At 56.4% G+C, this 110719-nt stretch overlaps 8 protein-coding genes across 14 annotated transcripts; 4 read left to right on the top strand and 4 right to left on the bottom strand.

The window, feature by feature from the left end:
* The first annotated feature begins 7005 nt into the window (after positions 1 to 7005).
* Positions 7006 to 15036, top strand: PTOV1 (PTOV1 extended AT-hook containing adaptor protein). Its single transcript, XM_070402609.1, has 13 exons — positions 7006 to 7382; positions 9680 to 9817; positions 9937 to 10019; positions 10093 to 10150; positions 10233 to 10340; positions 11637 to 11792; positions 12279 to 12365; positions 12465 to 12538; positions 12616 to 12673; positions 12885 to 12989; positions 14290 to 14487; positions 14580 to 14650; positions 14910 to 15036. The coding sequence occupies exons 1-12, from the start codon at positions 7020 to 7022 to the stop codon at positions 14589 to 14591; spliced, it is 1440 nt and encodes a 479-aa protein (XP_070258710.1). The 5' UTR covers positions 7006 to 7019; the 3' UTR covers positions 14592 to 14650; positions 14910 to 15036.
* Positions 15037 to 15179: 143 nt separating this feature from the next.
* On the bottom strand, positions 15180 to 20644 carry PNKP (polynucleotide kinase 3'-phosphatase). Its single transcript, XM_070402608.1, has 17 exons — positions 20547 to 20644; positions 20133 to 20296; positions 19477 to 19523; positions 18809 to 19141; positions 18034 to 18113; positions 17899 to 17956; positions 17687 to 17794; positions 17403 to 17474; positions 16659 to 16707; positions 16478 to 16548; positions 16308 to 16400; positions 16135 to 16231; positions 15989 to 16050; positions 15731 to 15840; positions 15563 to 15650; positions 15428 to 15489; positions 15180 to 15341 (listed from the first exon to the last, which is right to left on the bottom strand). The coding sequence occupies exons 2-17, from the start codon at positions 20281 to 20283 to the stop codon at positions 15224 to 15226; spliced, it is 1599 nt and encodes a 532-aa protein (XP_070258709.1). The 5' UTR covers positions 20284 to 20296; positions 20547 to 20644; the 3' UTR covers positions 15180 to 15223.
* Positions 20645 to 21416: 772 nt separating this feature from the next.
* Positions 21417 to 30306, bottom strand: AKT1S1 (AKT1 substrate 1). Of its 3 annotated transcripts, none has more exons than XM_070402323.1 (5): positions 30287 to 30306; positions 25804 to 26189; positions 23973 to 24050; positions 23725 to 23894; positions 21417 to 22406 (listed from the first exon to the last, which is right to left on the bottom strand). In XM_070402323.1, exons 2-5 carry the CDS (start codon positions 26180 to 26182, stop codon positions 22263 to 22265), a joined length of 771 nt encoding a protein of 256 aa, XP_070258424.1. In that variant the 5' UTR covers positions 26183 to 26189; positions 30287 to 30306; the 3' UTR covers positions 21417 to 22262. The 3 variants fall into 3 exon arrangements, with proteins under 3 accessions (XP_070258424.1, XP_070258422.1, XP_070258423.1); XM_070402321.1 differs by lacking the exon at positions 30287 to 30306 and adding an exon at positions 29526 to 29681; XM_070402322.1 differs by lacking the exon at positions 30287 to 30306 and adding an exon at positions 28736 to 28940.
* TBC1D17 (TBC1 domain family member 17) lies at positions 29786 to 44149 on the top strand. The gene is made up of 17 exons (XM_070402320.1): positions 29786 to 30038; positions 30495 to 30593; positions 31154 to 31228; positions 36543 to 36666; positions 37296 to 37503; positions 38099 to 38210; positions 38308 to 38466; positions 38830 to 38958; positions 39043 to 39146; positions 39707 to 39801; positions 40194 to 40310; positions 40389 to 40489; positions 40567 to 40666; positions 42550 to 42647; positions 42762 to 42878; positions 43295 to 43381; positions 43460 to 44149. Exons 1-17 carry the CDS (start codon positions 30018 to 30020, stop codon positions 43661 to 43663), a joined length of 1950 nt encoding a protein of 649 aa, XP_070258421.1. The 5' UTR covers positions 29786 to 30017; the 3' UTR covers positions 43664 to 44149.
* A 244-nt stretch (positions 44150 to 44393) lies between these two features.
* Positions 44394 to 77788, bottom strand: IL4I1 (interleukin 4 induced 1). Of its 4 annotated transcripts, none has more exons than XM_070402375.1 (9): positions 77703 to 77788; positions 55612 to 55691; positions 53816 to 53944; positions 49457 to 49695; positions 48524 to 48636; positions 47910 to 48111; positions 46483 to 46551; positions 45800 to 45936; positions 44394 to 45367 (listed from the first exon to the last, which is right to left on the bottom strand). In XM_070402375.1, the coding sequence occupies exons 3-9, from the start codon at positions 53850 to 53852 to the stop codon at positions 44404 to 44406; spliced, it is 1761 nt and encodes a 586-aa protein (XP_070258476.1). In that variant the 5' UTR covers positions 53853 to 53944; positions 55612 to 55691; positions 77703 to 77788; the 3' UTR covers positions 44394 to 44403. The 4 variants fall into 4 exon arrangements, with proteins under 4 accessions (XP_070258476.1, XP_070258477.1, XP_070258475.1 ...); XM_070402376.1 differs by lacking the exon at positions 77703 to 77788 and adding an exon at positions 56270 to 56291; XM_070402374.1 differs by lacking the exons at positions 55612 to 55691; positions 77703 to 77788 and adding an exon at positions 49780 to 49814 and having other exon boundaries at positions 53816 to 53852.
* NUP62 (nucleoporin 62) lies at positions 57334 to 77792 on the bottom strand. The gene is made up of 2 exons (XM_070402377.1): positions 77703 to 77792; positions 57334 to 60251 (listed from the first exon to the last, which is right to left on the bottom strand). Exon 2 carries the CDS (start codon positions 60183 to 60185, stop codon positions 58629 to 58631), a length of 1557 nt encoding a protein of 518 aa, XP_070258478.1. The 5' UTR covers positions 60186 to 60251; positions 77703 to 77792; the 3' UTR covers positions 57334 to 58628.
* ATF5 (activating transcription factor 5) lies at positions 77340 to 82358 on the top strand. The gene is made up of 3 exons (XM_070402378.1): positions 77340 to 77777; positions 79625 to 79921; positions 80797 to 82358. Exons 2-3 carry the CDS (start codon positions 79744 to 79746, stop codon positions 81480 to 81482), a joined length of 864 nt encoding a protein of 287 aa, XP_070258479.1. The 5' UTR covers positions 77340 to 77777; positions 79625 to 79743; the 3' UTR covers positions 81483 to 82358.
* A 7091-nt stretch (positions 82359 to 89449) lies between these two features.
* Positions 89450 to 93827, top strand: LOC138999614 (sialic acid-binding Ig-like lectin 14). 2 transcript variants are annotated; one of them, XM_070401785.1, is made up of 7 exons: positions 89450 to 89502; positions 89582 to 89965; positions 90173 to 90451; positions 90618 to 90662; positions 91822 to 92079; positions 92182 to 92317; positions 93211 to 93827. In XM_070401785.1, the coding sequence occupies exons 1-7, from the start codon at positions 89466 to 89468 to the stop codon at positions 93305 to 93307; spliced, it is 1236 nt and encodes a 411-aa protein (XP_070257886.1). In that variant the 5' UTR covers positions 89450 to 89465; the 3' UTR covers positions 93308 to 93827. The 2 variants fall into 2 exon arrangements, with proteins under 2 accessions (XP_070257886.1, XP_070257887.1); XM_070401786.1 differs by lacking the exon at positions 93211 to 93827 and adding an exon at positions 92454 to 93094.
* Positions 93828 to 110719: the final 16892 nt, after the last annotated feature.

Here is a 110719-nt window from a genome sequence, read left to right as displayed (position 1 = left end):
TTCATTCGTTGTTACCAAAAGCAACCCAACACAGTCCCAGCTCCTTCTGGAAACCACCAATTTCTCGTGTGTGTTTTCTGAGATATGGATAAGCAGGTAAAAGCAAATAGGGAAATGTATTCATTTTGTGGCTCTTCTCTCCAGCTCACTCTTTGCAGCTCAGAGAAGGAAGACTTGCTTCTCCTCTGTAGAATGGGGATGAGATTGTCAACCTCATGTCCGCGTGTGTGAGGATTCAGGGAGTTCTTAGGAAGTGTTTAATTTTTCAAAATATGTTTTTATTGATTTTAGAGAGAGAGGAAGGGAGAGGGAGAGAGAGAGAGAAACAGCAGTGAGAGAAACAGCATCTATCAGTTGCCTCCTGTACGCCCCCTACTCGGGATCCAGCCCGCACCCTGAGCACGTGTCGTGTGCCCTGACCGGGACTCGAACCTGTGACCTCTTGGTGCATGGGACAGTGCTCAATCCACTGAGCAACACTGGCCAGGCTAACTTTTTTTAAAAAGATTTATTGATTGAATTTTAGACAGGGAGAAAGAGAAAAACATGGATTTGTTGTGTACTCATTCATGCATTGTATGTGCCCTGATGGGAGGTTGAACTTGCACCTTCTTGGCATTTGAGATGACACTCTAACCACCTGAGCTACCCCACCAGAGCCTACTTAATTTTCTTAGTCCTCATCTGAAGATCTGTTTTTATGGTTTTTTTTTTTAGAGAGAGGAAGGGGGGAAGAGAGAGAAAAAAACATTGATTGGTTGCTTCACATATGTGTCCCAACAGGGATCGAACCCACAACCTAGATATGTGCCCTGACCAGGAGTTGCAACCTTTTGGTTTATGGGATGATGCTCCAATCAATTGAGCCACCTGCCCAGGGCTAATTTTTTTTTTTATTATTTTTTGGTAGATACAGTGGAAGGGAGGGGCAGGGGGGAGAGAAAGAGAGATGAGAGAAAGACTCATGGATTGGTTGCCTCTCCACGTGCCCTGACTGGGAATCAAACCGTGACCTCTTGGTTCATGGGTAGATGTTCAACCACTGAGCCACACCAGCCGGGCTGGGGTGCCGAGATTTTAAACTGACAACTGCCAAACTGCCCCCCTCCAAAATACATCTGGTCTACCCACCCACTCCTCCCAGCGCACAGAAGGAAGAGTCCCGGCCGGACACCTTACCTCTGAAGGTAAGGAGAAAGGCTTGGGGTTGGGGAGGTCGGCTTTACAACCTGAGAGCCTTTGGGACAGTGTACGCCGGCGGGCAGGTGACCAAGAGGCAGATGTGAGAGATGCTACAGCGACAAGGATGGGAGGGTCCTGGCCCCAAGTTGATGGCCGTGAGTGGGCTTCTGGCAGGAGGGAGAGAAAAGTGAGGTGTTTTCCAGTAGGGGCCAAGGGCTTCTGCTGAGAATATGAAGTCTTGAGACTTTCCCCTTGGCCTTTGCTCGAACCGTGACCTCAGATTCTTGCCTCTCAGTCCTTGGTTTCCCTCTGAAGGGTGGGGGTAAGATTGTCAACCTCATATCCTCGTGTGTGAGGATTCAGTGCGTTATTGTTTAAGAAATAATAACGATGATTGCTTTTCCACGAATGTTTTAAAATTAAGTGGTACAGCCCTGGCCACTATGGCTCGGTTGGAGCATCGTCACATACACCGAAAGGTGGCGGCTTCCATTCCCGGTCATGGCCCCATACACATGCGCCCTGACTGGGAATCGAACTGTGACCTCTTGGTTCCTGGGTAGACGTTCAACGATTCGATCCCTGGTCAGGGCATATGTGGGAGGCAACATATTGATGTTTATCTCACACATTGATGTTTCTCTCCCCCTCTTCCTTCTCTCTCTTAAAAAAATTTTAAAAAGCATGTCCTTGGGTGAGGACTTAGAAAGTTCAGTGACGCAGGCTGGCTTCAACACCAGCAACCAGCCTGGCCCATTCTAGTGTGTGTGGCTGAGGGTACCAGGCCGTTGTTCTGGGGGGCCTTGAGTAGAGTGGAGGAGGGTGAACCCATCTCCAGGAGGTGCTCAGGAACCTTACAGAGTAACAGAAGCAGCAGCAGGGGCCCAGTTGACACGGGAGGTCATATTTGCATTTCATTTGTTTGGGAAATATTGACTGGGAGCCTGATGGGGTTTGGGGCTGTGACAGTGAGGAGGTCAGTGTGGTTCCTGCCTCCTGGGAGGAGGAAGTGGCCGGACAGCTCACCTTGCAGACTCAGTTCTCAGACCTGCAGGCAACACTCGACCCTTGTGAGAATTAGTGAGAACTCGCAGTTTCATGCTCAGTAAATAGTACAGGTTATTCTCTGATAGTTACAGCTAGAGGAAGGGCACACCAGATAGAGGGAACAGTGCAGGCAAGGCCTGATGGCTACAGGCCAGGGGCACATTGTAGATAAATAGGTTAAAGCGGCCTGTGTGTGTGTGTGTGTGTGTGTGTGTGTGTGTGTCTGTGGTCACATCAGACTGTTATGTTAACAAATCTGTAAATCTCAGCGGCTTAAAGGATTGTCTCCCTTCTCCCCACCCCCACCATGACAGCCTGTCAGGCTGGGTCTCATGCTCTCACCACCAAGGCCCAGCGCACACTGGCTCTTACCTGCCTGGGACCGGAAGTGACGCTCGTGCCATGACGCTCACGCTTATGCTCCCACAGTGAGGATCCCATGGTCCCAGCCGAGCACAGGGACAGCGGGGACACCGTCTCCTGGTGCACGAACACTCCCCAGCCCCTCTGGAGGCGTAGTAGACGCTTAGACCTCAGAGCCCTGTGCTGGGCTCCGGGATGGAGCCGTGAACAAGCTAGACGTGGTCCTGGTCCTTCCCAAGCTCCCAGCCACGCTTAGTGACTCCCACTTAGTGACGAGGAAGTTTAAGCAAGAATATGTAGCTTTTGGAGAGCGCGCATCAGCCAGACCTCTCAGACCAGCGGTCACCAACCCGTGGTCCTCAGACCGCTAGTGGTCCATGAGGTCCGAAAGGTTGGCGACGGCTGTTTTAGACATGATTTTGTAAATGAAGAAGACAAAACGGGAAACCCAAGACATGGGTAGCCTTTTCCCCACTTTTGTCCATGTTGTCTTCATGTTCTTGTCTATGTCACATACACACCCAACCTACACGTACTCCGTCTGCCCTTCTAGTGAACTCAGACTCTAGTGGATTTGATTCAACAAAAGTTGGCCAAAGGGGATTACTTGAGAAGGACATACCTGTGTCAGGGTAGGCTGGGTTATGTTCCAATTACAACTCCCAAATTGCAACTTGCAGTGGCTCGAAATCGCAAAGGTGGGTTTTCTCACCCTTGCTAGGTAGAGATCTCACTCGGGCTGAAAGATCTCAAATAACGCCAAGGATTAAAGGCTCCAGACTGGACTCACAGGTCACTTTTGCTGAGATCTCATTGGCCAGAATCAATCCTGTGACCCCACACAACCATAATGGCCCCAGGAAGTGGAATCCTTTCCATGTGACTAAGAACATTTCAACAGACACCTCTAGGTAGGACCAAGACCTTTTCTTTTAAGTATTGGTTTCCCAGTTACCATACAGCATATTGTGTACACTTACCCACAAATCACAACGAGTCATCATTTCCACAGGTTTTGGTTTGGTTTGGTTTGGGTTTTTTTAAGTGACCTGAGAACCTAAAGACACTCAGGAGAAGCAAACGGAAGGCTGGGTCTTCCTGGGTTTTTATGAGCTTTTCTGTTCAATCATTTACAATTGCTTTGCTTGCAGCGACTGTGGCAGCATTTTTTTTAAAAGCAGCTCACCTTTATCCTTTCCAGTGCAGGCAACCTGGTTTGCATATAAACAATTCTCGCATTAATATTATATCAGAGGCCCGATGCACGAAATTCGTGCAAGAGTAGGTCTTCCTTCCCCGGCTGCCGACACCAGCTTCCCTCTGGCACCCGAGACCCGGGCTTCCCTCACAGCCCCGGCTTCATCTGGATGGTCGTCCGGAAGGATGTCTGGTCTAATTAGCATATTATGCTTTTATTATTATATAGTTTGCCAGGACTAAGTTATTAACTTAGGAACAACTGCCATAAACAGGATTTGGTAACAGCTACTTCTGAGGCAGGGTGCAGCCTCTTAGAATAGCCTGCTAACTGGGCACCAGGTTTGCAGATGACATGAACAGTGTCTTTCAAACTGTCGCACTGGGTGAGTAAGCTGGCCCCAGAGAGCTGTGCTGTAGTGTTTCCTGTGGAATTTCAGCCTCCGTTTTCACTCCTCATTCGGACATGCTCTCCTTTTGGTCGTGCTGGAGCGTCTCCTGGCCCTCCTTTCTCATGTCTAGGCAGCCCTGGCAGTGCTGTGTGCTGATGGGATCTGAAGGACGGGAAGACAGGGACGAGGTGGAGAGCAGGGAGGACGGTCAGGCTGGAGACGCAGCAGGGGCGCATGATGCTGGGCCTTAGGCCGTGGTGAGGAGTTTGTGTTTAACTCTAAGGGCCTTGGGGAGCCATTGGAGTGCTGGATTAGTGGCATGAGAGACAAGGTTAGAGGTTGTCATCCTGGCAAGAGATCTTCATGGCTTGAACCAAAGAGAATGGTGAGAAACAAGGATTTCGGGAGATCAGGGAGGCGTCTGTCCCTGTGGTCCTTGCTCCTTCCTGCCGCCAGTCGCCGAGTGTCCTGACACGGTGGTTATCGGGGCTCTGGAGGTACATGTTGATATGTAATTTGAAGTCTGGGTTCAGAGATCCCTGTCTCCCCATTTGGCCGCAGTCTAGGACACAGTGCGGGCTCAGGGCTGGGCTCCATTAGCCCTTGGAAATCCTGGGGCAGGTGGCTGCGTGGATGGTGCAAACAAGGATGGAAATAGGACCCAGAGCAGGGCTGCTTGAAATTTACTGGTCACTCTTCTGTCTCGGGGCCCGACCTCTAAAGGGATGCCTCCACACACGTGATCTTGGTAATCTCATTCATTCTCCCCTCAAAAGCTGAGGACTCCCTGCTTCATCTCTGACTCCTCTGTCTACATGGCTTAGTCAGTGTCTCAAATGCAAGTAGGGATTTCTGACTCCCGCCTCCGCCTCCCCAACCTGTTCCTCCTGTAGTCAGCTCCCTTTCCCCAAATGACACCTCTGAACAGGCACAAACCTTCGCCCTCTCTTTTTCTCACTCTCTACACAAGTCCTGTGGGCTCCAGCTTGAAAATAAATTGTGAAAATGACCACCTCCACTGTGGCAAGCCTACCTGCCAGCCACCCATCCCATGTGTCCTCTTGCCTGGATTCTTTAAAATTTTTTTTATTCAATCCTCACTGGAGGACACTTTTTCCATTGATTTTTAGAGAGAGAGAGTGGAAGGGAGGGTGGGAGGGGGAGAGAGAGAAACATAGATGTGACAGAGACACAGTGATTGGTTGCTTCCCACAAGGTTCCCAACCGGGGCAGAGATCAAACCTGCAACCCAGATAAGTGCCCTTGCCTGGGAATCCTGGGAATCGAGCCTGCAACCCTTTGGTGCCAACGCTGTAATCACTGAGCAACACTGGCCATGGCTCGCCGGGATTCTTGCCAGTCCCCTTCCTGTCCTCCTGCTTCCACTCATGCCCTTCAATCTTATTTTCAACACAGCAGCCAGAGGGGTCCCTGAAAAAGGCTTTAAATATTTCAAATTATTTTTCAATAGGTGACACATATGTTAAAAATTTCAAATAGTCTGAAATAGTACACAGTGTCTCCTTCACTCTGCTGTGCCCCCGCCCCCCACTCCCAATTTGCTGCCGTGTCTCCTCAGAGGTGACTATGGATCCCAGCTTCTGTATCGATACTGTGTGTGTGACTGTGCATTCGATGAATGATTTCTTTAAGATGTGAGACTGTCCTTCCCTTGCCCGAAACCTTTTGGTGGTCCCCCAGCAAAATGAGACTAAAATTCAAATTCCATCCCAAGCTACAGGGACCCTGCTGTGGCACCTCCCAGCTTCCACTGCTGTCCTCCACCCACTGCGCTCCACCCCATTGGCCTCCCTTGTTTGGGATTTGTACCCTGTTGTTCCCTTTCCGCAGCACACTCTTCCAGCCGATGTAGAACCACAGGCTGCTCAAAGGTCACTTTCCTGACTTCTCCGTGCACTTGCTCTGTATAACACATCAAGAACTGCAATGATGTGTTCCCCATTGGACCATGGGCTCTGAAGTCCTCCCTTGTGCATGGTCTGTCGTCATACTTAGGTTTCCTTTAGATCCCGTCGGGCCTTAAGGGAGGCAACTCATCAATGTTTCTCTCACATCCATGTCTCCCTCCCTCCCTTCCTCTCTCGCTAAAAACCAATAAACACATCCTCGGGTGAGGGTTAAAAAAAAAGAAGAAACAGGGAAATTGAAGCGAGAAATCTTACACAACTGCTAAGTGAACATGCAGTCATTTACTTGAATGAAGGAGGGAATCAATGAATGGTCCTGAGAGGCGGGTGCGAGAAGCGGCGCTACAGAGGCGAGAGGGCTGTGGGCGGAGCCTCGGGAGCGGGGCCAATGGGCGCACAGCTGTGGCCCACCGTGTCTCCCCCGGCCCAGGTCCAGCCTTGGCCGCGCGGGGGCCGCTGGGAGTTGTGGTCTCCTGCCGACCTAGCCACGTCACGGCCTTCAAACCTGAAGGCCTCCCCTTGTGCATGGTACGACCCGTATCGCCAAACCTCTAGGCAGGTTCCCCCGCCCGAAGGCCCTTTTTCCTCCCTCTTTTCCTGGAATCTCTTGCAGTCCCCGGGCTTCGCGGGTCCGGGACTCGGGCTAAAATCTCCCGGATCCCGCCCTCACCCCGGAGCCAACTTGGTATCGTCCTCTACGTTTATCTACTCCCCCCCCACCCGTTGGAATGGCCTCCGCCAGGGTCCCCTGAAGTTGTTTCCCACACGTCCTCTCGGGTCCTCCCGCCCTCGCTTGAGGCCCACTGTGCCTTCCAATCGCCTCGCTCCCCGCCCCGCACACCCTCTCCGCTCCCTGAGCCCCCGCCACAGTTTGGTACACGCTGGCCACGCCCCTCTGGGCGCTCTTGGTATGCGCCGCGCTCCCCCCGCTCCCCGCAGTGGTTCGGCCGCGACGACCCCTCTTCGGCGGCGCGGCCCCCGCGCTTGGTACGGCCCATCCCGTTTCCCCGAGAGCCGCCTACTCGCGCCCCTCAGTCGGTGGAGCCCGCAGCCCCCTGCGCGGCCCGTGGCATCCGCACATTCTGTTCGGCCCGCGCCCGTCATGGTCCGTCCGCGCCGCGCTCCGCACCGCTCCGGCGCTGGGGGCCCCCTCGGGGGTCGCGGCCGCCCCCCGCGGCCCCTCACGGTGCGCGCCGCCCGCTCGCGCTCCTGGCCTGCCAGCCCCCGGGGCCCGCAGCCGCCGCGGATCCGGGCCCGCTCGGCCCCTCCCATGGTGAGCCCCCCCGCCCTTTTTCCAGAGCCTTCCACGGCCCCGCCCCCCCGGGCTCCCGTCTTTGTCCGCGGCCCCCTCTTCTCTGGGGTCTCCCAGGTGGCCGCGAAGGGTGGTCCCGCCTGGGGCCGGGTTCCCCCGTGGAACCCCTCGGTGGTACGCGCCGGGCTCTCCCCTTTGTTACGGGTTCGGGCAGGGGCGGCGGGGGTGGGGTACGGGGGCGGGGCGGGCTCAAATTACTGCTGACTCCGCGGCCGGGTCGAAACGCGGGTGGGGGGCTGGCGGGCCGACCGTGGACGGTCGGTGCGCGCGCTTGTTTTTCCATTTGGAAAGTTGGCTTCTGTCCGGACAGGAAATGGGGAGACGAAGGAGGGGTCTGGGGGCCGGCGGCGAGGGGGGCCGTCTTGCCCTCGCGCGCCCAGGTGTTGCACTCGGGGGCGCCCGTGGCGTGTGCGCCCGGGGTTTGCTCGTGCGCCCAGGTGTGGGATGCCCAGACCTTCGACATCAACATCGAGCTGCGCCGGCGCACGAAGCTACCCGGCCTTAAAACATGCACATACTTTTCAAAACCTGAACAAAGCTGCTCTGTCGGTAAAGCTGCACGTCCCGCTGCTCGCACGCTCGCGCCGAGGTGCGTTTCCCCCGAGGCCGGGCGCAGGCTCGCCGCTCAGCCACCGGCCCCGCGCTGTGCAGGGCCCGGGGCTGTGGCAGCTGCACACGAGCTTCCTCCAGCCTCTAGACACCCAGACTCGGAGCACCCCCCGCTCCGCCCCCCCAAACATTCCCCGTCCTGCGCTGCCTCCCTTCTCACCAGCCGGCCCGTCGACGTTTCACAGGCTCTTCTGGACCCTTAACACCCCTCCTCGAAGGCTCCCCGCCTTCCCAGTCCCGGCGAGGCGCCCCCATGCAAGCGCAGATCAGAGGTCGGGGCGAAGCTAAGTTTCGCAGACACTTGCCCAGATGGGACGTCTCCTTTAGGGTCGCCCTGCGCCTCCCGGGACCTGCCCCGCTGCTGTTGCAGGTGTTCCCGGCCGAGGCAGGCATCCCGGGTGCTCACTCTCCAGACCCAAACCTCTTTCGGGTCCTGGGGGGTCACCCTGCCCTCCCAGAGACGCTCGCTCTGACGGGCGTCCTCGGGTCTGTCGGGCCGGGTGCTGTCACTGCACCTCCCGAGGCCTGTGCCCGGCAGTGGTGCCGCCAACCAGGGGCGCGGAGACCCGTTCGCCACCGGAGACACCGGGCAGTGAACACCCCGCTCTGCACCAGGCTTCTCCCCCAGACGGAGGGCATGCTTGCTCAGGTGTTTCTGCTTTGAGCTCCCTTCCAAAATAAGACTTTCCCTGCCCGGAGGCACCTGTGCACTTTGTAGGAAAGTTGGAAACGCCCATTAGCCAAGAGGTGGAAGCAGCGGGCGCTGTGTTTTATTCACTTGCTTATCTTGCTGCCTGGGGCCCTCCGAGTGAGCTTTGTCACAGTTCCTGGGTTCCTGATGCAGGTGTTGGGAAGCTGGTGTGTTTGCTTTGAGATGTTTGGTTTGAAGGTGGCTGGGAGAGGACCCTGTGAGGGAGCGCGTGGCTTTGCTGGGTTTTGTGGCTGGAACGTTCTGGTTTCTGCACACGCTCTCCAGCCGCTGTGTTCGAGACCCTCCAGGTGCCGTCACCGCCTCCTCCACAGTCTGCCCTGCGCCGTTCTGTACTGTGTGTGCTTCTGGCCCCGCGTCTCCGCCTGCCCGGGGTCAGCCTGACATGGCTGCACCCTGGGGTGCGGGAGGGAGGTGGGGGAGGGAGGGAGGGCCGGCAGCAGCCGCCGCCTGGAGAGGCTGGTGGGAACCAGAGGGAGAGTCTGGACTTAGTCATGAGGAGCCTTGGAAGGAAGGGCTTTGAGCGTGGGCAGGATGGGGCGACCCAGTGAGTGACAGACAGACAGAGCCCAGGAGGGCTTGCGCGTTGTGGGGGCTGCAAGGAGACCCTGGGTCCCAGAGAGCTGGGTCTCAGCAGAGGGACCCACAGGATCAGGCTGGGAGGGTGAGTGGGTGGCGCCTCCTGGGGCAGGGGGGGATGGTGCTCCAGGCTGAGCCTAGCGAGGAAAGGCTGGAGCGGGCAGGCTGGCGGCTTCCAGGGACCTTGCATGGGCGGATGTCAGTGTGGGCTGGGGGAACGGGTCAGCCAGGCAGGGTCTCAGCCCTGGGGCCGAGGGGTCTGGGTGTTTCTGAGCGGGAAGTTTGGGTCTGAACATTGGGTGGCCCTTGGGGTAGGTGGGGAACAGCCTGCCCAGCCTCAGGGGTCCCCCCTCTTCCGCAGCAAGGTGCCCGGGTGTTCGGGGCCCTGGGCCCCATCGGGCCCTCCTCGCCGGGGCTGGCCCTCGGGGGCCTGGCGGTGAGCGAGCACCGGCTCAGCAACAAGCTGCTGGCCTGGAGTGGCGTCCTCGAGTGGCAGGAGGTGAGCGTCCGAGTCGGTCCCCGGTGCGTCCCATGGGCGGGGGTGCCCCACAGGTTCCTGGGGGTCACAGTGGGTCACAGGCCTGGGCGTCTGAACTGAGACTCTCGCTCCTGCCACAGAAGCGCAGACCCTTCTCTGACTCCAACGCGAAGCTGAAGCGGACCCTTCCCTGCCAGGCCTACGTGAACCAGGGCGAGAACCTGTGAGTCCCCGTGGGCGGGCGAGTGGGCTGGCGGCTGGGGGGCCAGGACCCCCCTGACCCTCTCCTCCCACAGGGAGACCGACCAGTGGCCACAGAAGCTGATCATGCAGCTGATCCCGCAGCAGCTGCTGGTGAGACCTGCCCCAACCCCCCGAGCCTGCTCCCCAGGGCACCCCACCCAGTGGTGACCCAGCTGTCCCTTGTCGCCCCCAGACCACCCTGGGCCCCCTGTTCCGCAACTCGCAGCTGGCGCAGTTCCACTTCACCAACCGAGACTGCGACTCCCTCAAGGGGCTCTGCCGCGTCATGGGCAACGGCTTCGTGAGTGGGCGGCGCGGGGGCGGCTGAGGGCCGGGCAGGGGCTCCCCCGGGCACTTTGGTGACGGCTCTGCTGGGACAGCCCGAGGCTGGGCCCCGGGTGAGCTCTCCTAGGGGCAGAGGAGTCGCTCTCGCTTGAGGTCTCAGCCCGTCTGTGGAGCCGAGTGAAGGCGCCCAGCCGCCTGGGGCTCCCCGGGTGTGAGCCAGGGGCCTGGGAAAGGGGTGACCAGGAGGGACTGGTCTGTGCTGGGGCTCGGCTTCCTCACCGGCAAGCGGGCAGCAGGACTTTCCCGGGGCCCCTGGGAGGCGTGGGTCTGTCACGTGGGTGATTGGCGGGCAGAGTGAGTGCTCGGTAACCGCCAGCTGCTGAGACCTGTTGGGATGTGGACGCCGGGTGTCAGGAGTTGAACTTGACCCGGGCCTGGGTGTGAGCAGCACCCTCCCCAGGGGGTGTGGCCTGATGTGGGAGCAAGTCCTCTGCCCAGGAAGCCCGAGGGCTCGGCTCTGGGGTCCCCAGCGTCCCTGTTCCTCTGTGGAACGGGCCACCCCCTCAGGGGGTGGGGGGGCGGGTGCCGAGTGTGCCCCGACCCCGATGCCCAGGTGGATCCCCTTCCCTCGGGGCCTGGACAGGCCAGGGGTGACATGGGGGTCTCCTGTCTGACCCCTTCGAAGGGCCTGCTTTGTGCCTGGCCCTGGGCTGCAGGCACGGTGGGCGTCACCCTGAGGCCTGTCAGTCACTCTTGTCCTAGTAAGTGTTGGGGAGGCCAGAGGCAGGTCCCATGAGCCAGGGGACCAGAGGCGTCAGGCAGGCGGCGCGGGTGTTGTGGGAGGTGTTCCCCCCTTTGTCCGGCACCCCAGTGGGGACATGTCAGGTTCACGTTCCCCCACGTCCACTGAGAGGGCACTGGCATCTTGGTCAGGAGCACTATGGGCATTTACTGGGTGCACTGCTGGCACAGGTGTCACAGTGGAGGAGACACGCGGTAACTTACCTGAGGTCTCAGCTGGGAGGAAGCAGGTGGCTGGCCTCCTGGCGGCTGCCCTGGCACAGGCAGCGACCTCGGCAGCTCCGTGGGGCGGGGCTTGAGACGGGGTGTGGGGACAGAGCCCTAACCCACACCCACACGTGGGCCCCGGGCCGACCCGATTCAGGGTGGGGGTGAGGTGCAGGCCTCTCACGCCGAGACCTGGGGGTCGGCTCAGAGGACCTCTGTCCATGGCGGGCAGGCGTGGGGTCAGGGAAGGGCATTCGCCCCCTCAGCAGTGCCCTGGGGTCCCTGACCGCCCACCTCCCCCCAGGCGGGCTGCATGCTGTTCCCCCACATCTCCCCCTGTGAGGTGCGCGTGCTCATGCTCCTGTACTCGTCCAAGAAGAAGATCTTCATGGGCCTCATCCCCTACGACCAGAGCGGCTTCGTCAACGCCATCCGCCAGGTCATCACCACCCGCAAGCAGGTGTGCCCGGTGTCTCATGCCAGTGAGACTGAAGGGCGGGAGGGACGACCCTGGCTCCCAGGAGGTGTGGAGGGGGAGGGAGGAGGGGGCGGCCAGGGCACACTGGCCATGGAGGCTGGTGTGAGGCCGGGAGGTCCTGCAGGGCGACCAGGCGTCTCACCAGTGTCCCCTTCTCCCGTGTCCCCGGTGGTGGGACATTTTGTAGGTGCCGGTTCTTACAGGCAAACCCTGTGGGCTTTGTGCCCCCGGCTGAGTGTTGGCACTTGTCTTGGGCACGTGGGAGCCATGGGAGGTCTGAGAGCAGGCGAGGAACAGGCCCGGCTCTAGGGTGTCTGGGGCTGTGGACAGACTGGAGGCTGAGAAGCCCTGGCTGGTCTGAGGGGGGAGGCGGTGGGCAGGCTGGGCCCAGGGGACAGGGCCAGGGAGGGGAGGTTGGGGGGCTGAGGCACCAGCCCACACCCCACCCCCCCACCCCGTCTCCTGTAGGCAGTGGGACCCGGTGGTGTCGCGGGCCCAGTGCAGATTGTCAACAACAAGTTCCTGGCGTGGAGCGGAGTCATGGAGTGGCAGGAGGTGAGCCCTGGGGCGGCCCGGCCGCTTGGGGACCCGTGCACCCCCACTGACTCAGGACCCCTCCCACTCCTGATGCCACCCCCTTCCTGTCCCCCAAAGCCCAGGCCTGAGCCCAACAATCGGTCCAAGAGATGGCTGCCGTCGCACGTCTACGTGAACCAGGGCGAGATCCTGTGAGTGTGGGGCTGGGGGTGGAGGAAGCATCTGGGCGAGGCCCGGCCTCCTAACCCTGGTGCCCTGGTGCCCGCAGGAGGACGGAGCAGTGGCCGAGGAAGCTGTACATGCAGCTCATCCCGCAGCAGCTGCTCGTGAGTGCAGGGCGGCTGGGGTCCAGACCTGGGTCGGGGTGGCGTGGGAGCTGAGCTGGAGGAGGGCCTGCTGGGTGGAGGGAGGCTCCTGACCGGCTCGGGGGCCGGAGAGGCCGGCCTGGCTTTGGGGGGGTCACAGGCCTGTGGGGGTTAAGCGGGCACCATGTGGGGTGGGGTGGGGCAGCTGTGGATGGTCCCACCCCCTCCGCAGACCACCCTGGTGCCGCTGTTCCGGAACTCGCGCCTGGTGCAATTCCACTTCACCAAGGACCTGGAGACGCTGAAGAGCCTGTGCCGGATCATGGACAACGGCTTTGTGAGTGGGGTTGTGATGGGCGGCGCCGTTGCTGGGCGGGGAGTGGCCCGCAGGATAGACAGACAGACGCACAGGGCGCTTCAGTGACAGATGAACCGAGGGGCTGACTGTAGAGCCGCTGGGGAGGCAGCAGCCCACAGCGATGTCACGTTTGCTGTGAGCCACGCACCGGCTCCTGGTCCACGCGACTCCCGAGGCTGTGCCATCCTGACCCATTTTACCAATGAGGAACCTGGTTCCCCAGGTGCCGGGCAGGGGCCCTGCAGGCCCGCACTGGCCTGTCCCCTCTGCTGCGTCTGCGTTTACTTGGCGCTGGGGTGACCTCACAGCACCTGTGCTCCCGGAGCCTCACTGCCCCTTCCTCCTGCTCTCCCAGGGCCGGGCACGCTCCCTCCAGGTTCCCAGGGTAAAACCTCAGGCTCCGGAAGGCCCCTGGCCAGGCGGGGCGGCACCTCCTTCCAGTCAGGCAGCACATCTCCCCGTGGCCCGCCGGCACCCTCGCTGTCCACTGTCCCCATGTCTGTCACATGGGGAACCTGTTTCCTTCGAGTCGCTGGCGTTGGCACAGGCGTGCGGCTGGGTATTGGGGGCTGCTGTGCGTGTGCCCCAGGTTGGCCTTCCGCCCGCTCACTGGCGCGTCCATGTCATCACTGTTGGCTCAGGAGCAGCGAGAGGGGCGTGCACTGGGCTCGGCTCGCCACGGGCCTCCTCCTGTCCCAGAGGCGGTGACAGAGCCAGGCCTCCCCTCCAGGCTCCGGGGACCTGCGAGTCCTCGAGCTCTCAGCCTCAGCTGGTGACCTGTGACGGCTCCTGGCCTTGAGCAGGGAAGAGCCAGGGAACTGGGCGGGGAGCACGTGGCCCCCCGTGCCCTTTGCACCAGGATCCTTATTACATGAAGCCTCGTCCCTGACTGGTCTGGGCGGGCAGCCTCCCTCCCTCCGGGCATTTCATTAGTGTCCTTCCCGGTGAGGCCCCTGCACGGCCTGGTCATGGCTGACTCTGACGCTGTGCCCCAGGCCGTTTTGGAGCCTTCTGTGTACTTGCCCCTGTGACGCCCCCACAGCAGGTGCCGGCATCCTGAGCTCTTCTGTGCAGAGTCAGCTGGGCCTGGGACAGTCATCTCTGGGCTTCCGTCTCTGTGTCCCCAAGTGGGAGCAGGAACAGGGCCGTGAGGACTGAGCAGTTAGGACACGCTCGGCTCATGTGTTCTGAGGGACGCTGGCCTGTGTGGTTTGAGCCCATCACCATGGAGGGGGCACCTGTGACCAGGGCCGCCTGTGACACTGGCCTGCACCCCCAGGCCGGCTGCGTGCACTTTCCCTACAAGGCCTCGTGCGAGGTGCGCGTGCTCATGCTCCTGTACTCCTCGGAGAAGAAGATCTTCATCGGCCTCATCCCCCACGACCAGAGCAACTTCGTCAACGGCATCCGGCGCGTCATTGCCAACCAGCAGCAGGTCCTGCAGCGGAACCTGGAGCAGGAGCAGCAGCAGCGAGGGGTGAGGCGGGAGGGGTGAGGCGGGAGCAGGGCTCCCAGAGCCTTTCTCCTCCGGCCCGGCCCGCTACTGACGCCTGGCTTCTTCCCCCACAGATGGGGGGGTAGTGGCCACCCCCGGCCTGGGCCCCTCTAAGGAGTCACAGACGAGGCCCCCGGTGACACTGGTGAGTGGCAGCCACGGGAGGGCGGCCGGGACCTGGCTGCTGGGGTTTGGGAAGAAGTGTGACCCTGGCTCTGACAAGACCAGATGCGCGGCAGGTGGCAGCAGCCCCTGCAGGAGGGAGGAAAGGGCTCTGCTGGGCAGGGGGAGGCCGTCCCTGGTCCCCAGGGCCCTGCAGCTCATGGGTCCGGGTGGCCCAGTAGGGGCCCAGGAGCTGCTGGGAGCCCCCACCCAGGCCCTCCCTCCCCTCTGCCCCGTTCCAGGTCGGATGCTTCTGAGCAGGGCCCTTGGAGACCGCAGCTGCCCCCCGAGACGGCGGACAGCGCCCTGAGACGTCTCCGAGGACAGTGCCATCCATGTACGTTTCCCCAATAAAGTCTTTTAAAAGCCCACAGGCCACTGTCCTCAGCGCCGGCGGCCAGGAGAGGCAGTGCGTCCTCAGGTGGGCCTAGTGCTCCACTGGGGTGAGGCCCCCAGCAGTGCCCCCCTCGGCTGGGTGGCCCCCCTTCTTCCCAGCAACGTGCTGGCCAAGCTGAAAGAAAACTAGCATTTATTGGGGGGCAGGGCCGGCAGCGGCTCAGCCCTCGGAGAACTGGCGGTACAGGCGCTCCCGCTGCGGCTCCACGTGCAGCCGGAAGGGGATCTCCAGGAGCTCGGCGAAGCCTTCCGCCAGCGTCGGGGCCTTGAACTGCTTCCTGGTGGCAGAGGGCGGTGAGGCGAGGCGAGGCCAGGCCCCTGAGCCCCGTGCCCACCCACAGGGCCCACCCGCGGCCGTGCCTACCTGTAGCCGAACATGACCATGTCAGCCACGTGGACATGGGAGGAGTCTGTCATCTCCCGGAACTGTGGGGCAGAGGCAGGCTGGTTAGGGGGGGAGTGGGGGGCGCAGGGGGCGGGGCGGGGCGTGGGCACTCACCCGGTTGTTGTGGCGCGCCTGCTCCAGGGTGGCGCTGAAGTGGAAGCAGCGGCAGGGGACGCCGGCGTCCTGGGCGCACTTGATGTACCTGTGGGGTTGGGAAGGGCCAGGCTGGTAAGGGGCCCTGGGCCCCCCCTCCAGGGGCCTCCCCTCCAGGGGCCCTGGTACCTGGCCCTGCTCGCGGGGTCCGGGTTGGTGTTGTCAATCACGACCCGTTTCCCTTGCTTCAGGGCCGCCTCACACATGGCCACACAGCGCTGCCAGGACCCCAGGGTGTCCTGGGCACAGGGAGCAAGCGGGTCACAGGTGGACGGGGACATGGGGGGGGGATAGGGTGGGGGGAGAAGGGGGAGGGACAAGCACACCCTGGGGGTGGGGCAGCAGGGAGAGCAGAGCCACAGGGGGATGGGCAGGGACGGACCTTACCCTGTTCACGTGGACGTAGCCGGCGGACACCAGGTGCTCCTGGAGGAAGGTGGACTTCCCGGCTGGGGGGTGGGGGGGAGTGTCAGTGGGAGCTGCCGGGGGTCAGAGCTCCTAGGGGTCAGGGGTCAGGGGTCAGGGCGTCTCACCCCCAGGGAATCCCACGGCGACGACCACCTCGGGGTCGGAGCTCAGGAGGGAGCTGGACTCGGGCAGGTAGAGTGGCCCCGAGGAGGAGACTGTCCTCTGGGGGAGACGGGACGTGAGGAGGGAGGCCCCACACCTGCCCCCCCCCCCCCCGCCCCCCAGCCGCCGGCCTCACCGGGTCAAAGGTTGGGAGCTCGAAGGGCGCCGCCGGCCACTTCAGGAAGAACTCCTCGGGCGTGGCGAAGGGCAGGCCCAGGTTGAGGGCAAACTGGGGGGAGGGGGGAGGTTAGGCCGGTGGGGGCCAGGCCGGGCCGGGCTGGGACGGGGGTGGGGGGGGGTGCTCACCAGGCGGTCTGCGCAGGAGAAATCTTTCTTTTTTCGCTCCGGGGCCCAGTTGGCGGTGCGTCCAGCTGCGTCTGGACGGCACAGAGGACACACCAGCGGCCTCAGGGCCCGAGCCCCCGCCCCACCATCATCCCCGCCCCACCATCATCCCCGTGGGCCACACTCCGCACCCGGGCCTTACCTCCCACGAAGACGCTGTCCCCAATGGAGATGGGCACACCCTCGTTGGCCTGGGGGGGAGGGGACAGACAACAGGCCTAAGGAGCGCCCACACCTGTCCCCCCAGAGCAGCAAGGGCTCCGCGGAGCAGGGGCCTCCTCAGTCCAGACTGACTCCCCTGCCTGCCTCCCCTGACATGTTCTCTCTCGGCCGCCAGAGGGCGCCGGTCCCACTTGTGTTGACAACCCTCCCCCGGCGAAGTCCGGCCCAGAGGGTTCAAGGCGACCCCTGCCTGCTCCCTCCTGGCCCGCCCTCCCCGCGGCCGTAAGGGCCTCCTCACCGACTGTCCCTGAGCGCCCGGGGCTCAGGCTTCGCACTTGCTGGGACTCTGGTCTGGAAGATTCTTCAGAACCTAGACGCCCCCTGGCTCCCTCCCTTGCCCTTTAGCCCTCGATCCAGTGGCACCGGACAGACCTCCACCCTGGCTTTGGCCTCGCTGCCTCTGCTGTTCTACCGTCCGCACCCTCCCTGGCACGGGGGCCAAGCTATGGGACATCAATCGGATGAACGGGTTGAGGACTGACCACCGCCCTGCTTCTCGGTTGAAGGTCACTGGCCTTTCGTGCCAACATGAGGCCGCAAGAGCCAACACTGAGAAGGCAGGACGACGGGAGAGGAGAGGGTGCCAGGGACCATGACCCAGAGGGCGGAGGCTGGTCAGGGAGTGGGGCTCGAGGGGAGAGGAGCGCGGTGGGGGGTGGCTCACCTGCTCCCGCAGATGGTCCCACATGCCAATCACTGGCTTCCGGTACAAGCCGGCGTGCGTGGCCACCAGCACCTGCGGACCAGGTGGGGTCAGGCACCATTCCCCCTCCAGCACCCAAGTCCTTCCAGGACATTCAGGCCGGAGGAGGCTCCTCCATCCCTCACCAATCAGGAGCGCTCCCCCTGCCCCCAAACTTGCCACTTCGGATGGGGTTCCCCATAATCACACCCAGGACCCGGCCCCTCTCTGGGCTCTGTCCCCACGCAGCCTCCTGGCAGCTGTACCTGAAAGGGGACTCCCAGCTTTTCCAGCACAGCCTCCACCTTGGCCTTGAACTCCTCTGCGGACACCTTCCCACGCCCAATGCCCATCTGGTTGGTGAAGATCACCAGCTGGGGAGCAGATGCGTATGTCTCAGTACCCTCACTGTGCCCCAGCCTGCCCCACAGCCGGGGCCCACGGGCATGCACACTCCCGCGCACACACACACACACACCTTGTAGCCGTCGGCGTCCAGCTCCCGGAGCTTACGTGGAATCTCTAGGTACAAGATCCTAGGGTGGGCAGGAAAGTGGCAAGATGACCAGGGGCCCGGAGGGAGCCTCACTCACCCCCTTGTCCTGCTTATCACCTCCAGTCAGTGGGGCCGGTGGGAAAGACCTTCCCAGAGCGTGTGGTGATGAGGGTCCCGTCCAGATCAAAGCCGGCCACCTGGCATCACCAAGAAAAGAACAGTGACTCCTCTGACCCCCACTCACGGGCTGGTACACATCAACCCTGGGAGGCAGAGGCCGTGACCACTGTCACAGGGGGAAACTGAGTCAGGGAGCCTATACACCTTACGTAACGACAGGCACAGCGAGGAGGCATCCCTGATGCCTGATGCAGAGCCTGAAATCTTCCCTGTACTGCTCCTATTCTCCCTACACCCTCAGTATTCCCATCTTTACAACGGAGTTCATTTACTACCCTGACCGCCTTCACCTTGAAGGGCTAACAACCATGCAAAGGAGACAAAAGCTAAGGCTTAGGTGCTAACTGCACATCGGGCCTTGCCCCCTGGTTTTCATGGAGTCCCCATTTTACTGGTGAGAAAAAAAAGGGGCTCAACGTGGTGTAACAGCATATGGATTAGAATCTCTCTGGACCTAAGAAATACTCATAATAGTTCCTGCTAAAATAATCCCAATTGTTGCTATGGTTACAGGGTGGGTACCGTGGATCAGGCAGGAGCAGATACACATAGATTCCCTCAATGCTTACAACAACCCCTGAATTTATCAGGTCCATTTCTCAGAAAAGTGAAGGCTCAGAGAGGTTGAGTGACCTGCCCAGGGACACACAGCAAGCTTGGGGTTGCGTCCCCAGTAGTCGGTGGCTCCCTCAGGTCCCAGCTTGGCCCTCACCTTGCTCCGGGCCTTCACCCCAGGTGCGGTGAACACTAGCAACTTCTCGAAGCTCTCCCAGCCAGGGGATGACTTCCGCATTCGCTTTTTCCGCTGTGCAACATCCTCTTCCTCTCCCTCCTTCTCCTTCTCCTCCTCCTCCTCCTCGGTTGGGGCCACCGGAGGGGTGCCGGGTGGAGTGTCTGGCTGGGATTCTGGCACGCGGGCCTCTTCCCAGCGCAGGGTCAGCGGGTAGAGGCCGTTGACCAAATACAGCGTGTCCCCCACCCCGAGAGAGCCCTCTGACCCCAGCTTCAGCTCCTGGGTCCCCGCAGTTGAGGGATTAACTCCCAGCTGCAAAGGAATAGGGAAGAGCTGGGACCGGCTCCACCCCACCCCCACCCCCACCTCCAATCAACCCAGGATAGGGCTTGGCTTGCCTTTCTCTACATGCCAATCAGACCCCTAAGCCCTGCCTCTTCCCTGTGCACCACCAATCAGGGCTTTGGAAAAGTTGCAGGTGTACGGTGTTGTCCAATTGAGATGTAGAAGGCGGCTGCATTGAGGCAGGCAACACCTCGGGACTGCTTTACTGGGCACACCTGCTTCCCTTCCAGCCACAGGCTGTTCCCCGCTGGGTGACGGTCCCTCCCCGACCCCACCTCCAGACACTGCTGAGGAACTGGTACCTGTTTCACAGCCACGGTCCGCGTCTCGGGGTCTGCGACCAGCTCCACTGCAGGTGGAGAGGGTGGAGTCAGGCTGTGCATCCCAGCGGGATGACATCCCTCCTTACCCGGGAGCACGGCCGGCTTCCGGCCACAGGGCGGCGCTGCAGCACCCACTCAGGAGGAGGAGGAGGAGGCAGCTCATTTCTAAATGGGCTTGGCTCGCCCCTTGACATGCAGTAACCAGACAAGGTCGTGGCCTAGGGGCAGGGCGGGCATAGTTCTGTAGAGAACCGGTGGCAGGTGCAGGGCCGTTACCACTCGTCCCTGCTCAGCTGCACGGACTTTGGGCCACAAGATGGGCTCCCTCCTTGACAAGGGTTGCAGCCTGACTCCGCCGCTCACGGCGGCCTGAGCATCCTGCTCTGCCCACTGACAACGGTCTCGGGACAGGCTCGTCCCCCCCCCCCCCCAGGAGCCTGCATCCCGGGTCGGACACAGCCTTTTCTTCCTGTGCCCCCAGAGGCACCGCCAACTCCAGGACGGGCTGCACCATACACTTCCGCCTGTTGGCTCGACGTATGTTCTTTCCTGAACTGACTGTCCATCTTCCCCCAAGTGTTCCCGCGTCGGAAACAGGCCACGCCTCCTGCAGCTCGGGCCCCGCCCCTGCCTACCTTGGTTTCTGGAGCACTTCCGGTCGGTAACTTGCGTCAGGGGACCCCGGCCCAGGATCAGGGCTTGCCCGCCCGCGGGCAGGAAGATGGGGGGCACTCCTCCAGGGGGGCTCTCCAGCCACAGGCGGCCCCTGGCTTCCATCCCGGCCATCCTGGGCGCCGGCCTAAGGGCAAGCGGGTGGAGGTTTGGGTGGCAGGTCGCCTCCAGTTGCTACAGGAAGTCCCGCCTCCTCTCGTCCCTCCACCGGGAATTCCCTGCAGCCGCTGAAGCTCTGGAAATCCGACCCGCTCGCTGGCCCAGGGCTCGCGCCGTCTCCCAGGGGACGCCCGGGTGGTCCTCGGGGAGCGGGGACCCCTGTGTCCCAGGGCAAAGGCCGAGGACCTCGCGCGCTCCCGCCTGAGCCCCACGCTCACCCGTGCTCGGCTCACTCCCTGCTTCCGACCCGGGGGGCCCGGACCCGAAGGACTCGGCCCGCAGCTCCGCCGGCGGCTCCGGTGCTTCTGCGGACGGAAATGCCCGGCCCTGCACGAGGGGGCGGGGCCTCAGAGCTCCGCCCGCGGAGAAGCCACGCCCCTCCCTAGCCCTCCGGTCCCTCCGCGCTCTGACCGCCGTCTCTCTGGCTGCAGTGTGAGGCTCGCGCCGGTAGGGGGTGGCGAGCCTCTGCTGCAGATTCTGTTTCCACCAAGAAGGCGAGTTTTCACTCCCGTTGCTGGAAATAGTTACAGCGAGAAGTTTTCTTCCCCATTTAATGATCATTGGCAGTCGAAGAAACCCTCACCCCCGACAGAACCCCTACTTCCGATGCTGCAGTTTCCTCATCTGTAAAGTGGGAATAGTCGTTTACACTTCGTGGAGTTACTGGGGAGATTCAAGGAGTTAATACACGTAAACAACATAAGTGTCTGGGTGGTAGGTAGCCCTGTGTGAGTCTTGCCCACTAGCGTGCCGCCGGTGGCTGAGGACAGACGGAGGACCAGCCTGCCTTCGGGCCGGGGCCACCTGTTCCCTAACCTCCAGCTGTTTTATGGCAGAAACCCCTCGGGCTGGGCTCGGCGGAAGGTGTCCTGGCTTTGCTGGGACTATGTAGGTTCAAATCCCGATTTCAACACTCAGCCCCTCCCTGGGGGGTCATGGTCCACAGGACTCCCACCGCATGAATGTCCCTTTTTACCTGTAAAATGGGGACAATTCCCACTCCCGACTTTACAGCGATGAGATGCTGCTGATTCGACCTCAGAAAGTTTGTTGAATGAACACCCACAACACATTTCAAGCTCATGTAACAGCGGTAAAACTCTTTAATCTCAGAGCGCCCCTCCCAACTCGCGATCCCCACCCCCCAACTCCCCCCGACATCAGGGCCGGAGAGTGAGGGCCCCTGCCCCCACCTTGGGTGGACAAGGGCCCTTTAAGGCACCTCGGGGGAAGGGGAGAGGGCGGGAGCTGGGGACGTCCTGGATGGAAGGACGGGCTTCCGATTGGCAGGCTGTTACGGGATGGACCCAGTGAGTGTGTCAGGCGCAGGGCAGGGCCGGGCCATCCCTGAGGGGCCAGCGCCCAGCTGTCAGGACTTAGTAAAAAAACCTTAGACCCTGTAGTGTCAAGAACCTAGATTTAAGGCCACAGGCTCATCCTGGGCACAGAAGGGCTTGGCCACGCCCCCAGGAGGCTGGACCCAATCAGGTAGAGGAATTTAGGAAGGGCCCGTGGTGACTGGCAGATTGGAGTAGACCTTTACAGGATTACAGCCAATCAAATGAAGCTGCCCATTCACCGTCTGAATGGAGCGCCACCACCCAATCCTGGGCCTTGGCTACGCTCTTTCAGGGTTAGAGCCAATGCCGTGCGAGCAAAGCCCTTGTCGCTAGGCAGAAAAAGACGCGAATCCACCCATTTAGGGTTTAGATTACTAGCCACTCCCGATTGGAGAGCAAGCCAGTCCCTTAATAGAAACAATCTGTCGCTGGGCAGGAAAAGGGGCGACAGCCTGTGGAGCACTGGACAGGCCCCGCGCCTGGCGCAGAAGGGGGTGGAAGGCTGAAAGGGGTCGGACTCCGATTGGCGGGCCTGGGGGGGCGGGGTGTAGTGTAGAACCGGCGGACACTGGGCCAGGAGGCGCTCCGGGGGCCTCAGTATTTCCGTATCAGCTTCTGGAAGTCGCTGGTGTTTAGTCGAGGTCGTGGCAGGTCCCCGAAGACCTGGGTGTCCTCGGCCTCCCGCATCACCAGCGCGCGCATGCTCGCCGCGATGCGGTCCAGGTCTGGCGAGGAGGGCTGCGGAGACGACATGGATGCTTCAGCACCCCCAATGGCACCCACGTGTCCCACCTCAGCCTGCAACCCTGGCCGTCAGCGCCTGCACCCTGGGCTGCAGGGCCCCTCCAAGTACTTCTGCCCCTGCGATGCCCATAGCCGCAAGGCCCTTCACCCTGTGTTGCTCGATATAGGACCTTCCTACCCGGTTCAAATACCACCTCCTCCAAGAAGCCTTCCTGCCCTTCTCCCCTCCTTGGCCCGGACCACTGCGCTCTAGTTCCTTCTCACAGTGGAAGTGCTGCTCTTCTGCTGACCATCAGGCTGTGTGCACCAGGAGGGTCTCACTCTAAGGGTTTGGGTTGGAGATTCATTCATATGCCAGTCAGGCTACTGCCCCCCCAGCTGTCCAGAGGGACCTCGCCCCCTGGTGGAGGCTTCCGTCTCCTCCTCTGAAACAGGGTCTGAGAAATTCAACAGGGACAGCTCAGGAGGGCAGGCTGCCACATGGCGTGGCGGGAGCTGGAGAGAGGATCCCTCTCCATGCCAGCCTCCGTCTGTCATCCTGCCTGCAGCCCCACCTGGTCCACCTTCCTTACAGTCCCTGGCACCCCGAGTTGGGCCTGGCCCCCAGCAGGCTGAGAGGCCACCGACAAAGACCCGTTCAGAGACCAGCCCAGGGCCCAGAGCTCAGGCCTTGAACGTTGTTCGTTAACGGTGTCCCCACCAGTGGTACCCAGGGCAGCAGCCGCTGCTGGACCCGCCAGTGTAAATGCGGACACTGAGGAGTCTCGGGCAGGGTCCACCTGGGACCATGGCCGCCTCCCGTGGAGCCCATAGCTCCTTTCCAAAAGGAAGCTGGGTGCCACTCCAGCCCTGCCCCTTACAGACTGAGGTCTGAAGAAGTCACGTGTACTCTCGGTACCTCGATTTCCCCTCTGCTTCAGGAGCTTCAGTGAGGGTGATGATGACCCACCCCGGCCACCCCAGGAACTACACATGTAGGATCAAACAGGAGGAACAGCGGACAAGGGTGTGTGTACGGAAGGTAATCGGTCCCCTCTGAGCCTCAGTTTCCCCAGCTGGAGGGGATACCAAAATCCTTGTGCCTGCGTGCAGCATGAGCTGGAAACGGGAGCAGACTTTCTCTACAAGACACTGGGACACGCTGTGAGGCCATGATCGTCAACACTGCATGGCTCAGGCCTAAGAACCTGCCTGGTGAGGTGGGAGGTAGGATTAATCCTATGAAATGCGGCACCCATGTCTGAGGACTTCCTGGAGGAAGTGGCTCTGAGCCCTTCCCACCTCCCCCTTGCCCCTCCCCTTTGCCCCTCACCGGCCCGTTCTCTTCATCCGATGACCGTGCTTCTGTCCTCTTTTCCTTGAAGGTCCAGATGGGCACGGACACAGGCAGGGACCTGGCGTACTGCTGTGTGGGCAGGGCTGAGGCTGGGGGCACTGCGTAGGCGGAGAGGCTAGTGGGGGTCTCCTCGCTCAGGCTGCCGTCTGAGAGAGAGGGTACACTTCACCTGTGTCCCTGCCTCCCACCCTCACCCAGGGCGTGGGGACAGCTGGGACACTTACCGTCTGTGCTCTCGGGGTCCGACTCGCAGAAGGGGGGCAGGTCCTGGAGCGTGGCATCCTCGTCCATCACAAAGAGCCCTGTGCGTGGCGGTACAGGCCCAGCCAGTCAGGTCACCTCCTCCAGCCACTGCCCCCCTGCTCCCTGCATCGGCCAGGCCCTTGCAAACTTCGGGGTTTCTGGAATACTATTCCCTCTGCCTCGAACACCCTTCCCCCGGTTATCTGCCTGGTCATCCGCAGAAACAGATCTAGTTTCTATCTGTTACACTCTCAGGTGGAAGCAACCGGCTGAACGAAGTCTGTAAGGCAGGAGCAGGGAACCTGTTTTCTGCCAAGGGCCATTTGGATATTTATAACATCACTCACGGGCCACACAAAATTACCAACTTAAAAATTAGCCTGCTTGCCCTAGCCCCGTGGTCGGCAAACCGAGGCTCGAGAGCCACATGCGGCTCTTTGGCCCCTTGAGGGTGGCTCTTCCACAAAATACCATGTATGGGCGCGCACATACAGTGCAATTGAAACTTCGTGGCCCATGCGCAGAAGTTGGTATTTTGTGGAAAAGCCACCCTCAAGGAGCCGAAGAGCCGCATGTGGCTCGCGAGCGCGGTTTGCCGAGCTGCAGTCTGCCGACCACTGCCCTAGCCGGTCTGGCTCAGTGGACAGAGCGTCAGCCTGCAGACTGGAGGGTCCCGGGTTTGATTCCGGTCAAGGGCATATGCCTGGGTTGCAGGCTTGGTCCCCAGTAGGGGGCCTACAGAAGGCAGCCGATCAATGATTCTCTCATCATTAATGTTTCTATCTCTCTCTCCCTCTCCTTTCCTCTCTGAAATCAATAACAATATAGATATATATTTTAAATTAGCCTGCTATATTTGGTCAAACATTTAATTAACTCACCCCTAATGCCTTGGCAGGGCCGACCAAGTGATTTCTAGAGCCTTATACAGCCCATGGGCCTGACAATCCCCAACCCTTCTGTAAGGTCTGTTTGGGATGAACTCACTCAAAATACAGGTTGAGAGAAATATAAGATTGTTATGATTCCTGCCTGACATCATGGAAACCTAAAGGCACAGAGAGGTTAAGCCACCTGCCTGAAGTCCCACAGTTAATCAATGGAGTTATGGGATCTGAGCTCAGGCCATATGGCTCCAGAGTCTGTGCCCTTAACCCTATGCAGGCTTTCTCCTCACAACAGTGAAGAAGCCAGCTATTGAGTGACAAAAACAAACAAGTAACTCTAATTTATTGAGCCCCCTGCAAACTCCTATTCACTCTTCAAAACCCTAATGTCACAGTCCAGTCTCTGGGAAGTATCCAACCTCTAGTTTCCCCCTAAAACTGCCCGTTGCTCCCTCCCTTGGCTTCCTCAGCTGTTGCTGGCATCCCTTGACTCCCCCTTAACGCCTATCTTGTTCTCATAGGCATCAGGCATCCTGATTTAAAATAAACCCTGTTCTGCTCATGATTCCAGCTCAGGAAGCCCCTACCCCCAACCCCACAGCCTCTACAGGGCACAGTCTCCAGTTCTCTGGCTAGACCAGGAGTCCCATAGGTTGGCTCTGTGTCTATGTCCAGCACCTTCCAGCACCGAGCTGGACCCAGCACAGTGTAAGAAACCTGAAGCTCAGGTAGGGACAATGACTTGCTCAAGGTCACACGGTGACTCACAGGCAGCAAGCCAGCCTGGCACCCAGGCTCTATGAGACTCCAGCTTCCAAAGAACCTCAGGCCTCAGAGATAAGCAAGTCCCACCCTCCCGGAAAACCTGTGCAGGCAACTTGCCAAGCACAGGGCCACCCCCGTCCCCGTCGTCCGTGCCTCTCACCTCCATTATCGCTGACGCCCAGCCGCTCCCCAGAGGTCTCCGTCTCTGTCAGCTCGTCCTCCTCCTCCTTGTCTTCCTCCCTGGGCAGGGCAAGCTGCGATGGGCTCCCTATGGGGCTGGGTGGCTGTGGTGCTGGTGGGGGGATGGGAGGCCGGGCAGCAGCAGCAGCCCTGTGGGCCAGGGCGATGTCCTGGAGGCAGTGGCGGGCAGCCTCAGCCAGAGCCCCGCGGCCATGGGCTGCATAGGCGCAGGGGCCAGGGAGGGGTGGCGGGGGCGGCGCAGCCGTCAGCAGCACCAGCTCCATGCCTGTGTGGGCCCGGAATCGCTCAGCAGCCCCGACCACGGCCTCCCACAGCTCCTCGGGGCGCCCCGACGCCATCCGCGCCCTGCGGGCAGAGCAGGACAGAAGGGGCTGAGACTGGGCTGACTGCACTGTCCCCACTCAGCCCCGGGTGTCCACCTGTCCCTAGACACCCACCCCTCCCATCCACCTGTCCCAGCTGAGCTCAGCATCTTCCCCCAAACCCACCATTCCCCTAGAATTTCTCCCCACCCAGACCTCAACCGCCCAATCCCACCCTCCTGCCCTGCCCTGTGCCCCTGCCCCGGCTCTCCTCTTGGCCCGGCCTTTGGGAGCCACCGGCCACAGGTGCGTGAGGAGCACCGGAGATGGGCAGGTCCAAAGTGACAGGTGCTGTGTGTGAGCCACACTGGGACGCAAAATACCTCGAGAGCAATCGGAGGGTGACTGCTTGTTGAAATGGTATTTTAGGCAAACTGACTGAGAATGAACTTCATCTGCTTTCTTTTTACTTTTTAAACGTGGCTTATGGGGATTTTGAACTAGGTGTATGGTTATATTGTATTTCTATTGGACAGCGCTGCCCTGCCCATCCAGCCTCTTCCGGTGCCTTCCAGCCTCCAGTCCGGCCAGCACATGGCCCTGCTGGGGTCCTTCCAGCCTGGAGCTGCCCCTGCCCCTCCCCAGAACCCCAAGAACAAGCTCACAGCCCCTTGCAGACTTCCGAGGCCTTGGTCAAGGTGTCTTCCCCCCACATCTGGAGCACCGGCCTTCCGTTTACTTGTCATTCTTTCCCTCACCTCTAGATCGCGGCAGCCCCCACACCTTGCCCTGTGGACTCCCCAATATCTGAGTGACGCCCATTCTAGGACATCTCTCTCTGGGGAGTACTGTCTGGGTCCACATCCATCTCCCCAGCCAGTGTGGGAGCCCCTGAGGTCGGGCCTGTTGAGCTCATCTCTGAGCCAGCAGCAAGCCTGGCCCAGCACGACCGGCTTTCGGGTGGGGCTGGTCAGAAAATGGTGTGCGAGCTCCGGTCTGCACCTGGGTTCAGCCCGCAAAACTTTTGTCTTTCCTACAAGACTGTTTCTCAAGCCCCGGCTGGTTTGGCTCAGTGGATAGAGCGTCGGCCTGTGGACTGAGGGGTCCCAGGTTCGATTCCAGTCAAGGGCACATGCCCGGTTGCCAACTCGATCCCCAGTGGGGGGCGTGCAGGAGGCAGCCGATCAATGATTCTCTCTCATCATTGATGTTTCTATCTCTCTCCCTTCGTCTCTGAAATCAATAAAAATGTATTTTTTTAAAAAACTGTTTCTCAAAACCGAGGCACCCAGGTTTAACAAAAAAGAAACATTCTTTAAAACGAGGCACCCAGAGCTCACCCTGGCCGAAGCCACACACAATGAGGGAACCACCAGCACCTGTCCCGACAGGCCCCGGAGCACTTGCCTCGTGCCAGGCAGGGGCCCGAGGGAGCCACCCACGTGCTCATCCCACCCTCTCACCAGCCCTCCGAGAGGAGCGGTTATCACCCAGCTTCACACTGCAACGGAGGCCCAGGGAGAGTCTGCTTTGGGACCAGGGCCAGACAGCCGGAGTCTGAAGCCACACCCTTTTCTGAACACCGGATGCCACCCTGCCTTCCTTGTGAGGAAAGGTGTATGACCTCCCAGTCAAGATGGGGAAAGTGAGGCTCGGAGAGCTTCCGGCGCTGGCCTGGAGGCTCCAGCTAGACAGGGTGGACAGGGCTGACACTGCTGTCTGCCCAGCACCAAAACCTAAGAGTAGTGGGAGGTGCTCAGGGCCTCACAGCCCCTCATCCCCATCTGAGGGAGGACCCTGAAGCCTGGGGCCTGGAAATGACTGGTCCCAGGTCACACAGCCTAGCAGTGCTAGGCCTGGTGTTCTCACTTCCTTGTGTCACCAGGGTTAGATTCCTCTCTGTCCTAGATCTTAACATAACGACCGGGCTGCAGAGAGTAATGGGGGTGAGCCCACCCCCCCAACCCCCATCTCAGAGCATGCACAAAAAGGAGGAGTTCCAGACAGACCTCTCTGGGGACTCAGTTACCCAAGAGGAAAGAAACCAAGACTTGGGCAGTCTCCAGTCCCTACAGCGGCTGGAGTTAGTCCTGCATCCTGCAAAGCGCTGAGAGATGCAGAAGCCCCTCTACTCAATTGGGGCAGTTTAAGATTAGAGAGAGAGGGAAAGCAAGGGAGAACTGTCCCCCGGGAGGGCAGGAGAGGTGAGGGGACCGGCCTCTTAGGAGGAGGTCAGGAAGTTGACCCCAGGAAGAGCTGAGGAAGAGGCTAGTGGAGCCCCGCTCCCACCATCTGTCAAACTGCAAGCGCCACCCCCAGCCTCCCGCTCGAAGGTGGGAGGCACTCGAGGATGCACCCGTGGACCCGGGCGGGGTGACTGCCTGGGGTCTCTCTCCACCGCCCGGAGACGCCCCCAGCTCGCCCGGGGGCCAGCGAAGACCCTTCTCCAAAAGAAAACAGGAAATCCCGCCCCGGTGGGGGACAGAGCCGGAAGTCCCGCCTTCAGACGGCTGAGGGCGTCCCGAGACGGCCCCCCCAGCACCCCCCAACCCTAGAGACCAGGTTCACAGTCAGAGAATCCTGATGGACCTGGAGACCGGAAGATACGGCTGCCCAGGGTTCGTCTCGGCTCAGACCCGGCGGTCCATGCCAGCCACCGCTTCCCAGCGCTCAGCAAGGGGGCGCTGGGCGACCTCTGCCCCTGGGCACACGCCGGCTCCGTCACTCCCGAAGACGGCTCTCCCTCCCGGCGCCCCTCTCCGACCGCCGAGTCCTCCCCACCCCGTGGCTCGCAACGCCGCCTCCACTCACGTGCCCGGAGCCAGCATGGCCGGCCTGGCGCCGTCGCCGCCCTCAAAAGACATGGCGGCGCTGAGCGTCACTTCCGGGCACTTGGCCCGCCTCCGCGCTGCGCACTCCGCCTCCTCCGCGGGGGCCGCCCGAGCCAAAGATGGCGGCCATGGGGACTTCCCTGCCCATAAGAAAGATGGAGTGGCACCCCCCCCCCCCCCCAAGCAATATGGCAGCCTGCACATAAACACTCGGGACCACAGTCCCTCACTTATAATCAACCTTCTCCACAGAAGTAGAAGAAAGCCATGCCCGCTACTGACATGGCAACCAGCCTAGTATCATGTGACCATAATGAATAAGGGCTCGCCCTCAGGCCTAGCCCCTTCGGCACCGAGACTGGCAAAAATCCAACAGGCCAGCCTTTCCTGCTTCGGTTTGCCCAATTGCAATATGGCAGCCCGGAAGGATTTCTCCCGGCGGTGACTCGTGGTTTCGTCTGGGACCGCTTCGTTCCCGGGGACGCTGACGGGCTCAACCCGTTAACCCGAATCCCTCAGCGCCTGTTGCGATGCACAGCTTCTCTCACCTTCTTTTCCTCTCCCGGTTTCTCTTTCCCAGAACCTCGCTTCGTGCCCTGCGGAGGGTTGAGACCGCCCCGCACTAACATGGCCTCAGCAGACGGTCCTGGCCCGCGCCCTCAAGCAAAATGGCACTCCTTCGGCTTCGATGCCAGGACACCACCCGGGGGAAGGAGTAGGCGTCTCGGAGCTGGGGGGCGGGGGCGGGGCTCCAGGCCCCGCCTCCTTGTTTACTTCGCGGTCAGGACGGGGACACTGCGCCTGCGCACCCTCGCTCCGCCCCCGCCGTCGGCGCCGAGGGACCGAAACCCTCGTGACTGGAACGCTCGTGGCGCAAGTTCCACCACCCCATTTATAAAAATAGTGACACCCACTCCCCTTCCAGGACGGGCCAGGGCGCAACCACTCTCCCGGGACCGAGGGGAGGCTCCTATCCGGACGTGACAGCACCTTGACCCGGAACAGGAGGGAGCCGGGTCAGCGGGTCCTCGGCCGCGGCTATGGAGGGAGCCGGTTACAGGGTAAGCACGACGGAGGCCTTCCCTCGCGCCCGTCTAGAGGGGACGGCCCTCCGCTGGGGCGGCTTTCCCGTCGGGCCGCGCCGCGCTCCGGGAGCCCGGCCGTTCCCCGGCGGAGACACCATCCCCTGATAACGCACTCGCCCTCCCCGCCTCCGCCCCAGGGAAGACCCTTATCATCCGGCCCAGCCCCTGGCCGCTGGGATCTTCCCCTAGGCGCCGCCCCTTCTGGAATCCACACTCCCTCGCACCCCCTCGAACCCCGATCTTCGACCCCTTGTCTTCCTCCCGGCCCGACGCCTCGCTAGTTTGTTGGTATTTGGGATTCGCCACTCCCGGGCCCCGCCCACCGGGGGGATAGCCCCTCCCTGGGTCCGCTCCCATTGGCTCCCTCCTGAGCCCCGCCCCTCGGTGTGGTTCTGCCCTGGGGCCCCGCCCTTCACTGGTTCCCGTGCTCAGGTGGTGTTTGAGAAGGGAGGCGTGTACCTGCACACCAGCGCCAAGAAGCACCAAGACCCGGACTCCCTCATCGCTGGCGTCGTCCGTGTTGTGGAGAAGGTGGGCCGGGGGGCAGGGCTCGGGCAGGACCAGAGCGGGGTGGAGGCTGCATCTGTCGGAGTGCCATCTGGTTGTCAGCGATGAGACCTTAACAGTGGTTCTCAATCTTCCTAATGCCGCGACCCTTTAATACAGTTCCTCCTGTGGTGGTGACCCCCAACCATAAAATTATTTTCGTTGCTACTTCATAACTGTAGTTTTGCTACTGTTATGAATCGTAATGTAAATATCTGATATGCAGGATGTATTTTCATTGTTACAAATTGAACATAATTAAAGCATAGTGATTAATCACAAAAACAATATGTAATTGTATATGTGTTTTCCGATGGTCTTAGACGACCCCTGTGAAAGGGTCATTCGACCCCCAAAGGGGTCGTGGCCCACAGGTTGGCGGCCCACAGGTTGAGAACCGCTGCCTTAGGAGGATGGACTGGGTGGGGACTGGAGAGAGGGGCAAGGCTTTGTCAAGCTGAAAGCCTAGGACGGGGAAGAAGTTTGCCAGTATGGTTTGGGGAGTTAGGAGGGGAGCCCCTCTAACCTCTCCCTCCCTCCCTCAGGACAACGACGTCCTTCTGCACTGGGCTCCGGTGGAGGAGGCTGGAGATTCCACCCAGATCCTCTTCTCTAAGAAGGTAGGCTTCCCTCACTTGCCTCTTCTCCACTGGCGTTGTCCTAGGCCCAGGCAGTGGAAGGCACTTGAAAGTGCTGGGTGCAGTCCCAGGCCTACCCTCGGGGCAGATGTGACCCTGTTTGGTTTCCTGTCTCTGTGAGATGGGGCTGAAGATGCCCATTCATGGGAAGAAGGCAGGTTCGTGGCTGCGGGGACAGCTGCCCAGGTACTCCCTTTGCTTCCTGGGAGAGCCCTGCCGGGACAAGAAGACAGCTGGGCCTGTGGATTGGGTGGCACAGGTTGTTAGCCCATAAGAACTGAAGAAGTGTGGCGTTCCCTCTGGGGCAGCCCTGCCATCATGTCTGTGGAGGGAACAGGACCGACTGAGGCCACTCGCCCACGTCCAAGGCACCCCTACCTCCCCCAGTTCAGGACCTCGCCCTTCGCAGTACGTGTCTCCTGGGGCTGCTCCCTGCCAGGCCCTGTGCTGGACGGTGCTGGCACCCAGAGACGATCCCGCCCAGACCCTGCCTAAGCCCTCATAACCATTCTGTTTCTGAGAAATTGAGGCACAGTGAGAGGAAGCCCCTTTTCCGGGATTAAAAAACCTAGGAGGTTGTTGGAACTTGTGTTTGAGCCCAAGGACGCTGCTTCTAGAGCCCTGCTTCTCCCTGGGGAGCCGGCTTTTGGGCTGGAATTCTGAAGATGAGAGGGTCAGGAGGAAGTGGGTTCCGGCTCAGGGGATGTGGTACGTCTCTGCAGAGGGGTTTGCTGAAAGGTGGTTGGGCCTGAAATGCTAGACTCCGAAGCTTGGGTCCTGTCCTGGGGACCCTGGGGGAAACCGCGGAGGAGAAAGGTGCGAGTGTAGAAAGCTCCCTGGTGGGGGGCATGTGGGAGTTGGGCCAAAGGACCAACTGGAGGGAGATTGGAGGCTAGAAGGTCAGGGAGGGGGGCAGTGTGATGGGCCAGGGGGAGAGGAGGAAGCTTCAGCTGGGGCCATGGGGTTTCAGATGACCTGGGGGGTACAAATGGAGATCCCAGGCACCTGCCCCCCAGGGAGTTGGGGCAGAAGGACCAGGGTTTTGCATTTGTCACCAACCTGGAAGGCAGTCTGGCTGTTCTAGAGAATACTGTTGTGCTCCTTGGCACTCTTACTTCCAAAAAGCAAACCCACAGGGTGGGCTTTAGCAGGAGGGAAGACAGGCATTCAGGATTCGTTCAGCTCCAAGGAACACAAAACCAGGCTGACAGGTTAAACAGACGCAAGACTCCAAGAGGTCAGACTCCTTGACCGTCTAGCTGCTGGCCTCCTGATTGTTGCCGTCGGCGTCTGGATCACTGAGACCCACTGTGGTTGCCCTAATGGCTGTAAATAACTGCTTCAGCTCCAGCCAGAGCTTCTACCTTTTAAGGCAAGAAGAAGGGGGCGAGCGTGGTACCAACCACATCTGTCCTCGTCAAGAAAAATGAAATTTCCCAGAAACCCTCTGCACTGGTTAGGAGTTGCATTTGGCTGTGCGTGAGTGACAGAAATAGGAATAACAGGCCTACACAAGGTAGAAGCTCATTTCTCTCCCATTAAAAAGCCCAGAAGTTCAGCCCTGGCTGAGTATCTCAGTGGTTAGAGCCTTATCCCAATACACTAAGGTTGTGGGTTTGATCTCTGGTCAGGGCACATACAAGAAGTAACCAATGAATGCATAAACAAGTGGAACAAGAAATCTCTCTCAAAAAAAAAAAAAAAAAAAAAGCCCAGAAGTACAGGCTCACGTGTGTGAGGACCCAGTGTCCTTCCATCCTGCGCTGCCACCCCGTGCGGGTCCTAGCCATCCTCAAGGCTGTTTTAGGTCCGAAAGGGCCTCTGGAGCTCCAGCCTTTTTGACTGTGTGTGTTCACCCTACGTGTGAGTTGCAGGTTGGCCAGTGAGCTCTGCTCATCCCAAGTACTCAAGGAGCCTGCTGCTGGCGCGGCCAGCATTTTAACAGTCGCCGTTCCTTGTGGCAGAGAAAGAGCCAGATTAAAATCCAGCCTGGAAGTGATCTGTCCCAGCCCCTTGGCCAGAACTCATTGCACGGCCCCACCTGCCAGGAGAGTGCAGTGAGCTGTGATCCTGCTGTTTGCCTGAGAGGCAGGGAGGTGCTATTTGGCAAATAGCACGGAGGGCAGAGATGGCGTTGCTGGGGCTGGTTTCGGCAGTCTTGTGGGCAGGTGTCCCTGCCAGTTCCTGGCCCTCCCCTCATGGCCCTGCTACAGCTCCAAACACCATATTCTCCCTCGACAACACCCAAAGGTGAACCAAAGGGTGTTCACTCCCGTAGGTGCCTTTTTTTACCAGGAACTTTCCGTCCTCAGACTCCCCACAGATATCATCTCAGTTCCCACTGGCAGCAGAGTGGGTCTGTAGGCCACTTAGAACCGCAGGGAATGCTGGGGAAGCGATTGCTGGGGGCTCAGTCAGCCTGGGAGCAGCAGCAGAGATGGCCACGGGTAGACCCAGGCTGCGTCCTTCTGGTGTCGTTGCTCTCGTCATGCAGGGTTGGGTGCAGGAGTTAGGCTCCAGTTACTGTAGCAGCACAGGATGACATGCAGAGGAGTGGAGGCTGACAGAATTGCACCAGGGCGGGAGGAACGGGACTGACGCTTCAGAACTCACCTGTGAGGGGGCTGCCACCACTGCCAGAATGAGGGCTGTGGCATAGGGGACAGCATTGGCACTGTCGAGTTCAAGGGCACAGTCATCAACGCTGCTACTAAGCTAGTGACTGGGCCTGGAAGACTGAGCTGGCCCCACTGCTGCCCCCGTTGCCTCTCCGAGGGCAGGAAGATGAAGACAGACGAGTCTCCTCCTTGCTTATCAGCCAAACAGACCAAAGTGGCAGGAAGTTGCCCTCACCTAATTTCCACTTTCCAGATCTTAGTGTATCGGATTGGTAGACTCTATCTTATGTTTGGCACTTTAGCTGCAAGGGAGTCTGGGAATTGCAGTTTTTAGGTCTTTGACCCATTTTGCGTTAATTTTTGTGTGTGGTGACATAACAGTCAAGTTTCATTCCCTTGCTTAGGGCTTTCTAATTTTCCCAGCACTGTTAATTGAAGAGGATTTCTTTTCCCCATTAGATGTGTTTTGGCTCCTTTGTCAAAATTATTTGCCCATATACATAGGGGTTTATTTTTGGGATCTCAGTTCTGTTCCATTGGTTTGTGAATCTGTTTTCCTGCCAATACCATACTGTTTTGATTATTGTCTCCTTGTGGTATAATTTGAAGTCAGGGAGTGTGATACTTTCGGCTTTGCTCTTTTTTCTCAGGATTGCTCAGAATGGGCCTCTCCTCTGACAGGTCGCCTCCGTCTCAGGGCTCCACCCCTGTGGGGGAATGTGGCGGTGGGGTTCCCCAGACCCATGAAATCCCAGTGCTGTCCGCTGCAGCCAGATGCTGCCAGCGGTACAGCAGTGATGGGTGGGGGCGGAGTGACGGGGGAGAGGCCAGCTGGTGTGCTTGTGGCTTTGTTCTCCCAGTAATGGCGACTGCCTGACCTCAGCTGCCTCACCTCTGTATCCCACCCATCACTGCGATTAGCCACAGTGTGCTCCTCCTGCTCAGGGAAAGATGCTTATTTCTCTCCAGTTTTTTTTTTTTTTTTTAAGATTTAAAAATAATTGATTTTTAGGTACTAGAGGGAGACATTGATTGGCTGCCTCCTGCACCTCGAGGTGATCAAGCCTGCAATCCTCCCCGGAGGCATGTGCTCTGACCGGGAATCGAACTGGCAACCTTTCAGTGCCCAGAACGATGCCCAACCAACTGAGCCACATCAGCCACATGCCTCCCCAGTGTTCAGGGCTGCAGATAATGTGCTCTGTAGCCTGATACTCAATGCTATAGCCTCTGGGGCCCGCTGCTGGCCCTCGGCGGGGAGGCGGCCAGCTTGTGGCTTTGTTTTTCTGTTTGGCAGTAGTGGCTGCCAAAGTACTATGGCTGCACCTCTGTGCTGGCTCCTCCTGGTCACTGGGCTCAGCTGCAGCAGCAGCAGCAGCAGGTACTGACCACGCAGGCAGGGAACATACCTGTATCCCCTTGGGCTGCAGGGAGTGCAGGGGGCAACCTGATCCCCCCTCTACTGAGACCCATACCCGTGGCCCTGTCTCAGCTCCTCTTCCTCCCCTCCCCCCCTCCTCCCCGTTCCTTCCAACTCCCCCACCTTCGGATGCTTCACCGGGGGAACTGCTCAGCCTCGTGAGGAAACCTGTTGCTGCGACTTCCAGGGGAGACCAGGGGACCCTCATGTTGCTGTGATTCTAACGTCACCCCTCACCTTATTTTCATAACCTGTGAGCTGGCAACTTTTTTCTTTTATTGAGATAGAATTTACTTACCACAAGCTCAATTTTATGGTAAAACTTAAGATTTTCGAGGTGCATAAGTCAGTGGATTTTAGTATTCGCACGATTTTGCAGCGGTAGCCAGTGTCCAATTCCAGAACATTCCACCGTGCATGCCCCGAAGAAACCCTCTAGCTGTCAGCAGTTGCTCCCCCTTCTCCCCTCTCCCAGCTCCTGGCGACCACTAGTCTCCTTTCTGTCCACAGATCGGCCTGTTCTGGACATTTCATAGATGGAATCACACAGTCCACGGTCCTGTGTGTCTGGGTCCTTTGCTTTGGGTGCTCTCGAGGTCCGTCCGTGCTGCAGCGCGGACCAGGCTGTGCTCCGCTTTGTTGCCGAGTGATACTCTGTGTGGCTCTGACGCTGTGATTATTCCTCAGCTGGTGGACACTGGGTTGTTCCATTTCTTGGCTCTCGGGAGTACTGTCCGAGTTCCTGCGTGGGCATTTACATTCGTTTCTCTGGGGTTCGTGCCTAGGCGTGGAGGTGCTGGGTAATTCCACACGGTAATTCCGTTTCACCCTTTGAGGAACTGCAGACTTTTCCACTATGGCTGCCGCACCTCACATCCTTCCCCCTCCCACCCCCTGCAGTGTCGTCTTTGTCACAGCCGTACTGGTGGGCATGTCCTGGTGGGCACGCGGGGATCTGAGCACGGTTTGGTTTGGTTTGGTTTGAGCTGCCCTAGTGAGCGCTGCCTGCTCCCAGCACTGAGACCTTGGCAGCCCCGGCAGAGCCCGCCTGCTGGAGACCACCTGCTCGCAGGCGGCGACACTTTGATGACAGCCACCAGGAGACTTGGCTTGAGTCCTGGCCCAGTCCCAGTCCTTAGTGCCCTCTTTGTGCCTCAGTTTCCCTCTTTGTTCAACGGGGCTACCTTCCAGGGTAGCCTCACGGCTCCGACCCAGAAACTGAATCCATAGCCTCTCTCTTTTCCCTTCTTTCCCCAAGGATGCCAGTGGAGGGGACTCCTGCACCTCGGAGGACGAGCCAACCTTTGACCCCGGCTATGAACCCGACTGGGCTGTCATCAGCACTGTGCAGCCTCGGCCCCGCCGCTCAGAACCCACGAGGGGTAGGCTGAGCTGTACCCCTGGGGGGCAGGTGGTGACACCGTACCCTCAGTGGTCATGGCGCCACGGGCTTCACTGCCCACAGTCAAGATGGCCACCCCCCAACCCCCACCCCCACCCCCACCCCGGCCTTCCAGTCCCAGGAGAGTGGGTGGGGGAGGCCAGCGTTTCCAGGATTTGCCAGCCTTGCTCATTCTGCCAGGCTCTCTGGTTGGCTGCGGGCATCCCCAGTGAGTCCAGGCCATCTGAGTGCTGCAGGAGGGGCACCAGGGAGGCAACTGATCCCTCCCGGGGTGGGGAGCCCTTCCAGGAAGAGGCAGTGCAGAGCCTGGCTCTGAGGGGCACTTGGCGTGGGCACTGGCCTTTGTTGTGGCTCCAGGTGGGGTCTGGAGTGGAGAGAGGTTGGAGGCAACTCGGGCAGGGGCAGAGCGAGGGCCACAGGGAGCCGATGTGGAGCAGGCACATGTCCCCCGGGCGGGGCTCTGTTCACATTTTACTCACTTGTGTTTCCATGGAAATGTGAGGTGACCCAGAGCTCCCTGAGGGTGGGCCTGGGGCTGGCTCCTGTGGGCTCTTAGGACAGGTGCCCCTCTGGCTCCCCACATCTCTCCCGACACGGTGCCACCCCCAGGTGCGGAGCCCAGCTGCCCCCGGGACTCCTGGGCCTTCTGGGTGAGCCTGGGGGAGCTCAAGTCCATCCGCCGGTCCAAGCCAGGCCTCAGCTGGGCCTACCTGGTCCTGGTGACCCAGGCCGGAGGCTCCCTGCCCGCCCTGCACTTCCACCGCGGGGGCACGCGCGCCCTGCTCCGCGTCCTCAGCCGCTACCTGCTGTTGGCCAGGTGAGCATTCCCCTTGGCGCCAGGCTCTGCCCCCCACGGCCGCAGACCCCTCAGCTGGGAGAGGAGCAACTCAAACTGATTCAGAGGCAGGAAAAGGGAACTGATTGGCACGAGTAACTGCCAATCAGAGGGTAGTTTGGTGTCAGGCAGGCCCGGTCCAGGATGCTGGACAGAGCGGGTCTGCGTCCCTCTGAGTTTCTCACGCTCAGGGCCCAGCAGCCCTGGTGTAGCAGGTGGATGGACGGACAGAAAGCAACTCCTTCCTCACATTCCAACAGCTTCCCCGGCTGCTGCCTCTCGCGCCTGACCTGGGAGGGGGCGGTCAGTCCCCTGACCGGGGAGGGGGCAGTCAGTTCCCCGACCAGGGAGGTGGCGGTCAGTCCCCCGACCTGGGAGGTGGCGGTCAGTCCCCTGACCGGGGAGGGGACAGTCAGTCCCCCGACCAGGGAGGGGGAAGGCCCTCATCCGCCCTGGGCCGTGCCCACCCCTGGGGTCCAGCTGTGGTCTCAGGCCCGAGAAGAGGGAGTCCCCAGTGGAAGGAGGCGGGAACACTGCAGGGCCTCTACCTGTGCGTCACCAAACCCTCTCCCTCCAGCTCCCCGCAGGACTCCCGCCTCTACCTCGTCTTCCCGCACGACTCCTCCGCGCTCTCCAACTCCTTCCACCACCTCCAGCTCTTCGACCAGGACAGCTCCAACGTGGTGTCCGTGAGTCCCCAGCAGCGGCCCAGCGGCTGTGCCAGGAGGGGGGGCTGTGGGGGTGAGGCGGGCGGGCAGAGTGTGACCACTCTCCCTCTGTCCCCAGCGCTTCCTCCAGGACCCCTACTCCACCACCTTCAACAGCTTCTCCCGCGTGACCAACTTCTTCCGGGGAGCCCTGCAGCCCCACCCGGAGGGGGCCTCCCGCGACCTTCACCCGGTCCCCGACGACGAGCCCGAGCCTGGGTTCGAGGTCATTTCCTGTGTGAGTAGCAGGGCGGACCCCATTACTTTGGGCTGCCACTGCGGGCGGGCGTGGGCCTGCATTTCCCAGCGCCTCCATTTCGTCCCGGAGAAGGGGGGTAATAACGGCACCACCCTCATCGGGTGGCGTGAGTGACTGGAAAGTGCTCACAGCCTGTGCTCCTGGTGCTGGCTGTTATTGGGGGGCCCTTCCAGACTTGGGGTGACTTTGTCCCTGACCCAGGGACAGAGTTGCTTCCCGCCCCACCCTGAACACTACCTGTCTGCTGAGCTAAGGGCTGAGGTGAAGTGAAGGTGGCTGGGATGCAGCTGGGGAGGGCTGTGGGGTCCCCCACAGTCGGGGCTCAGTGCGGTGTCCCTGCAGGTGGAGCTGGGGCCCCGGCCGGCCGTGGAGCGGGCGCCTCCGGTCACAGAGGAGGAGTGGGCCCGCCACGTGGGCCCCGAGGGCCGCCTGCAGCAGGTCCCCGAGCTGAGAGCCCGGATCTTCTCAGGAGTGAGGCGCTGGGCTGGTGGGGGGCTGGGCCGGGCTGGCCGGCGGCCTGGGGCCCCCTCTGAGCTCCCGCCTGCTCGCCCCCAGGGTCTGAGCCCCAGCCTGAGGCGAGAGGCCTGGAAGTTCCTCCTGGGCTACCTCAGCTGGGACGGCTCCGCCGAGGAGCACAAGGCGCACGTGCGCAAGAAGACGTGAGTGAGCCCCAGCACGGCGCCCCGCCCCCCACGCTGATTGGCCGGTTTTGATCTGCACGTCCCAGCGGCCAGCAGGGCGCCCGGCACGTGGCAAAGCACCCAGCACGTGGCACGGCACCCAGCACGTGGCAGGGCACCCAGCACGTGGCATGGCACCCAGCACGTGGCAGGGCGCCCAGCACATGGCAGGGCATCCAGCACGTGGCACGGCGCACGTTGGGTTTGAGCCTGTCACGTGCTGGGCAGCACCCGTGCACGGGGGAGACCGGCGGCTGGGCCCGGCCTGTCCCTCCGCTGTCGTTTGTCCTGGTGCCACACTGTCTCATGGTCACTGCTTTGCTTCCTGAACTGTGGGCCACCTGTCCTCTTGCTTGTATATGCTGTGCCCCTGCTGTGCCCCTGCTATGCGGCCTGGTCCCCACACCCGGAGTTCTGTGCCCTGAGATGGCAGGAGGGGGGTCTGCCTGGTCAGGGAGGGGCTCTGGGGCGGTGGCCGGGGCTGAGCCCTGCAGACGGAGGAGGTGGCAGGCGCCCTCACGCCGCCCCTCGCCCCTCAGGGACGAGTATTTCCGGATGAAGCTGCAGTGGAAGTCGGTGAGCCCCGAGCAGGAGCGGAGAAACTCGCTGCTGCACGGATACCGCAGCCTCATCGGTGGGTTGGGGGCTGGGAGCCGCGCCTCCCGGGAGCGGGGTGAGGGCATCTGAGGGGGGTGGGGGTGAGCCGGGGCCGAGGGGCCGAGGCGAAGCAGGGGAGAGGGAGGAGAGCCAGGCTCCTTGGGCTGGAGCCCCGCTCTGCCATCTACTCATCGTGAGATCCTGGCGAGTGATTTTACCCTGGGCCTCAGTTTCCCCGTCTGTGGCTGGTTAGTAACCACGGCACTGGAGGATGTGGGGAGTGTGGAGCAGCCCTCACTCCAGTGTCAGGTGGTTGGGGACTGGCCCACACCTGCCTGGGGAGAGGGGAGGGGGGCTGCAGCCAATGGCCAGCAGGGATGGGACCCCCCCAACTTTCTCACCTTGGCACCCTGCACCCTGCCCCCACAGAGAGAGACGTGAGCCGCACGGACAGGACCAACAAGTTCTACGAGGGCCCCGAGAACCCGGGGCTGGGCCTGCTGAACGACATCCTCCTCACCTACTGCATGTACCACTTCGACCTCGGTGGGCGCCCGAGGCAGGGCGGCGCCGCCCCTGGGGGGCTGAGGGCCTGGGCCGGGCCCTGACCTCCTGTCCCCACAGGCTACGTCCAGGGCATGAGCGACCTGCTCTCCCCGATCCTCTATGTCGTTCAGAACGAGGTGGACGCCTTCTGGTGTTTCTGTGGCTTCATGGAGCTTGTGGTGAGGCTCGGAGCAGGGGTGGGAGACGGGCGCCTGGGGAGGATGGGGTGCGACGCCTCCCGTGCCTCCCCCCACAGCACGGGAACTTCGAGGAGAGTCAGGAGACCATGAAGCGGCAGCTCGGGCAGCTCCTGCTGCTCCTCCGGGTGCTGGACCCGCCGCTCTGTGACTTCCTGGGTATGTGTCTCGCTGGGTGGGCGGGGGACAGCAGGGACAAAGGTGTCGTCAAAGAGCCTCTGGGAATGAGCAGCCCCAGACGGTGTCCAGGACCTTCGGTCCTGATCCTAAAAAGAGAAACGTCTGGCACCACCCAGAGCCCAAAACGTACCGGTGAAAGCAGGGTGGGGCTTGGAGCAAACCCCGAAATGCAGGTGAGCGCGCTGCAGGCCCGCTGCAGGCCCGCGCGTCCACGCGCCGCTCCCCGCGTGCCGCCATCAGTCCCGGCTCCTGAGGGAACGCCCACCCGCCTTGAACCCGGGGCTGGAAACTGGTTCTCTGGACTCCTGGCGCGGGGGCTGCTGCTTTCTGGCCTTAAAATGTGTCTTGGAATTTGTTCAGTGTAAAGAATGCAAGAAATTCAGATAAGAGGAAGAAAATGGAAGTTGCTGTTGCTAGTAGTATTCTTTTGATGCAGATGACAAGTTAGCTTACTTACGGGTATCTCTTCCGTGAAGTGTAGGCTCACTGTGGGGGAGGGAGATATATCGGAGCGGAAACCAAGACCTAGAAAGCTCATGCCAGTTCTGGAGACACCTGCACATTAGCTGCCTCTGTGTCATTAGAAGGTTCTTTTAGTTGCCCTGGCCGGTTTGGCTCAGAGGATAGAACGTCGGCCTGTGGACTGAAGGGTCCTGGGTTCGATTCCGGTCAGGGACACATGCCCGGGTTGCAGGCTTTAAAAAAAGTTTCTTTTAGCCTCAGCCGGGAGGGCCCAGGCTTGATCCCCAGCCCTGGTTGGGGTGAGTGTGGGAGGCAACCAATTGATGTGTCTCTCACATCAGTTTTTCTGTCTCTCCTCCTCCCTTCCACTCTCAAAAAATCAATGAAAAATATACTCGGATAGAGAATAACAACAACAAAAAAGTTTCTTTTAAAGATTTTCTTACTGACTTTTTTTTTTAAGAGAGAGAGGAAGGGAGAGGGAAAGAGCTAGAAACGTTGGTGTAAGCAAAACCTTGATTGGCTGCCTCCTGCAAGCCCCGTACCAGGGATTGAGCCTGCAACCTGGGCATGTGCCCTGACTGGGACTCGAACCAGCAACCTTCTGGTGCCCAGGATGACATCCAATCAAGTGAGCCACCCCGGCAGGGCCATTAAAAAATGTTCTAACCAGCGGTTCTCAACCTGTGGGTCGCGAACAATGAAAGTACATCCCGCATATCAGATATTTACATTACGATTCATAACAGTAGCAAAATTAGTTATGAAGTAGCAACGAAAATAATTTTATGGTTGGGGGTCACCACAACATGAGGAACTGTATAAAGGGTCGCGGCATTAGGAAGGTTGCGAACCACCACTTGTGTTGACCGCACAGCGTTTTATCCCTCTTAATGATTTAAGATGATGTACAAGAACAGATTTGACCTGACCTGGACATTTGCAGTTTTTCATCGTGACACATAGAGTCTGGATAATTTCTTTAGGTAAAATTCGAGGAAGTGAGATGGTATCTCAGGCAGTAGATATTTTTACAGCTTTTGAAATGTCTGTCCCCATCGGTACTTTCCGGGAAAGTTCTACCAGTTTCCGTGTTTGGTCGACGTTTCCTCACGCCTCTTGGGCCTCACTGTCCCTCCGTGTGCGCGTGGAAAACACCGGACGGCTCACCTCGCCGGGGTTTGGAAGGCAGGATGGGGACGGTTCCCGTTGACACGGCATTCCTGCCTCGGCCCAGAGGCTTCCCACGCGGGGCAGGAGTTACCGCCTCGCCTGGTGCCGGGTCTCACCGCCGGGTCTTAGTTGCCATCCGACGGGCACACTGTGAATTGGAACGGGGCGGCACTGGTTGTGAGCTTGCTGTTTGCTTAGCACCACCCTCCACCGCTGTCCTCCTCTAGACTCCCAGGACTCTGGCTCTCTCTGCTTCTGCTTCCGGTGGCTGCTCATCTGGTTCAAGAGGGAATTCCCCTTCCCGGATGTTCTTCGGCTGTGGGAGGTGGGCAGCTGGCGTGGGTGGAGGCTGTGGGAGAGGGGCAGGGGCAGGGGCAGGCCTGGGTAGGACCTCAGGCAGAGGTGGGCCTGTGACCCTCCCTCCCTCCGGCGCTCCCAGGTGCTGTGGACGGGGCTTCCGGGCCCCCATCTGCACCTGCTGGTGGCCTGCGCCATCCTGGACATGGAGCGGGACACCCTCATGCTCTCAGGCTTCGGCTCCAATGAGATCCTCAAGGTGAGGCTGACCCCTGCCCTCCTGACCGTGCACATGGGACACAGCGGCTGGAAGGGGACTCAGAGTAGGATTGTGCAAGCAGGTTAGCTGAGCGGGGCAGCCCTGAGGCCAGCTCTGTTCTCCTGCCCGGCCCATCTCTGGCTCTCAGTGTCCTCGCGCAGCCTGTGGTCTGTGCTTGTGGGCTCCCCCAGCACCGGAACTGGGTGGCCAGGCCACTGGGTGGAGCTCAGCGCTCTTTCCCTTCCTGATCCTGCATCTGGCAAGAAGCCTGGGAGAGCTGACCTCCCCTGACCCCCCCAGCTACACTGTGAGCCCCAAGAGGGCCAGCTCTCCATTGTGTGGCTCAGTGGGTGCTCTGGCGGTGGGGGTTGAGGGCCCGAGGCCGGCCTGACTCTCTCCCCCGCTCTCCCCCCCAGCACATCAATGAGCTGACCATGAAGCTGAGCGTGGAGGACGTACTGACGAGGGCCGAGGCCCTCTACCGGCAGCTGACCGCCTGCACGGTGAGTCCCCCACCTTCCCAACAGCCCCACTCCCCACCCCTTAAACTTCTGACTTGGCTTCCCCTCCCCACCCTCCAGGAGCTGCCCCACAACGTGCAGGAGGTCCTGGGCCTGGTCCCGCCCGCAGCGCCGCACAGCCCCTCGCCTCCCGCCTCCCCGCTGCCGCTGTCGCCCACCCGCACCCCGCCGGCCCCGCCGCTCCCCGCGGACGCAGCTGCGCAGCCGGACAGCAGCCTGGAGATCCTGCCTGAGGAGGAAGAGGAGGACGGCGTGGGCTCCTAGGTTGCTGGGCCGGGCTGGCCTGGCTGCAGCCTGCGGGCTGCACCGTACTTTATCCAGCTCCCGCCCCAGGACCACACCCACGGGCTGGGGTGGAGCCAGCAAAGGGGCGGGGCCCCCGCCCGGCCTCCCCGCCCTCCGATTAGCTGGTTTCAGTAACTGACACTTCTGTGTCCAGTTGGCCTCCTGTAGGTGTAGGAAGGGGAGCGGGTGGTGCGTGTTCCCCTCTGACCACTCTGCAGAGCAGGTGTTTGGCCGTGGACCCCAAACCCGGCCAATGAGATTAAGGGGAGGTCCCTTGGGGGTGAGTGGTGTGTGGGGTCGGGGCTTGTGGAGGAGTGAGGATGGGGTGCTGGGGTGCAGCCTTAGGTTGTGCAGGGACACATCCTGGACATAACTGACATGGAAGGGCCTACAGAGCTGCTCTACACTGAGGACCTGCCTACAGCGTTGTGGTACTTGAGGAAAATAAACCCGTGTTTGATCCACTGTTGGACTGGCCTTTTGTACTCGCATCGAGCCCACCTGTGTCGTCACCGTCGGGCGGGCCCTGAGATTACCATTGACCTGGGGGGGGAGCAGCGCCGTCCTCCCCCAGGGAAGCCCCTGCGCAGGGCAGCACCCGGGGCTCTGGGGGAGGCAGAGGCCCCTCTACCCCTGGCGCATGGCTTTGCTCAAAGCAAAGTGGGGAGGCGACTGAGCCAGGGAGGGGACAGGACCACAAGGCTTTTTCCGAAAATAATTTAATACTCGGGCGTCTGGCTGGTGGCGTTGGGAGTGGCTGTCCCGCGCAGGGTTGAAGGGTAGGTGGTCTTCGCCGTTTGAGACTTGCACAGGGGCTGGCAGTCCACGGGGCCCTCGGCCACGCGCACGGGCTCCTCGTCCTCCGTGTGCAGAGCCTTCTCCTTGTGCAGGGACTTCTCCTGGCTGTTGATCGGGCTGTGCGTCTGGCCGTTGATGGACACGGCCGCGCGCAGCGCCGACTTGACGGCTGTCTCCATCCAGCCGTGCGGGTAGGCAGTGTGCTCCCCCGCGAAGTAGATGCGACCGTAGGGGTCCGTCCAGTCGAACTCCTCCCAGCCCTCCTTGGCTCGCCAGAGCGTGGGCGGCTGCACCACGAAGCCGCCCTGGCTGTGCGGGTCCTCTGCCCAGCGCTTGACCACGCCGGTGCCGTCCCAGAGCCGGTACACGATCGGCCCGTGCAGCGCCGCCACGTCATCCAGGGCCAAGTGCATCGTGTCTTCCGTGCTCAGGCCGTCGAACGGGGCCGTGGCGTCCCCCCACGTGTACGAGGCCAGCAGCAGCGAGCCCTCCCCTGGCGACGGGTAGATGATCACGCGCGACGGGCGGTCGGTGTTGGAGTGGCCGCCCTGGATGTGCTCCTCGTGCCAGAAGGGCCGGCGGAAGCTCAGGTACACCTTGATGGCCGGCTCGTAGTGCAGCTCGCGCAGCGCCTCCTGCCACTTGCGGGGCAGCGGCGGGGAGAACTTCATGCGCTGCAGCGCCGGCCCGGTGGCCGTCAGCAGCACCACGTCGGCGGCCATGGTCTTCTGATTCCGATCCCGGTGCCAGGTCCCGATGTGCACGTGCACCTCGTGCGCCTCCTGCTTCACGGCCGCGACCGGCGTGCGCAGCAGGATGGGCACCGACAGAGTGCTCAGCAGGGCGCGCGGCAGCAGGTCCCAGCCGCCCTCGATGCGGCTGTACCTGGGGGGGTGGAGGGGGCGGGCAGGAGCGTGACCTGGGCTCTCGGCCCCGCCCCTTCCCGCTGGCTGACCCCTCTCTGTGCGCTCGCTGGTCACCTGCCCGGAGCCCTCCCTCTAATCACCCTCTACTACGGGCCCATAATTGGCACCTGCTTGCTCCCCGAGAACCCCACCCACTTCCTGAAGTCCCCCCAACCCCCCAACGGGGACTGGAAAGCACAGGATTACGTGACTCAAGAATCCCGCCTCTTTTGCCAGGGCCACGCCCTTCCTGGAACCTTTCTAATCCATTTCCTCCAGACCCCGGGGTATGGGGGTGAACGTGGCCCCTTCTCCCTAAAAGCTGCACCCTTCTCGCCAGCCCCGCCTGCCCGATATTGTGGCCCCCGCCACTCCGTTACTCCCCGCATTGGCCGCAGGCCCCGCCCCTCACCGGAGCCGATCGCTGAGGGAGCCGTGGGCCCGCAGGGCCTCCAAGAAGCTGCGATGGAAGAAGCGGTCCTTGGACATCACGTCCCCCAGGAGGTTTGCGGCGGGCTGGCTCAGGTTCCCCTCGTTGAGGAGGTACTCCTGGGGGACGGGTGCGGGTCAGGGCCCGGCATTGCACCTGCCGGCCCCGTCCCCACTGCTGCAGGGCCCCTCCCAGCTCAGCCTCCCCATTCCGTGATGCGCCGAGAGCTTAATGCAGTGATGGCGAACCTGTGACACGCACGTCAACTCATTTTTTTTGGTGGGTTTTTCTTTGTTAAATCGCATTTAAATATATAAAATAAATATCAAAAATATAAGTGTTTGTTTTACTATGGGTGCAAAGATCAAAAAATTTCTGTATGTGACACGGCACCAGAGTTAAGTTAGGGCTTTTCAAAATGCTGACACGCCGAGCTCAAAAGGTTCGCCATCACTGATAGGTCCCCTGGACCTTAGAGATCTGGTCCCCCTCCTCTTGTGACCGATGAGGAAAGGGAAGCCCCGAGAGGGGGATGTCCAACCCCATGGCCAGGCAGGAGGTCGCCAGGGCTGTGTCCCCGGTTCCTGCCCTCTGGCTCCAGGGCCAAAGCCCACCGGCGCCCTCCTGCTCCTGGTTTCAGACAGGGATGCAGAGGCCTCGCTCACCAGCAGTGTCAACCTGTCGAACTTCCTCATGGCCTTTCTGCAGCCCATTTTCCTGATATCGATGATGGCCTGCAGGGGAACAAGCAGACAGCATTGAGCTGAGGGGCAGGATGGTGGGGGCTGGGCCCGGGGTCCAAATCTGGGTTCTCTTCCTGCTCCTGCTCCTGCTCATGGCTGGCCTGCACCGCTCGCGTTCTCACTGCCAGGCCCTTGCCCACGCCGTCCTCAGCCCTGCCCTCCACTGCTGCTCCCATGTCACCCCTGGGACGTCTTCCTGGGTCCGTATGCCCCTCACTCCCCGGCACACGTGGCACCGAAATGCTCGGCCAGGCGGGCACTGTTTGGCCTGCCTCCGTCCCAGGCGTGGCTCCGTGCAGGCAGGGACAGTCCCTCTCAGTGCTGTGGCATTCTGGATTCTGGTGCCCAGGAACCACCTCCTGGTTCACTGTGGGCACTGACGGAAGTGGAATTCCTTCTGCCACTGCTGAGGGGGCAGTTCTATCCCCTCAGCCTGGCATCCCAGGCCCCTACCAGCCCCTGGACCACCATCTCTTAAGGAAGCTCTGGTTCTAAGGACAATATCCAGTGCCCAGACCACCCTCAGCTCTCCCACCCCCACACCCTGCACTTTCCCCCTGGCTAGTCCTCCTTCACCGCTCTGCTCCAGGCTCATCTCCTGACCGCCTCCTCTGATTTCTGCCCTCTTCTTTGCTCACCTGGCTTCCCCCTTGTGTCCTTCCTCCCTCATTCCCTCACCATCACCTCGCATTTCTCTAGGCTCACTGAACTGGGAGGTGCCAACACAGCATGGCCTGAACTCAGCACCCACCCTTGTCCGGAACGGGAGATGGACAATTAGGAGCTGCCAGAGAAGGGAGAGGCCAGCTCCTCCCTGAGGGCATCAGGGAAGGCTTCCTGGAGGAGGGGGCATTGGAGTTGGTTCTTGAGGGATGAGCAGGGTTCCCTGGGGGTGGGGGAAGGGGGTCTTCCAGGCAGAGCAGGCAGGAGCCAGAGGAGAGGATGAGGCCCAAGTTGGGGCCAGGACTATTGTGACATGGGGAACCCGGGAGTATGAGAGGTTTGGAGGAAGAGACTGAGTTCAGTATCAGGATCCTGGGTGTGGCCAGGGGGAGACAGACATAGATGTGGGTCTGGAAGACATCTGCCTGCAGATCAAGGTTTAAGCCACAGATGCGAGAGGTGAGGCTGTCCAGGACAGTGTGTGGGTGGTGGGTGGGGAGGGGACCAGAGACCACAGGGGGATGGAGCTTTGGGGATTGGCAGAGTTTGCAGGGAAACTAAGGACGGAAGAGGCGGCCGTGGGAGACCAGGAGGCGTGACGGGGAGAAGGAAAGGCTGGCCAGGGGGACGACGAGGGGGCGCAGGACAGCGTGGGAGGCAGGGCTGCGGGACCGGCGGGCGCCCACCTTGTTGAGAGCCATCTGGAAGATGTCCTCAGGCGCGTGGCCCTTCTCCTGGGGGCGCAGGTCGTAGCCCAGCTTCTCCGGCATCTTCTCCACCACGTAGTTCCGCAGCTTCATGTCGCCCACTTGGGTCCACGCATTCTCGTCGTACTGGATGAATTTGGTCAGGTTGAGCCCCAGGCTCTTGCAGAGCACGTGCAGGATCCTGAGGGAGCAGGCAAGGCTGGGGCGGTCCGACAGGGGGAGGCGGGGTTCCCCTTGGGGGGGGGGGCGTGAAGAAGGGAAGGGGGTGGGTAGGGCAGCTAGGGACGCGGTTTGGGGAGGGGCCTGAGGCTGGAGTGGGGTTGGATTTGGGGGCAGCTGGGGACAGGAATGAAATGGGAACAGTTGGAAGGCTGAGGGCAGTCCTGGTGTAGGACAGGGTTTGGAGCGGGACTCAGGGTCAGGGCAGGCAGAGCTGGGGGTGCAGAGGCACTGGGCGGGGCTAGCTAGGGGTCCAGCTGGACTTGGCAGCTTGAGCACTTCCAGGGGCACAGTGGTGGGGCTGGGATCAGGAGAAGACCGGACTTGGAGGCGGGGCTCAGAGCAGGGCCCGTGGGAGCCCGGTCAGGCCTCACCTGTGTGACATGGGTATGCGCATGGCTCCCAGCTCCCCGATCCAGCCCGTTTTCTCATCCCGGTAGGTGAGGATGCGGCCTCCGATCCTGTTGGCTGCCTCCAGGATGGTGACCTGAGGGATGCGGGCATGGAATAGGGCCCTTCAGCTCCTCCCACTGACAGCATCTTCCCCGCCCGCCCCCGCCCGTGCCAGACCCCCACTTCCCATCCCGCCAGCTGTAAAGACCTGGACCCCACCAGGGACCCTTTCTTTCTTTCTTTTTAAAAAAATATATTTTATTGATTTTTTACAGAGAGGAAGAGGGATAGAGAGTTTGAAACATTGATGAGAGAGAAACATCGATCAGTTGCCTCCTGCACACTCCCTACTGGGGATGTGCCTGCAACCAAGGTACATGCCCTTGACTGGAATCGAACCTGGGACCCTTCAGTCCGCAGGCCGATGCTCTATCCACTGAGCCAAACCCTTTCTTTATGGGGAGGAGGAGGGGATGCTGGGAGGACAGATGCCACAGGGAGCGTGTACAGGACAGCTCCCGATGCAGCAGGAAGGCTGCGGGTCAGGTTAGAAAGGGACTTCCCAGCTCAGGGAGGGGAAATTCCTCAGAAGCCCCTGGCCTGGTCCGATACTCATTCTTGGATTTCAGCGAGAGGGACGGTGGTTAGACCTCAGGGGGCACTTCCCCTCGGGCGGGGTGTCCACCGGCACCGACACAAATTCCCCCAGAAGTGTGGAGGGCTCCAGACTTCCCCCCGGATGCGAGTGGGGCCGGGGGTCGGAACCCCCCCCCCCAATGCAGTGCAGCACACGCTCCCTCTGGGTAGACCCCGGAAAGCACAGCTCCCTCTCCCCGCCCCCCACAGGGACGTGGCCAGGCCCCTCCAGCGGCAGCAGGAAAGACTCCAGGTAGACGGCAAGCAGCACCTCTCACCTTGTGGCCGGCATCGCTGAGCACCTTGGCGGCCATCAGCCCGGCCACGCCGGCACCGACCACGATCACCCTCTGGGGCTTTAAGGTCCGATTGAGGCCCAAGGTCACCACCTTGAGCAGCTGCTCATAGTCTGGGTCGTGCAGGCACGCCTCGAAGGGGTCCTGGCTGCGGACCGTCTCCCATTGGAGGGAGGCCACCAGGCCGAGGAGGACGGGGACCAGGGCAAGGAGGCGCCAGGCTGAGGAGAGGACAGGCCATGGGTATGGGGGGGCAGGAGAGCAGGCTCCGCCCCCACCCGCAGGGCCCCCCTCAGCTTACTTACCCAACGAGGCCATGACTCGCACTGGGAGGTGGTGTCTGGGTTGGAGGGGAAGCAAGGGCCACTGTGACGGGGCCGGTCCCACCCGGCGCGACTCCGCGGGGCTGCCCGGCTCCCGCCTCAGCCCTCTCGCTGTGGCCACCACTCTCTCTGGGCACGTGTCCCCTGACCCCGGTCCCCAAGTCCCCTGTTCTGTGTTCGCCTGTCTGCCCTCCGCTCCCCTTCCCTGCACCCCTCTCCCCGCCTCTGCCTCCTTGTGTCTCTACTCTGTTCCCTCTTTTCCTCACCCCTCCCTGCCTGTCTGTCTCTCCTCACCCCCCGCCCCCATCTCCCCGTCTCTGTGTCTGTGGGTCCACCTCTCCCAGCCTCTGTACCTTAGCTGCCCGAGGATGGAGCCCTGGCAACCCTGCCTCTCCTCTGCCCGCCTCCTCCCCTCCTTGGTCCTTAAATCAGCCAAGCCCCGCCCTCCCTTTGGGAAACGAAACTGCTTTCCTGAGTCCCTCAGAGCCTAGTTGAAGCTGGGGGGGGGGGGGGGGGGACTGGGGGGCAGGGGGGTCGGGAGGAAGCAAATCAATCTAACTTCTTCCTCTTGCCCCAAATAGATAGTCTGGGGCGGTGGGAGGGCCGGAAATCAATGCGAAACGAGCCACGTTAAGGGCCTGTCCCGGGCCCTGGCGGCAGGGTCCTGTGTCTGCCTTCTGTGCTCTCCCCCCTCCTGGATTCTGGGCCAGGGGCCAGGGGTCTCGGGCTTCGGGGCTGTATGTTCCCTGTGACGGCCTCTGAGTCCCTCTCTGTGCCAGCTGTTGCTGTGCCCTGAAGGGCTCTCACGGGCTCCGCTCCCCTCCTGCAGGGCCGCTCGGGGCCATGACCCGGGCCCCCCAGGGGACTCACGGGCAGCGGCACAGTGGCCAGAGGCAGGGCCGTGGGCCAGCCCGCCTCAGTCCTGGCCCGCGCCCATCTACAGCGGTCAAGTGGGCAGACGAGGGAGTGAAGCTGGTCAGTCCCTGGGCCAGTGCCAGAGCCTGCTCCTCGGGAAATGCCAGCTGCTACCACGGGGCGGGGTGGGGGTGGGGGGGCGGTGGCAGGGGCCTGAGTGAGTGCCCCTCGGCCCGGGCTGGCCATCCCGGCATGGAGAACGCTCGGTCTCAGCTCAGCCCAGCAGCTCCGGCCTCTGCCTTTGGTCTCTGCCGCCCCATCTCTGGGGCACTTTTCCCTCGAGGCCGGGACTGAGAACAAGAGGACCCGCTCCCAGGAATCCCCACACGGACCCTGGCCAGCGTGGCTCGGTCGGTTGGACGTCATCCCGTGCACCCAAAGGCTGCCGGTTCAATTCCCAGTCAGGGCAGGGGCTGGGGTTGCAGGCTCCATCCCTGGTTGGGTGTGTACAGGAGGCAACTGATGAATGATTCTCACATTGATGTTTCTCTCTCCCTCCCTCTCCCTTCCTCTCTCTCCCAAATCAGTGAAAACATTAAAAAAGAAAAAAAAGAATAAAGGGGGTCCCACCCGGGCAGCAGGGGTGTCCTGGCTGTGGAGGGCTCTGTCAGGGGGAACATGGCGGGTCCCCAGCCGTGGGTGGGGGTGGAGAGGCAGTTTGGGGGATTTTTTGGGGCGGGAGGGGGAGGAGGAGAGGCAGAGGCCGCAGATCCTCAGCAGGAAGAGGCCTGGAAAGTCCGAGCAGTAAATCAAAGAGGGATGTGGTTTGATGGAGGGCAGGGTGGGGGGTGCATCCGAGTGAGTCAGAAAACACATGACGCAGGGCTGGGGGGCGGGGAGGCAGCGGCCAAGAAGGAAACAAAATCAGCGAGCGGACAGAGCTCGGAGGCCGACCGAGCGAGAGGGACGGTCCCAGGGACACCCGCTCCGAGGGCCCTCCGCTCGGTGCTCGGCCCTCCCCGGGGGCCTCACGGGCTGCGCTGGACAGAGAGGAACTGGGGCTCAGGGTGGCCAGGGAAGCCCCACCAGCCGCACTCAGAGCCGTGGGGGGGGGGGCGGGTGCCGCCGGGTAGGCCTCACTGGCAGTGACAGCAGCTGTACCTCGAGCAAAGATGCTCTCTAGTCCCAGACACCCCAGAGGGAGTGGAACCTGGCCCAGGGAGGGGAAGGCGGGTCCCCCGGGGCCCCCGGTGGGAATGGGCAGGTGCGCCCTGCCCAGGGGCCCAGTGCTCTGCGGCCTCATGGCAAAGTCCCACACGGAGCAAATAAGGACACGGAACTGGTGGCTGCAGCTGAGCCCAGGGCTCCCGGGGCCCGTCCGAGTGAGGAGCGGCTGGGGGCCCGCTGGGGGCCCTGAGTTGACCCCCTAGTCTGCCCCCTACAGGATTGCTTTCCAAAGTCCCTCTGGCTCTGGGCACACCCCACTCGCCTCCTGGACTCTAGGAAGAGGAGTGGGGTGAGGCCTCCCCCAAGACACCCATTCAAGGAGTCAGAGGGAGCGGGAGGGAGGCCGGCAGGACTCAGGAGGCGGGACTCAGGAGCCAGCCTGAACTAGAGGAGGGCGCTCAGTAGGGCGGACCTGGCCAGTCTCCTGCTCCCGACAAAATGACTACGGGTGTCCTTCAGTCCCATGTGCCAAATACTTCAAAAAAAAAAAAAAAAAATATATATTCCTCACCCGAGGACATGTTCATTGGTTTTTAGAGAGAGGGGAAAGGGGGAGGGGTGAGAGAGAGACAGAGAACATCGATGTGAGAGAGAAACACCGATTGGTTACCTCCCGAACGCAATCTGAGGGGTCAAACCCTCAAACTAGGCATGTGCCCTGCCCAGGAACTGGGCCTGAGATCTTTCGTGTGCGGGGCGATGCTCAACCAGCTGAGCCACCAGCCAGGTCCAGGGACAACCTGACAACCTGACAGTGTACAGCCCAGGCTGGGAGTCACCGCCTGAGAAGGGCAGTCTGTGCTTGACCCCAGCAGCGAGGCTCCCGCCCTGCTCTCGCGCTGCTCGGCCACAGCTGGGCTCACGGGCGAGGGAGGGGCCAGGCAGGGCTCTCCTCCCCAGCGCTGCTGCCACTTGGGCCATCGTTGTGGGGGTCGCCCCGTGCACCGTGGAGTGTTGGGCAGTGTCACTGGCCTCTACCCACCAGATGCCGGTAGCACTGGCCCCTCAGGCGGTGACACCACAGGTGTCTGCAGACACTGCCCGCTGTTTGTGGGGTCAGGGTGAGGGTGGATGGAACTCCCAAGGGTGACCGGATACGGTCCAGGATGGAGACCTGGGTGCAGTGGGCAGGAAGGCCACAGGACAGAGGTGGTTTGGGGGACGGGAGATTGAGTGATTTGGGGACCGCTTTGGCAGAAGTAACCAGACCTTCGGAGCCACTGCTGATAATACTGAGACGGGCATTAGGGCTAAAGTTAGGGTACGGAGTGAGGTGGAACGGGTTAGATGACGGATCTGGAATAGGTTCCCTGAGCCTGTGGGTAGGAGCTGCAGACACACTGTGAGAACCGGGGGTGTGGCCACTGGGGGGACGGGCCTGGGCCGCCCCCAGGTCGAGTATGTCTGCTTCAGTTAATGGTGGGATAGTCTGGTTTCACGATGGAGTTTCCAGACAAAATGTCAATCCTTCCAGACAGAAACGGTCTCCGGGAGGAAACCCTGCCGTGTCTGGTTTGCTTCTAGAACCACAAGGATGATTCTAATGGGGTTCAGGTCGAGTGTGGAGCAGCCAGCGGCCTGGCCCGGCTCCTGGGGGCCTCTGTGGCCGGAGGGCCGCTAATGGGGACGGCAGCCACACAGCCGGGGCAGGGCGTGCATGCTTTCCTCTGAGTTGGCCCAAAGACCCCGAGTGGGGGTATTGAAACTTTCACCGAGTCTCAGAGGGGGCGGCGCCTGCCCCCGGGGTGCCCAGGGCCCCCGGCAGAAGTCCAGACCTGGACAGGAGAGGGGGGCAGAGGGCGGAGGGCAGACTTACTGATGCCCTGATCTTGCCTGACCCCTGGCAGGGGCATCCTTCTCACAGAGCCTCCTGCCCCGCCTCCCCGTTTCCAACCCCACCAAGCCTGGGTGGTGGGGGGGGGAGGGGGACACTCACTGCAAGGCTGGCTCTCAGGGGCTCTCTCAGCGCCCATGGCCTTCCGGTCAGCCTGGGACAGAAGTCATCGTCAAGGCGAATGTGGTGGCTTTGTCCTGATCCCCTTGTTAGACCAGCGGTGCCAGGGTCCTGGGGTGGGGGCAGAGCGGTTGGGAGATTGCGGAGGGCAGGCCCTCCCTTCTCAAACGCGTATTATGGAAAATTTCAAGTCTATATAAGCACAGAGACCAGGATGGTGAACTATCCGACGCTCTATCCATTGAGCCAAACCAGCAAGAGCAAGAACTTACTTTTTAAAAAATAAAACTACAATACCAGTATCACATTGACAGTGGAATTAAATCGATGTCCACATTTCCCTGAATGTCTCAAAAACTTTAACAACTGGTTTGTTTGAATCAAGATCTAAGTAGGAGCTCACACTGCATGTGAGCGACATTGCCACTGTCAGTGTCACTCCCCCTCAGTGGACTTGGGGTCTGAGTCCTTGGAACCAGGGGTCTGACGTGACCCACAGCGCCATGCTGGACCCGGGCCCCGCGGAGCAGCGCGCCAGGTCTGGTTTCTGCCTTGGGGAAGTCTTTGGAGCTCACGGGTGAACCACCATGGTGTCTGGAGGCAAGGTGTGGGGGTGCCCGGGCGCGTCCCTGTTGGATCACTGCCAACGGGGTGAGAGCTGTGGGACAGGCACGGGGGGCAGCTGGGGACAGTTCTGCCTGGCTTCTGAGGATGAGGGATTCTGCTCCTGGGAGTCCTCAGCTGCTGCCCTGAGTCTGAGGGCAGACTCTTAAAGCTCCTAGACCAGCGGTTCTTAACCTTTTGGCCCTTTAAATACAGTTCCTCATGTTGTGACCCAACCATAAAATTATTTTCGTTGCTACTTCATAACTGTAATGTTGCTACTGTTATGAATCGTAATGTAAATATCTGATATGCAGGATGGTCTTAGGCGACCCCTGTGAAAGGGTCGTTGGACCGCCAAAGGGGTCTCGACCCACAGGTTGAGAACCACTGTCCTAGATAATTTCGAAGGAGCAGTGGTGTGCTGGGGCTGGCGCGCACCAGTTCATGGAGTCTACTGGCTAATCCTCAGGATCGTTTCTTGGTTTTGACTTGCAAGCCATTATTAAAAAATTATAAATATTTACAATTAATTTTGTTAAAAACAAAGAGGATACTTGCCTGGCCAGGGTGGCTCAGTGGTTGGGCTTCAACCTATGAACCAGGTCATGGTTCCATTCCTGGTCAGGGCACATGTCAGTCCCCAGTGTGGGGTGTGCAGTAGGCAACTGATCAATGATTCTCATCATTGATGTTTCTCTCTCCCTCCCTCTCCCTTCCTCTTTGAAATCAATAAAAATATAAAGAGTAGACTCAAAACTCATTCCTTCCTAATTGCTTGCTTACATTTTACAAGTATATGCTCTGGAGGTGAATTAACTGCATCTGCACAGTGTGCATCAACTTCCCAAGTTCGTGTCGGGTGACTTCACGTGGGAACTGGCATATGCTACCCGGCAGGGCTTCCCCCGCCTGGAGAGATGCGTTCAACACTGACCAGCACACCACTGCCTCGGAGTCCCGTTTCCGCCTCCCCTGGATCAAGGCCGCTCGCTCGCTCTGCAAATCTCTTTCAATCATCTGACCCTTTCCATGCCAAGCGGTGCCCGACGAGCCTCATCCGGGGGAAGGGGCAGGGCCATTGTGGGAGGCAGTGGTTGGAGGTGAAGAGAACGCCACAACCACAAACCCGATCGCCCCTCTATCCCTATCGGGGAGAACGGCGTGCAGCTTACTGAGATCTGCCTGGACTTAATGGAGAGGAGCGCGGGCAGAGGCCATGTGTCTGGACTGGCGAGGGTGCACTGTTTTCCTCCTGGAAGGGAAAGTGCGGTTACAATGGAGCCGTCACCCGCAGGGTGGCCCCCAGTCGCCGCTGACCCTGCTGCACCCTGGGGACCATGCAGCCTGCTGGGCCACCCCCCCAGGGGGCCAGCGCACTGTGACCCCTCCTCCCGCCTGGCCACTGTCCGATTTATAACTGCTCGTGTTCTTCAAACTGGGGCGTCCAAGATTGCCCTCGAGTGTGGGAAGGAAAAGGGAACTAGTTTGTTTTTATTTAAAAAATACGACGATTGCCCTGGCTGGTTTGGCTCAGCGGATAGAGCGTTGGCCTGTGGAATGCAGGGTCCTGGGCTGGATTCTGGTCAAGGGCACATGCCTGGGTTACGGGCTTGGCCCCCAGCAGGGGGATGCAGGAGGCAGTCGATCAATGATTCTGTCATCATTGATGTTTCTATCTCTCTCTCCCTCTCTGCAATCAATAAAAATGTATTTTAAAATAATGAAATAAATAAAAAAATACAACTATTGCCCTAGCTGGTTTGGCTCAGTGGACAGAGCGTCGGCCTGCAGACCAGAGTCCCAGGTTTGATTCTGGTCAAGGCCATGTACCTTGGTTGCAGGCTCTTTCCCGGCTCTGTCCCTGGTCAGGGCTCATGCAGGAGACAACCAATCGATGTGTTTCTTTCACATCGATGTTTCTCTCTGTCTTTCTCTCTGTCTCTCTTCCACTTTCCCAAAAAAAAAAAAAAATCAATGGAAAAATATCCTCGGATGAGGATTAACAAAAAACAAAAACTAAAAAATACAACTATAAGCAAGCAGGTAAGCTTTACTGATGTTTAACATACGAAATAATAGGTATATTACATACACTGGAAGTGCAAGCTCAGGAAAGAATTTGTTCTATCAATTGTGTGGCCCAGGTCAGCCACCCCCTTGGAGATAAACACTGTTTCATTTTTGAAACCCCAAAGGCCATATCAGGATCAGGTAAGTGCAGGGGCTCCACAAATGGACGCTGAAATACAAACTACTCCTTCCTTTCCAGGGACTCGAGGCCCCTCCCTCTCTCCTCCTCTCAGGTGGAGGAGTCAGGTTGGAATCACAGACAGTCAAGGCTCAGGCTGCACAAAGGGCCTCTGCCGTAGGGGGCGGGGCTTTTGGAGAAGCAAGTGGGGCTGCTGGGGTCTCCCTCCTCCGATTCCCCTCCCTCTGCTGTGGCTTCTGCTCGACGGGACACTAGTCCTCAGGAGCTCAAGGTCACCAAAGGAATGACTCATTGTCAATGCCGGGGAAAGCGGACCCTGACTCTCCAGAACTCTTAGCCAAGCACGGCTCAGTGGGCATGGCTGAGGGAAGCTGGAGTGGGGCAGGGGCCGCTATCTGAACATCACCCAACCTGGCCTCTTGGTCAACAGCTGTGGACACCTGTGACCCGAGGGATGGGGACAGATGACATGTGTCTTCTAAGCTGTAACCCAGAACGACACACTTCACAGGTTCCCTGTGTTCCTGTCCTCTCGCGCCACCAGCGTCAGAGGAACCCTTGACTTGGTGTGTGTAGTGAGAACGCCGTGTCCTGCTCAGTTTGGCTTGTTTCTGAGCTCGTCTTCTGGAACCCGCTCCTTTAACCCAGCTTTCTCCCTTTAAGTTATCCACAGGAACAGCACAGCTTATTTTCTGTTCCACAATGAATTTTATTTTATTTAGGAAAGCGACATACAGTCCTGGGTATTTCCGAGTGTAGCCCGTGGAAAGACAGGAAAGACACCGGGCTACCGCGGGCCGGCTTCTGCCTCTGGACGCGGGGCCTCACTGGCTGACAGGGTTGCTTCGGCATCGGGAACACTTGGCAGAACCGAGTCTGTGGCTGCCTCTGCCGTTTCAGCAGGCGTTTTGTGGATTAACGTTTTATGCCGGGTTTCATCTCCATTGTTCACTCATTTGATAAATATGACAGGGATTGTGCTAAGGACACAAAGGGGAACAAGAAACACTCCCTGCCCACAGGGGCTCACAATCTAACAGCGAGGCACAGAAGTAAACAGTCGGCACAATACAGAGTGGCAAGTCTTCTGTGCAAGCTCATCGTGGTGCGGGCACGGCAGGACGCCACCTGACACGGCTGTGGGGAGGCCTAACATTAAGAGACCAGGAGGCCGAGGAGGTGTGTCTGCCAGGCAACACAAAGACCCCCCTGGCCCAAGTCTGACCTTTCTGTCAACACCTTGTTCAAGTCCCTCATCTATCTGCCCTGCCTCCTCTTGGGAAGTTCATTATCTCATGGCCTGTTCCAGTCACAAGTCACTTTGCACAGGTGGCTAGTTTCCACATGTGCACCTTACACCAGGCTGCCGTCTCCCGAGAACCAAGTCTTTTTACACGGCACCCATGACTACGCGGTAGACAGAGAGGCTACCCAGGGAACCCGGGCTGGGAGTGACGATGAAGAAGGCTGCAGTAGGTGAAAGGGTCTGGGCTCTGGCCGGTGTGGCTCAGTTGGTTGAGTGCTGTCCTGTGCACCGAAAGGTTGCAGGTTTGATTCCCAGTCAGGGCACATACCCGGGGTTGCGGGTTTGATCCCCAGTTGGGGTGCGTGCAGGAGGCAACGGATCGATGCTTCTCTCTCACATCAAAGTGTGGGGTTTTTTTCTTCCTCTCTCTCTCCCTTCCTTCCTCTTTCTAAAATCAATAAAAATATATTTAAAAAAAGAAAAGGGTCTGGGATAAACAAAAAAGTTATACAGAGAAAGCATACCTACTAGGCTGCTGCTCGGACTAGAACACTCAGAATAATTCTACTTATAAATGCAAAAACTCAAACCACAAACAGTTCTCTCGACAGCACAACTGTTTGAAAGAAACAGACAATCAAACAGTATTTCATAGCAAACAAAAGCTAGACAGTAACCGCACACTCCCCCGCTGATCACACTGGGAACCCGCGGCCCTGCGGCCGGCCACGGGCTCAGTCGAACGTGATCCGGAAGCTGCGCTCCTGCTCCTTGCGCCGCCCCTCGCACACCTTGGTCACCTCCTCCACCTTCCTCTGCAGCAGGGCCGAGTTCTGGTCGATCCACTGCAGGGAGTCCATGTGCGCGTTGAGGATCTTGCAGATCTGCTGCAGCGGGTCGCTGGTGTCGGCGGGGCCCCCGGACGTGTTCAGGTGCTCGATGATGTCCTTGAGGTCCTGGGCCATGCGCTTCAGCTGGGCGTCGATGTTCTCGGCCAGCTTGTAGGTCTTCTCGCGCTCCTCGTCGGCGTGCTGCAGGTAGACGGTCCCGCTCTGCTCCTTGACGGACTCCTCCAGAGGGCTCAGCAGGTCCTCCAGCTCCTTCTGCTGCGACAGGATGAAGTCCAGCTCTTGGTCCAGCCTCTTCTGGTCCAGCTTCACCTTCTCCACCTCGCGGTGGAGGGCGGTGATCTTCTCCCCGTTCTCGATCAGCGTGCGGTCCCAGGCGTTGACCTGGGTGGCCTGCTGCAGGAAGTGCCGCTCCTGGTCCTCCAGCTCCAGGCTCCACTTGTTGATCAGACTCTCCAGCTGGGCGTAGGTCATCACGGGACTGGTGGACACCCCAGCGGCTGCACTGGGGCCAGACGGAGCGGTTATGGCAGTGGGCGCATTGCTGGGGACCCCGGCTGGTGCCAGGGGTTTTAGATTCAAGGAGAAGCTGCTGGTGCTGGTGGTGGTGGCGGCGGTGGATGTTGCTGTGGACGCGGTGGGAGCTGCTCCAGGACCCTTCAGGCTGAAGCCCAGCATTCCAGACCCAGACGTTCCAGCGGTGGTTGCTGGGGCACCAAGGGAGAGCCCGGTGGCAGCAGACGAGGTTGGAGCAGTAGCCAGCGAAGCAAAGAGTGTGGGTCCAGCACTGGTGGTGGCAGCAGTGGGTGCGGGAGCAGCTGGCTGTGTGGTTCCTGCTCCAGTGGCTGCCGGTGTGGCTGGAGTGAAGACCAACCCAGCAAGTGTCGTGGGCTGGGCCGAACTCCCCATGGAGCCAATACTGAAACTGGAGGTCCCCCCAGCCTGGGTCGTGCCTCCACCTGTGAACGAGAAGCCCCCGGGTGTGGTGGATGGAGCAGAAGAGGTGGCGGTGGAGCCGAACACAAAGCCGGTGGGTGCTGTGCCCTGGCTGGAGGTGACGGCGCTGGAGATGGCGTTGGTGAGGGTGCTGCTACCGAGCCCGAAGCCAGTGGGCTGTGCTGTGGCTGGGGTGGCAGCTGCATTGCCCAAGTTTAGCTTTGGGGTGCTGATCCCTAAGGAAAACCCAGTGCCTCCAGTAGCAGGAGCTGTGGTTCCAAAACTGAATCCTGAGGTCTGTGCTGCTGGCGTTTGGGTAGGGAGTGAGAACAGGCTGGTAGAAGGGGTGCTTGCAGTGGGCTGGGAGGGAGCCCCAAAATTAAACCCGCCAGTGCCAGACGTAGAGAAAGAAAACCCGGTGGCAGGGGTGGTTGTTGCCGTCTTTGCAGTGCCAAATGTGAACCCGCCTGTGGGGGCCCCAGTGCCTCCAAAATTAAACCCGCTCATGGCTCCAGACTCCGGTGGCAGCAGCTACTCCAGCTCCCAAAGCAAATCGTCAGCGTCGTCCGCAACCTTGGGAAGATTTTTAAAGCAGAGGAAGTGACATGGTCAGATGGCAGTTTTGGAAAGGCAACCTCACTGGCACAGGCGCGGTTTGGAGAGCGGCGGGGACGGACGGTCCTAATGAGGCCACTCTCCTCTTCCTGACCGGCCCTACATCAGCTAGGAAAGGCGGAGCGGGGCTCGGCGCTGGGAGAGAGAGTGCTTGGGACCTGCGTGTACTCAGCAAAGCAGGAGCCCCACGGCCACGGGGAGTCCAAGGGCAGGCAGCTGAACTGACCTCAGTCCCGGAGGAGGCAGCCAGATTCCAGGAGCTTCTCACGAACGGGACCTGAAGCACACCCAGCTCCACCTGTAGGATCTGCCCCCCAGGTTCCCCTGCTGCTGGCTGGAAGCGGGGAGAGGAAGTGGGTAGAGCGTGCCTCCTTGAGCGGCCTTCTGGACCTCAAGAAACAGGCCCTGGAAGGCTGAGCTCTACGGTAGGGCTCCATCCATGCGCATCCCTCATCATTTAGGAGGACAGAGGGCATGTTGGAGCAACCCCCACCTTCCTTCTAACTAAGGGGCGGGCATGAAACCCAAGTGCTCAGTCAGAGGGCTTGAAGGCGCAGTCCTTCAGCCGATCAATGATTCTCTCTCATCAAGGATGTTTCTATCTCTCTCCCTCCCTCCCTCCCATGCTGGCACCCAGCTCTCCTCTCTGAAAGAAAAAAAAAGAAAGAAAAAAAGAACGAATGCTGTTGGGAAGCAGAAAGTGTCTGACAAAAGTGAGGCATGGCCTTGTGACTCCTTAGCGCGCCAATCTCAAACAAGAGACAGCAACCCTCTCCGAGGCTCAGTTCCCTCAGCGGGAAAGCGGGGTAGCAGCTACTGCGCTCAAGTGTAGCGAACGGTTGGGCACTAGTTAGGGCGCTCACTGCCACTGCTGCCAGGCACAGGCACATGCCCACATTTCCACTCTGGGGAGAGCCCCTGGGGGCTGGTGAGGAAGGAGGACTGTGCAGTGAGCGGATAACTCAGCAGCACGGACTGTGAACACCCAGCCGTGAAGAAATTCTCATGAAGAAGACATGTGGGTTGTGGCTGACCTCAAGTTTAATATGAATTCACGGTCCAGCTGCCACTGCTCAGCGGGCCCTCTGGCTGCATGACGAGAGTACCAGTTCCAACGCACAGACGGGATTTCCAGGCAGCTAACCGCAGCCCCAACAGCTGTGTGTGCCCAGCCCTGTGCTAGCCACACTCCTCAGCTGGACCCTCAGCTAACTTCCCAATCATCCTACCAGGGAGGCTGAGAAGACAGCCCCAGGGCACAGATGGGGGAAGAGAGGCTCAGGTTTAAAGTAATTTGTCAATCCTCATCCCACTGTTGCTGCCCCTCCCCGACTTCCATCTCGCCCCCTGCCTTCCTCCACGAACCCTATTTTTTTTTTTTTTTTGCCAGGTCTCTCCTCCACACAGCCTTGTGCTTCTGGAAAGAGGACCCCACGGCTGCCCATGCTCCTGGTGGGTCTGCTCAGTCTAAGCAGATCTCAACAGGCTGCCCATTAGCACCTCCTGGGAGCATTCAAAAGGCACACGAGCCCTGCCGGGTAGCTCAGTTGGTTAGAGCATCATCCCGCTGCACCAAGGTTGTGGGTTACATCTCCAGTTAGGGCACATACAAGAAGCAACCAATGAATGCATAAACAAATCCATCCCCCCACCCCTTCTCTCTCTCAGTTCAATTAAAAAAAAAAAAATCCGACGCTGCCAGATGGATGTCATTCTCGGGGCAGGATCCTGGCCTTGACATTTTTACAAAGCTCTCCTGGGGGCTTCAGAGCAAGGCCTCTTTACCCTCAGGAGGCCGCAGCAAGTGTCTGAGGCCCCAAGCACGCTGGCACCCAGCCCTTCTTGCGTGAGCGCACACACCTGTCACTGCAGAGCCACCTCAAGCCGGGTTTGTTGTTAGCAGCCACCCACACGTCTCAGTTCCTCAGCCCCTGAGAACTTTAGCTATTAATAAATTGCAGCTAAAGTTCTCCCGAAGAGCATTTATACAAAGGTCTTTGCTTTTTATACTATTAAAAAACTGCAAAAAAACAGTCTTCTACGGGGGCTTGTGGTTTGCCATTTATCAAATGCGTCATTTGTTTCCAACATCCCAGCTGCCAGGGATCTACCGATAATGGCTCACCATGCATCGGTCCAGCCTGTCTATGTGCTTAAGATGCCTTATTGTTCACTTGCTCCTGAAAACAGGTCCATTTGGGGCCGGTTCGCTTTACACTACAGACTAGGAGAGTGAGGCCCAGAGGTTACTAAGCCTTGGCCCCCTCTTCAGGGCAGCCAGAGACATGGCAAACATCACCTTCAATCCCAGGATTGCAGGCAGGGGCAGACAGGGCGGGGTCACACATGGGAGCAGGGACAAGGCTCTCTGGCCCAGGTTCCAGGAAACACATACCTAAGGATGTGGGACCAACCAGAAGATGGGGAGGAAGGGCTGGTGAAAGTGGCTGAAACAGGTGTGCTTCTGGGGCGCTAAATGATTGGTGTGGCTGGAGGGAGTGTGTGCAGTAAGGTTACTCAGCAGGCCCGAGCTGTCCACACCTTGCACATTCCAAACAAAGGACTGGCCCTTGATGGGCTCCTGGGAGGGAACCTCTAAACCAGTGATTCTCAACCTTCCTGATGCCGCGACCCTTTAATACAGTTCCTCATGTTGTGGTGACCCCCAACCATAAAATTATTTTCGTTGCTACTTCATAACTGTAATTTTGCTACTGTTATGAATCGTAATGTAAATATCTGATATGCAGGATGTATTTTCATTGTTACAAATTGAACATAATTAAAGCATAGTGATTAATCACAAAAACAATATGCAATTATATATGTGTTTTCTGATGGTCTTAGGCGACCCCTGTGAAAGGGTCGTTCGACTCCCAAAGGGGTTACGACCCACAGGTTGAGAACCGGTGCTCTAAACCCTTAGAGCAAGCATGTCAAACTCGAGGCCAGTGGGCTGCAAGCCTCATTTATTTAAATGAGGCATGCGACCCGCTGGCTACGAGTTTGACATGCTTGCCTTAGGGTGTCCTGTCCGATAGAGAGTGTCTTTAAGATGGGGCATTGGGCCCTGACTGGTTTGGGTCAGTGGATAGAGCGCTGGCCTGCGGACTCAAGGGTTCCAGGATCAATTCCGGTCAAGGGCATATACCTTGGTTGTGGGCACATCCCCAGTAGGGAGTGTGCAGGAGGCAGCTGATGGATGTTTCTAACTCTCTATACCTCTCCTTTCCTCTCTGTAAAAAAATCAATAAAATAAATTTATAAAATTAAAAAAAAAGATGGGGCATTGGGCCACACAGTATCAGTTTGACCTCTGCAGGGGTTGGACACTGAGTAAAAAATGTGACAGACTTTTAATAAAAAGCCTGGACAGCAAGGCTTGCCGTGTGCGGTCACACATCATTGCTGGGAGCGTTAAGTGCTATCTGTGTGATGCCCCTGGAAGAGACAATGGAAGCTGGTGCCTGGTCTCTCCTGGATTCTGCCCTGCGGTGCCTTTTCCCTGGACTGATTCTTTTTTTTTTTTATTTAAATATATTTTATTGATTTTTTACAGAGAGGAAGGGAGAGGGATAGAGAGAAACATCGACGAGAGAGAAACACCGATCAGCTGCCTCCTGCACACTCCCCACTGGGGATGTGCCCGCAGCCAAGGTACATGCCCTTGACTGGAATCGAACCTGGGACCCTTGAGTCTGAAGGCCGACGCTCTATCCACCGAGCCAAACCGGTCAGGGCTCTGGGCCGCTTCTCACTGTAACTATGAGCCTAACCGCTGTGCTGAGTTCTGAGTCCTTCTGGTGAATCACCAAATCTGAGGGTGGTCTGGGGACCCGACAATGTGCTGTGATACGAGGGGAAGAGCAAATGTATAAGTTTATATCAAAATAAAGTGATGAGGGTCTGCAGGGTGTGTCCCAGTTAAGAAAACCACCGACAACTAGGATTCTGGGAATTTCCCACAAGTGCAGCTGACACACTGTTATGAGCTGACACAGGCTTCCCACTCTGACCACAGTGGCGAGCTTTCCTAAAAGAGAAGCTGACGGTGCTCGGGGAAAGTGGGAGGAACGGAAACTGGAGAAGTGGGCCTTGCTGGATGCGTGCCTAGGCCGGGCAGCACAGCCGTGACCGTCTGTAGTTCATCCAGGATGAACCCGGGGCCACGAGCGGGGACTTCCTGAGGTCACTGATGGACTTAGGTAGAGCCTGTCCCATCTGCCCAAGTTTTTTCAAACCAGATCTACTTGCCTCCCCAGCCCAGGGAAGTCAGAAAGGCCCACCTGGGATTCCAACCTACACACAACCCACCCCTGGCTGAGCACCAGGGTTCTCTGCGGTCACCTCCAGCTTCGCCCAGGTCCACTCACCTTCACTATCTTTAGTTCTTTTGCCACTAAACTCCTAACTTTAGTATCTACTCAGCCCTACTCTGTACAGCCATAACACAAGGAGAAAAAGAGGCCCACTCCCCAAGGTGAGATCATAGAGAGTAAACAAATTCTTTACAGTAGAACATTCATTCATTCAACAAATATTGGGGAGCACCTGCTATGTACAGGCACCGCTCAAGGCCCTGGAAACATGGCTGTGAACGAGACAGAGGGGACCCTGTTGTCATGGAGCTTACAGCCCAGCAGACAGAAAAACAACAATCGTTCAAATAAGTCACCATCATGCTGTACGGTCTATGCACGAGGAACAAGAGAAAGCAGAGCATGGAAGGGAACTGGGGGCACCAGTGCTGGGTGAGGGACTAACCAGGCTGGGACTTTCCCTCCCCCCATATCAATCCCTCTCCTCAGGTATCTGCAACAGGGGTGTTTGGGAACAAAAATGGGAGGACATCAGCCTTGGACCAAGAGGAAATAAAGGATTAAGAAGGATAGGGGGCCTGGCCACTGTGGCTCGGTTGGTGAGTGTGGTCCCCTGCACCAAAGGGTCATCGGTTTGAATCCTGGCTGCTGCACACCGAGCAGGGAATAGGCTCAGAGCCAACGTGACTTCTCCAAGGTCAAGACCTCAAGTTCTGCCTGGGGCAGGGGAGGAGGAGATGGCAGAATTACGTCTTTTTGTTGTTTTTTAACCCTCACCTGAGTATATTTTTTCCATTACTTTCTAGAAGAGAGTGAAGGGGCGGGGGGGGGGGGGGGGAGAGAAAGGGAGGGAGAGAGAAACACCTACATGATGTGAGAGACACATCGAATGATTGCTTCCCATATGTACCCCTATGGGGCAAGTGAGCTACGTGCCCTTGACTGGGAATCACAGGCCGACACTCTAACCATTGAGCAACCCAGCCAGGGCAGAATGAAGTCTTAAAGATGGAATGAGGTTCTCTGGGCAGACAGATGCGGAGGGAGTGACACACACAGGCCAGCTTCTGTACAATCGTGGCTGGAGCAGCAGGCTGAGGGAAGGGGGGGCTGGGGCCTGGCTAGTCCATCTCCTGAAGACAAAGCCATGATGCGGTTTCCCTTCCTGACCCCACCGCTGCCCTTCATCGGCTCCCCCTCAGAAGCTTGAGTGACCCTCATCCACTGGGGCCCAGAGAGCTGCTGCCCCCGTTCCCGCCTCCTTCCTTTATAGCAGAAATGCTGCTTCATTGGGCGCAGCAAGGAGTCCTGGCTTGATTCCGAGGGCGCCTGGATGGGGCCCAGGACTATGAATCCAGGTCTGCTAGTCCGCTGATGGGGTGGGATGGGGCTGCGGCAGCAGGCCTGTAGCTGTCATTAGTAAGCCCTGTGGACTTCTGTGCGCCTCGAGGGCAGGGGCCTTTCCCTGTCCTTCTGTCAGTCACCTGGCAAGACACAGCCTATCAGCCTGAGTCCCTGCTTCTCTGCTCTTAGCCCTGGGAGCTCAGATTCTAGGTTCATCCTCATGCCTCAGTCTCCCAAACAAAAACAAAAACAAAAAAAGGGCCAGAGCTCGTGAATCATATGATCTTTGTGAAGAGGAAATGGTCCGATCCCTGTCAGGGATTTTATTAGCACGTGCTTGTGCATCCTCAGAGCCCAGGAAATGTCAACTTATTAACGAAAGTTCTGGGGAGTGACGTGACTGGAGCAAATGCCCCTGGCATTCTGCCCACGGCCAGCTGGGGGAGCTGCTGACAGCGCTGGTGCCCAGGAAGGACAGGCACTGGCTCTGTGTGAACTTTCCCCCACGGAATTAGCTATTTACTTATAACACAATAAGCAACGAATGGCTTGCTAACCAGATCTTAGCCAAGGCAGTGTCCTTTCCAGGCCACAGAGACAGCAACACAAAGGCCGGGACAGGACTGTGCTGATTTTTTTGTTTGTTTGTTTAGTATTTTTATTGATTTTAGAGAGGAAGGGAGAGGGAGAGATAGAAACATCAATGATGAGAATCATTGATTGGCTGCCTCCTGCACACCCCCTACTGGGGATAGAGCCTGCAACCCAGGCATGTGCCCTGGACTGGAATAGAGCCTGGGACCCTTCAGTCTACAGGCTGATGCTCTAACCACTGAGCCAAACAGGCTAGGGCTGATTTATGTTTTGAAAGACTCACCCAGGCTGCTGGGGGGTGGGGGGAGTCTCTGGAGGGAGCTGGTGGTGGCCTGGACTCTTGTGTCCAGTTCTTAGACATCCATTCTGCCTGGTGAGCATGGCCAGCTCTGGTAGCAGCTGCACAGAGCCAGAGAGGGCAGAGCAGTTTCTCTAAGCCACATCAGCGGCACGGAAAGCTCAGTGCACGGCTCCGTGTGAAGGCCATCTCCTTCTACAGTACAAGGCGTCCCGAACAGGAAGGGTGGGATGGAGGCGCGCACCTGGGACTCCAGTCCTAACTCCCTCCGGCCTGCTCCTCCCCCAGGACCAGCGCACACCAACCTCCCAGGTCTAACTGACTTGCAATAAGTATTAGGGACCCGTGTGGAGACAAACAGGAGGTGCATGTGTCTGTCTGTCTGCTCCTCAGGGGGAGGGGCCATGGAAAGCCTCACTGCCTGTCATGCTGTCTTTTCTCCAGGCCAAATCCCATGAAGGGATCCCTCCAGGTCTACTGTTTACTGTTTAAATGCCTAAATGTTATTGCAAACTAGCTGCCAAGGAGGCTTCATCCCACGTGTTCCACTTCACAGCCACCCAATGACTCGGTGGTGGCTATTTTTAAAATGAAATTGGAATTGTTTGTTCATATGGTTCTACATTCAAAAGGTACAACAGGGAACACCGTGGTCTCCACCCGCCCCCTGTCCCCCTGCCACCAGCTCTCTTCCCTGGAGACAAGCTGCTCGGTTTCTTGTGCCTCTTTCCCAGGGATTTTCAGTGTCTCTAAGCAAATGCCCAGTTTGTACTCTCCCCCTTTTGTACACAGAAGGCTGCATGCCAGATGCACTGTTCTTTTTCTCACTCACTAGATTCTGGAAATCATTGTAAGCAGGTGCACGCTCCTGCTCCGACGGAGGGGGAAGCAAGCTCTCCGACCTGGCCAGGCACCGACACTGCCTGCTGCCTCAATGCTTCTTGGACTCAACCTGCTTCTTTCCCCTCCCTTGAAAATACGATCTCTACCCCAAAAAGTCATTTCACATCTAATTAGCAATTACATTCTCCTTTCTGCTCCTGAGGCCTGGAATTGTACCCAAAGGAGCTCAGGTGGTGGGACAAACAGCCAATTTTCCCCACAGGGATAACAAAGCAGGTAAGACATGCGCAGAAAAGTTAAAAACCAGAAGAGTAGATCTGAAGGAAGATTCTAGAACCACCACTCTGAAATTCACTGTCTTGTTTATTGTCTGTTTCCACATCAGAATGTCAGCTCTACCAGAGGCAGGATTTTTGTGTTTTCACTGCTGTATCCCAGTGTCTGTACTAGTTGCTGGCCATCACAGTTAAGTGCTTATCAATGGAATAAGTGGGTCCTGGGGTTGCTTTATACTAGGTACCATATATATATTATTGATTTCAGAGAGGAAGGGAAAGGGAGAGACAGACAGAAGCATCAATGAGAAAGAATCATTGGTCAGCTCCTTCCTGCACACCCCCTACTGGAGAACTGAGCCTACAACCCGGGCATGTGACTTGAATAGAACAGCGAATTCCTGGTTCAAAGGTCAACACTCAACCACTGAGCCACGCTGGGCATGTACTAGGTACTATTTTAAGTGCTTTTCATGTACTAATTGGTTTAGCTCTCACTCCTCCCACCATGAGGTACCATTAGTATCTCCCTTTTCGAGTTAAGTAACTTGTCCAACATCAATATACATGTCCAAGTCAGGATGAATAAGACAAGGTCTTGGCCCTGATGGGGTTTCGGGTTCAGTCCCTGGTCAGGGCATATACAAAAAGCAACCAACGAATACATAAATAAGTGGAACAACACATTGAGGTTTCTCTCAAAAATAAAATTAACAACAACAAAAAAGACCTGGAGAGAGGCTAAGGCACAAGCACACCCGCTGAGACAGAACCGCACACACGTGCTCCCTTCCCAGCCGCTCTCCTGTAATCAACACCAATGGCCCAGGGGAGAGGCAGTGATGTCAGTGGGGGAGGGAGGGAAAGGTCCTGGCCAGGTTGTGGCAGAGACAGTTACCATGGAGACGGTTTCTCTGGGAACCAGGAGAAAGCCCCCAGAGGTGGGACAGGGTGGCTTTGATTCTGAGAATCAGAAGCAACCACAGCCTCTACGTGACCCTGGGCGTCACCCACACGCTAAGGTTCCAGGACTTTCTGTGCTGGGCCGTTGGCAGTGCTTTACCTGCACTGCTCACGACCTTAAGAAGTGGGAGCTGGCCCAGCCGGGTGTAGCTCAGCGGTGGAGTGTCGACCTAGGAACCAAGAGGTCACCAGTTCGATTCCCGGTCAGGGCATATGCCCAGGTTGCGGGCTTGATCCCCAGTGGGGGGCGTGCAGGAGGCAGCCAATCAATGATTCTCTCTCATCATTGATGTTTCGATCTCTCTCCCTCTCCCTTCCTCTCTGAAATCAATAAAAAAATATATATATAAAAAAAGAAGTGGGAGCTGTTAGTGTTACAGATGAGCAAAGTGAAGTTCAGAGAACTTAGGTAACTTGCCCAAAGGTGCACAGGTAGTTAGGACTGGCCCCAGAGCCGAGCTGGGGCCTCAGGAGCCTCTCCAATGTGACATTTTTTCACACATCATGTGCCATGTCTGGTACCCCTTTCCCATTCTCTAATGACACCCCGGACCCCCTCTATCACCATCCAGGCTAGTTTAGGTCTCATTCTGGATCCAGTTCAGGGCTGTCTGCCTTCTCAAGCTTCCGGCTTGGAGTGAAGAGGGGGACATCAGCTGCTCTTTCCTGTCTACCCCCTCAGGAATTCGTTCCTGCTCTGGGCGGGCGTGGGCAGAAGGGCAAAGGACTCTTGAACTAACCAGGCCGAGGCGCAGGTCTCTGCTGACCACTGACCCTCAATGTTCTCCACGCCTGTGGAGGGGGCACTTGGGGGACCCTGGGTGCACGCGGGGTTTACCTGCTGTGGTTTCCTGCCTCCGTCTCCACCTCCCTCTCCTGTTCCCCTCAGCTCCCAACTGTGACTGGCCATCCCAGTGGGTGTTGGCTGGGTTCAGGCTCTGCTTCTCTACCCCTTCCCCCCGTTGGGTAGGATGAACACACTGCTGTGAGAAAGGGAAGAGTAGCCCTGCCAGTCTGGCCCTGGTGCTCTCCTGTGGAATGTGGAACATCATTTCATAAAGCACCATCGGCAAGACCACGCTGATCGTGATGGACCGAGACAAAAACCAGACAGACAAAAACATGAACATTGTTCAAAGCACAAAAATGACCAAACGCTGATGGCTGCTTCTTAACTAACCATGGTGCTTCGCTACCCTCTGGAGAAGATCAAAATACTCAGTGATGGACTTGTCCCTGCTTCCCTGATCCCTCCCAGTCACCTAACCCAGCCCGGCTCCTATAAACCCTGACACCCCCTTCCTCAGCCACCTCACAGATCCCTGTGGTGGGCGGCCTCCCTGCTACAAGGAACAAGAGACTCAAGTTGTTCAAGTCTGTGTGTTCCTGGTGGCCTCTGGAACAGGTGGGGAACGAAGACACCAGCCCCTTTAGCAGGCACTGACTCCCCAGGACCTTTCTCTAGAGAGCTCCTGCCCTGCGCCCCACAAACACTGCCCTCCAGGCTCTGTGGGTCTGGGCTGAGTCTGACCAGAACTGCGCCTTTTCAATTTTGGTCAGTCCAGCAGAGAGGGCTGAGACCCAGGACTGGGAGGAGGAGGACTCGGTTCCTTCTGCTCTCTGCTACGAGCAGGGAGAATTGCAGGCCTGGGGTGCGGGAAAACCACTGAACACAAGGGTCAGGGAGGGCCCACAGCCTGAGCCTAACTGTCCACGCTGTGGTTTGTTGGCGTTTCTCTGAATCACTTGCCCACCTTTTAAAACTTGGATCTTGCAGAAAAATCTGGGTTTCCAACTTCTGTGAAATCGGAAGTGCTTCTCCAGGCGGCTGGCATTGCTGCCCAGGAAGATGAGCCGCCTGAGCAGCACCTGCTCTGTCTAGGGCTGCGCTGGCCTGCCCTAAGCCTGCGGGTCTGTGAGGAGGGCCTGCTTACTGAGCCAGCACCATTTTAGGCTTTTTCACATATTATCCCTACTGTCCCCACTTTACCGATGAGGCAACAGCAAGGGGGCACGGTATCCTGCTGGAGGCCAAGTAGTGGCAAGGGATGACACCCCAAGCTCCAGGATACCATGCTGTCAATTACCTTCAGCTGTACTTTTCCTGTAGTCCCTGCGGGCATGTAAGGGAGGGGACACCCCAGTGCTGGCCCTAGTATGTATCTTCCAGATGAGGAAACTGAGGCTCCAAGAGGGGAGGTGTGGTAGGCTGGACAATGGCCCCCCAAAGATGTTCACACTCGGACCCCAGAACCTGTGAATAAGTTACCCCACATGGCAAAAGGCACTCTGCTGCTGTGATTAAAACAAGGGTCTTGTGACGGAGTCCTCCTGGATGATCTGGGCGGCCCTAGGCAATCACAGGGGTCTCTGTAAGAGGGGCAAGAAGATCAAAGGAAAACTAGGAGATGTAAGGATGGAAGCAGAGGCTGGAGGGATGAGGAGAAGGGGCGACGAGCCAGGGAATGCAGGTGGCCTCCAGCAGCTGGAAAAGGCCAGGAAACGGATTCTCCCTGGAGCTTCTAGAAGGAACACAGCCCTGCCGACCATTTTATACTTTTGGTCCCCGGAACTCAAAGGAACTAAATGTGTGTTGTTTTAAACCACGACAGTTTGTGGCAATTTCTTAGAGCAATGAGCACAGAAGCCAATACAGAAGATCACTGAAGGTGACACAGAGGGTGCAGTGCGGGCCTAACTAGGTTCTAAGAGCTTGGCTACCTCTGCTGAGGAAGGAGTAGCAGGAGTGAGGGACGGGAAGGGGCTCGGAGGACTCTGAGCCGAGAGGCCACGTGGCAGACCTGTGCCCTGAGCTGCCCTTTCCCCTGGTGAGCTGGCCTTGGCCTTCCTGCCCTTGTTTGCCAGGACACCCACCTCCAACTCTGCCCCCCGCGGCCTGCATAACCCAGATACCTGCCCTAGTGCCTCTTCAGGGACAACAGTATTGAACTCCCCAGCCTCTGTGCATGAGCAACTCATTTAAAAGTGAACTGATGCCGCCCCGGGGGGTGGTTCCGTTGGTTGGAGTGTCATCGCATACACCAAAGGTCTGTGGGTTCGATTCCCAGTTGGGGTGCACATGGGAGGCGACTGGTCGATGTTCTCTCACATCGATGTTTCTCTCTCTAAAATCAGTAAAAAGATTACCCCCCTTCCCCCAAAGTGAACGGACGCCTACTGAGGCAGCAGCACAGGGCTGGGGGTAGGGAGGATGACCGTGCCTTCTAAGCGCTCAGGGAAACAGTCACGTACACAAACATTGTCTGGGAGGCAGCCATGAAGGCAGAACAAAGTGTGATGGGGGCAGGAAGAGAAACAAACATGTAGAGACCCTTGAATTATTAAGTGCTGCTGGTTTTACCTACATCGTTTCACACGATCTTCCTGGCACCCCACGCCTTAGAGAGAAATAACTAATGTTCATAACTAGGCAGGTCCCGTCCTAGCAATTTCACACGCATTTATCGATTTCCTTACAACCACCCTAAGAGGTGGGTCCTCTTACCCCATGTTATGGATGAAACTGTGCCACAGGGAGAAGATGCCACTTGCTGAGGGTCACAGAGGCTGGCATTGCGATGTGAACCCAGCAGGCTGGCTCCAGAGCCTCGTTCTGACCCACTTTGCAGGAGGTGGCCAAGGCTCAGGATTGGAACCTGGTGGGTGCCCTTCCCATCATGCCAGACTGTCTCCTGAACTGCGAGACCAGTGGGGGTTGCTGATAGCACAGGTGAGGAGGGCCTCCTCTGGGGAACGGGAGATGGGGAGAGGCAAGTCAGAGGCATTAGAATTCAGCAACTGAGCAGCAGCAAACTAGAGGCTAAGGGCCAGGCGTGGTGGCTTCCCAGCAGGCTATGCCCGGGACTGGGGGTCAGATCTGAGAGGAGCAGACAGATTCTCCCTGGGGCTTGTAGCGCTGGAAGCTGTGAAGTGTTGGGAGGCCTGGGCTCTAACAGTGTGATTGTATAAACGCCTTTCACCTCCTGGGGCCTCAGTCTTTTAAGACAGTGGGTTAGCCGCTATGATCTAAGGCTCCTCTCGCCCTTGCTTCTCAGATTCTCAGGGTTCTGCACAGGTGGCTGCTCCCCCCGCCCCCTCCCCTCCCCTCCCCTGCTGTGCTGGTGCCTCTCCCGGATCCAGGGCTCCGCTAATCAGGAGCTTGTTGCCAGGTGGCCTGAGGCCCCCGGAGAATCCCTCCACTCCGCCTCCCACCAAAGAGCCAGGGTGATGCAACCTGCCTGCAACCGGCACCTCACTCCACAAATCTGGTCCTTCCGATCTGAAAAAGAATCCCCCGCAGCCCCTCCCATGCCACCAGCCCCAGCTCCAGTAGAAAGGGCTGGGTACCCGGACCCTGGAGGACTCTAAGCGCTCAGGGAAACAGTCACGTACACAAACATTGTCTGGGAGGCAGCCATGAAGGCAGAACAAAGTGTGATGGGGGCAGGAAGAGAAACAAACATGTAGAGACCCTTGAATTATTAAGTGCCGCTGGTTTTACCTACATCGTTTCACACGATCTTCCTGGCACCCCACGCCTTAGAGAGAAATAACTAATGTTCATAACTAGGCACGGTCATCCTCCCTACCCCCAGCCCTGGAGGACTCTTCCAAGCTGGGGGAGGCGGAGGCTTTTGAATCCTGGAGGGGCCACAGGTCCCGTCACGGATGGGCACAAAAGCAGGCTCAGGGTGCCTAGACCTGGGTTCACAGGCAGCCACTAATGACCCGCTGCACATGAATCAGAATGTGCTTGGAAGGGCTCGGCCGCTAAGGGTGAGAACTGGCACCCACTCAGCATGACTGAGTCAAGATCTTGGGTGGGGCAGTCGGCACCAGGGTTGAACTGGTTGGGATCCAACAGCTGCAGAGAGAAAAGGCACCAGGGTCCCTGCCCCAATGTTTTCTCAGTCAGCATACCCTGCACACAGCCAGCAATGATTCCCATACAGAGCAAGTTCACGTCCAGTTATTAAAAAACACCCTAGCCCTAGCTGGTGTGGCTCAGTGGATAAAGCATCGGCCTGTGGACTGAAGGGTCCTGGGTTTGATTACAACCACCCTAAGAGGTGGGTCCTCTTACCCCACGTTATGGATGAAACTGTGCCACAGGGAGAAGATGCCACTTGCTGAGGGTCACAGAGGCTGGCATTGCGATGTGAAGGGTCCCAGGTTCGATTCCGGTCAGGGGCATGTGCCTGGGTTGCGGGCACATCCCCAGTGGGAGATGTGCAGGAGGCAGCTGATCGATGTTTCTCTCTCATCGATGTTTCTGACTCTCTGTCCCTCTCCCTTCCTCTCTGTGAAAAATCAATAAAATATATTAAAAAAAAAAATCCTATCTGACCATCCTCTCAAAAACCCATAATCCCAGTCTATGAGATGAAACCAAACGGAGGGACTTTCCACAGAATACCCAACTGGCCCTGGTCATGAAAGGCAAGAAAAGTCAGAGAAACTGCCGCAGACCAGAGGAGGCTAAGGAGATGCGATGACCTAATGTCATATGGCATCTTGGGAGGGATCCTGGCACAAAAAAGTCTTAGGGAACAACCAGTGAAATCAGCATCAAGTTGAAGTTTAGCTAATAGAAATGTAACAATGGCAACAATGGGGGCCATTAGGTGAGGGGTGTACGAAAACTCTGTACTAGCTTTTAAATTTTAACTTTTTAATTTTTTTATTTTTGCTAATCCTCATCGGAGGATATATTGCCATTGATTTTTAGAGAGTGGAAGGGAGCAGGAGAGACACACACAGAGAGAAACATGGATGTGAGAGAGACACATCCAGTGCCTCCTGCATGAGCCCCGACCAGGGCTGGGGATTGACCCTGGGTCCCTTCAGTCCACGGGCTGATGTTCTATCCACTGAGCTAAACTGCCTAGGGTTGTTTGTGACTATCATTTTTGTGACTTTTCTATAAACCTAAAATTACTTCCAAATAAAAAGTAAAAAAAAGAAAGAAAGAAACAAACACAACAACAAAACCTCTACCTAGTCCCAGTGCATAACCTAGAAGTTCTCCTCAGAAGCGTGAGGGTGTGTGTGTGTGTGTGTGTGTGAGAGAGAGAGAGAGAGAGGGGGAGAGATTGACTGTGTCTCCTCACTGCCAGCAGTCTGTCCAGCACTGCCCTAACCTCCCCTTGTTATTGCTCAAATCTCTACTGACAAGTGGAAGGAGGTCGGTCCTTAAGTTTCATTTAAAAGGAAGAAGACCACAGTTTTTGTTATTTTTGTTAATCCTCACCTGAGGATATTTTTTCTATTGATTCAGAGTGTGGAAGGAAGGAAGGGGGGAGGGAGGGAGGAAGGGAGGGAAGGAGGGAGAGAGAGAGACAGACAGACAGACAGACACTGAGACATTGATTGGTTGCCTCCTGCATGCAGCCCAATGGGGATCCAGGGATCGAACCTGCATCACAGGTATGCGCCATTGCCTGAGAATTGAACCCAAGACCCTTCAGTGTCCAGGCTGACATTCTATCTACTGAGCTACACTGGCCAGGGCACCAGTTATAGCTTTAAAGCGCTAACTGCTTAGCAATGAAGATAAAACATACCCACCCCAATAATAATAATAGTAACAGCCTCTGTGTCAGGCACTAGTCTAAGCACCTGACCTGTATTAACTCATTTAATCCTAACAGACCTGAGTAGTAGATACTATTAATGCTCCCCCCCCCCCCCCCCATAAACCACGAGGAACCTGAGGCACAGGAAAGTATAAGGGAACTCGCCAGTGTCACACAGCTAGTAAGTGGGGTGCCACTAGGGTTTGAACCCAAACAACCTGGTTCCAGATCTATGACCTTAACTGCTACTCAGTGATGTCTAGGCGATAATGTAGCCTCTACCAACTCAAGGAAATATCGAGCAAGTGCTCAAATACTGGCAGAGTGGGCAGTCAGTGCTCTGCGGGAAAGCGGTCAGAGCCCAAGGACTCCCTGCATGTTTAGAGAAGGGGGGGGGGGGGGGGGGAAGAAGCCTGCATGTTTAGAGAAGGGGGGGGGCGGAAGAAGCCTGCGTATCTTTACTCCCCACATAACCCTCAGGATTAGGGCTCCCCCACTTCTTTGGATTTTGATTCAGTCCCGTAACTGCCATAAAAGTGATGAAGGCTGAACTCCAGGTGTAACGTCCTGATGTGGACAGATTCAGGGCGGGAAAGAGAAGTTTCTGCCGCAGAGGAAAGACCCGCACCCCCTCGGGATGGTGGAGGGCCCAGTGCGCAGGGAAGGAATGGCGAGGACGCTCCCTGTTACAAACGGAGGTACAGATCTCCCTGTTTTGGGAAGGGTTGTGAGATTAACCCAGTTGGGGTCATCTCAGGAAGTCAGGGTGAGGAGCAGGAGCAGCAGAAGGAACCACCTAGCCCGAGGGCAGTGCTACGGGAAGGTGGGCAGTGGACGGTGAAAAGGGTGGAGTGGGGGCGAGGATGCCCGATTCCCTGCACCCGTGGGTCAAGACGGGGCTGAACACACAACATCTGGAACGGGTGACGGTGGGATGGCTGCAAATTGCCAGCTTAGAGTGAATCACACGCAAGAAGGGCCCTCTGAGGTTCTTGCCCTGCCTGGCCTGTGTGGCTCAGTGGGTAGAATGTCGGTCCAGCACCCAAGGGTCCCAGATTTGATTCCCGGCCCAGGTTGGGACTCGGGTGGGAGGCAATCAGTCCATGTGTCTATCTCACATTGATATTTCTTTTTTTTAAAAAAATATATTATTGATTTTTTACAGAGAGGAAGGGAGAGAGATAGAGAGCCAGAAACATCGATCAGCTGCCTCCTGCACACCCCCTACTGAGGATGTGCCCGCAACCAAGGTACATGCCCCCGAGCGAAATCGAACCCGGGACCCTTCAGTGCGCAGGCCGACGCTCTATCCACTGAGCCAAACCGGCTAGGGCTCACATTGATATTTCTTTCTCTCTTCCTCCTCCCTTCCACGCTCTCTAAAAATCAATGGGAAGAAATATCCTCGGGTCAGGATGAACAACACGTGTCTGCCCGGGGCGCTCGCCGCGGTGGGGGTGGGGGTGGGGTGAGAGTGGGGGCCCCGGGGTCCCCACTGATAATAAAATACGTCGAACGGACATGTATGAGCTGGGCTCTGTGCGTGGGGATTCCCGAGCAGCAACTTATTTAATTCTCACAAACCACCTCATCAGCTGCTTATTCTCCTTTTGCAGGCAATTCCCTACCTATTTGAGGCCCGAGGATTTCGGTTATTTTCCCAGGGCCACCGTGGCAGGTCTGTGACTCACGCGGGACTAAGACACCAGCAAGGGGCTGGCGGGAAATCCGCGAAGCAAAGGAAGAAACCAGGCCGCTGGGTCAAAGGGAGCAGAAGACGGGACTATGGGAGGGGAGAGGGGGCCGGACCCCAGAGCCACAGGGAAGGGAGGGCCAGAACCCTCGGGGTCGTTAGAAAAAGGGAGCTGGATCCTAGGCCGGAGACAGGAGCGGGCCGAACTCTTGGGGTCCGAAGGAGGAAGGGGCCGGAGCCCCGAGAGGAGGAGGGGGCCAGGCCCGCCGGCCTGTTGGGACCTCGCCGGGGCGGGGCGCGGAAGGATCCGGCGTGCCGTGCTGCGCCGCCCCCGGTATATCTGTCCCCGGTCCCCGGGGCCGCCTCATTCCCCATCCTCAGGTCACGTCAGATCACGATCTCTCCCCACGCTGCCGCGACACCGCCTCCGCCTCCGCCCGCGTAGCCCCGCCATGGCTCTGTAAGCCGCGACCCCTCCGTGCCCCCGGCCCGTCTCCGCGCTCACCGCGCCTGCGCTCTCCACTCCCGCCTTCTCTCTTCAGCCGAGGCCGCTGCTGCTTCTCTTTTCCGCAGCCATGGAGTGAGTAACCGCTCGTCCCTCCGGCTCCAACTGCCTTTCCCGCCCTTTCGAAGCTCGCGGCCTTCACGACCAGGCCTGAGTGGGGGGTGGGGAGGCGAGAGTGAGGGATCACGGTCGCGCAGGCGCAGAAGAGGGAACTCGCGCGTCGGCTCGCTGCCGAGCATGCGCACTCGGCCCAATGGTGGGGAAGGGAGCTTTCTTACAGAGAATGTTGGCGTTAAAGATGGCCCGCGTGCGGTTGCGCCTGCGTACTAGCCCCAGAGGGGGTTTTAATTATTTGTTTTGCGGGAACGAATCGGTCCGCGCGCCGTTGCTCATGCGCATTAGTATTTCCGTGAGAAAGGCTGGCAGTAAGCAGCTGCACATGCGCACTAGCCCCCAGGAGGGCAGAAGCGTGAGCGCCTTGGGACCGTTTCAGGGGCGGAGCATGCGCTTTGGCCATCCGCGAGAAAGCCAAGTGTGGACGGGTGGGCGGGGGGATGTGGAGGCTGGTCGCCGTCCCCTCCGCCCCCTCCTGCTCCACATTGCTTTAGTCGCACAGCACAGCCGCCCTGTTTTTTATTCAGGCGTCTGCTGGGGCGGGTGCTGGTTTAACTTGGGTGGAAAGCGGGGCTTTGAGACACCCCGTTAAGAATGGAGTGGAGCGATCTCTTCCCCCTCTCCTCCCCTCTCCGCCCCCTCTCCTCAGAAAAAAAGAAAAAAAAAAGAATGGGGTGGAGCTAGGGCCACGGCCGTCGCGAAGGGTGGGGCTTACCGGAGCCATTGTGAGGGGCGGGGCTAAGCGCACCTTGAGAAGAGGGCGGGGGTTCCGATTGGAGAAAGAGGCGGGGCCTCTGGGGAATCATCGGGGAGAGGCGGGGCTAAGATAAGCAGAGGGGCGGGGCTTAGAGGGACAATGGAGGTCGCTGCAAAGTTCTCAAAGGGGGAAGGATGGGATGTGAATAGATAATATTGATGAAGTTGGGGGTGGGCACAGGGGGAATTCCCCTGGGAATTGATTTGGGATGGAACCTAGGGAGGGGGTGGGGTCCTAAAGGAAATGATTGAGAAGGAGGAATGTGACTAGAAGAAAATTCCCCTGGGACTGAGTTCTTTTAAGGTGGAATATTATGGTGTGGGTGGGAGGGGCTAAAGCAGTGGTTCTCGACCTTCCTAATGCCGAGACCCTTTAATACAGTTCCTCATGTTGTGGTGATCCCCAATTTCATTGTTACAGATTGAACATAATTAAAACATAGCGATTAATTACAAAAACAATATGTAATTATATATGTGTTTTCTGATGGTCTTAGGTGACCCCTGTGACAGGGTCGTTCGACCTCCAAAGGGGTCGCGACCCACATGTTGAGAACCGTTTGGCTAAAGGAAATTCCCCTGGGAAACCATTAGGTTTCTGTATTGGAAGGGTTGGGCTTTGGGATTTTGAAGTCAGGCATAAAGAGAATTCCGGCCCGGCTGGCGTAGCCTAGTGGTTGAGCTTTGACCTATGACCTACGAACCAGGTCAGGGCACATGCTCGGGTTACAAGCTCCATCCCCAGTGGGGGGCGTGCAAGAGGCAGCCGATCAACGATCCTCTCCCATCATTGATGTTTCTGTCTCTCTCACCCTCTCCCAAACTCTCTGGAATCAATAAAAATATATATATTTTAAAAAGAATTCCCTTGGGAGTGGGTAGGGCTCAGAGATTTGGGGAAGGGGCAGATTTAGGATTCTGAGAGGGCGATGTGTAGCCCCAATCCCAGTTGGAAGCGGGAGGGAGGACCCTGGGGCCATGGGGATGTGGCTTGGTTTCTGTAGGAGTGAGGCTGGCCTGTGACCCCACCCACTTTTGTCTCACACTTGTAGGTCCTCCACTTTCACTTTGGTGCCTGTCTTCGCCCAGCTGAGCAACCTCCAGAGCCGCCTCCCAGCTGTTGGTGCAGCCTCCTTCATTGCCACCCGTGCCCAGCGCCTGTGCTGCAGCCATGTCACTCCTGGCGACCCTGGGGCTGGAGCTGGACAGGGCCCTGCTCCCAGCTAGCGGGCTGGGCTGGCTTGTCGACTATGGGAAACTCCCCCTGGCCCCTGCCCCCCTGGGCCCCTATGAGGTCCTTGGGGGAGCCCTGGAGGGCGGGCTTCCAGGGGGGGGAGAGCCCCTGACAGGTAAGGGCAGGTGGGGAATGGAGGTGGGGTGAGCTGGGACTTGGGGGGCAGGGTAGAAGGAGGAAGAATTCATTTATTTATGAATTGGATAAGTCATTATTGAGTGCCTGTACTATGTCAGGCACTGTTTTAAGTGCTGGGGATATAATTGGGAACAAAACTAACATGATCCCTGCCCTCCTAGAGCTCACACTCTAGTGGGGAGACAGACCAGAGGAATAAAATGAGGAGGTTGTGGGATAAGTGGGAAACGCTTAGTAGTGAGCTAAAAAAAATGACACTGGGGACCTAGTTTAGAGTGGGTAGCCAGGAAACCCTTGCCAAGTAGGTACCGTTTTGGCTGAGGCCTAAAGGGTGGGAAGGAATGAGCCATGATAAGACCCAAGGGAAGAGCTTTTCAGGTGGAGAGAACAGCATGTGCGGAGGCCCTGAGGCAAGAATTACTTTATTCATTCGTGTGCCCCAAATGCGTGGAACACAGTGGGTCTTCAGTAATAAATGGATTAAAGATGAAACTGGGTATGCGGGATCTAGTTTGCTTTTTAAGATAAACTACAGAGTACATGGGAGAAACCACAGATGTAGGTTAATCAGTAGAGAGGATGTTGGAATGGTTGCAAAATGGCTGGTTGACTCTTTTGTTGTTTGGATCATTGGTTGGTTGACCGGTTCATTAATTGGTTGATTGAAAGAGTTGATTGATTGACTGATTCCCTTCGTTGATTGGTTGGTCAGTTAGTTCATTGACCAGTCGGTAGACTGATTGGCTCGTTGGAGGATTTACTCAATGGAGATGAATGAAGCAGGGATGAGTGAGCCCCCAGTTGGGTGGAAAACCAGGAACTCAAGGAACTTGTCCTTCTCCACTCCTCCAGGTGATGGCTTCTCGGACTGGATGACTGAGCGGGTTGACTTTACAGCCCTCCTCCCTTTGGAGCCCCCCTTACCCTCAGGTGCCCTCCCCCCACCTTCCCCATCCCCCCCTGACCTGGAAGCCATGGCCTCCCTCCTCAAGAAGGAACTGGAGCAGATGGAAGACTTCTTCCTTGATGGCCCACTTCTCCCACCACCCTCCCCGCCACCACAGCCGCTGCCGCTGACACCACCGCCACCACCACCACCACCACCAGCATCCTCCCTTCCTCTCCCCCTGCCCACCTTCGACCTCCCCCAGCCCCCTGCCCTGGATACCCTCGACCTGCTGGTCATGTACTGCCGCAACGAGGCTGGGCAGGGGGATGCGGGGTTGGCTCCCCTCCCCCCAGCACAGCAGCCCCCTCCTCCACCCCCACCCTCTCGCCCGGCCCCCTACCCCAATCCTGCCACCACTCGAGGGGACCGCAAGCAAAAGAAGAGAGACCAGAACAAGTCAGCGGCTCTGAGGTACCGCCAGAGGAAGCGGGCAGAGGGGGAAGCCCTGGAGGGGGAGTGCCAAGGGCTGGAGGCACGGAACCGCGAGCTGAGGGAGAGGGCTGAGTCGGTGGAGCGGGAGATCCAGTACGTCAAGGACCTGCTCATCGAGGTGTACAAGGCTCGAAGCCAGAGGACCCACAGCTGCTAGATGGGCAGGGCTTGGGGCTATAGGGGGCGCTGGTCTTCATCTCTGTTTCTGGGGCTGAGGTGGGAGGGTCCCTCTGTCATCCCTCGGCCTCTAGCCTCTTTCCGTCCCCCCCATCGCTCTCCTTTTCTCCTTGTGTCCTTGTCCATTTCTGATTTTGCTCCCTTCTTCCCTCCCCAGAATCATGACACGTCTGGCCTTAGTCAATACCAACACTTCTCAGGTGACAGCTGAGGGACTGGGGCCCTGGGGAGCTCAGGGTCTGTCCAGCAGGGCAGGGAGGCCGGGAAGCTGTGCAGAGTGAGAGCAGATGAAGACGGGAGAGCCCTCTGGGGAAAAGTCAGGACGGGTTTTAAGAACGAGACCCACATCATTAAGCAAAAAAAGCAAGCCAGGTGACCCTGGGAAATACATTGGTGCCGGGAGCCCGTTCACAGAGCCAGTGGCTGTGGGGGCAGATGGGGAGGCCGGTATGGCCATAGTTGGTGACTGGGTGTTCATTTAGCTCTGGGAGGAAAGCAGTGTTTTGTGAAATTGTTGGGGTGGGGCTATGTGTAGGTGAGGGAGGGCAGGGAGTGATCCTTGGTGGGGTGGGGGTTGTGGTGGAAATAAAATGAAGAATTTCTTCCAGTCTGTGTGTCTGGTCTTTGAGAGAAGTTGGAGAGAGGGCAGTCTTAGGCCAAAGACGGGAATGATGATAATAGAAGTAACAGCCCTGGCCGGGTAGCTCAGTTGGGTAGTGTTATCCGATATCCCCAGGTTTCAGTTAGTTCCCTGGTGAGGATACACACAAGAATCAACCATTGAATGCATAAGTAAGTGGAGCAACAAATTGATGTTTCTCTCTTTAAAAAAAAATCAAATAAAAATGTACAAAAAGAGAGCCCTGGCCTGTGTTTCTCAGTGGTTAGAGCAACCATCCACGCACCAAAGGGTTGAGGGTTCGATTCCCGATTCCCAGTCCAGGGCGCATACATGGGTTACAGGTTCGATCCCTGACCCCAGTCGCACATTCAGGAGGCAACCAATCGATGTGTCTCTCACATCTATGTTTCTCTTTCTCCCCTCCCCCACCCTCTAAAATCATCCTCGGCTGAGGATTAACAAACAAAAAAAGAAATAGCATAATACAGTCAGGACTACACACTTGGTACACGGCCAAGGCCATGACGGGACTGACGGAACCGATAATGATACAACAGCCCTAGCCAGTTTGGCTCAGTGGATAGAGCGTTGGCCTGCGGACTGAAAGGTCCCGGGTTCGATTCCGGTCAAGGGCACATGCCTGGGTTGTGGGCTGGATCCCCAGTAGGGGGTGTGCAGGAGGCAGCTGATCCATGATTCTCTCATTGATGTTTCTATCTCTCTCCCTCTCTGAAATAAAAAAATATATATATTTTTTAAATATATTTTTTATTGATTTTTTTACTGAGAGGCGAGGGATAGAGAGTTAGAAACATCGATGAGAGAGAAACATCGATCAGCCGCCTCCTGCACACCCGCCACTGGGGATGTGCCCGCAACCAAGGTACATGCCCTTGACCGGAATCGAATCTGGGACCCTTCAGTCTGCAGGCAGACGCTCTATCCACTGAGCCAAACTGGTCAGGGCTAAAAATATATTCTAAAAAAATGATACAACACCCCTTTTAGATTCAGACCACTAATTACTTGGCGAAACAAAGGATTGCCAAAGGTGCTGGCTCCCCCACGGTCCTTGTCACACACACGGAAAAAGGTGACACCAAAACGCAGAGGGCGGGGCGGCTGCAACCGGAGTTGTGGGGCGCCCCATGCGGAGAACCCCCCTGTCTGGTTAAAACCTCCCAACGTTGGGAGGTAAGTGGGAGATGGGCTGGCAACCGTGGTGGACATGTTGCCCTACAGCTACTGAGGGTTTACCATGTCCCAAGCCCTATTTTAAGCACTTAGCACGCATTATCGCAGTTCACACAGAAGGAAGCTATTGTTAGCTTCAGATGAAGAGCCACTGTTAAAGTGAACAATGCAGGGCATTGAGTGCATTTGCAATATTGTGCAACCAACCATCACTATCTAATTCCAGAATGTTTCCAACCCTTCCCCCCGAAATAAACCCCTGCCCATTCAGCAGTTACTTCCCATCGCTCCTCCCCAATTAGCTGTTGGCTGACACTTGCAATCCCATGAACTGGGGGAAATGAGTGTGACTCTTGGTCACCCCTGATCCTTTAGCCTTTGGGGTCTGTCGTGGGTTGGTGGCCCCTCAGAAGATCTGCCCACAAGCCTAACTCCCAGAATCTATGCATGTGACCCTATTTGGAAAAAGGCAGAGAGGAGCTCTAAATTCAATGACAAGGGTCCTTAGAGGAGACAGAGAGCCCTAACCGGTTTGGCTCAGTGGATAGAGCATTGGCCTGCGGACTAAAAGGTCCCAGGTTCGATTCCGGTCAAGGGCATGTACCTTGGTTGCGGGCACATCCCCAGTGGGAGGTGTGCAGAAGGCAGCTGATCGATGTTTCTAACTCTCTATCTCTCTCCCTTCCTCTCTGTAAAAAATCAATAAAATATATATTTTTAATAAAAGAGACAGAGAAGGGATGAGAAGAGCCCAGGAAGGAGCCCCCTCAAGCAAGCATGTGGCCCGCCGGCAGCGAGTTTGACATGCCTGCCCTAGAGCAGTGATGGCGAACCTTTTGAGCTCGGCGTGTCAGCATTTTGAAAAATCCTAACTGAACTCTGGTGCCGTGTCACATATAGAAACTTTTTGATCTTTGCAACCATAGTAAAACAAAGACTTATATTTTTGATATTTATTTTATATATTTAAATGCCATTTAACAAAGAAAAATCAACCAAAAAAATGAGTTCAGAGATGACACGCGTGTCATAGGTTCGCCATCACTGTCCTAGTCTCCAGAGGAAGTGGCCCTGCTGACACCTTGATTTCGGGTTTCTGGCCTCCAACTGAGAGAGTAACTGTCATTTTAAGGGACTAACACCCACTTTTAAGTCTGCGGTAATGTTATGGCGCCCACAGGAAGCACAGGGGCACCAGTTTCTCATGGTGAGGGTCATCTTCCTTTTAGGTAGCCCTTGGTTTTTCATTACCCTTCATCTCCTGAGCAGAATAAAGATTTTTTAAAAAATAGGCTCCGGGTTTTTGTCCACAGCCCTGCCTTCCTGTGGATGGTCACCCTGGACACACGTAGCTGGGAGGACAGGGACTTGAGTTTAGTTTGAGCTTAAGCTTAGTTTGAAGCATCCGTGACTGGTGTTGCTACCAGGCAGGAGCAGGTGGACATTTCAAGACCCAAGTTCAAGTTTGCCCACAGCAGCCAAGGCCCTCGGGGCCAAGTGTCTTCAGTGGTACCTCTCCAGGTTCCGGCATCCCCCTGGACCTGGGCCTGGGCTGTCCTTGCCACCTGCTGCGCAGAAGATGACTTCCATGTTTGGGCTGTCACCTTCACATACATTTAAGTGAGATGGCTAGTTTGGACAATCTAGAATAGAAACACTTTTTTTTAAAAAAAGAAACAAACTCTTCAAACTTTTTTAAAAAAGTATATTTTATTGATTTTTTACAGAAAGGATGGGAGAGGAATAGAGAGTTAGAAACATTGATGAGAGAGAAACATAGATCAGCTGCCTCCTGCACACCCCCTACTGGGGATGTGCCCGCAACCAAGGTACATGCCCTTAACCGGAATCGAACCTGGGATCCTTTAGTCCGCAGGCCGATGCTCTATCCACTGAGCCAAACCGATTAGGGCCAGGCTTCTTAAAAAAATATACTTTTATTGATTTCAGAGAGGAAGGAAGAGAGAGGGAGAGATAGAAACATCCATGATGAGAGAGAATCATGGATTGGCTGCCTCCTGCAAGTCCCCACCTGGGGATGGAGCCCACAACCCGAGCATGTGCCCTTGACCGGAATTGAACCTGGGACCTTTCAGTTCGCAGGCCGACGCTCTATCCACTGAGCCACACCGGCTAGGGCTCTTCAGACTCTATCTCCACCTCAGTCACATGTCACATATGAAGGCTTGCCATTTTTAGCCTGAGCTCTGCATGCCAGTCATTTGCATTGTACATTCCAGGCCAGTAAAGCTCAATCTTGGCAAAAATGAAGGACTTAATTAAACTTTACTGGGTAACCCTGAGATTAGAAGCATTGAGTGGTTTTTCTCCTCCAGGATGAGGCAGAAGCGGGCACTGCAGGTCCAAGCTGTGTGGCCTTGAGCAGGTGTCTTGGCCTCTCTGAGCTCAGGTTCCTCATCTGGAAGTCAGGGATGGCTACGCTGGACCCGAGAGGCTGCAGTTGTGGAGAGAAGGCACCTGGGCTTTGGAGGGGACCGGGCCTGGGGGCTAAAGCTTTCTCCATCATACTCTTTGTGAGCTAAAAAATGGCTCAGATGGGCACCCGTTACAGTCCACTTACAGCAGCGTTTCCCAACCTGTGGGTCGAGACCCCTTTGGGGGTCGAACGACCCTTTCACAGGGTTTGCCTAAGACCATCGGAAAACACATATATAATTACACATTGTTTTTGTGATTAATCACTATGCTTTCATTATGTTCAATTTGTAACAATGAAATTGGGGGTCACCACAACATGAGGAACTGTATTAAAGGGTCTCGGCATTAGGAAGGTTGAGAACCACTGACTAATAGGGTTTTGACCAGCGCTTAAAAATAGGAATAGAATAGAATAAAAAAAAATGCAGGATAGGGTGGTATTTCGTGAAACTATGTTGATGTGAAATGATTTCTGACTGTGCATCAGAAAAGTTTGGAAGCCACGGTCCAGGGCCCCCCCGAGCTCCCCATTCCCCCCCCCCCCCCCCCCCCCCCCCCCCCCCCCCGCCCATCCCCACTCGGGCTTCGCACACTGGATAGCAACTCCCTTTGTCCTAAGCAAACATTTGGGGTCTCCGGGCCGCGCTGTCTTACACTCCGCCGCCTGGTGGCGCCCGTGCTCCGCCGTGAACGGGTTCTGCCGGATCCTCTCTGTTCCAGGCGGTGATTTCCTGGTTGCCCCCGTTTACCGGGACTAGAAGTCCTGACCCACGAACATAGCCCTCGGGCAAAGCGCGGCAGGAGGACTCGGTCAAAGGGATGTGGTCACCCTGGGATCCATTCATCCCTTCTTCATTCCGCAGGTTCCTTTTTTTAAAAAAATATTTTCATTGATTTCAGAGCAGAAATGAGAGGGAGAGAGACTAGAAACATAGATGATGAGAATCGTTGATCAGTGGCCTCCTGCACGCCCCCTACTGGGGATCAAGCCCGCAACTGGGCATGTGCCCTTGACCCTAATCGAACCAGGGACCCTTCAGTCTGCAGGTCGACACTATCCACTGAGCCACACCAGCTCCGGCCGCAGGTTCTTTAAATGCCTCGGTGGGTCAGAGGAAGTCCCGCTCTCAGAGCTCACATCCCGGTGGGGAGGGCAGACAGGAGCCCAAACCCAAGACCTCTGCAGTACAGAGAGGCCTCCCTGCCCGTCTGGTCTGGGCGGGGACAGACCCGGTGGAATCCTGGCCCCCAGCTGGCTGTGTGACCTGGGGCAGCTGGCTTAGCCTCTCTGTGCCTGTTTCCTCTGTGATAAAATGGGAACAGCACCTACTTCCTAGGGTCGTCCTGAGCTCTAGAAGAGTTAATATTCACAAAGCACCTCCAAGGGTGTGGTACGTATGGATCAGGCCCTCGAGTCGCCCCAGGGCTTCCATTGAAACTTGGTGGCTTAAGCCAACACGAATGTGCTCTGTTACCCTTCCGGGGGTTCAGGAATCCAAACTGAGCCTCATGGGGTAAGATCAAGGTGTGGACAGGGTTGGTTCCTCCTACAGGTTCCTGGGAGGGAGAATCATTCCTGCATTTCAGTCTGTACCTTGTGGCTTGGAAGGGGACGGGGGTAGAAGAGGAGAGAGAGAGAGAGAGAGAGAGAGAGAGAGAGAGAGAGAGAGAGAAAGAGAGAGAGAGAGAGAGATGTGTGAGAGAGAGAAACATAAATTGGTTGCCTCCCATAATGCTCCGAGCTGGTATGGAAACGAGGTATGTGCCCTGACCTGGAATTGAACCTGCAACCAATGTGCTGTAGGGAGGATGCTTCCACCAACAGATCCATCGGCCAGGGCTATCTATTTCCACCTGTAAAGTCCTCCCAAACAGATGTACCATTTCCTCCACTGAGGAAGTGCGTACCATATATTTGTGATGTGCATCTCTGAATATTCCAGAAACATAGTAAGTTTTGATGTGACCATGACATCTTTTATATCATCCTGTTTTTCGTTGGTCACTGTGCTATAGGGATGCATTTGAGTTTTGCAATGTGATTTTGTCTCTAGAAACCTTGCTGACTCTCTTCTCAAGCCCCTACAAGTGCATCTGTATGTACCTGTGGATTTTCCTAAATAGACACAATCCTTGATGGAGAAAGTCAGCTTGGTTTTCTTTTGAATTTCCATAGCTTTTACTTATTGCTCTTGCCTTGCTGGACTCGGACCCGGTGCTGCTGCGTTAGGTGTGGGGCTTGCTGAGCTCACCCCCTATCCCGCCAGGGGAGCCTCCTGCATCCCTAGCTGACTGTGAGGTTACCCTGAAGGCCTTTGACATCCCCTGCCCCCCCCCGCGCGCTCACTGGTTCCTCCCTTGAGATCCCATCAGTCAAGGGCAGCGAAGCACACAGAAGCCCCACTATGTGCTCCAGCAGCGGGAATGGAATGTCCGGGTTTGTGATGCCCGGGCTGGGACACAGATGGAGCAGAAAGGGATCCCTTCCCATCAGCCTGGGTGGGGCTCTGAACAGGGACCCAGCGATGAGGGGCCAGGAAGGTGGATTTTCATGAACTTTCAGGCGGCAGCGCTGCTGCTGTGCTGAGGTCCCGCCAAATGGGGCGTCCGTTTCCGATGGGGCTTGTGGGCCTCCCCGTCCCTCAGACACTCAGACCCTCGAGCCAACCCAGGTGCGTCCCACGTCCCCAAGAAGAGCTCAGAGCCAAGGCCTTTACCACTCAGCTCTGCCCCTGGGTTCCTCCCTCCACTGGACTTGGGTCTAAATTCCTCTCTCTTTTGGTCCCACTTGGTCTAAAAAAATATTGAATTATCCTTTTCCAGAATGTTCTACTATTTCGCCTGGAGTGAAGTACGGTAGCAATCATCTCAGGTAGAAACTGTAGTTTAACTCTAACCCTGCTCTTTGGCTTAACAATTGAAAAGTTATTTTGATTTTCTGAATTATATAAATCATCCCATTCGATTGAACGCCTTATTGATTTTAAAGTGAATATCCCATTGATTGTGATCTTACTGGTTTTAGAAAGCAATTTCCTCTGTACCCGGGAATTAGAACAGCACAATTATCCCAAGACCTGAGGGTTCCAGATAATGTGTTCCTGTCAACTCAGTGGTCCCAAGACCCGAAACTATAATTAATCTCACTTCTGTTACTGCTTTGTGCAAACCGGGGTCCTCATTCCAAACCCTGGGATGTAATCAATACCTTTGTGATTTTTGCCCATATAAATCTGGTGTTGCGGCCATCTTATCACTTCAAGATTTGGGAAAGCGAAATGCCCCCTCGTAGTCCCGGATTGCAATAAATGTGACTCTGTAATTCGACTTCTTGAGGCGTCCTTCTGTGATTTGCGGGGTACATTATAACAGGACCAGCTCTGAGTGTGCTGGCCGCAGGGTGACCTCCCTCCCCACTTACACATCCTCTGTAAGGGAGTCACTTTCTGGACAAGCCACTCAGCCTCCCAGGGCCTCAGGACATTTGCCTGCAGCGTCATGGGGAGGGGGTTGGGCGTGGGAGGGGAGACAGAAAGATTTCTCAGGCACCACCCCCTAACTCCTGTGGAGGCCAAGTTCCCCTTCCAGCCTGGCCACAGTCTCTCCCCCAAGGCTTCCTGTTGGGGTGTCCTATGCCCCACCCCAGAGCTGGGCACTTCGCTCCCTGACACAGGGACCCGGACCCACTCTGCCCTGCCAGAGGCTGACATGGTGCCCCTGCTGCTGCTGTCCCTGCTGTGGGGGGGTGAGTGACTGAGGGAGGGGGGCAGGGCAGGTGGGGGAGGGGCGTGGGCTGCATCTGAGCCTCAGTCCACCTCCCCCAGAGTCCCTGCAGCAGCAGCAGCCAGGCTATGAGCTCCGAGTACAGGAATCGGTGACAGTGCAGGAGGGTCTGTGTGTCCACGTGCCCTGCTCCTTCTCCTACCGGTGGAGTTCGTGGTCTTCCTCTAGTGAACTCTACACCTACTGGTACCGGGACTGGGACAACACAGACTATGCTGCTCCTGTGGCCTCGAGCAACCGGAATAAAACAGTGAAGAGAGAGACCAAAGGCCGCTTCCTCCTCGCGGACCCCACGACCAACAACTGTTCCCTGGACATCAGAGACGCCAGGGAGAGTGACAGAGGACTCTACTTCTTCCGAATGGAGAGAGGAGATTCTGTGAAATATAATTACAAAGAGAAGATGCTGGATTTGCAGGTGACAGGTACAGTAGGGGCCCTGGAGAAAAACCAGGAACAGGGGACCCCGTCTTAGAGCAGGAACAGGACACTGGACACTCCCTGTCCAGGCCGTGGGCCCTGGGTGGTGGGAAGGGACACAGGGTGAGCTCAGCCTGAAGCAGGGCCTCTCTCAGGGTCCCGCTCTGAGTCCCCACCCCTGGAGCTCAGGCAACTGCCTTTCTCCCCTGCAGCCCTGACAGAGAAACCCCACATCCGTGTATGGGAGCCTCTGGAGTCCGGCCGCCCCACACAGCTGGCCTGCAGCCTGCCAGGGGCCTGCGAAGGGGGACGACCTCTCACCTTCTCCTGGGCGGGAGCCGCTGTGGACTCGCTGGAGCCCCAGACCCTCCGCTCCTCGGTGCTCACCTTCACCCCGATACCCCAGGACCATGGCACCAGCCTCACCTGTCAGGTGAAACTCCAAGGATCTTCGGTGGCCACGCAGAGAACCATCCGGCTCAATGTCTCCTGTGAGTGTTGGTTGGGGGGCTGGGTCCCCCGGGGCAGAGGGAGGATCAGTCCTGGGTTTCCTTTCCCAGAGGATTTTGCTGAAGTAAAACCCCAGCCCTCCCGCTTAGGGGCCCCTGGGGCAAAGGGCAAATGCCCCCCTGGAGTCAGCACATTTTCCCTCCCCAGATGCTCCTCTGCTGACCATCAGGCTTTCCCAGGGAAACTGCACAGGTAGGAGCCATTCCCTCCTCTCTGGGGAGGGAGGGGGCGGGGCCTCTGCCAGCTCAGGGCCTGAAGGTGAGACCCTCCTCCCTGGCCCTGCAGCCCCTCGGGGTGGGTCTGCCTGTCCTCCTTCATCTCTGATCCGGTCATTGTCTCCGGGAGGCTGCCATGTTCCCATTCCCCACTCTCCCGGGCATGCGCACCTCCCCAGGTCTCCCCCTGGGGTCCCCGTCCCATCCTGACCAGTCCTGATGCCGCCCACAGCTTTAGTCCAGCCACCGATCTGCATAAGTAGGCACCTCTTTTTCTTTTTTTAAAAAATTATCACCAGAGGATATTTTTTCCATTAATTTTTAGAGAAAGTCGAAGGGAGGGGAGAGAGAGAGAGGGAGGGGAGAAAGAGAGAGAGAGAAACATTGATGTGAGAGACACATCAATTGGTTGCCTCCTGTACACACCCCACCTGGGAATTGAACCTGCAACCCTTTGGTGCTCAGGCCAACGCTCTAACCACTGAGTGACACCGTCCAGAACTCAGTAGGCACCTCTTGCTGGTGCCTCTCGACCCCACTTAACCCCGGTGTGGTCTGACTCACTCTAGATGCTTCCCTTTCTCACCAGTCACACCCTGTCAGCAACTCTAGGAAACCTCACTCATCACATCACTTCCCTCTTCTGCTTTCCCAGGGCCCCGGAGCCCATCCAGCCTTTTCCTGGACCCGGGGCCCCCATGGCCTCAGCCTGCTCCTCAGCCTCCCGCCTCCAGTCTCATCTCTGTGGTCCCGAACCCACGCGGCCCAGCAGGATCTTTCTAGTCTCGGCCCTGACCCTCTGCCTCCCTGTGCACAGCTCGCGCTGCTGCTCTCTGGGCGCCCAGGGCACAGCCCGATGCCCTCAGCGAGGCCCTAGAGGCACCAGGCTCCCTGCCTCCGCCTCCTCTCCACCACCATCAAGGGCTTGGTGCTCCTGGGCCTTCTGCCACTGGAATTGCCGGTGTCCGTGCATCTACTCTCACCTGACGGGCTGCCTCCATTCCTGAAGCATCTCCACCTGAGGGGCCCGCCCACTCCTCCCCTGTCCACCCTCAGCTCAGCCCCTTCTTCCTGGGAGCCCGGCCTGACCAGCAGGGTCCCTGGCTCTTGAGTCACCTTCTGTGTTCCTCTCCCAGCCCTGAAGACCCTGAGCAACCACACATCCCTGCCTGTCATGGAGGGCCAGTCCCTGCTCCTGGTCTGCGAGGCTGACAGCCACCCCCCTGCCACGCTGAGCTGGTCCCAGGAGGGGAGAGCCCTGAACGTGCCCCAGCCCTCAGCACCCGGAGTCCTGGAGCTGCCCCACGTGGGGGCAGGAGACGGAGGGGAGTTCACCTGCTGGGCTCAGCACCCGCTGGGCTCCCAGCACGTCTCCTTCAGCCTCTCTGTGCAGAGTGAGTTTCAGGACAGGTGTGGGGGCGGCCGCCTGGTCAGGTGTTGGGCTGTGGGTGGACTGACACCTGGACAACACGTCACCCTTCTCCCGCTGTCCCCAGGCAGCCCGCACTCCTGCAGATGTGTGACCGAGGAGCAGCAGGGCTCCTGGCCCCTGGTCCTCACCCTGATCAGAGGGGCCCTCATGGGGGCTGGCTTCCTCCTCACCTACGTCCTCACCTGGCTCTACTACACCAGGTGAGCAGGCCTGTCTCTCCCGGGGAAGGTCAGGGATTGGCCCTGAGGTCCAGGTGGGGCCGAGCTGTCTGGCTCTGCCTGGAGTTAGAGCCAAAGTGGCCGAGTCTCTGAGCTGACACCTGTGTGGGCCCCGCAGGTGTGGAGGCCCCCGGAACAGGAGGCAGAGCTCCTGATGGATCCTCCCTTCCTCTCAAGATGGGTCTGAGGTGTGGACACCAGGCGAGAGGGACCGTCCTGGGATGTCAATGTCACCTTATCCCCGGAAGCTCTTGACTCACCTGCCTGCAATGTGCCCCTGGGGTTTCAGAGTGTGGAAGTGACTGAGTGAGGACAAGGGGACTCAATGCCATGGAGAGAAGACTTTTAGTCCTTTCACCTCCTGAGAGGAGGGGCCGCTGTACCCGGGAAGCCCCAGATTTCCTCAGGAAGCAGATGCAGGTGCAGGGCTGCCTAACGAAGGCCTTGATTGGGGTTCCCATGGGAAACGCAAGGCAGGGCAGGGTGAGCAGTTCAGGCCTAGCTGGTGTGTGTCAGTATGGGGGATGGGCCTGTGGGCGTGGTCTCTCTTTGTCTGGTCCCAGGTCCTGGGTGATTCCGGGCAGGTGGGGAGGCTGGGAATATGGGCTCAGGTTGGGTTGGTTTGCATCTGAAATTCTTTGCTGTCCCTGAGAATGGGCGGGACCCTGGAGGCCTTGTCTCTCTGTGACTTCCAACCTGTATAATGGCTCGAAACATCATGAGATACAGATAAACAATAATAAACACCCACTGACGGCCCCTGTGTTTCTGCCTGTGCTTCTCCCATTTGACTTGTTCCCCTCCCCCCCTTTCTTTCTCTCTGTTGGTTCTGCCTACTCATCCCCCACCCCCTGCTCCTCTCTCTCCATTCTCAGGCCCAGAGATGGACTGAAGTTGACACCTTATCCTCCCCTTGCCCAGGAGTTACCTGGTCACCACCTGAGCTTCTGGTCTCCCAGCTGTAGGTGCTGATTCACAGTAGAGTTAGGAGCAGCGCTCCTCTCCCTGTGCATAGACGCCAACCTCAGAATTATTGTCATAACACATCCCAGCATTTAGTCATAAATGAGAACGTGTCTGTGATATCACGTGACCATTGATTTTACTATTTAGTGTCTGTGGGAGTTTCTTGAGTCCAGTTATATCTGGATCTCCTCTTTTTGTTGTTGCTGTTGTTGAAACTGTTTCAAGTAAGGGATTTTGTGTATTCCTTGTAATTATTCTTCAATTGGTATTTATATCTCTTCAATTTTTAAAAATATTTTTATTGATTTCTGAGATGAATTTGAAGGGAGATAGAGCGATAGAAATATCAATGATGAGAGAGTCATTGATCTCCTGTTTCCTCCACGCCCCCTTCTGGGGATGAAGCCCGTCACCCAGGCATGTGTCCTGACCAGGAGTGGAATCCTGACCTCTTGGTTCATAGATTGATGCTCAATCCCTCAGCGACACAGGATGGACTATATCTACTCTTGAATAATAAAAAATTTCAACATTTAAGACACATCCACCTATTCTCTCACCATTTCGTATCATTATTGTCATATAGCTGACAGCTATAAATTTGATAAACTTTAGAGAACATTCATAATTACTTGGATGTAAACAATTATTTTATTTCCAGATTAATTGAGATATTTTTTGATACAGAATGCATGCAAGTTTAAGGTGTGCAATGTGCATAATTGATGCACCTATATAGTGAAGTTATTACCACAATAAGGTTCATCAACACTTCCATCCTCTCATATAATTACCATTGTTATGGTTATAACACGAATGATGTATAACCATAACAACTTTCAGGTATGTAATACATTCCTGTTAATTGTACTTGCCATGCTGTCCAGTACGTCCCCAGGAATTGTTCATCTTTTAGCTGAAAGTTACCCTTGACCAACATCTCTCCATTTCCCCACTCCCAGCCCCTGCATCACCGTTCTCCTCTCTTTCTGTGAGTTCAGCGTCTTTAGACCCCACTGTGAGAACACACTGCAGGAAAACAATGACTATTTTTGAAAAATACCCCCACAGTTGTTCCTCTCATGCAGTTCTGGGTTTCCATCACAGAATCACTTTCCTCTATGCAAAAATGTATTAAGGACCTAAATATAATACCAACCACTGTAAACTCTCAGAGGGAAACATAGGGGAAATCCCAGCACATTGGGTTTTGCAATGATTTCCTGTATATTTACATCGAAAGCACAGACAAGGGAAGCAAACAGAGACAAATGGGGCTGTACCAACTTCAAACCCTGAGCACAAGAGGACACTCTCACCAGACTCCAGAGGCCACCTACAGGATGGGAGAGAAGGTGTATCTGTTAAGGAGTTAATATCCAGCAACTATTACAAACTCACACACGACAACCTAAGAAACCCAAATAACACAATTGAAGAAATGGCTAAAACCTTGAATAGACATTTCTCCAAAGATGATGGACAAATGGCCAACAAAGTCATGAAGAGAGACGCAACATCAGTAATCCTACAGAACCATGAAATAACTCCTCAGGCCTGTGGGGGTTTTGCTTGGTGCATCGGGGCATTAATATTCAAAACCCCACATCAGATTCCTACTTGGACAAGGAAGGTATGGGGAAGGCGCATAGTAGGCCCGCAGTACAGAAAGTGATGGGGGAAGTGTAGTGATAAGCAGCTCCGAAGGTCACACACCCAAAGCTAGCATTAGAAATTTTATGTCATGTGAGTCTCACCTCCACAAAAGTTTCCTCATTAGTTTATTTCTAAATTGTGCACGCGCGCGCGTGCACACACAAGCACACACACACACACATGCACACACACATGCATATACACATACAGAGTTCTCTCTCTGGCATGAATTCTGTGGCCCCTCTTGAATGTGCAAATAGTTGCTTCCTTCCCCCAGTTCTTTCGTGTGGGTTGCTTTAGGATGGGCTTTATGCTCTGAGGTGAGTCAGCCTGGCCCCTTCTCTGTTCCTGAGGCCCATCTTACCTGGCACAGCTTATGGGGAAATTTCCTCTTCTGCATTTCTGTCTGTACCGTGTGGCTTGGAGAGAGAGAGAGAGAGAGAGAGAGAGAGAGAGAGAGAGAGGAACATAAATCGGTTGCCTCCCATACTTGCTCAGAGCTGGTATGGAAAGGAGGTATGTGCCCTGACTTGGAATTGAACCTGCAACCAATGTGCTGTAGGGAGGATGCTTCCACCAACAGAGCCATCCGGCCAGGGCTATCTATTTCCATCTGTAAAGTACCATTTCCCAAACAGATGTACCATTTCCTCCACTGAGGAAGTGCATACCATATATTCGTGATGTGCATCTCTGAATGTTCCAGGAACATCATAAGTTTTGATGTGACCGTGACATCTTTTATACCATCCTGTTTTTCGTTGGTCACTGTGCTATACGGATGAGTTTGAGTTTTGTAATTTGATTTTGTCTCTAGAAACCTTGCTGACTCTTCTCAAGCCCCTACATGTGCATCTGTATGTACTTGTGGATTTTCCTATATAGACACAATCCTTGATGGAGAAAGTCAGCTTGGTTTTCTTTGGAATTTCCATAGCTTTTACTTATTGATCTTCGCTGGTGGCTGGGGACGGGGAACCATGGCAATGGAGGATGGCTTCCTCAGACCATCAGACCACCAAACCATCAGACCCCTCCACCCCCCACATCCTGCTTGTGCTTCCGGAGGAGGGAGAAGAGCAGATTCCACTGCTGCTGCTGGGTTAGGTGTGGGGCTTGCTGAGCTCACCCCCTATACCGCCAGGGGAGCCTCCTGCATCCCTAGCTGACTATGAGGTTACCCTGAAGGCCTTTGACATCCCCCCGGGCTCACTGGTTCCTACCTTGAGATTCTATCAGTCAAGGGCAGCGAGGCACACAAAAGCCACACTATGTGCTCTAGCAGTGGGAATGGAATGTCAGGGTTTGTGATGCCCGGGTTGGGACACAGATGGAGCAGAAAGGGAACACTTGCCATCAGCCTGGTGGGGCTGTGAACAGGGACCCAGCGATGAGGGGCCAGGAAGGTGGATTTTCATGAACTTTCAGGCGGCAGCGCTGCTGCTGTGCTGAGATCCCGCCAAATGGGGCGTCCGTTTCCGATGGGGCTTGTGGGCCTCGCTGTCCCTCAGACACTCAGACCCTCGAAGCCAACACAGGTGTGTCCCACGTTCCCAAGAAACCCTCAGAGCCAAGGCCTTTACCACTCAGTCTGCCCCTGGGTTCCACCCTCCACTGGACTTGGGTCTAAAATCCTTTCTCTTTTGCCAGCACTTGTTATAAAAAAATATTAAAATGATCCTTTTCCAGAATGTTCCTCAGTTCCAGCTGGAGGGCGGGTCTCCGCCTCCGACTCACCAGGACCAGGTCTGAGTGTGCTGGCCCCTGGGCGACCTCCCTCCCCACTTACACATCCTCTGCAAGGGGGTCACTTTCCGATTCACATCTGGACACACCACTCAGCCTTTCAGGACCTCAGTACATTACCTGCAGGGTTGGGGGGTGAAGTGGGGTTTCGGAGGGGAGAAAGGAAGATTTCTCAAGCACTACACCCCCCAACTCCTGTGGAGGCCAAGTTCCCCTTCCAGCCTGGCCACAGTCTCTCCCCCAGGGCTTCCTGTTGGGGTGATCTAGGCCCCACCCCAGAGCTGGGCACTTTGCTCCCTGACACAGGGACCTGGACCTACTCTGGCCTGCCAGAGGCTGACATGGTGCCCCTGCTGCTGCTGCCCCTGCTGTGGGGGGGTGAGTGGCTAGTGATGGGGCAGGGCAGGTGGGGGAGGGGCAAGGGCTGCATCTGAGCCTCTGTCTCCCACCCCCAGGGTCCCTGCAGCAGCAGCAGCCAGGCTATGAGCTCCGAGTGCAGGAATCGGTGACAGTGCAGGAGGGTCTGTGTGTCCACGTGCCCTGCTCCTTCTCCTACCCGTGGAGTTCGAGGTCTTCCCCTAGTGAACTCTACACCTACTGGTACCGGGACGGGGACAACACAAACCGTGATGCTCCTGTGGCCTCGAGCAACCGGAATAAAACAGTGAAGAGAGAGACCCAAGGCCGATTCCTCCTCGCGGACCCCACGACCAACAACTGTTCCCTGGACATCAGAGACGCCAGGAGGAGTGACGCAGGACGCTACTTCTTCAAAGTGGAGAGAGGAGGTTCTGTGAGATATAATTACATAATGAAGAAGCTGGATTTGCAGGTGACAGGTACGGCAGGGGCCCTGGAGAGGACCCAGAGACATGGGACCCCGTCTTAGAGCAGGAACAGGACACTGCACACTCCCTGATCCAGGCCGTGGGCCCTGGGTGGTGGGAAGAGACACAGGGCCTGGGTGAGCTCAGCCCGAGACAGGGCCTCTCTCAGGGTCCCGCTCTCAGTTCCTACCCCTGGAGCTCAGGCACCTGCCTTTGTCCCCCGCAGCCCTGACAGAGAAACCCCACATCCGTGTACGGGAGCCTCTGGAGTCCGGCCGCCCCACACAGCTGGCCTGCAGCCTGCCAGGGGCCTGCGAAGGGGGACGACCTCTCACCTTCTCCTGGGCGGGAGCCACTGTGGACTCTCTGGACCCACAGACCCTCCGCTCCTCGGTGCTCACCTTCACCCCGAGGCCCCCGGACCATGGCACCAACCTCACCTGTCAGGTGAAACAAGAAGGGTCCCAGTGGACCACACAGAGAACCATCCGGCTCAATGTCTCCTGTGAGTGTTGGATGGGGGGCTGGGTCCCTAGAGGTAGTGGGAACGAGGTGTGTGTGTGTGTGTGTGTGTGTGTGCCCCCAAAGCGTCTCTCTCAGCCTCTCCGTGGTCTGTGAGTGGGGAGAACGCAGGGGGCAGCACAGCTGGGTTCTCGGGAGATTAGAGGCACAGCTGACCCTTCTCCTCGCACCCCACAGACCCCCCGCAGCTGCTGGGACCCTCCTGCTCCTGGGAGGACCAGGGTCTGCACTGCAGCTGCTCCTCCAGGGCCCAGCCGGCCCCCTCCCTGCGCTGGCGGCTGGGGGCGGGTCTGCTGGAGGGGAACCATGGCAACATCTCCCACGCTGTCACCTCCAGCTCAGAGGGGCCCTGGACCAACAGCTCCCTGAGCCTCAAAGAGGGGCTCAGCCCTGACCTCAGACTCACCTGCGAGGCCTGGAATGTGCACGGGGCCCAGGGCGCCTCTGTCCTGCTGCTGCCAGGTCAGGGCCTGCTGGGGGCAGAGGCCACTGAGAAAGGAGTGGGTCAGAGAGAGGGTGGGTCTGGGGGAGGGGGACTGGGCCGGGACAGGGGTGATTGCTAGGACCGGCACTTCATCTCCTGCCTGAACAGAACCGACAGCGGGTTCTGGGAGGAGGTGGGAAGAGGAGAGACCGAGTCCTGGGAGTGGGTGGTGTCACCTGAGCTGGTGCTGGAGGAACAAGCCCTGAGCCCCCCCAGCCCTCAGCACCAGGGCTCCTGGAGCTGCCCCATGTGGGGCTGGAGGCGGAGGGGAGTTCACCTGCCGGGCTCAGCACCCGCTGGGCTCCCAGCACGTCTCCTTCAGCCTCTCTGTGCAGAGTGAGGTGCAGGACAGGTGGGGGGCGGCCGCCTGGTCAGGTGTTGGGCTGTGGGTGGACTGACACCCAGACAACACGTCACCCTTCTCCCGTGGTCCCCAGGCAGCCCGCACTCCAGCAGATGTGTGACTGAGGAGCAGCAGGGCTCCTGGCCCCTGGTCTTCACCCTGATCAGAGGGGCCCTCATGGGGGCTGGCTTCCTCCTCACCTACGTCCTCACCTGGCTCTACTACACCAGGTGAGCAGGCCTGTCTCTCCGGGGGAAGGTCAGGGATTGGCCCTGAGGTCCAGGTGGGGCTTGGCTGTCTGGCTCTGCCTGGAGTTAGAGCCAAAGTGGCCGAGTCTCTGAGCTGACACCTGTGTGGGCCCCACAGATGTGGAGGCCCCCGGAACAGGAGGCAGAGCTCCTGATGGATCCTCCCTTCCTCTCAAGATGGGACTGACGTGTGGTCACCAGGCTAGAGGGACCGTCCTGGGACGTCCATGTCACCTTCTCCCTGGAAGCTCCTGACTCACCTGCCTCCAATGTGCCCCTGTGGTTTCAGTGTGTGGAAATGACTGAGTGAGGACAAGGGGAGTCAGTGCCATGGAGAGAAGACTTTTACTCCTTTCACCTCCTGAGAGGAGGGGCCGCTGTGCCCGGGAAGTCCCGATTTCCTCAGGAAGCAGTTGGAGGTGCAGGGCAGCCTAGCGAAAGCCTTGTGGGCATGGTCTCCACGTGTCTTGTCCCAGGTCCTGGGTGATTGGGGGCAGGTGGGGAGGCTGGGAATATGGGCTCAAGTTGGGTTGGTTTGCATCTGAAATTCTTTGCTGTCTCTGAGAATGGGCGGGCCCTGGGAGGCCCTGTGTCTCCTTGGCTTCCAATCTGTTTAATGGCTCAAAACATCCTAAGATACAGAAATAAACAATAATACACACCTACTGACGGCCCCTTGTTACTGCCTGTGCTTCTCCCATTTGACTTCTTCCCTCCCCGCCTCTTTCTTTCTCTCCATTGGTTCTGCCCACTCATCCCTCACACCCCCTGCTCCTCTCTCTCCATTCTCAGGCCCAGAGACGGACTGAAGTTGGCACCTTATCCTCCCCTTGCCCAGGAGTTACCTGGTCACCACCTGAGCTTCTGGTCTCCCATCTGTAGGTGCTGATACGCAGTAGAGTTAGGAGCAGCTCTCTTCTCCCTGTGCATAGACGCCAACCTCAGAATTATTGTCATAACACATCCCAGCATTTAGTCATAAATGAGAACGTTTCTGTGATATCACGTGACCATTGATTTTACTCTTTAGTGTCTGTGGGAGTTTCTTTTTTTTTTTTTTTTATTTTCCTCTTAAAGTATTACAAAGGGTATTACATAAGTATCCTTTCCCCCCCCCCCCCGCCCTTGACAAACCACTACCCTCCCTTACCCCCCAGTGTCTTATGTCCATTAGTTATGCTTATATGCATGCATACAAGTCCTTCGGTTGATCTCTTACTCCCCTCCCTCCTGCCCCCCAACTCTCTCTGGCCTTCCCACTGCAGTTTGACAATCATCTGTGGGAGTTTCTTGAGTCCAATTCCATCTGGATCTCCTCTTGTTGTTGTTCCTGTTGTTGAACCTGTGTCAAGCAAGGGATTTTGTTTATTCCTTGTAATTATTCTTCAATTGGTATTTATAGCTCTTCTTATTTTTTTAAATATTTTTATTGATTTCTGAGAGGAATTTTGAGGGAGACAGAGTGATAGAAATATCAACGATTAGAGAGTCATTGATCGCCTGTTTCCTCCACGTCCCCTACTGGGGATGAAGCCCATCACCCAGGGATGTGCCCTGACCGGGAGCCAAAATTTGAACTCTTGGTTCATAGATTGATGCTCAACCCCTCAGCCACTCTGTCTGGACTGTATCTATTCTTGAATAATAAAAAATTTCAACATTTAAGACACATCCACCCATACTCTCACCATTTTGTATTGTTATTGCACATAGCTTACATCTATATATTTGATAAACTTTAGAGAACATTAATAATTACTTGGATGTACACAATTATTTTATTTCCAGATTAACTGAGATATTTTTGATATAGAATGCATGCACGTTTAAGGTGTGCAATGTACATATTTGATGCACCTATATATTGAAGTTATTACCGCAATAAGGTTCATCACATTTCCATCCTCTCATGTAATTACCATTGTTATGGTTATAACACTGATGATTTATAACCATAACAACTTTCAGGTATTCAATACAATCCTGTTAATTGTACTTGCCATGCTGTCCAGTACATCCCCAGAAATTGTTCCTCTTGTAGCTGAAAGTTACCCTTGACCAACATCTCCCCATTTCCCCACCCCCAGCCCCTGCATCACCATTCTCCTCTCTTTCTGTGAGTTCAGCGTCTTTAGACCCTACTGTGAGAACACACTGCAGAAAAACAATGACTATTTTGAAAAATACCCCTCACAGTTGTTCCTCTCATGCAGTTCTGGGTTTCCATCTCAGAATCATTTTCCTCTATGCAAAAATGTATTAAAGACCTAAATATAATACCAACAGCAATAAAACTCTTAGAGGGAAACATAGGGGGAAATCCTAGCACATTGGGTTTTGCAATGATTTCCTGCATATTTACATCAAAATCACAGCCAAGGGAAGCAAACATAGACAAGTGGGACTGTACCAACTTCAAAACCTGAGCACAAAAGGACACTCTCACCAGACTCCAGACTCCAGGATGGGAGAGAAGATGTATCTGGTAAGGAGTTAATATCCAGCATGTATAACAAACTCACACAAGACAACATAAGAAACCCAAATAACACAATTGAAGAATGAGCTAAACCTTGACTAGACATTTCTCCAAAGATGGACAAATGGCCAACAAAGTCATGAAAAGTGACTCAACATCAGCAATCCTACAGAACCATGAAAGATCTCCTCAGGCCTGTGGGGGTTTTGCTTGGTGCATTAGGGCATTAATATTCAAAACTCCACATCAGATTCCCACAGGGACAAGGAAGGTATGGGGAAGGCGCATAGTAGGCCCGCGGTACAGAAAGTGATGGGGGAAGTGTAGTGATAAGCAGCTCCGAAGGTCACACACCCGAAACTAGCATTAGAAATTTTATGTCATGTGAGTCTCACCTCCACAAAAGTTTCTCATTAGTTTATTTGTAAATCGCGTGCACACACACACACACACACACACACACGTACATACACATGCATATACACATACAGAGTTCTCTCTCTGGCATGAATTCTGTGGCCCCTCTTGAATGTGAAAATGGTTGCTTCCTTCCCCCAGTTCTTTTGTGTGGGTTGCTTTAGGATGGGCTTTATGCTCTGAGGTGAGTCAGCCTGGCCCCTTCTCTGTCCCTGAGGCCCATCTTACCTGGCACAGCTTATGGGGAAATTTCCTCTTCTGCATTTCTGTCTGTACCGTGTGGCTTGGAGAGAGAGAGAGAGAGAAAGAGAGAGAGAGAGAGAGAGAGAGAGAGGGAGGTGGGGGAACATAAATCGGTTGCCTCCCATACTTGCTCTGAGCTCGTATGGAAAGGAGGTATGTGCCCTGACCTGGAATTGAACCTGCAACCAATGTGCTGTAGGGAGGATGCTTCCACCAACAGAGCCATCTAGCCAGGGCTATCTATTTCCATCATTAAATGTCGAGTAACACTCCCTCCACGTTCTGCGTGGAGTAGGGTTCGGTATCTGAAAGTGGAGCCGCACAACAAATGAAAGAAAAAGACACGAGATAATTTTGCAATATTGGGGGGACCAGGCGGGCAAGTCCCGAAGGACTTCCTTTTTTGTGCTTAGGTCTCACCAAGCTTTTATTGATCTGGGATGCACTCATAGCATAGCCCTTAGGCAGGTGACCCCATTAACAGGCAGACTAGCCCATCAGCAAGGATTTACATAATAATAAATGGGAATTAAGGGAACTAAGGTGAAGATGCTTCAGCTATTATTACCTAAATTAACTGGGTGGTTCCTAGATTAACTGGGTGGTGCAGTTCTGACCTTTGCTAGGACTTCAAAGGTTACTAGCTTTTGGGGGTCTCTGTTTATACTCAGCTAGTGAAGACAATGAATGGACTCCGGCATCTCCCCCTTACTTTTTCTTTAAAAAATAATCAAGTCCCAATTTCAATGTCCAAAAGTTCTGAGTCCAAGTTTCAATGCCCAAAAGTTCATGTGTACATGCCAGCAATGAAATGTTGGTTCTGGATGGTGGAAAATGCAGGTCCGGTCCTTTCTGGTCTGGTCCTGGGCACGCTGCGGCAATGCACAGCTGCTGACTGCTAGCATGGCAAGGCGTCTTCCACCATCTCCATCTCTGAACTGTTTTTGTGGCTGGCTTTCTGGGATCCGTTGTTACAGGAATCCACATGGTCTTGTAGCTGTTCTCTGAAAGTATACAAACATTCTCGACCAAAGGTAAAGGAAAAAACCTTACTTGGGGTCTTTTCTTTAAAATGATCTTTCCCTGGCTTACCCTGGCATCATGTGTGTTTTTCCTGGTGTCTCCCTATTAGCATTATAAACGAAAAAATTTTTTCTCTAAATGTAATTTAGTTAGAGGATCTATTTCTTTACATGGCATTTTTCCACTATATTTTTCCACAATCCCCCTTTTTTGATTTAATTAGAAGGCTTTTGGAAATTTTATAATGCAGTCTAGATAGCTTTAAATATTAATTTTTTGCACAAAAATATGACTGCTTTAGGTTCATAGCATGTTTACCACGAAATGAAAATTTTTGTTAATACTTTTTGAACAATTACTTATTTCAAATTAGCCAAATTTAATTAATTTGAAAACTTGACTTTAACTAATTTGAGAACTATTTTGCTGTCAAATTTAATATTTTAACAATAATCTTAATTTACACTGTAAATATTAATGAAAAGGATCACTTTACATCCTTGTGAAGGTTCTGAGCATTCCTGTGGTTAGGCTAGATTTAGACATAGGGTCTGTTAGCCAAGCCTCCGTTTATCTGGATTCTGATTTCAGCTGGACCAAGTCTCTTCTTTCTTTTGGTTCCTGATTTGGGCTGGGCATGGGAAGCAAGAAGCAGCCATGGGGACAGGAGACCTTCCTCAGAAGGGGTGAGTGTTCAAGCCCCTGCACCATTGGGGGGGGTGAGGATCTGTGCCCCACCTTTGTTGCACCCCAAGTTTTCTCCTACTGGCCCTCGACTGTGCCTGTCTTAGGTCGCCCCACCCTGTGGAGTCTTACCCGTCGTTGACTACCAGCCATCTCTGGGCCAAGTAGGGTGATGTGAGGTTCAGTTCTGTCTCCTTGATAGCCTATGTCCCTCTGGCCTCCATGCCCAGCAACTGCCTTTGGATCCCCTCGCCTGCTGGCGGGGCCCCGGCATTGATCATAGGGAACCCAGGTTTCTTCTCCAGAGAGGGCCCAGCTTACGCCATTGGGCCAGAGACAGATCCATGGTACCAGCTTTTCATGATCTCAGTTTAAACAGAGAGCCTAGATAACAGCTGTAGACAATTGCAATCCTCTTGGCAAAAGAAAAAAAAAGGTCAAGAGAGGTCAATACAGAATGCTTAAGTGCCTTCCCAGGAGGGAATAAATCCTTTCTTAAAACATTTAAAGTAAATATTAATTTGTAAGTTTGTTTGGGATAAATGTACAATATACTGTTGTAAAGCATCAAAAATTATTAATAAAACTTTGTAGAATAATACCATGTAAGAATATTCTTTGCTCTAGGTCATGAAAACTTAATTTTAAACTCAAAGTTTGGAATGAGGAACCTAGGTTAACTTAGGCACTTTATCTAAGTTACAGTTTTGGGTCTCCAGAGCACTGAGTTGACAAGTTATCTGGAGCCCTTTTAATGCTTTGACATAAGCTATTTAACTTTTGTTTAGGGAGGGAACATATAACCTTTAATTGTGCTTAGTTTAAGGAAAGCAGTGTTTTCTAGATTTAAGAGATTAGAAAAATGACTTAGCCTTTTTTAAGGAATATGAGTTCAATTGTTGGCCTTAGAAAGCCAACTGCTCAGAAACATTGGTCTATCATACCACTGAAATTATATTAAGACCATGATTGCTAATTAAGCATTAAAAATATCTTCTTAAAAATAGTATTAAATAAATCCGAGAGGCAAGAACACTTTCTGCCCCCATCCACATTTCCGTAGTAAAACTCCGCCTTAAAGCTCCACCCCTGAAATTCCATCCTGCCTCAGTGAGAAGACATTCCTTTTTGGCTAAATCAGAGGGAGGGGCCTTTGCTGTTTCAAGATGGCGGCCCCAGGGGCGTGGCAAGCCATGTGGCTGACATGGCGGCTTCCAGGTCATGCAACCCAGGCCCAAAGTGGTGACTGTCTACATTGTTCTTTGCAATTAAATTTAAACTGGTTTTTATATTAAAAATTTCGGTTGAGATCATAATATTAATCCTCTTTTTTAATCAGACCAATAAGCAACATATTTTGAATTCTAATTATTTCAGAAAAAACGAAAATTTTCTTAAAGATAAATTTTTACTTTTTTAGGCATTTAGCTATCATAATTATACAATTTTTTCCCAATTCAATCCAAATCTTAAAACTTTTAGCTGGCAAGTCAAATATTCAGCATTTCTCAATCAGTAACATTTTTAAGAATAAATTTCAAAAATGCAAGACATAATCGACCAACAGATTTAATTCTGTCCTTTAGATTTTGTACGAAGCACACTTAGATCTTATTTAATTCAGTATTATGTCACTTCAAGATACCTAGGTATAAACTCCAAGGTCTTAAATTTCACAGCCGATTTGGAAAACCACACTTGAGGCTGGCAAGGCAGGCTTGGCCCAGCCTTTGATTTGAAAACGACCATAATTTTTTCCTCTGGGCAAGGTCAAGAAACAACCTTGTAGCTACATTGTTTGCCGGGGGAAGTTTCAAAATTGGCCTGGGGGAGGAAGGGGGGGGCTGTTTTCCCTGGAAGAATAGGTTTGGCCTGCCCTGGACCAATCAGATGTAAATTGACCACATTCTTTAAGAATTTGCTACAGGCAGGAAGCATCTAGCCCCTTTTATCATTAAAAATGTTTTGGCCAGCCTTTTCAATTAACAAAGGGCCGGTTTTTTACCAGGCTACTTAGATTTTTATAATTAGAGATTTTAATAATTTGAGATTCAAATTCAATTATTTTGAGGCATTTACTTTAGCAAATTTTTGTAACAGAGACAATTTTACTGATTTTCCTTTTAGAGGTCTTAAAGTTAGCTTTGGAACAGGCTTCATTAACATTATTATGGAAAAACACCAATCTTGTTGCTAGAATTTCTACCTTGGGTCAAATTCGCCATTTTCCTTAGGAAATAATCAGTCTTGGGGTTTATTTTGTACATTTGTAAAGAGACTTTTAGCTTAAAACTCTATCTAAATGTCCAAAATCAGACAGTGCGCGCATTAGTTTCAAGCCAGGTTTTCTCTTTACACGTGAACAGAATTCCCAGACGCATTTTTTAAATTTTGTAAAACTTTTTAATTACGAGAAGGAGATTTTAAATTTGAATACTGGGGAGGAGGAGTCCATATAGGATCGTCATGTGCTCCCTTTTCCTTTCCATCACATCCTGCTTGGGGAAAGTTTTAGCAAATGACTTAGATGGCGTATTTTCCCCAAAGGCATGCTTAATAGAAAAAGACATTTTAAATTTTTTCCTATTTCGCTTTCTGAAGCAATGGCTAGCAGCCAAGGTTATCTTAGCCAAAGTTTGGTTGTCATAAGATGTTCTCCGGTAATTTTTAAATAAAACATTAAGTAATCTCATTGTAGGAGAGCTTACAGCTCTGCCCTCTCATGCCACCTTTGAATCTCTCCGAGCCAGAGAGAGATTTGGCAGCGGGGTTTCATTTCTTATTACAGATAGATTCCAACTACAAATTAAGATTTTAATTTGGACAGGAAAACACATTAAGATGACCATGGCACTATTTTTTCAGCCTGATCTAAAAGAGTACCTTTTTCAAGAAAAACAAAGGTTATGTTCTATAATAACATGCAAAAACTGTAAAAGATTACCTTCTAAAATTTTAATACTTTAAACATGCAAATCAAAAGCCTATAATAAAGTTTCTTAGTTTTTTAAAGCCAAATATACCTTTTTAAAGCCAAATCTACTTTTTTAAAGCCAAATCCTGCCCCGTTTGTTAGCCTGGTTAAGAAAACGTTCCCAGTTACTTACAGACCCGGGCTTCTGTAGTTGATCCTGGGCATTGCGTGCGGTAGAATCCCCCTCACCTTTTTTCGGTGAGTTTTCCACACCTTTTCGGTGAAAATTTCCTTTTCTCACTCCAGCGAGGCCTGCACTTCCAGATTACCCGTCGGGCGCCAGATGTCGAGTAACACTCCCTCCACGTTCTGCGTGGAGTAGGGTTCGGTATCTGAAAGTGGAGCCGCACAACAAATGAAAGAAAAAGACACGAGATAATTTTGCAATATTGGGGGGGACCAGGCGGGCAAGTCCCGAAGGACTTCCTTTTTTGTGCTTAGGTCTCACCAAGCTTTTATTGATCTGGGATGCACTCATTGCATAGCCCTTAGGCAGGTGACCCCATTAACAGGCAGACTAGCCCATCAGCAAGGATTTACATAATAATAAATGAGAATTAAGGGAACTAAGGTGAAGATGCTTCAGCTATTATTACCTAAATTAACTGGGTGGTTCCTAGATTAACTGGGTGGTGCAGTTCTGACCTTTGCTAGGACTTCAAAGGTTACTAGCTTTTGGGGGTCTCTGTTTATACTCAGCTAGTGAAGACAATGAATGGACTCCGGCAATTAAAGTCCTCCCTAACAGATGTATCATTTCCTCCGTTGAGATAGCTCATAGTGTATATTTGTGATGTGCATCTCTGAATATTCCAGGAACATCGTAAGTTTTGATGTGTCCATGACATCTTTATACCATCCTCTTTTTCGTTGGTCACTGTGCTATATGGATGCATTTGAGTTTTGCAATTTGATTTTGTCTCTAGAAACCCTGCTGACTCTCTTCTCAAGCCCCTACATGTATCTGTATGTACGTGTGGATTTTCCTATATAGACACAATCCTTGATGGAGAAAGTCAGCTTGGTTTTCTTTGGAATTTCATGGCTTTTACTTATTGTTCTTGCCTTGCTGGACTCGGACCCGGTGCTGCTGCGTTAGGTGTGGAGCTTGCTGAGCTCACCCCCTATCCCGCCAGGGGAGCCTCCTGCATCCCTAGCTGACTGTGATGTTATCCTGAAGGCCTTTGACAGCCCTCAGCGCTCATTGGTTCCTCCCTTGAGATCCCATCAGTCAAGGGCAGCGAGGCACACAGAAGCCCCACTATGTGCTCCAGCAGCGGGAATGGAATGTCAGGGTTTGAGATGCCCGGGTTGGGACACAGATGGAGCAGAAAGGGAACACTTCCCATCAGCCTGGGTGGGGCTCTGAACAGGGACCCAGCGGTGAGGGGCCAGGAAGGTGGATTTTCATGAACTTTCAGGTGGCAGCGATGCTACTGTGCTGAGGTCCCACCAAATGGGGCGTCCGTTTCTGATGGGGCTTGTGCGCCCTCGCTGTCCCTCAGACACTCAGACACTCGAGCCAACACAGGTGTGCCCCATGTCCCCAAGAAGCCCTCAGAGCCAAGGCTTTTACCACTCAGCTTTGCCTCTGGGTTCCACCCTCCACTGGACTTGGGCCTAAATTACTCTCTCTTTTGCTCCCACTTGGTCTAAAAATATATTTAAATGATCCTTTTCCAGAATATTCAACCATTTCAGCTGGAGTGAAGTATGGTAGTAATCATCTCAGGTAGAAACTGTAGTCTAACTATAACCCTGCTCTTTGGCTCAACAATTGAAAAGTTATTTTGATTTTCTGAATTATATAAATCATCCCATTCGATTGAACGCCTTATGATTGTTGTTAGGTTGGAGAGAGCCCAGGATCCGATACATGCAGACATGTGATGAGACAATGGACTCCCCCTGGAATTTCTCACAGATCAACGTGCCAGACACAGATACTGGCTTCTTCTCCCTGAATCCACATACCCCCACACAGATGCTGACTCATTCCTGAATACCTTGCTGACCCCCTTGCAGCTAAAGCTTCCTCAACTGAATACCTCAGCTCATGTCCCCGCCCCTCACCCAACCGCAATATAAAAAAAAAGCGCCCCCCTCCCTGTTGGCGTGAATCCACGTGCCCTGTCTTTGGGGGTACGTGGGTCTCCCGGGGACGCAGAATAAACTTTCCTTTCCTTTCTTTTCTGATTCACTGGACTCTATTTCTTGCGCCGCCTCCTGAGCCACCTAACCTAACATTTGGTGCCTTGAAACCCGGGTGGCGCGAGCACTCCATTTGGCCGTCCCTCTGCGGCTCGGGGTGCCCGCCTCTCCCTCCTTGTGGCTTTGGACCCATCAGGACCTCATTTCTTCAGCTCGGCAACTTTTTCCAGTTTGGCAGCCTCAGCGGTGAGTCCCGCCCCGCCCCCGCGCCGGTCCCTTGTGGCCACCCGCCGGCATCTCTGTCCGTAAAACTCGGCCGAGTCAGGGAGTGCCTCTCCGGAACCTTCCAGGAAGGCTCCTTCAGACCTGGGAAGGTAGAGGGACGCCTCTACCCCACCCACGGTCCATCCGTTGGTCCGTAGCGTGGGTTAAACCGCTGGGACGCCAGCCTTTAGCCCCGCTACAGGCCACGGGTATCGAGCACGGGGAATCCAAATTCCAAACCTGACCTGAGCACACCTCTAGGGTGTCTGCTCTCCGATCTGGCTAAACACAGGGCCTGTCCCGGACCTGCGTCCTTTTTCTGTAACGTAGCATGGCCTCAGTCTGAAAACGGGACCCTGACTTTACCGTCACACCGATCTCAGTAATTTCTGCCAGCAAACTGGGAAATGTGACCAAGTCTCTCTCTCTCAGCCTCTCTCCATCTCTCTGCGTTCCCCGTCCCTCCCCCAAAGTTCCTTCCGCCATCTCTCCTCGCTCTGTCCATCCTCCCTCCGGGCTGTCCCTGCGCTTCCCCCACCGTGCACCACCGAGCCCACGGTGTGTGTGGTGTATGTGTGTGGGGGTGGGTTCATGTGCCGTGTGTGGGTGGCGGCGCCGGCGCCGTCACCATCATCATCGTTGTCTCCGTGTTCTCCCATTCCCCTTCACCAGACCACCGCGAACTTCCCCCGGCAAAAGCCGCCCATTCTCCTGCCGGCCTTGTGCCCCTGTCCGACCACACTCTCCCCTCCTCCCTCCCTGCTGGACTCTCCTCCAGCCACGCCTTCTCCACCGCCTCCTGATCCCGCCTCCCCTCTTCCGCCCGCCCCGCGGCAGCCGGAAACTCAAACCGCCTTTTACAACCCCATGCCCCTGCACTCCGCCGCCGCGCAGTCAGTCCGTCCTCGCACTGCCGCAGCCGCTAACGCCATAGCCGCTGCTGGAAACTCCGTCCCGCCCCTGCCTGTCTCCCCAGTAGGCACACAGGCGTCCACAGGCTCCACCTTCCTTCTGTCTCTGAGCCTTCGTTCTGCCCTGCCCCTGGGAGGTTGCGACTTTAAACCGCAATTGAGAAGCACCTGGTGTCTTTCTCCGCCAACCCCACTGTGTGCATCAAAGAATCCCAGTGCCTCTCCCACGCCCACCCAGGCCACCTCTCCTGCGCTCTCCCCTCCCCTTACAGGCCTGCCTTAGTAACCTGTACCCCACGCAGTGCCCTCTCTAAGTTCTAACCGCCCGCCTTCCACTGCGCTCTGCCGAATCTCCTCCCCCATGACTGCCAGCACTTTACATTCACAGGTGCCCGGCCAGTTCCCTTTGCAAGAGGCTGCAGTTGGGCTCTCTTCAGACCCTTTTA

Source organism: Myotis yumanensis, unplaced genomic scaffold, assembly GCF_028538775.1.
Source record: "Myotis yumanensis isolate MYYU_CA2020_CCGP unplaced genomic scaffold, mMyoYum1.0.hap1 SCAF_23, whole genome shotgun sequence".
Lineage (NCBI taxonomy): Eukaryota > Metazoa > Chordata > Mammalia > Chiroptera > Vespertilionidae > Myotis > Myotis yumanensis.
This window is presented reverse-complemented; position numbering and strand designations above follow the sequence as displayed.

Excerpts from the sequence above, each read along its gene's own strand:
- ATF5 (XM_070402378.1), top strand. The coding sequence starts at position 79,744 with ATGTCACTCCTGGCGACCCTGGGGCTGGAGCTGGACAGGGCCCTGCTC. Across the intron at positions 79,922-80,796 it reads GGGGGGAGAGCCCCTGACAG|GTGATGGCTTCTCGGACTGG; the intron begins GTAAGGGCAGGT and ends CCACTCCTCCAG.
- LOC138999614 (XM_070401785.1), top strand. The coding sequence starts at position 89,466 with ATGGTGCCCCTGCTGCTGCTGTCCCTGCTGTGGGGGG. Across the intron at positions 89,503-89,581 it reads GCTGTCCCTGCTGTGGGGGG|AGTCCCTGCAGCAGCAGCAG; the intron begins GTGAGTGACTGA and ends CACCTCCCCCAG. Across the intron at positions 89,966-90,172 it reads GCTGGATTTGCAGGTGACAG|CCCTGACAGAGAAACCCCAC; the intron begins GTACAGTAGGGG and ends TCTCCCCTGCAG.
- PNKP (XM_070402608.1), bottom strand. The coding sequence starts at position 20,283 with ATGGCCGGGATGGAAGCCAGGGGCCGCCTGTGGCTGGAGAGCCCCCCT. Across the intron at positions 15,651-15,730 it reads GACCCCGCGAGCAGGGCCAG|GTACATCAAGTGCGCCCAGG; the intron begins GTACCAGGGCCC and ends CCAACCCCACAG. Across the intron at positions 15,342-15,427 it reads ATGGTCATGTTCGGCTACAG|GAAGCAGTTCAAGGCCCCGA; the intron begins GTAGGCACGGCC and ends CTCTGCCACCAG.
- PTOV1 (XM_070402609.1), top strand. The coding sequence starts at position 7,020 with ATGCGCCGCGCTCCCCCCGCTCCCCGCAGTGGTTCGGCCGCGACGACC. Across the intron at positions 7,383-9,679 it reads CCCGCTCGGCCCCTCCCATG|CAAGGTGCCCGGGTGTTCGG; the intron begins GTGAGCCCCCCC and ends CCTCTTCCGCAG. Across the intron at positions 10,151-10,232 it reads TGATCCCGCAGCAGCTGCTG|ACCACCCTGGGCCCCCTGTT; the intron begins GTGAGACCTGCC and ends TGTCGCCCCCAG.
- IL4I1 (XM_070402375.1), bottom strand. The coding sequence starts at position 53,852 with ATGGGCGCTGAGAGAGCCCCTGAGAGCCAGCCTTGCA. Across the intron at positions 49,696-53,815 it reads CCCTGAGAGCCAGCCTTGCA|CCTGGCGCCTCCTTGCCCTG; the intron begins GTGAGTGTCCCC and ends TCCTCTCCTCAG. Across the intron at positions 45,937-46,482 it reads TCGACAGGTTGACACTGCTG|GAGTACCTCCTCAACGAGGG; the intron begins GTGAGCGAGGCC and ends CCCGTCCCCCAG.
- AKT1S1 (XM_070402323.1), bottom strand. The coding sequence starts at position 26,182 with ATGGCGTCGGGGCGCCCCGAGGAGCTGTGGGAGGCCGTGGTCGGGGCT. Across the intron at positions 24,051-25,803 it reads GGGCGTCAGCGATAATGGAG|GGCTCTTTGTGATGGACGAG; the intron begins GTGAGAGGCACG and ends CGCCACGCACAG. Across the intron at positions 22,407-23,724 it reads CGGATGAAGAGAACGGGCCG|CCCTCCTCGCCAGACCTGGA; the intron begins GTGAGGGGCAAA and ends TCGTCTCCGCAG.
- NUP62 (XM_070402377.1), bottom strand. The coding sequence starts at position 60,185 with ATGAGCGGGTTTAATTTTGGAGGCACTGGGGCCCCCACAGGCGGGTTC.
- TBC1D17 (XM_070402320.1), top strand. The coding sequence starts at position 30,018 with ATGGAGGGAGCCGGTTACAGG. Across the intron at positions 30,594-31,153 it reads TCGTCCGTGTTGTGGAGAAG|GACAACGACGTCCTTCTGCA; the intron begins GTGGGCCGGGGG and ends TCCCTCCCTCAG. Across the intron at positions 31,229-36,542 it reads AGATCCTCTTCTCTAAGAAG|GATGCCAGTGGAGGGGACTC; the intron begins GTAGGCTTCCCT and ends TCTTTCCCCAAG.